The sequence below is a fragment of the Onychostoma macrolepis genome, chromosome 09 (genome assembly GCF_012432095.1).
Source record: "Onychostoma macrolepis isolate SWU-2019 chromosome 09, ASM1243209v1, whole genome shotgun sequence".
Classification (NCBI taxonomy): Eukaryota; Metazoa; Chordata; class Actinopteri; order Cypriniformes; family Cyprinidae; genus Onychostoma; species Onychostoma macrolepis.
In genome coordinates this window covers 36512933-36657111 of record NC_081163.1, presented here as the reverse complement: position 1 = coordinate 36657111, position 144179 = coordinate 36512933, and the positions used below count along the sequence as shown (strand labels likewise).

At 38.6% G+C, this 144179-nt stretch overlaps 3 protein-coding genes across 9 annotated transcripts; 1 reads left to right on the top strand and 2 right to left on the bottom strand.

Moving 5' to 3' along the window:
• Positions 1-28906: 28906 nt before the first annotated feature.
• LOC131547140 (cyclin-dependent kinase 16) lies at positions 28907-74507 on the bottom strand. 6 transcript variants are annotated; one of them, XM_058787476.1, is made up of 16 exons: positions 74111-74507; positions 62585-62737; positions 58817-58962; positions 56551-56676; positions 49677-49733; positions 48461-48575; positions 44352-44446; positions 44202-44264; positions 43195-43318; positions 42961-43081; positions 41884-41981; positions 40800-40905; positions 39345-39387; positions 34791-34881; positions 34422-34499; positions 28907-31762 (listed from the first exon to the last, which is right to left on the bottom strand). In XM_058787476.1, exons 1-16 carry the CDS (start codon positions 74334-74336, stop codon positions 31671-31673), a joined length of 1734 nt encoding a protein of 577 aa, XP_058643459.1. In that variant the 5' UTR covers positions 74337-74507; the 3' UTR covers positions 28907-31670. The 6 variants fall into 6 exon arrangements, with proteins under 6 accessions (XP_058643459.1, XP_058643460.1, XP_058643461.1 ...); XM_058787477.1 differs by having other exon boundaries at positions 44208-44264; XM_058787478.1 differs by having other exon boundaries at positions 58838-58962; positions 74111-74506.
• Positions 74508-78008: 3501 nt separating this feature from the next.
• aaas (achalasia, adrenocortical insufficiency, alacrimia) lies at positions 78009-91896 on the bottom strand. The gene is given in 18 exon segments (XM_058787311.1): positions 78009-78440; positions 78713-78777; positions 78780-78796; positions 78908-78989; positions 80481-80548; positions 80745-80817; positions 81425-81515; positions 81646-81706; positions 81930-82054; positions 83610-83730; positions 85798-85941; positions 86768-86866; positions 86993-87039; positions 87117-87208; positions 87286-87341; positions 89558-89685; positions 91552-91657; positions 91759-91896. Coding segments are annotated over 17 exon segments (1518 nt in total). The 5' UTR covers position 91657; positions 91759-91896; the 3' UTR covers positions 78009-78296.
• A 1826-nt stretch (positions 91897-93722) lies between these two features.
• map3k12 (mitogen-activated protein kinase kinase kinase 12) lies at positions 93723-130341 on the top strand. Of its 2 annotated transcripts, none has more exons than XM_058787310.1 (14): positions 93723-93953; positions 100776-101290; positions 104358-104541; positions 110401-110592; positions 110683-110841; positions 112745-112903; positions 113698-113806; positions 117175-117284; positions 117645-117761; positions 121423-121542; positions 122855-123512; positions 125976-126043; positions 126898-127138; positions 127463-130341. In XM_058787310.1, exons 2-14 carry the CDS (start codon positions 100873-100875, stop codon positions 127577-127579), a joined length of 2652 nt encoding a protein of 883 aa, XP_058643293.1. In that variant the 5' UTR covers positions 93723-93953; positions 100776-100872; the 3' UTR covers positions 127580-130341. The 2 variants fall into 2 exon arrangements, with proteins under 2 accessions (XP_058643293.1, XP_058643292.1); XM_058787309.1 differs by having other exon boundaries at positions 126853-127138; positions 127463-130339.
• The last annotated feature ends 13838 nt before the right edge of the window (positions 130342-144179 follow it).

Here is a 144179-nt window from a genome sequence, read left to right as displayed (position 1 = left end):
TAGTTTACTAATTAAATACTTGTAGCATTTTTAGTACACTTTGAAGTATAGTCTCAGTAAACTACTAGTTTAGTAGTTTTATACTGCAAGTAAACTAAGTTTTCTTTAAGTGAACTTTACATCATACTTTAAGGAAACTATCTCCTTATTTAGGTATTAATTTGTATATTCACTGATCAAAAAATGAAAAGGAACACTTTTTAATCAGAGTATAGCATTAAGTCAATTAAACTCCTGGGATATTGATCTGGTCAGTTAAGTAGCAGAGAGGTTTGTTAATCAGTTTCAGCTGCTTTGGTGTTAATGAAATTAACAACAGGTGCACTAGATGGGCAACAATGAGACGACCCCCCCAAACAGGAAGGGTTTTACAGGTGAAGGCAACTGACATTTTTTCCCTACTCATCTTCTCTGACTGTTTTTCACTAGTTTTGCATTTGGCTAGGGTCAGTGTCACTACAGGTAGCATGAGGCGATACCTGGACCCTACAGAGGTTGCACAGGCAGTCCAACTCCTCCAGGATGGCACATCAATATGTGCCATTGCCAGAAGGTTTGCTGTGTCTCCCAGCACAGTCTCAAGAGCATGGAGGAGATTCCAGGAGACAGGCAGTTACTGTAGGAGAGCTGGACAGAGCTGTAGCAGGTCCTTAACCCATCATCAGGACCGGTATCTGCTCCTTTGTGCAAGGAGGATGAGCCCTGCCAGAGTCCTACAAAACGACCTCCAACAGGCCACTGGTGTGAATGTCTCTGACCAAACAATCAGAAACAGACTTCATGAGGGTGGCCTGAGGGCCCGATGTCCTCTAGTGGGCCCTGTGCTCACTGCCCGGCACCGTGGAGCTCGACTGGCATTTGCCATTGAACACCAGAATTGGCAGGTCCGCCACTGGCGCCCTGTGCTTTTCACAGATGAGAGCAGGTTCACCCTGAGCACATGTGACAGACATGAAAGGGTCTGGAGAAGCCATGGAGAACGATATGCTGTCTGTAACTTCGTTCAGCATGACCGGTTTGGTGGTGGGTCAGTGATGGTCTGGGGAGGCATATCCATGGAGGGAAGCACAGACCTCTACAGGCTAGACAATGGCACCCTGACTGCCATTAGGTATTGGGATGAAATCATTGGAGCCATTGTCAGACCCTACGCTGGTGCAGTGGGTCCAGGAGCTCAGTGATACCCTGGTCCAGATCTGGGAGGAAATACCCCAGGACACCATCCGTCGTGTCATTAGGAGCATGCCTCGACATTGTCAGCCATGCATACAAGCACGTGGGGGCCAAACAAACTACTGAGTATCATTTTGAGTTGCTGCAATGAAATTTCAGCAAAATGGACTAGACTGCTGCATAATTTTTTCATTTTGATTTTCAGGGTGTCTTTGAATTCAGCCCTCTGTAGGTTGATCATTTTCATTTCCATCAAACGATGTGGCATCCTTTCATTCCTAACACATTACCCAGTCCATATCAGTATAGATATTCAGCGTGATATTTTTCCCAATTGAGATCTGATGTGTTTTCAAAGTGTTCCTTTAATTTTTTTGAGCAGTGTATTTTGTTATATGAATATCTCCAGACACACGTAATCTCTTCAAAACATTTAATTCTCTCCTCTGTCCCCCTCCACCACCTCCCACCACTTCTATAACAGCTGATGACCTCGCCACTTTCTTCACAAACAAAACTAGAACAATTAGTAGTCAGTTCTCACCTCTACACACACACACAGGACCGCCAACCAACCGCATCTACTGCTAAAACTCCCATCTTCTCCTTCTGTCCCCTCACTGAGGCAGAAGTATCCAAACTTCTCCTCTCCAGCCATCCTACAACATGTCCTCTTGACCCAATTCCCTCACACCTTCTCCAAGCAATCTCTCACACTGTTACCAGCACTCACACACATCATCAACACATCCCTCCTCACAGGCATTTTCCCCACTGCGTTCAAACAGGCTCGGGTAACCCCACTGCTCAAAAAACCTACATTAAACATTTCTCTTATAGAAAACTACAGACCTGTCTCTCTCCTTCCATGCATAGCGAAAACACTCGAACGAGTTGTTTTCAACCAGGTATCATCGTTTCTTTCACAGAACAACAAACTGGATGCTAACCAGTCAGGTATTATGAGTGGCAATTCAACTGAGACTGCACTACTCTCAGCCACTGAAGCCTTGCGAATTGCAAAAGCTGATTCCAAATCATCAGTCCTCATTCTGCTGGATCTATCTGCCGCTTTCGACACTGTTAATCATCAGATCCTCCTGTCCACCCTCTCATCACTGGGCATCACTGGGATTTCACTTTGCTGGTCTCACTGGTAGGTCTTTCAGTGTGGTCTGGGGAGGGGAGGAATCCACAGCACATACACTGGTCACTGGGGTTCCTCAGGGATCAGTTCTTGGACCCCTCCTCTTCTCCATATACACTACATCACTGGGTCCCATCATACAGGCACATGGCTTCTCCTACCATTGCTACACTGATGACACACCGCTCTATCTCTCTTTTCAACCAGATGATCCAACGGTAGCTGCACGGATCTCAGGCTGCCTGGCGGACATCTCGGCATGGATGAAAGAACATCACCTTCAGCTCAACCTGGCAAAGACTGAGCTTCTTGTCTTCCCTGCCACTCCAGCTCTACAGCATGATTTCACCATCCAGCTAGGTTCTTCTACAATTACCCCATCAACTTCAGTCAGAAATCTTGGTGTAATCTTTGATGACCAGCTGGTTTGCATTACACAACATCAGAAAGATCAGGCCCTTTCTGACGGAGCATGCTGCACAACTTCTTGTCCAGGCCCTTGTCATTTCTAGGCTGGACTACTGCAATGCTCTTCTGGCTGGACTTCCATCAAACAAAGTCAAACCTCTACAAATGATTCAGAATGCAGCGGCCCGACTGGTCTTCAACGAGCCCAAAAGAGCCCATGTTACACCTTTCTTTATCTCCTTGCACTGGCTACCGTTTGCAGCTCGCATCAAGTTAAAGACATGAAAACTCATCTCTTTCGAGACTACTTGACTTCATCCTAAATGTAAAAAAAAAAAAAAAAAAACTTTTGCCTTTCTCTTTATTTATTCCTTCCCTTGCTAGCTTGTACTTATTTGAACAATGTCTGAGACTTGCTATTACAGGAACTTCCTCTGTCTGTTTGCCTCTTTAAGATGAATTGCTTTATGTATTCCCCAATTGTAAGTCACTTTGGATAAAAGTGTCTGCAAAATGACTAAATGTAAATATCTGAACACACAAAACATCAAAAGAAAGAACAGGGTATCTGCTTGTAAACAAAAACATTTTATTCTAGCTTCATGCATTCTTTTTTCTAAACATTTGAATATGGGTAAGTTTAATAAATGAAAAAATTAAGAAATTAATAAACAACATTTTGAACAAAAAACTGAAAACTAAGACTTTGAACTGGATTCAGAATGATAATCAAAAAGTAGATGGAGTCGATTAACACCCCAAAGCTTAACAGTCATTATTACCTCTTCATGGGTCGACATTTTATTCCATAACGTTACACAGTTTTGATGCACAGTTTTCACTCACTCACTCACTCTTTCCCTGCGTTCCATTTGGAAGGGCTCATCCCTATGCCCTAAAGTGTTTACCCCCTGGAGTGAGTGCTTTGAAGGGTTGGAGGGTGTAGGGGACCAAACAACTGTTTCTTGAAGTGCATCATCCTGTGCCCACACGAAGGCGCTGTCATCTTGGAAAGAATCAGCACAAAGGATCCTGGGGGCCCGAAGTGTCCATCAGTTGTACCTTTCGAAATCTTTCATTCCAAAGGGCCCTTTGAGGTGGCCAGTTTTGAGCACTTTGGTTTGGAACAACCCTTCAGTATGGTGGCCATTATTGTTTTCACTCCGAAGTGCCCTTCAGAGGGTGATATATCCCATTTGGAAAGCATCGATACTCTGCTGGTAATTGTTTAGCCTTCCGTTGTCTTGCTTTTTCGTGTTTCCTGGTTTCCTACTTTCCCTGTTTCTGTGGCGTCGTGTTTTTTACCCTGTGGCCTGTTGCATGAAGCTAGATGAACAAACTCTGAGTTTCAGAGTAGGTTTAGAGTTGACAAAACCAAACAAATCCAACCTGGATTAGATCAGGTTCACTGGGCTCACAAGGCTCAATATAATCGTTCTCTGTCAACTCAGGGTTGATCCAGAGTTTGTGATTAATGCTGCCTTCACGTGCTATCGGAAATTTCCTATTTCCCACTTATGAAGTCGTGATTACGAGCTTGTCGTATTCAAGTGCTTTAATGTCGGAAAGAATAAAATGTAGCATCCCGCTGATTGACAATCATATAAACATTTACCGCGCTATACATGCAGTTCGCTGACAATTCTGGAATTTCGGTCAAATACATGCTTATTTCACTGCTTATAAAACATACAACATGCTTCGCACGATCGTTAAATACACTACTTTAGCGTCAAGACAAAGGGATGTAATTGTTGTGAGAACAGCATTGACAACAGCAATGGTTGTTCCCTCCACCATGTTTAAAGTTTATGACCCGCCCAACTCGGAAACTTGGGTATCAAAATTATTTCCGAATTTCCCAGTATAAATACGACTTGAGAGGCCGTTCACGTCCAATTTCCGATTAGGAAACTCGTATTTATGATAATTCCGATAGCACATGAAGGCAGCATAACTCTAGAGCAGTGGTCTCAAACTCAATTCCTGGAGGGCCACAGCTCTGCACAGTTTAGCTCCAATCCTAATCAAACACACCTGATCCAGCTAATCAGGCTCTTCAGGATTACTAGAAACTTCTAAGCAGGTGTGATTTGGAGCTGGTTGGAGCTAAACTCTAGCTCTAATAATTGATATACTTTCACAAAAGAAAAGAGCTCAAAAGAAAATACATATTTAGTCATTTTTAAAGCTTTATATATTGAAAGTTATTTATAGGCAATGTACTGTATATATTTAAATGAATTCAAATGTGATATTAAATGCCAGCTCATATAATATTTGTAAAATATTTTATACAATTATGAATAATTATAATTTATATGATATTAATATAATAATTAGCAGCAAAAAGGAAATTTTCGTTCATTTCATTCATTTCTTTATTTAACCAGGTTAAAAACTCGTTGAGATTAAAATCTCTTTTGCAAGAGTGACCTGGCCAAGAAGGCAGCAACAAATAACATAGCATATACAAATTTACATCATAACACAAAACACAAATCAAACATCACAACAACAATTGACCAAAGGATAAAACACACAGTTTGTTAAAATAAGCTTAAATTAATGTAATGATGGAAGCACGGTCAGCTTTAAAATGCTTTGTAGATTATTCTAAGCCAAAGATACACTATATCCAAAACCCTTTTTTCCTAGCTCTGTTCGAACCCGAGGGACTTTAAAATATAACTGATCATTAGAGCGTAGATTGTAGCATACCTTTGATTTAGAAAAGCTCAGAGACAAATAAGATGGAGTTAGACCACAAATAGACTTATAAATAAAACAATACCAATTAAAACTTCTTCGAGTATACAACGATGATAACTCAGCCTTCTCATATAAAAGTACAATGATGTGTTTGATAACTACAACCAGTAATAAAACGTAAGGCGCTATGAAAAACAGAATCAAGTTTTTAAAAATAATATCCTGGGGCATTCATATACAGCAGATCACCATAATCCAAGAGTGGTAAGAAGGTAGCAAATACCAAATATTCCCTTGCTTTTAAAGAAAATAAAGATCTATTTCTGTAGTAAAACCGCAATTTGAGCTTAAGTTTTGGGAGTAATTTATCAATATGTAACTTTAAAGTTAACTGACTATCAAATAGGATGCCCAGGTACTTATAACTTACAGCATATTCCAATTTTGTTCCCTGGAAGGATATAATGTCAGGAAGATTACTTGGTACAACTTTAGAATTTGAAAAAATCATTAAACTAGTTTTATCTGTGTTTAAAACCAGTTTAAGTTGACATAAACGGAACTGAACAATATAAAACGCTAACTGTAAATAGTGAAGTGCTTGTGAGGCTGATGAAGCACAGCAGTAAATAGCAGTGTCGTCTGCATACAGATGGTACTTAGCATTTGGAATGTTATTGCATAAATTATATATATACACAAGGAAAATAAAATAGGTCCCAAAACAGACCCCTGAGGAACCTCATGATTGTGACTTGTACAGGTACTTTATTTTCTAACAGTGTTGTAGTGAAATGTTTTGTAAACTGCTTCAATTTGAAAGGAGAGATACGGGGGAGTGGCTTAATTGCATCAGATATGTCACTTTACTCACAGCTTATTGGTCCAGTTCGGGTTTGCAATCTCTAACCCAGAATAAAACCTGCTCCGGAGCAGGGCAGCCGTGTAGCGCAAGTTACCATGGTGACTAAACCCACTCAAAACCAACCCACCTTCTTGAGCCTGAAAACTCAGAGTTTGCTCAAACTAAACGCAAACTTACCTGGGTAAAAATCCTTCTTTGTCAACTCAGGCTTTGATCCTGAGTTTTTGGAGAGCGTGCACATGAATGTGTGACATCAGTGGTGAACAGCCAATCACAACACAGAGCAAGTGTAAATCACTTCTTGTGAGAGAGCCAGTGAGATCCAAAACACTTTTGTTAAAGGTTAGGAGATTAAAGAATATGAGGAATTTAAACCCATTTACACTGAAGTACTTGTCCATGTCCGTAGAGACTCGAACATGTAAGGTCACATGTAGCCATTTTTAAAGTGTTATCTACTGATTCTACCACTTATTTATATTACATATGATCTGTATATATTCATTTAAAATAAATTCTTTATATTAATTGTTAAACTAAAAATGCTTGTGAGTAATGGATTAATAATTATATAAATCATATGTAAATTATAATTATCATTAAAACCAGACAATTTTGTTGTATTTTTTTTAAAGGTATTTTATAGTGACCTTTAATTTGCAGGAAGAGAAACTGGGGGACTTTTTTTTTTTTGAGTAAGTTACTATGTACTTCATAGTACTCCAAACCGAGGATTGGTGAAAACTAAACTGAAACTTACCTGGCTAGCAGCTAAACCGGCTTCTTGGTACAGGCCCCAGGACTTTTTCCTTGTTTTTAAACATTTGCTGCCTGCCCTGACTATTAACATTTATCTGGATTACTCTTTTGCCTGTGCCTTGGATGTTACTGTTTTTAGACAAAAACAAAAACTAGCAACTAGCAATGAGCTAAAACATGCAAGCAACATGCCGAAACATGCTCAAAACACTTTATCAACGTGCTAAAATGCTAGCCATACATCATAGAAATCACATAGCAATCTATTCATCTCTGTTTCTGGGAGTTTAAAACCTTCAAAATTCAAGCTTTTTGAACTTCTTCAAACATTTTAGCTAGGCTTTCTCAAGCGAACATAAGGTTTGTCTTTTTTTTTTTTTTTATCTAGTTAATTGGTTATTTTAATATTGTAATATTGTCTGTCCCTGCTGTGAAGGTCAGCACCCTCTGTGCTGGTAAAGACAAATTGTCATTAGTTTAAAAGATACTCATTATAGCATTTGAGGTTTCTCAGATCAGCACACTGGCAGAACCTTAGGCCAGTTTCACACCACAAGTTTGAGGTTTGCGTCAGCTTCACATCAGCATAACTACATCATCACTGCAGCTGCAGACTCGCCAGAGTATTCATACTGGAAGCGTTTGTACAGCGGCTCCAGAGCTGCATATTTTTTTACAAAGACAACTATAAATTTGTTTATAGAAGTCAGTCATTTATAAACTTGAAAGTTCTAGGGCCAGTTTCCCTTTCAGACGCAAAATGTATGGGAGGAGAGTATTCAAATGAATTGCACAACGAGTTTTACTAACGTTTGCGCTCGTCAAATTACTGGCATTGGCACCGTTATTTAACGCCTAAAAAAACATCTTATCCATCATAAAGCACATTAACACCATCATAAAGCACTTAAAATATGTTCCTGTAGTACACAATATAATATTTGAGGTTCTGCAGAGGGTTACAGTGTATCAGCCTGAAGAAGCCCAAATGATGACTGAAGTATCTTTTAGGCGTTGCACCGACTAGTTGATTAGTGGAATATATGCTCTGCCATGATGCTTTAAGCTTGAGGTAGACTAGTAGCTGGTCCTACAGAGGGCGCAACAGGATAAAAAATATTTGAAGTCCAAATTTTCTCTCCGTTTCCAGACATACAATAAATGCATACTCTGAAAGCACTCCACAACGTGTGATTATACCACCTGGATGCTCAAAACTGAACGGGAGAATGCAAATTTTAAACCGTTTATTGTACATTTAAGCTAATCATTGTTCTAATCTAATGCACTGCTGCATTGTAACGCACACACATAGGCTACAGACAGTAGCTTGTACATTGCACGTGTACAGAATCATTCAGTAGCGCGGCACGGAAATGTATTGTCAACACTGCTCCATGATTCCTGTGAGAAATATATCAACCCAAAAACATTTTAAAAAAAAGTTGTTAAAGGAGCAATAGCCATGTGGGCAGTGCATGTCATATGCCATATCTGTGCACAAGGTGTTCGAGTCGCAGTTCCAGGTTCATTCATTACTGACGTCATCAGCCACTAGTCGACTCGACTTTCATCACATAGCTAAATATTGACTTATAAATATCTGAAGTCATTCAACCCCTATCTTTTCAGTTTTACACTGTTCTGGCCTTGAATAGAAGAAGAAAGAAGAATCATTATCAGAACATAATTCTGAAAGTATTTAACTCTCCACCCATCTGTCATTTCCAGTGTGTGTGTGTGTGTGTGTGTGTGAGTGAGTGTGAGTGAGTCTGTGTGTGTGTGTGTGTGTGTGTGTGAGTGAGTCTGTGTGTGAGTGAGTCTGTGTGTGTGTGTGTGTGTGTGTGTGTGTGTGTGAGAGAGCTCAGGTCTTCTGCAGTCAGACTTACTGTTTTGGACGATGTCCTGCATCTTCTTCCAGACTCTGATCAACAGGTTGCCCAAGTAATGTGGCACATGAATCAAAGCTCCAGAAGGCGTCTGTGGATCCAGCTGTGATGAGATCTGGACTCTGGAAGAACATTCGGGATCAGAACTGCAGTGGCTTTGGATCAGAAGCAGAGAGACCAGAGACACCAGCAGATCACTCACCTTTCCACAGAGACTGGAAACTCCTGCAGAACAAACACACTATTGATCATAAAGAACTACATCAATCAATCAATCAATCAATCAATGATCTGAAATCAGACCTTCAGAAAGCAGACATCACTAGCTTTCATCATCTCCTCCATGTCTTTGATTGTGTGTGAAAGAGCTGAGATGTGTCTGTTCATCTCCTCCAGCTTCTCCATCATCTGCTTCTTCAGCTCCTCTTCCTCCCTCAGTGCAGTGATTGTAGCTTCTTCTTCATCTCTGAGAAACTGATGAAGCTTCTCAAACTGCTGTTTAATCTGACGCTCTGTGCGCTCAGCTTGAGACTGAAATCAAACCACATTCACTTCAATCATCTCAATCAACACACATCCAACACAATCACATAATTCAGATCTGAGATAAACAACATATAATGGATTCAGAAGCAGATTGCTGCTCGTCATCTACAAAAAAGTAATCATCTGGAATCCATTATAATAAATATCATAACTGTATATAGTTATCCTACAGCTGTAATGAAAATTACTCTCAATTCTGTTTCCTCACCCTTAAGTATTGAGCTGTTTTCTCAATCTCTCCTTTAATTTTTTCATTGTGTTGAAGTTTCTCTGGTAAGGACTTCAGTGCTGTATTGAGCTCCTTCTACAATTGAAGAAAAATACATAAAAACACCAGATTACAGTGAAGAGAAGAAAATACTGTGATATGATCATATAATGCAGTGACAAAGTATTTACCCCCATTCTGATTTCTTCTGTTTTTGTGTACGTCTAATTTATCTCAAAAGTTGTCCAGTACCTACTGGGCCTGCATGAAAATGTGTTTGTCCCTGAACAACAAATCAATCCTTAAATGGGACTTTTCAAAAGCATGAAGTTCGTTAAAAGCTCTTAAACAGTAACACACTATAACAAAAATGAAAGAAATTGTAAGAATGAGGAAGAAAGTGATTGAAAGGGTAATAAAGCTATTTCAAAGGCTCTTGGGCTCAAAGAACCACAGTTACTGCTTTTTCACTTGTGCTGGTGCCGGAGCCCATATGCGAAACCGGCTGTGCTTTTCCACTCAAAAAAAGTCAGGGACCGTTGCCCAGATCCTAATTCCGAACCAGCTTTGAAACCTTGCTGTTCTCGAACAAGGGAGCCTATGATGTCAGTAGTGTTACGAATGAATTTGTGTGTTGCTAGGGAAACGGCGTATCATTCGTTCATGTGTGCGTGTGTAGATCTTTCCCTGTGTTTTTCTCTGTCTCTCCCTCTTTCGCTCTAATTGATTACAGGTGGAGCTGATTAGGAGGACTGAGCTGGTTGGTGACAGGAAGGATCGCCGCAGTACTTAAGCCATGCAGTGGAAGGAATTGTTGGCTCCCTGCTCTCTTCGTTGTTTCCACTGCACTGTTAGACATTTCTGTAATTTCCACAGTTATTTACTGTATATCACCCAGTATAATACTGAAAATTCCCTTTACAGTAAATAACTGTAATACCCTTTGCATCATGGGAATTTTCTGTGACGTCAGACCCCACATACAGAGACTTACTGTATTTTTTTAAATTGCTGTATACTACTGTAACGGTCTCTTTGGCGCCATTATACTGAGGTCGTTTTATTTTCCTCATTTCTTACATTTGGATTGACACAATTTGCCCTGCACAGTGTTCTACAACGCCGCAGCAGCTTGGGACTGACTACACTGGATGTGTTACATCGCTTCTAATGATTGGAAAATCCGTTTGTACCTCGTGTCAGAAACAGCGCGAGCCATTGGAGTACATCTGTACATCAGAAATATACCGGGGCATCACATTACTGTCCGCATCCACTGTAGATAATATATATATAATGGGTTCTATATTGTTTTTTATCGAGTCGCGCCGCGCCGCGCCACTCGTGTCCGAGAAAGACACGGAAGCAGCGGGCAGCGCCGCAGGTTTTTCCCGGGGATGATGTTGGCCAGTAGCCTGAGAAAATAAAATCCTAGCTAAGTTAAGTTTCATGGCTAGCTGCCTTTCTAGTTTTAAAATTAGTTTGTTCTAGTTTTAGATTTACTGCATTTTTTTGTATTTATGTTTTAAAGGCAACTGCAATGAAGCATCAAGAAAGACATGAGCAGGCCAGCCACCCTGAGACTGATAATTCATGGTAAGAGGGTAAGGTACTCTTTTAAATTCAGGTATGCCTGATCTCTCAGAAATGAAAATATGGAAACCCCTAGAGGACACATTCCCCCGGTTTAACAGACAAGGCTTAAGCCTAGTACCAAACCAAAATGTAAGTCTGACATTTTAGTTAAAAAATGTCAGACAACTGAAAGAAACTTGACTGATCTTAAAACATGTCAGTGTCTTTGTTTTGTCTTAAGATGCACACCTGTATTGTTTTTTCTAAGGCATGTTAACAAATTACTTAAATGTCCTAATTGAACTATGATCTAATCCTGGTTTAGTCTAATGCTGGGTACACACTAAAAGATTTTTAAAATCTTGTAAGATATATATAAGTCCTCCTTTGTCCTCCTCCTCCCCCTCCTTCATCAACTCTAACAGCTGACGACTTTGCCACGTTCTTCATTAATAAAATAACAAACCTCACTGCACAATTCTCCACACCACAAACTGTCAAACACATCTTACCAGCAAACTTACACTCGTTCACATCCTTCTCTTCACTCTCTGAGGCAGAAGTCTCTAAACTCATCCTTTCTAATCATTTACATTTACATTTGCATTTAGCAGACGCTTTTATTCAAAGCGACTTACATTGCATTCAAGTTAAAGTTTTTTTTTTACATTTTATCAGCTCTTGCTTTCCCTGGGAATCGAACCCATGATCTTGGCGTTGCTAGCGCCATGCTCTACTATTTGAGCTACAGGAAAGCCCCAGGATCCTCCTGTCAACCCTATTGGCAAAGGGCATCTCAGGAACCGCACTCCAGGGGTTTGAGTCTTACCTCTCAGATAGGTGCTTCAAGGTATCTTGGAGAGGTGAGATATCCAAATCGCAACATCTAGCTACTGGGGTGCCTCAGGGCTCAGTTCTTGGACAACTTCTCTTCTCTGTCTACATGGCATCACTAGGTTCTGTCTTCGGTCACTGCTATGCTGATGACACCACATCACTATGTTAAGAATATGAACTGAGATGCCCAGCTGTCAGATGATTCACTCCTTTGAGTCAGTTCTTTTCAATGTATTCCATTTATGGTAAACAGAATTATCTAAATTGTTTCAAGATTCAGTCTGATTCATTCAGCCTCGTTTGTCAGAATTGTTTGGCAGGGCATAACAGTGCCATTGTACTAGAGTTGCAATGTAACAAATTTCAAATATGTTTGTTACAGGCCTTTGGTACCTTTTTTAGTATAGTTAAACTGTGGTACTTTTATTTGAGTTCTTTAAAGACTCAAGACCCGAGTACCATGTGTTACTTCTGGAGATGTAGCTCTCTCTCTTTTCGTCCCTGGAAATCCAACATCTTTTGAAATAGCGGGATGTATGAGGTGGAGGGGAGAGAGAGCAGAGTTGTTGGCGTTGTTGTGTGTTGTGAATTGAGTCTTGTAGTAACATAGCATTGAACCCCTTTTTCGTGTTGAAAAGTTGATTGTGTACATCCCTGATTATTTAGACCTTTACTGCCTTGTGCTAACAATTGTTTTGTCGTTTAAATCATTCAGACACCTTTTTCTTTTCCCGCTGAGTTATGTAAGCTGGCGAGTACACCTCTATGTTTTTGTACTTTACTGTAAATATTGTGAATAGCGTGTCTCCCACTATTAAGGCTGTAGGGATTGGGTGCCGGTTTTCTTTATTATAAATATCATTTTCTCCTGTTTTTTCTTTAGACGGAGCCAGGGAAGACTGCTGTCATTTGTTTATTTTTATTTTTTGTTAGGTTATTTAGAGTCCCTGGGTATAGTTAGTGATATGTTTGTTGTTTTGGCTTTGCCCAGTCCCGAACAGATAGCCTTTTATTGTTACTACAAATGAGACTTAAAGACAAATAAATAAGTTCCACCGCAGGAACCAGGATCTAAATAAAGTTCGGGGTACAAATTTGCCCCTCAGAAAGTCCCTGCTCGCGAAGTAGTTCTTTTTCAAAGGTCTGGAACTTTCTGATTGGTTGAGTTCACACAGCACTGTATTTCAACCACCATATTCGCATAATTTTTTAAAATATTATTGTTATTGTGTCATGAAATGTAGTTTTAAAAGTATTTCAGGCGAGAATGTAGTTGTTTAAAATCTGCGGTTTATTTATAAAGACAGCACCTATTTGAAAATGTGCGTCGCTGATTTTGGAGACATGAGCTCCACGCGATCACCAGGCGCTCAATGCTCATGTATGCCACTGAGAGGAGCATAACCTTGGCTAGTCCTTCTGACATTTGCTGCTGGCTCTGATGTCTCTGTAGTGGTTAAACATGAGATATAATTTGCTTTGGGTAAATCTAACAGGTAATCTTTGGTCTTTATTCTATTATTCTATTAATCTATTAATATGTTAAAATGAAAAGAGGCAATGCTGTTTGATATAATATTTCATTTAATTGTAATGTACATTCCCTGAACTACATTTCCGCGGCTATATTAATGTTTAAATGAAAACAAAAAGGCAGTGGTGGTTGATATCATATTTCATCCTATTGTAAATACAGTGAAAATTGCAGTAGCCGAGGCGAGCTGACTGATGTTATCAAGTACATTGCTGTTTGCAGAATTACCAGACTTGCGTCGTCCTGACCGCAGGAGCTCACACTCCCGAGTCGAACTCGCGAAGCCAGAACTACCGAGGACGCAAGTCCGAAATTTGTGTACTTGGTATTGAGAAATGCATGCAGACCTACGTCATCAGACTATTTGCCTATTCTTCTCAGCACTTTAGACCGTGATGGAAACACAGACATCAACAGGTCCGGGGTAAAAAAAAGTTCCTGGGACAAATTTTTCCATGTAATTTTGGTGGAAAAGCGGCTTAAACTGCCCATTTGTGCGGTCTTAAAGCGAATTGCAATGACATACCTTAAATTAGCCATAGATTTAGCCTGTTCTGGATTAAACCAAGCTGATTACAAGAGGGAGGATTACAGCCAGTCTAGGACTAAATAGAAGCTTAAATTTATCCTCCATAGAGGCAGGTTTAACTACTGCTTAGTACTATTTGTGAGGGAGCATGGACTATTTGGAATATCTAAATGAAGACCAACATGCACAACAGAGACCAGTCAGAGTACTTGTACTTGAGTAATCCATTACATTACTTTGACATAGCTTTTCAAGACCGCTTTCGTATGTTCAAAGAAAATGCATTGGAGGTAATATCTTTGCTTGAGTCTAGACTTTCCTGTCTGTCTCTGAGAGGAAGGCCTTAGCCCAGTTCTCTCCAAGTTCTGCTCACATTGAGGTTTTTGGCATCTGGAATCTTTCATCATGAAACTGGTGATTTGTGTGGTGACAGTGAAGAAACTTTGTGTAAAATAGTTCACAAAGTCTGCAGGGCCATTTGTGAACTGAGGAGTCTTTACATAAAGTTTCCTGATGCTGCGGGCCAAGCCAACTACAAAGTGCCATTCTGTAAATATGGGCACTTCCCAGGTGTAATTGGCTGTATAGATGGATGTCATGTTCCCATCAAGTGTCCATCAACTCCTGATGATGAGGAGTACAGGAACCGTAAGAATTGTTTTTCTATCAATGTTCAGGGTGTATGCACCCCTAATTTAGAGATTTCAAACATTGTCATGCGTTGGAAAGTTTTAATTCTCGATTCAAGGATTTTTCTTAACTCTTCATTGTGTGCTCAGTTTCAGAGAAGATGCTGCAAGGTCATCATTGCTACAACGCTGCTGTCCTGATCCTTTAATGGAAGATCACGGTGAAGCAGATGTGCCCATGGCTGAGGCAGGCAATGAGCAATGAGGACTTTCACACAGAGTTGCTTTCACATTGCAGCACTTCAGCTAGATGAGATGTATTTCAATATGGAATGTTTCCATTATGGCTTATTTTGCTTTGATAATGTTTGTTCTGTACAAAATTCAAATAGTGTGCAGCAAAATTAAAAAGTTACTAAATCAATACTGGTTGAAAATGTAGTTTGGTGTAATTAAAGTACTTTAGCTCATGAATATCTAAATTACAATATCATGTTGTTCACCATGGCTGGTAATCAAAAGATCCTTACTGTATCTTTTTGAGGTCACACCTATTTCTTCCAACTTCATATCCAATTCAACCTGTAGAATCTAATTTTCATTTCATGTTCTTCCTTCAGCTATTTCATTTTATGCTCATGAAATTCATGGATGGTCGTCTTGTTTTTTCTGTGCTGAAAGGTGGTGGCAGCATGTTTTCTCAGGGATGGTAGAGCAGATGTGTAGGGCACACATTCACTGTGCTTCCAAACTGTTAAGATTCCTTTCCTCTGTGGGGAAAACACATAAATATTGACAGAGCGGCATATACATTGAACAAAATTATAAACGCAACACTTTTGTTTTTGCCCCCATTTTTCATGAGCTGAATTCAAAGATCTAAGACTTTTTCTACGTCCACAAAAGGCCTATTTCTCTCAAATATTGTTCACAAATCTGTCTAAATCTGTGTTAGTGAGCACTTCTCCTTTGCCGAGATACTCCATCCACCTCACAGGTGTGGCATATCAAGATGCTGATTAGATAGCATGATTATTACACAGGTGTGCCTTAGGCTGGCCACAATAAAAGGCCACTCTAAAATGTGCAGTTTTACTGTATTGGGGGGGTCCGGGGGGTCCGAAAACCAATCAGTATCTGGTGTGACCACCATTTGCCTCACGCAGTGCAACACATCTCCTTCACACAGAGTTGATCAGGTTGTTGATTGTGGACTGTGGGATGTTGGTCCACTCCTCTTCAATGGCTGTGTGAAGTTGCTGGATATTGGCAGGAACTGGAACACGCTGTCGTATACGCAGATCCAGAGCATCCCAAACATGCTCAATGGGTGACATGTCCGGTGAGTATGCTGGCCATGCAAGAACTGGGATGTTTTCAGCATCCAGGAATTGTGTACAGATCTTTGCAACATGGGGCCGTGCATTATCATGCTGCAACATGAGGTGATGGTCGTGGATGAACGGCACAACAATGGGCCTCAGGATCTCGTCACGGTATCTCTGTGCATTCAAAATGCCTTCGATAAAATGCACCTGTGTTTGTTGTCCATAACATACGCCTGCCCATACCATAACCCCACCGCCACCATGGGCCACTCGATCCACAACGTTGACATCAGCAAACCGCTCACCCACACGACGCCATACACGCTGTCTGCCATCTGCCCTGTACAGTGAAAACCGGGATTCATCCATGAAGAGAACACCTCTCCAAAGTGCCAGACGCCATCGAATGTGAGCATTTTCCCACTCGAGTCGGTTACGACAACGAACTGCAGTTAGGTCGAGACCCCGATGAGGATGACGAGCATGCAGATGAGCTTTCCTGAGACGGTTTCTGATAGTTTGTGCAGAAATTCTTTGGTTATGCAAACCGATTGTTGCAGCAGCTGTCCGGGTGGCTGGTCTCAGACGATCTTGGAGGTGAAGATGCTGGATGTGAAGGTCCAGGGCTGGTGTGGTTACACGTGGTCTGCGGTTGTGAGGCCGGTTGGATGTACTGCCACATTCTCTGAAACGCCTTTGGAGATGGCTTATGGTAGAGAAATGAACATTCAATTCACGGGCAACAGCTCTGGTGGACATTCCTCCAGTCAGCATGCCAATTGCACGCTCCCTCAAAATTTGCGACATCTGTGGCATTGCGCTGTGTGATAAAACTGCACCTTTTAGAGTGGCCTTTTATTGTGGCCAGCCTAAGGCACACCTGTGCAATAATCATGCTGTCTAATCAGCATCTTGATATGCCACACCTGTGAGGTGGATGGAGTATCTCGGCAAAGGAGAAGTGCTCACTAACACAGATTTGTGAACAATATTTGAGAGAAATAGGCCTTTTGTGTACATAGAAAAAGTCTTAGATCTTTGAGTTCAGCTCATGAAAAATGGGGGCAAAAACAAAAGTGTTGCGTTTATTATTTTGTTCAGTGTATGTACCAAAGGAAGTAACCAATTTACTTTCTTTCTTACATGTACCATTTGTGCTCAATTCTTCACCTGATCATCGTCTGGTATACCATCCAGAGGTTGCTGGTGCTCTATTATTCCAGACAGCAAGTCACGCATTGAATTCATTGCAAATCACATTCCAATCCTTTTCTTCTGCTCCCTAGCAGTAGTTTGGATTTAACTTTCAGTAACTGGATGGTTTGTTAAAATTAGTTTTAGTAGTGTTTTTTCAAGTTTCTTGATAGCAGCCATATCACCCTGTAGCCCAAGACTGGTTGCCCACTGAAGCTAAGCAGGGTTGTGCCTGGTCAGTACCTGGATGGGAGACCTCCTGGGAAAACTAGGTTGCTGCTGAAAGAGGTGTTAGTGAGGCCAGCAGGGGGTGCTCACCCTGTGGTCTGTGTGGGTCCTAATGCCCCAGTATAGCGACGGGGACATTATACTGTAAAAAGCACCATCCTTCGGATTAGACGTTACACCGAGGTCCTGACACTCTGTGATCATTAAAAATGCAACCCGGCATCTGGCGAAATTTGCCCATTGACCTCTGATCATCATGGCCTCCTAACCATCCCCATATCTACTGATTAGCTTCATCAATCTGTCTCCTCTCCACCAATAAGCTGGTGTATTGTGAGCGTTTTGGCGCAATATGGCTGCCATCAGGGGCGGACTGGGGCTAAAAATAATAAAAAAAATAATAAACCCACCAGCTTATTAACACCACTTACTAACATACAAATATTACACAATACAGAAATAAAAATGCTTTAAAAAAATAAAAAAAGTATTATCATTAACATTAATGAATGATTGTTATACTTCTTATATTATAATTTGTCTTCCTGGTGTAGCCTATATGACAATTTGTAAATAATATTTTTACACATCTCTTTTACATAGAGGGACAGTTTAATGTCACTAAAGTTAAATGCCTACCATAATATCAGTCTTCATAACAATGCTGTGCTCTACGACTTGGAACGTGCAGAATGTGGACTGTTTTTATTGTGCCTTTCAATTTCTTGATGATGGACACATAAAAGTAATACATTGCTTGAATCTGTATAGGGTCTACTTTTATTTGTGTGTGCTCACCACATCAACAAAACTTTGTAGTTTTGTAAAATAAAGAAAATATACAGGGTGTGCTATTGATATTACAAATCTCCATGTGAGACGTGCAACATGTAAACGCCTACGTCACCTTGTAAACAAAGCAGCAACATGTTCATCTTGGATACTTTTCATTTTCGGAAGATGCACTGAGAGGAATAAGCTTTATGTTTACCTCACAAACAGAACGAGAGCGCGGCTTGAGCCAGTGGAGGAGATCATTTATGCCGAGTAAGCAATGTTTCTTATTGGCATTAGATAATGTGTTGTTGTTACAAACTTGAACTCATTTACTAGTTAGACTTTTCCCAAACTATAATTTCAGACTAAAATGTGTGAAATCGAGTGCAACATTTTGAAATATGATAGGCAACCTTTAATTTCATTTAAATGTTGTAAGGTGTGAGGATGGTTTTATTTGCTATAAACAATACAATATAAAAGTAATGTTTAGAAGTTATAAAAGTAATGTCTAAGAATGTTTAGACCAATCTTTACTGTGAAATACTCTTGTTGAAATACTGTTGTTTTTGTACTGTATGATAATACATACCTTACAGAGTCCCAGTCATAGCGCTGCTATATTTATCAGTAGTTTTGGAGGAGGACTCATGTAGCAGGGATGTTGAAGGAGGCCCTGAGGCAGGAAAAAGTTGAGAGGATGACTACACCGGCTCGGTCCTCTTGCAGTCGAAGATGGAGCAACTTTCTGCTCTTATGTTTATTCCATGCACGGTCAAGTGCTTCATCATATTTGACATGTTGTCAGTCTTGGCAGCAATTATCTTGAAAAAAAAAACTGATTCCAAACAGACTGACACCACAAATCTTGCACCACAGCGATATCACAAACTACTTTCATTATTGCACTGGCTTTAGTTATGAACAACCTGTGCTCTGTTTTCAGTGCTGAACATCTCCACAAACTAGTGTCCCACTGATCTATAAAAAGGTGGATCAAGACGTTAATGCAGTGCCACTACGCCACCAATTATTGCTAGTTCTTATGAAGTTGGGACAAAACTTTGACTTGAAGGATCTGGCTTTCAGATTTCAAATATCTGAACGTAGTGCATGTACTCTATTTAACTCATTGGTTTATTATATGTTTGCTGTATTTGGGGAACTCCTTGTATGGCCACACAGAGAGATCATATTTTCTCAAATGACAGATAGATATAAAAATGTATTTCCTACAACTATGGCAATACTTGATTGCACCAAACTTGATTGAGAAGTTCATTGCTGCTGCAAAGCCAAACTTTCTCAAACTTCAAGTCAACCAACACATTAAAATCATTAATTGCATGTGATCCACATATCCTGTTTTCCTCAGCTCTATTTACTGGATCCTTGTCTGACAAATAAATAGTCCATAAAAGCAACTTTCTACACTTGGTGAAAACACTTATAGAACACAACTTCTTGAGCAAAGGAGATGCTCTAATGGTTGACAAAGGATTTCTCATCGAAAAAGAGCTGGAAGAGATTGGAGTAAATATTCCCTCTTTTGCTCGGTCAGACAAACAAATATCAGATGCTGATGTCATGAAAACAAAAAAGATAGCTTCTCACAGAGTTCATGTGGAGAGGGAAATTGCTAAAATGAAGAAATTTCAAATTGTGCCAGGGAGAATACCCAACATTAGGGTTAAGCAACATAAATCAAATTTGGTTTGTTGTAAAGCATGCTGTCAAATTTTCAGCCCAACATACTGTAAAGTGATTCTGTGAATCTGCTTGTTTTAAGCAGGCTCCCCCAACAGTCTTGTAAAATGAAATGCAATGGTGGAATATGATTTCACAGATGTAAAATAAAATATATATTTTAAAGTATCATGACAACTTTCATTTATATCTATATTAAGAGAATACGCTACAGTATTTGGTATGAATCACCCTTTAACTGCTAATCTGACTATTCAGAGATCATTTTACCTGGTAGCTTAAACCACATCCGATGGGATATTCCTTTCTCCCAACAGTAACCATGACATAAGTCTGGTTCACCAGGTAGCTTATAAGTGTCCCTGTCATGTTTCTTATAACTTCATAGGTTTCTGCTCTCACAACTGACACTCTCCTGGAAGAGGAAACAAAATGAATGTGGTACTATGTATTGCCTAACATTGCCTCACTGCTACAACACAAGTATTCACATTAATGTACCTGTTTGGAGTACATGAGCAAATGACTGGCTTTCTTTTCCTTTTCACTTTGGCTTTTGCAACAATGACTGATGTAATGGGTTGGCTCTCTATTCGTTTGCCTCTTGGTCGGTACCACTTCTGTGGCAGACTAGTGCATGATTGTTCATCTGTGGTACGCAGCAGGTTCACATGGTGTATTAATCCAATGATGTGGGCGCAGCAACTTGGTTGCCTAAGCATTCAACCCTAATCTCAATGAAGATGATAACATTAATTTTCTGGTTGTCTTGCTCTCATTAAGTTAAAATTTGCATCTGCTCAAGCAGAACGATAACGTCATCTTGTGCTTCAGCAAGGTATGTCTGGCTAAAACAAGCTAACGCTAAACTTAGTGAGTCCATACTAATGTACACAAACCTAAATAGCTAACAGTTCTCACATCATGTACAGTGTAGGTCAGTGCCTCTCCATATTAAACTGGTTAAATGTAAATTAACTTAATCTTACACTGTGGTACATGAACAGTGTTGATCCACGTGGTCATCTGCAATCATGACGGCCATAACATGAGGCTTCTCCCACTTGCATTGTGATCTGTAAACCCTTGCTTCCAAATTTATTGTTACTCATCTTTATTTATCTCTCCATGGCACATTTAAGTCCCACTTGAATGCTCCTCGATGAGAGGTAGCCCTTCTGTGTCCAGAATTTATTAAAACATCTTGGGACAAGGTTTTCACAGTGACAGCTGTCATTGTGAGACAGTTAGGTCAGAATAAGGAGAATAATTGTTAAATAAAGTTGTTATTTTTGTTTTCTTTGCACACAAAAAGTATTCTCGTAGCATTGTAAAATTACAGTTGAACCCCTGATGTCACATGGACTATTTTACCAATGTCCTTGCTACGTTTCTGGACCTGGGAACATTACAGTTGTATTGCTGTCTATGCAGGATCTGAGATCACAAATATCATCTCAAAAACATTGCAAGAATTAGATGTTTTGTTTCCAGTCAAGACTTGGAGAAACTTGTTCATGCCTTTATCACCAGCAGGGTGGATTATTGTAATGGTCTCCTCACCGGCCTTCCAAAGAAGACCATTAGACAGCTGCTGAAAAACCAGAAAATCTGAGCATATCACACCAGTCCTCAGGTCCTTACACTGGCTTCCGGGTTACATTTAGGATTGATTTTAAAGTACTTTTACTCGTTTATAAATCACTCAATGGCCTAGGACCTAAATACATTGCAGATATGCTCACTGAATATAAACCTAACAGACCACTCAGATCATTAGGACTGAGTCAGTTAGAAATACCAAGGGTTCACACAAAACAAGGGGAGTCTGCTTTTAGCTACAGTGCACAGCATAAATGAGTACACCCCCTTTAAAACTTAACAAATTCAGCAATTACTCTTTACTTAGATGACATGTTAGGGTTCTGTGGAGATACAATGTTCCAACAAGCCTGCTTGATCAATTACCAAAGAAGAATGTCAAAATTATTCAGCAAAAAAAGATTTTCTTATGAAAGTGATAAAATGTTGTGTTGCAAAAATGAGTACACCTTCCCGAAAGTTGCAAAATAAAACTAAAAAATGTGTATAGGTTTAAGGCTATTTTTGATCAACAGGTAAGTATGTTGAGCCAAAACTTTTAAAGACAAGTAATTTGCTGACAATTAAAAGTGTTATACAGCCTCATACTCAGACTTAAAGCTGGCAGCAGTGGAAGTACTCGGGAGAGAACTGCCAGGTGACTTATTTCTTAGCATAAAAGAGGACAATGGTACAAGAGGAATACCACATTATTGTTTTAAGTGTGAAAATATAGCAGAAGTAGCACCGACATTCAAAAACAATGGACTTGTGACAAGGCTCCTGAAACAATCAGGTCTTCACTTTAAGTTTTCATTTAGTGATGAGTGAATTTTTGCTAGAAAAAGAGCAGGAGAGATAACATGCAAGTGTCTCAGAGCCGGCAAAAGCTATGAAAAAGAGTGATACTTTCTCTCACAGAGTATGACGCAGCCTGCAGAAGTGACATGCATGGTTGTTGTCACCACTAGAATTAGCCAAAGCAAAATAAACTCATTTAATTGTATATTTACAAAATAGAAATTTCTGGGAATCCATACTCTGGTCTCAGTAGACCAAATCAATCATTTAGGATCCAAAAGCATCCAAAATGTTCTGGTGTTGCTAGAGGAGGAGTACAGTGAGCAGTGCTGGTACCCACAGTGAGGTTCAGTGGTAGTAAAGCTCTTATATAGGGATGAGTGAGTGCTGAAGGTGTGAGGGAGTTGTGCTTTATCAACGCTGTCATGAATTCACACACCACTGTGTGATGTAATACAAAAACTTCAAACAGAAGATGCTACCCTCCCCTCATTCCCTGCATTATTGGGCATTTTTTCAGCATGAAAATGAAGATATTCATTCTCCCAAGGTGAAAATCCTTCAGTGGACATGTATTTCACTCAATCTTAACACTCTTGAGCAGCTGTGGGGGATTCTGTAGAGACGAGCTGAGCAAAACTCCCCATTAAAGACCAGAGCATTTAAGGTCATCCTCCAGGAGTTAAACAGGACAGATGTGAAAATGTGTCATGAACTTACACTCAGTGCCAAGAGGGTCAGAGCAGTATACTTAAAGTTCTGGAGGACATACTAAGTATTAGAATATTATACATCTGCTGAATTAAATCTAGGGTGTACTCATTTCTGCAGTCCTTCATTTAAACAAAATTGGCTAATTTACTTATCTTACAGAAAATATTGGTATATATTTTGTTGTTTTTATTAAGTATGTTTAATTTCAATTTTGCCATCTTTCCATTAATTATATTAGTAATCATTAAGAAAATACATCTTTTATATTTATTCAGAGGGGGTGTACTTATTTATGCTGTGCACTGTATTATGCCGCCCGCAGTTGGAATCAGCTTCCAGAAGAGATCAGATGTGCTAAAACATTAGCCACATTTAAATCCAGACTCAAAACTCATCTGTTTAGCTGTGCATTTATTGAATGAGCACTGTGCTACATCCGAACTAACTGCACTGTATTTTTTGTATCATCATTTTCTATTCTTAACTGTTTTAATCAATTTTTAAATCATTTTAAAAGTTATTAAATTCCTTGTTTTTATTGTTGTGATTATTTTTATGATTATTTTACTTTCTTTTATGTAAAGCACTTTGAATTACCATCGTGTATGAAATGTGCTATATAAATAAACTTGCCTTGCCTATTTTAATTTGTGTTCCGAAGATGAATAAAGGTCTTACGGGTTTGGAACGACTTGAGGGTCAGTCATTAATGACAGGATTTTTATTTTTGGGTGAACTAACCCTTTAAAAGGTAATGCCATCTCATAATACCGATGCATGTTTTTATGAATGCTTTTTCAATTTATTGAGAAAAAGAATGTAATCTTGAGGTACCTTCATTCTCTGTTCACTAATGTCCTTGAAGTCCATCTCGAGAACATGAATCGCATCTGTTGGAGTGACAGGAGGAAGATCCTTGGCTGCAAGGTGATGACAGACTGCTTTCTTTAGGCTAATCAAGATGCGGAGATGAACACCCCACATTACTCCATCCCAAATCAGTTTGCACAGCAAAGGGTTCATCATCTTTTCCAACAATCACCTCTCGAGGAGCCATCGACCTAGGGCAATTGTAACCTATTAGCAGACCGATCTCACAATTTTTAATGGTGGTACTATATCCACAATACTTGAAAGATTACTCCATTTCTTTGCAATTTCACAGGTAGGATTGTGATCATGATTCACAGGTATGTGATCTGGTATAAGCAGGAGGGAGGTCAATAAAACTACCTGATTGATATGCTCGCACTTGCAACCCTGACTTCGCACAATTGTATCTTTACCAAGCATAGTGATTAGTTTCAGAGGGGGAACTTTGACATTCAAAATGCCGAACTTTGACAGTCATTTAATTCTACCTCAACTTAAAGTAACTGTTGGGGATTGCCCCACTAATGCCAGTTCTTTAAAGGTGTTAACCACTTCAGCACTCTGATCAGGGAGTCGGAGTCATCAAATGTCTTTCCACCATTTATTTATGTGCAGGGTTTCACCATATACACACTGATATGCATAGAAGGTAGTTTCTGCAATGAACAATAAACAGAAGTAAATAACAATGTCTAACATAAATATTTGCATACTGTTCCAATAAAACAGCACGTTTCAAATTAAACAATAACTCACAATGTGCAATTAGTGAAATAATAGCCTAATTACTGGATGTACACAGAATGTAAAAGGAGCATATAAACAACTTAAAATACGTTATATAACATCCTCATTACGAAATATAGAATATACTGTACGAAATCAGAAACATATTTAAACGAGATGTTAAAACATTAGCAAGATAAGCCGCAATATAATGGCACTTCCACGTGATGAGTTAATGATCATAATGATCGCGAACAACCAACTTCACAGGCTTAATGTGGGAACAAATTTAGCAGTATAAACATCCAGTATTACAAACATAAAGTCATGGAATAAACTTACTTCGTCAGTAACTTTTCTCTGCACTTAGCGATGCTGCACAGGTGGAAACTGCGTCACATTCTGTCAGCTCTGTATGCGTAACCAATAACGCGTCACTTACGCCAAGCACGTAGCGTAGTGCATATTTACATAATAAAAGCTCTTACCAGATATAAAATAAAAGTGTTAATAATCGTATTAATAGTATTAAAAGATAAATATAAAGAATAATATGCGTAATATAAAGAATTCACAACAGTAACATTAAAACCGAGGATCAATGTATCTTTAACTCTCTGGGGTCGACAAACGCGCCGACGCATTTTGGTGCATTTTTTTTGAAAGCCCCTAAAGGAACTTAAATTACTTTTACATCTTTTACAACTTTTACAGCACACTGGAACATTACTGAGCAATACTTTACACAAAAAGTGGCTAGTAATCTCACACTATAACTAAGTATCACATCTATACAACAAACATATTTGATAAAGGCAAGCTCAATAAAGGGACCTAAATATTTATATTTGATCTAATTAACAGTTTTGAAACAATCATTAGCACGTTTGACCCCCAAATCCCGGTTCGCTTGACTTGTGTGATTGCTCCGTGTTCGATTATCCGTCCCTAGCTCGGTTGGAAGAGGTGGACCAGAGCACTCTTCAGTGCGCGGTATGCATGTAGTGTGAGCGCTAACCATGCCGGAGCGTGGAACTTCTGATACATGCAGCATGATTGCGTGTACATTTCTGAGAGGCAAAAGTGATAGATCTGTAAAGCAATATATTGTGAGACGACTCAAATTAATAAACCACAAAGTTAACAAAACGATGCACTCCATTGTGCTGTGCGAGAGTGCTTCTCTGCTGTCTTCACGTGCTATCGGAAACTTCCTATATCCCAATTATGAAGTCGTGATTACGGCACATTGCATTTTTTTCTGTTAAAAATAACAGTGAACAGTGGTTTGTGAATGTTGATGCTTAACCTAAATAATTTTATTGGGAGTGAGCACTGCTGGAGGCCCACCCCAAATGCTCTCATTGGTTGAGACACGTGATGACTCCCATCCCAAGCCAGTAGGCTACTGATCAACATCCCACCTATGGTTTGTCTGTATGTGCATTCAGAGTCAGTGAGCAACGGACTTTCATAATAATAATAAAAAAAACTGCATTAATGCGTGAAAAAATTGTCGCGTTAATTAATTAATGCGTTAACACAATAATAACGCGTTAACTTGCCCAGCCCTAATATATACACACACACACAAAGAAAACAAGTAGATAGAAAAAGAATTTAGAAAGCTAGTGTTAGTGTTTTTTTTTTAAGAAAAACAAGCGGTTAGAAAACGAGAGTGCAAGTGATTGAGGGTCAAGGTTTTTTTTTAACATAAATTAAAAGAAATCAAATAGATCAAATAGAATTAGAATAGAGAGTTCTAGAGTTAGAGGGTCAAATAAAGATGGAAGAGATGTGTATTTAGGCGTTTCTTGAAGATGCTCGGATTGAGTTGGGCAGGTCATTCCACCAGGAGGGAACAATTAATGAAAAAGTCCATGAAAGTGATTTAGTGTCTCTTTGGGATAGCACAGTAATGCGTCGTTCACTTGCAGAACTCAAGCTTCTAGAGGGCACATAAATCTGAAGTAGTGAATTAAGGCCAGTGGTGGTTTTGTAGGCAAACATCAATGCCTTGAATTTTATGCGAGCAGCTATTGGTAGCCAGTGCAAATTGATGAACAGAGCTGTGATGTGCGTTCTTTTCAGCTCATTAAATTTTAATCTTGCTGCCATGTACTGGATTAATTGTAGAAGTTTGATAGAAGTTGCTGGAAGACCCACCAAGAGATCATTGCAATGGTCCAGTCTGGACAGAACAAGAGCTTGAACAAGGAGTTGTGTTGCATGTGCCGAAAGAAAGGGCCTGGTATTCCTAATGTTGTATAAAGCAAATCTGCAGGACCGGGTAGTTTTAGTAATGTGGTCTGAGAAATTCAGGTGATTATCAATCACAACTCCAAGGTCTCTGGCTGTTTTTGAAGGAGTTATGGTTGATGTGCCTAACTGGATGGTGAAATTGTGATGAAGTGATAGGTTTGTTGAAACCACAAGCAGTTCTGTCTTGGCAAGGTTGAGTTGAAGGTGATGGTCCTTCATCCAGCAAGAAATGTCTGTCAGACAAGCTGAGATGCGAGCAGCTATCGTCGGATCATCAGGATGAGAGGCAGAGTTGAGTGTCATCAGCATAGCAGTGATATGAAAAGCCATGTTTCTGAATGACAGAACCTAGTGATGCCATATAGACAGTGAAGAGAAGTGGTCCAAAAACTGAGCCCTGAGGCACCCCAGTAGTTAGATGTATGGTGGTTAACCGTATCAAAAGCAGCTCTGTGTGAGAAAGGCAGAGACTTGGTTTAACACAACTCGTTCAAGTGCTTTTACAATGAAAGGAAGAAGGGAAATCGGTCTGTAATTATTTTTTAAAAATTGGGTTAAAAGTGGGTTTAAGTAGTGGGGTTATACGAGCCTGTTTAAATGTTGAGGGAAAAACACCAGTGTGAAGGGATGTGTTAATGATGTGAGTGAGTGCAGGTACAACTGCAGGAGAAATGGCTTGAAGGAGATGAGAATAAATAACAATAATAATATATTGAAAGAATGAGGCATTTATATAGCGCTTTATATTATATTAAATAATAAATAATAATTATATATATGACAATTATATATAATATAATATATATTATATTTATTATAAATAATTAAATAATAGTAATAAAGAATTAAATAACTTTTTATTTTAGATTTGATGTGCAGGATTTTAGTGGAGGACACTTGCTATAAAGAATGTAGTTTAATGATAAATTTAAAGGTAACATAATTTAATAATTAAATTATGTTCAACATAATTTCTTATGTTGAACATATAAGAAGATATTCTGAAGAATGCTGGTAATCAAACAGTTGATGCTCCCCATTGGCTTCCATAGTATTTCTTTCCCTACTATGGAAGTCAGTGGGGATCAACAACTGTTTGGTTCTTCAAAATTCTTTAAAATATCTTCTTTTATGTTTAACATAAGAAAGAAACTCACACAAGTTTGGAATGACATGAGGGTTTGAGTAAATGATAACATTTTCATTTTAGGTGAATTATACCTTTAATTATTTTGATCATTTCAACATTTGGTTGTACCTTGTTTTACAGTATGTGCACTTATAATGTACTTACCCAGGCAAATTCTTATAATATTTAGTAACTACACAGACTTAACGTGCAGGTTTAGGGACAGGTGTAGGTTTAGTACCTACTTATACCCAGTTACTGTAATTACTATACTAAATTGATAGTATAGCAGAGTAAAGTATGTATATGCAGAACAGGACTGTAAAACAAAGAACTACTGAGTTTTTAAGTTTTGTTTTTACTTATTAGTAAATAATACTAAATGCATTCATTTTTAGCCTTGAACAATAAAGCATTACTAGTTAATTTAGCTGACCAACTTCCTCCTTTAGCTGATGATTTGTTATGATTTACTGAACCAATGTGTTCTAAATCCGCATTTCTCACCTTCCAGACCATTTTAGACGTTTCACTTATTAAAGCCCTGATTCCGCTCATCAGCTTCTTAATGTGTTGAACAAGGAGACATGTAAAACATTCTGGGAGGTGGATCCCGAGGACTGGAGTTAGGAAACACTGTTCTGATTTACCGCAGACAGAAGTGCCACCTTTGGCATTCTGCTTCAAACTGATTCCACCTGGGATAAAAGCACAACACTTTTGTGTGATTAGATTAGATTCAACTTTATTGTCATTGTGCAGAGTACAGTACAGAGCCAATGAAATACAGAAGCATCTAACCAGAATAGCAAAACCTATTTATATTCAAATATAAAATATTACTTTTGAAAGCTGCAATGAGACTGGATTCACTCAAATAAGTGCATGTAAACATACTCAGTGATGATGGCTCATGGATCACTCTATGCTGGCACTAAACCGGCCAACTTTTGGTTACTAGATCTTAGCTTTAACTGCTACTAACACACTGATTTGTCTTCCACAGCCTTAGGTTGACACATTACGATTTAGTTTAAAAATTAATTACAATTCTTTTTACCACAGTATGCATATGTGCACCCATGATTGTGTATTAGTGAAACCAATCCTAAGCATATTTACATGTATAAATGAACACCATACTTCAGATATGCCTGTATGCTTAGTTTCTACAGAAAAGGAATCTTTTATTTGAGTTTTTCTCTTCAGTGTCGAATGCATGCTCTTTGTTAAGTGTCAAGTCAAATGTCAAGTTCCTGTGATCTGCATTTCTATATTCATCTCAGCAGTAGTTGTGCACTAATGTTACATCATCACATAAACCCCAATCTGAGTTCAAATGAAACGCTATTTTGATGCTAAACGCTAAACACTTTGTTGATAAGTCTTCCCCTGAGCTGAAGAGAGTGATAAAGTCAATAAAAAAAGCACTTGACATAAGTATTATTGCATGACATTAAACAAAATGGTAATAATGGCAACCAACTACTGGCTTATTTTGGATTTGACCCACAGGCTCTAAAAGTATTGGTATTGTTGGAAATTGTTAGAAGTCATGGTGTGAAGACCCAAATGCGGGGTGCTTCTTAATCAGAAGGCTGCATCCTAGTGAGCTTTCTAGCCTGAGTCCTTCTCAGCACTCAATGCTAAAATGAGATGGTCTAGTACAGGGGTCTTCAACTAAAATTGCTTGATGTCCAGTAATGAACCCTCCTCGCCAGCCGAGGTCCGGACAATTATATAGGCCTACCTAAAAACATTATTTGATGGTTTTGGCCAGACCAGGGTATCTGCAGGTTATTTAAGCTTATATTTAAGACTTTTTGAGGCCTACACAAATCAAATTAAAATGACTGTAAAAAGCATGATTTAGAGTTCAGATAGTTTTTCACAAAAACAAAAAGTTTAATAAAATGATTAACTTTACATTTCAGTATTTAAACCATTTTTTTTTTTTTTAGGAAAATGGAGGCAAAAGTATCAATTATTATATTAATTTAAACAATTATTACCAATCATTTATTATATTAATTAAATAACAAATATATGTTACTGTCTTAATTGTTAACATTTTTATAATGCATTATCTTCTGGTTGATCCACTAGTTTACATTTACAACTCTGCGTGTTTGCTGCATAAAAACATGGGCTAACTTTCACATTGGTCTGAACAAAAACAGCAGACTGGCTTATTGAAAATACTATTTCATTCTGTGCCAGCAGGTGGTGCTTTTGGAATGGCAGAAATATAGCGGTTTCCCGGTAACGTATCATAACCTCCTGAAATTTAACTGTCACATTAAGCCATATCTCAATTCTTGTCTTACCGTCCCCAAATCTAAGACCTCCTGAAATCATAATTAATAACTTTTATGGCCTTGAAACAACTAAATTTTGGACTTTTTAAGGACCTGTCAACCTTTCCTAACTTTTGAGAATGCCATGCTTTTCACTCACTTGAAAGTTTCATCTGTCTGTAAAATAAAATAAAGAACATTACACATCATTATATTAACTGACTTTCTATGAATGCAATCAAGTGAATTTCAACTATCTGCTGTCTCCCATTGGTTTACATCATGGGTAGTTAATTTATAACAAAACATAATACCTTCATCTTCAATATTTTTTTTTTGTCTTGCATTACATAATGAAAGTGGACCAGTTCAATGCCTTCAAAACATGCTAAATGAAGGACACAATACAAAGGATCTTCAAATTGAGATGGCCTTTGGAGGTGCTTGATGTGGCAGCCCAGATATGCAGCCTAACTAGGACGCAGACTTCTGTTTAAGAAACACCCTTGCGATGTTTCGCCAGTAGAAGGAGCAGTGAAAGAGCACTAGGTGGCACCTTCATGAAACTGCTAAGGTATCCATGTTTCCAAAGATGCATACCAGCTTATACATCAGTACTCAAAAGTATTGAGAAGATGCAGCTTCTCTACCTGTTTGGCATCTTCACCATCAAATACTGCCAAGTGATTGCTGAATTATAAAAACCTGTTTGGTTTGAACGGGCAAGGCCATTTTATTGTTATAATGCATTTCAAATACAGTGGCAAGATGTGGGACTCAAAAATGTTTTTTTGGAGAAGAAAAAGCAGCTAAAATCTGGTTAAACATTTAGCTAAAATCCAAGATAGTGAACATTCCAATATGACTGACAATGAAAGTACACTGAATTTGGCTTGGCCCCACTGTAAAGTGGGAGAGACGGAGTGACAATTACTAAATTTGATGAGACCATGCCATTACTGGTAACTTTTTACCCTATGCTTGTTTGGGCTGCCTAAGATTTCCATGACAGAAGAAAAGATAATTAACAAACACTTTGGGGGCATTACACATCTTTGGTGCTTGATGCCTATCAATATGCATATTTTTCCCTACTTCATTGTATTTCATACAGATATTTACATACAGAGAAAAAAAAAAGTGCAAATAAATAAAAAATAAAATAAAAAGACAATAAAAAGATACTTGCAGAAACATAAAGTACAAAGTAATGCAAGGAAAGTGGTTGCTCTATGAGCAAATTTACGAAGAGAGGGGGGCCGGATGTAGAACACGATTTACTCCTTCAGGGAGAAAATGTTCAGGAGGAGCAGATCCCATTCGATGGACCATCGCTGAAATATATAATCACATTAAAAAGGTAACAAATTACTTGAACAAACTGCTCCCAATAAATTACTGCTAACATTTGTATTATAATTGGTTAAAGTAGAAGCCCTATTTCAACATAAATTGTGCTCATGTTGAAATCAGCCATAATATTTATACTATAATTTATAATAACATGCTATTTATCAAAACCAAGACATAATTAAGTCTTCTTACCTCAGGGGTCTCCAGTCCTGCTCCGTGAGGGCCAACTTCATGCAGAGTTTAGCTCTAACTTTCAATTTGAATTACTACACTCAAGAGACACAATGACTGCTGGGGACAGATTGACAAGAGTTCGTCCAACAGTAAGGAACAAATTGATCCAGCCACTTCAATAGTTCTAATTAATTGTAATGACAAGACAGGTCAAATAACCTGTTATTTCTGCCAGTGTAATTGTCTATGATCCAAATGAAATTGATCTCAGTTTTTCTGAAGTTGTTATTGGACTTTAAAGATAATTGTTTAATATTTGAAGAACTGACAGCTTTTAAAACTATGAAGAGAATCTTCAGGCTTAGATAGAGACAGAGACAGAGACAGAGACAGAGACAGAGACAGAGACAGAGACAGAGATAGAGACAGAGACAGAGACAGAGACAGAGACAGAGATAGAGACAGAGACAGAGACAGAGACAGAGACAGAGATAGAGACAGAGACAGAGATAGAGACAGAGATAGAGACAGAGACAGAGACAGAGACAGAGATAGAGACAGAGATAGAGACAGAGACAGAGACAGAGACAGAGACAGAGACAGAGAGACAGAGACAGAGACAGAGATAGAGACAGAGACAGAGACAGAGACAGAGACAGAGACAGAGATAGAGACAGAGATAGAGACAGAGACAGAGATAGGTGCTAAAAGGGCCCAGTGATCTTGGATTTAACAGATCCAGACAAGCCTCCACACTGCCCTAAAAATTGCACATCAGTATCACCGATAACCTTAGATCTGAAATTGTTAGCAAAAGTATTTGAATTAATGAATAAATTATTGAATAAATAAATAATTGTATACTAATCTTTTTTGCAGCGATGAAGACCTTCATCAGTTTTGACCCCTTTTCTGGATGCAAAATGCCACATTCCTCTAAAAATTTACCTTTACAATGGCATACATCATATTTCACTTATCTAATAGCTTATAATTTTATCCCCCGATATTTCTGAAAAAATTGTGAGAATTATTGTATGCCTAAGCACAAATTAGAAAGATCATTAATAAAAATGAATGGGTCTTCTTTTTCTCTGTTTTTTATTCCAGCCCCTGAAGATTACTTCATGGATCTGCAGAGGATGACTTTGACAGGATAGACACACTCAGACGAGGAAGTCAGATGAATCCAAGCAAGTTTTATTGAACAGAATTGATGTGGGAGTGCAAAGGTGAGTAACTGAAGCAAATGACAATGTAAATAATGACATGAGCAGAAGAGTGATTTCTTACAGGTGCACAGGGGACTGTCAGGATGGATGGATGTGATCAGAGCAGCACACACCTCGGGTAAGAATCCGGATTAATAACAGGGAATGTCTTTTCTCTTACAGATGGAGGACAGAGGAGATCACTGGAGAACTCTTAGAGGGAATCGTCTGGATACATCGCTTTGAAGATCACAGGAGATAAACCGGGATGCACACAGGAACTGAAGTTCAGGTGAGAATCGCCGGTAAGAGCCGATGTCTTTGTTCAAGGCCAGACAACAGGGGAACTGAGGTGTGTGCTTATATGTGGTAGGTGATAAGGTGAAAGAATGTGTGACAGGAGTTGGTGATTAGTAGTCTGGTGATTGCGGGCATTGTGCCATGGTGCTGGGAGACTGGTGAGCCCGTGCCAGACTACTAAATGTATTAGTGAATTCCTTGTATGAAACAAAGTGTCTAATGCTGGGTTCAGATTGTGTGATTTTCAAAGTCGTCGGATCGCTGCTCTTCTCACACTGCACGACTGTCCTGCTCTCTCATTGGCTGTAGGTCATCGCTGATGTCAAAACACATTTCACACTGCAGGACTATAAGTCACCGACAGCTCCAGAGATTCAGCATGCCAAATATCTCAAAGGCATCGGCAACACATTGGCATTTCTCTACGATTGTCACTCACATGAACAAGCACTGATTTGCCTCCGATTTCTGGCATTTGGTGGAGTTTTTGAAAAAAAAATGTCGGCGAGTGAAAAGTCATACAGTGTGAATCTGGCATAAAATATCCCAACTGTTTGCTTGCTCAAAAAATGTCATGTTGAAGCTATACTCTGCAGGAAGATGGCCCTCCAGTTGCAGGATTTGACATGCCTGCCAAGTTTATTATTTGTTGTTTGTTAAAAAGAACTACTGTATCACAGTAACAAGCATAATTTTGTTTATTCATAATGTTTATCACCTTCTTTTCAAAACATTAATCAACAGATTCTCAGTAAACAATAAATCACTGTTGCTGTGTTACTTTAGTAAATGGAATGATTTACACAATTTAATGTTGTTAATTTTGTAATATTGTATTGCAATATTTTTTACTTCTGTAATGCCAATTACTTTGTCATCTGATTTTTTGAGGAGAGATAAAAATAGTTACCATCTGCTTTTGGAACTCAAAATCCAGGTAAATATTTGAACTCACCCAACTCTCTTTGAGCTGGAAAGTGTTTTCCTGGGTCCTTCTGAAGTCGAATCTCCTTGACAGAAAAGATGGAGGTAGCTAGAGTGACAGAATTGAACAAATAATTAATACAGACAAATAATTATGACATTTCAGCTGTGAAAGTATGAATATTAATGTGTAGAAATCTTTCTGGGATGCGTTTCCCAAAAGCATCGTAAGCTGAAGTACATCGTAGACCCATTGAAACCAATAGAGCTATGATCAACTATGCTTTTGGGAAACGCAGCCCTGTTCGAGACTGTCCCTGCAAATTTATATACACAGCATCACATCTTACAAACAAAATTAGCTCATAAGACTATAATATTTCTAGTATGAAATACTTACTGTCAGCCAGGTCCTGCACTTTTTCTCCCAGGTCTCTGAAATAAATGTGCCGGAGAGCCACTTCTGCAGAAATACGTCGCCGTGCTTCAAACTAAAAAGAAAAAAAAAATTGGAAAAAATAAAAACAAATACATCCTAGTGTGAAGTGTGAGTTTATTTTTCTATGTGCATGTCTAAAAATAGGATCTCACTGCAAATACTGCAGTGACATAAAAACAGTCCCATTTATGAGTTATAAGTCACAAGCTGTGTTAAGTAGTAGGTTACTACAAGCCAAATACAATACTACTTGGTATTTATTGTGGTATATGCTTCACTTGGTAATATTATTTAATAGATTTCATTCTGTTTAGTGTGTAATGTTGTATCCAGCGAGATCACTGCCTGTGCTCCCATTTCCATAAAGCTGAGTTCTTTTTAACTTCGCTGCATTGCCAACTACCTCAGTCACTCATGTCAGATGACATTTCCAATTACTACTTCACATTTCATACATTTAAAATGAATTAATTCAAGTTGATGTGTCTCTGTGAAATCCCTTTTCATTTGTTCTATAATATTTTCACACTAAAAATAATGGTAATCTTTCTGACAGAACTTTAAGGGGGTGACATCATCAAAATATTTTTGAGCACAAAAAAGCAGTGGTTACTGGTGTAACCTTGGTTCTGTGAATGATGGAAACCAGTAACCAGTATTCTATTTCACTGTTTCACCACTAGAGACAGTCAAAACATAGGACAGTGGTTCTCAATTCCAGACCTTGCGTACCCGCTCTGCACATTTTGTATGTATCTCTTATCACTTCAGGCATTTGTTCTATTTGACTGTAAGTGCCCTACGAAGTGGACATCACAGGATATTCCGCCGTCATTCCAGTTCGAAGGGAACGTATATGTTCCATTCAAAGGGCATTAAACTGTGCGAGATGGCAGTGGCATAGCGCAAATCTGTGAATGAATGTTCCGAAGTGAAGTAAACTTCAACAGATTTCCCCTGCTCAGGGAGTAGGGCGCAAAGAACACTGTGTAGGGACCATGTCAATCAGAACAATTCATACATGGAGCGTTCTTCGGTTTGTTAAATAACAGAGACATGCAAAATATGCAGAGCAGGTGGTTGCCAGGACTGGAATTGGGAACCACTGACAAATACAACCAAGTAACAAAGACTACTATAGAGGTTTTCAAACCTGTCCTGGAGGTAGAGGTCTTCACGGGTCCAAAAATCCGAAGAGACCCATAAATGTGCTGCACCGAACCGACCCGGACCCGTATTTTATTTGAAGGTGGGACCCGAACCCGTGCAGACCCGAGAAATGCCTTAAATGTACTACCCGGACCCGATGCGGACCCGACCATTATTCGAAAGTTGGCCCTGAACCCGGCCGGGAAGACACAGACCCGACTGCACCCGATCGGCACATATTGCACAGCAAACTGCTATTAAGGCAATAACAAGTTGCGAGAGAAAAAAAAAATCCCTTACTACTGTTAGTAGCCTTCTCCCTGACTGCGATGCATACAATCCTCCTAGCCAATAAATTTCCATCCATGTTAGCTGTTCGTTCCTCTCTATTGCCGACTGAAAGAGTCTTAATCCACTGATTATTGCTTTAAAAGTCTACTTGCTGTCACGGTCAGTGACGGATGACTAATGCAACTTCGCATTTTTTTTTTTTTTTTTACATCTCGAGTCAACTTCGACTCGTTGCGTTTACGCAACAATAACGATACTTTTTGTTGGTTGTAATAAAGACTCGGAGCAATTCTTTTTTTAGCAAAAAACGTGCAGAACAAGAAGTGCGTTACACTTTACTGCGTGCGTGTTCAATAACAAGTGCGTCTCTTCTTCAGTTTTGTTTCAGGTTTTTTTCCCCCAAATCTCTCATGAAGGAATCCATGATCACCGTCCGCTTGCAGTAGGCAAATACCATTCTCTCCTGTCCTCTTCCTTCTCTAATGTTTCTGCTGCCAACATATCTTACTACTAAAACAAAATCAGCAACACCTCAGACACCCTGACATCATTTACAACTTTCTCCTCTTTTATCTGTCCCCCTCCACCTCCTTCCACTTCTTCTCCGACTGCTAATGACTTTGCCAGCTTCTTCACTGATAAGGTGGCAACCATCAGCAACCAATTCTTTACATCACTCACCCACAGCCAACATGCTTGTACACCATTAGGAACATCAGACCCTTCCTGTCATAATATGCAGAACAGCTACTTGTCCTATCTCTTGTAATATCAAGATTGGACTACAGCAATGCTCTACTGGTAGGCCTCCAACCAGTGCAACTACGTCCCAGCAGATGATCCAGAACACAACAGCATATTTGGTCTTAAATCAGTGAAAGAGAAAGATTAAAACATTGCCTCTGTCATTACTGTAAAGCCGGTGGTCACATCCTTGCCGAATATCTGGTGTGACCACCCCAACCTTCAGTGAGTCATGTTGCTACTTTGTCTATCATTCAATCTTCATTGTACACCAAAGTAACAGCAAACTGTGCCTACATCTCGGTCTAAGTTAATGCTGTCCTTGACCCTGGCTCGGCAGGGAACTTCATCTCTGCTGCAAGCTCCACCTCTAATCGATCTTCTGAGCCACCATACTCTCGATCCCCTCTGTAACGGGAAAGCCCTTGGGAAAGAGGATCATCGCTTTTTGAGCTGAGACCATCACGCTAAATGTCAGTTGTACTCATGTGGAAGAAATCTCTTTTCTAGTTCCAGAGTTTAATCCTGGAGCACACTTGGCTACAACAACGCCGGAGAGGATTTGTTATGGGGAGAGTCTCCATCTCCATCATTGTGGTCTCCTCCTACCAAGTCGTCCACTCCCATGTTCCACAAACAAATCTCACATCATCCAAATCCATGCCATTTCCACAGACAGTCCTCACTGTGAGTCCAAAATAGATGTCCCCCTGGAATACTGAATATTCCAGGATGTGTTTAGCCACAACGTGCTTCCCTTATCTACCATGGGACTGTGGCATTGACCTAATGTCAGGTGTGCATTACCCAAGGGATGGATTTACCCCTTTCATTTCCGAAATAAAAGGCTACGAAGGGGTACATAGAGGTAGGGGTAACCTAGAAATACATTAGTCCTTCTACATCCCCTGCCATTTTGAGTATCTTCTTCATGGCCAAAAAGGACAGAGACTTGAGGCCCTGTATAGCCTATTGCCTTCATCACACCCACTAGCTACTATAAATATTGGGTCATGCCGTATGGCCTGGCCAATGCTCCCTTTGTATTCCTGAGTTTCATTAATGAGGTGTTCTGGGACTGCATACAACATTTCATCATAGTGTACATTGATAGTATCCTCATATACTCCCAGAACAAGACAGACCATCGTCATCATGTCGTGCTGGCACTCAGCAGACCGAGGTGGAGCTGGGGCAAAGTGGAGCCAAAGGGGTGGAGAAACAAGGCATAGTTGTAGGACTGGAAGTCCGTGGCACATCCAGGAGGATGACTGACCAAGGCAGATATGAAGGGTCGACAGAGCATCCAGGGGAGTCTGAGGCTCAAGGGTCTAGGGCTCAGAGGCTCAAGGTGAAGGCAGGGGATTGACACACTAGGCGGAGCTGGCAAACTGGAAGCCCAAGGCAAATCTGAGCTGCAAGGTATGGCCAACAAAGGAGGAGCTGAAAGACTGAGGGGAGCTAGAAGAGACAGGACTGAAAAACTGGCTTTAATTAACAAAGGAGGAGAGAGAGGGAGACTGGACAAGAGCAATGATCCTGAAGGAGACTTGGGACTGGCTGACAAAGGGGATTCAGGGCTGTGCGAAATCAGTGGAGCAGGAGATTCAGGGCTGGGTGGAACCTAAACAGAGTATCTAAACATTTGGAGGGGATCGGCAAGGAAGGAGTTTGCTCAAAGTAAAAACAAGGACAGGAGCTGGCTCTGTGTCACTCAAGTCAATCAACCACTCCAGGTAATCCAATTCCAACAAAAGTGGTGGGTAATGGCTCTGACTCTGGGTAGATGATGTCAGGATGGTGGGAGTGGGCTGTAGCTGTGTTATGATGTCGTCCTCTACCTCACTGATGGTAAATGGTGAACACCACAGCCAAAGCACAACAACCAGCCAGGGACATGCTGGAATCTTCTGCCAATATTCCATCCATCCATCTGCCAATGTTCCCTTGCAGCTCACTCCAAAGCAATCCAACGGGATACGGTCATCCCACAAGGTCTGGTGACAATATTCCATCTTGAATAATGGACCACAGAATAGTTTCTGGTCCAAGAAAAACTGCTGCTAGATCCATATTTAAGGTCTGTTTCTTTGTCACGTGGTTGCAACAAGGATGAGTTTGAGCAGGATCAAGTTGCAGCAGTGAAACTTTAACAATAACTTAAAAATGTATTCAAACCAATCCTACTCAACCACTTGAAATCGATTTAAGAACAGACATATTAAATGGTAAAATAAAGTAAGATGTAAATCTTTAAAGTAGACAACAATCCAAAACTTTTTTATGTCTTAGGCATTTCTTTGCAAGGGCAAAATCAAATGCACACTTTACCTGTAATAACTGGCATAGTAGATCATGTCCATCATTGGTGATCCTGTAGTACAAAATCACACAAAACGTATTATAGCTGTAGGTTTCCAGTCTCAATGTAACTTTTAGTAGTCATATCACATGAATTCTCAACTGATTTATCATTTATGGTTGAATCACTTGCTTTTTATTTTCATTACGGAAAAAAAGCTACTACTAGCAAAATAGAGTAATTTGGTGTCATTCCATTTCTCATTTTCCTTTTTCCATTTGCTATTTAATTTGTCTCTCCTCAATCTGTTTTATGTGTGGAAAAGGTCTGTGTACATTTTACCCATTTGATATCCTTTCTGAAATGAATAATGAGAAATGGAAAGATGGCTTGTGTTTTTTTTTTTTTTTTTCATTTAGTTTATCCAATGGAAAATGAGTTTTCGGCTCTTTCTCATTTTTCGTTTGTGGTTTACAAATCAGTTTATGGCTTTGATATTTCATTTGCACATGGGCAGCAATGAAACACCCTTTTTATCTTGTTGGTCCAGCCAATTCTGTCAGGCAGAATTAGAGGCATTAGAGGCAAAGTTTTGCAGCAGCAATATGTGCCCAGCAACATATTTGTTTTAAATGTCATACATAATTAACAGTAAGTAGTGGTTCCCATCGCGACAATCGCTTATTAAAATGGGACTTGGCAGTGTCAAGCCGACTCCTGCTCTGCCTGACAGAATTAAAGGGTTAGTTCACCCAAAAATTAAAATTCTGTCATTAATTACTCACCCTCATGTCGTTCTAAAGCCGTAAGACCTTCGTTCATCTACGGAACACAAATTAAGATAATTTTGATGGAATCTGAGAGCTGAGAGCAAAGAAAACAATAATAACATAATTTATTCAGCAATTCTTCTCCCCGAGTTACCGTCTTATGCCATTTTGGATCCCAGAACGTAATCAGCATAATGAGCGTTGTTTACGTTCAGCATGCGCGCGCTGTCTACTGAACGTAAACAGTGCTGGTTAGGTTCAATTATGTTTAACAAATAAATTATGTTATTATTTTTTCTTTGCGCACAAAAAGTTTTCTCGTAGCTTCGTAAAATTACGGTTGAACCCCTGATGTCACATGGACTATTTTACCGATGTCCTCTACGTTTCTGTGCGTTGATCGTGGTTATATCCTTGCTGTCTGTGGAGGGTCAGAGAGCTCTCAGATTCCATCAAAAATATCTTAATCTGTGTTCCGAAGATGAATGAAGGTCTTACGGGTTTGGAACGACATGAAGGTGAGTAATTAATGACAGAATTTTAATTTTTGGGGGAACTAACCCTTTAAGGCCGCAACAAAGACAGAGCGGTTTGACCAACAAGATAAAAGGGGCATCTCAGCAATATCACAACAGCTGTCAAACAGAAAGGAATTTCGTACACTTAAAAAAAAAAAAAAAAAAAAAGCAAGAACAGAAAACAACAGATACACACCTGGGTGCATGAGTGATCAGAGGTTCCCCATCATAATGGGGAAAGTTGTATGAAAGGAAGTTATCAGTGGTGTTAATTCCTGGCCAAGACTTTTCAGTAGGAGTACCTGAAGATGACATGCAAGATTATAATCAAAATAGACTCTCAAATACACTCCAAGTCATTAGAGTCAGCTAGAGATACAAGTTAAAAAAAAGAAAGAAAAAAAGGTGTGGCTTTGCAAACCCTATTCAACTGTAATGGGATCTTATAGCTTATTACACTTGCAGAAAATGAACGTTTCAACTCAGTTATGACATTAGTATCATTACTAAGATATTATGTAGAGCACATTTTACTGTATTTCATTAAAAAAATAATAATAATTCAAAAACATGCAATATTCAAACAAACATGTAACAACAAACACAATACACCTACTACTACAGACACAATATAATAATCGAGCCTGAATCATGCATGTGCAACCCATCAGACCAAACAGGATGAGTATAAATAGAAAAATAAATTACCTGACATGTTTTCTTTCGAGTTTGGTATTATACATTTGTAATAAATCAGGGATGTCCAATTCTGCTCCTGGAGGGCCAACATCTTGAGTTTAGCTCAAACCAACTTCAACACACTTTCCTGGACATCTCTAGTAAGACTAAAGTGCATTTAATTAGGGTTGGAGCTAAACTCTGCAGGACAGTGACTCTCCAGGAGCAGGTCTGGACACCCCTGTAATAAATATTGAAAATAATTGCATTTTGGTTTCACATGTCCTTTTATGTTGTTTACCTCTTTGGCACAGTGTTTTGAATAGGGGGTCGTATCATCGTATTATATTTGTTAGACACCTAATATAAAGTAGGTACATTGAAAACATCAAGTCCCAATTGGTTTATAATATGCAAACATGGAAACACTGTAAAGCCAACAATGAACAAAAAAGACTAAAAAAATAAATTGTTGATGTGTGTAGTAAAAGTCTGAGAAAAATATACATAAAACTGTACCAAATCCAAAACATAATTAAAGAGTTTTGTTGTAAATTAGTTAGCAAACAAGCTTACTAAGTGCATAACGCCTCAGCTCTTACCCAATATACGAAATATAAGATGAAGCTCATCCTCCACTGTCGACCCAGGGAAGAGGGGGCGTCCTGTGATCATTTCGTAGAATATACAACCTACACCCCTATGTTAACAAAAGCAAAGCAGAGAGACAAAAAGAATGAAGTGCCTTTTGAGAAATGTATAAAAGGCACACTTCAGGCCGAAAAGAGAGTGGGCAGGGTCTCTGAATTTCAGAAGAGCAGACATGTTCTCCAGGTTAAGCACACAATTTTGGGTTCTCTTTGGGGTCTCCATCCGTGCTCCTGGAGCACTATCAACCAGCAGAGTTAAGCTCCAACTATAATGTGCCGTACACTTACAGAATGCAAGCATCTAAAGGGCACACAAGTCTGAAGTAGTGAATTGAGGTAAAGGGCTGCAGAGCCAGTGGTGGTTTTGTAGACAAACATCAATGAATGACCTTGAATTTTATGCGAGCAGCTATTGGTAGCCTATTGATGAACAGAGGTGAGGCGTGCATTCTTTTCAGCCACATTCTGGATTAATTATAGAGGTTTGACAGAACTTGCTGGAAGACCTGCCAAGAGAGCACTGTAATAGTCCAGCTTGGACAAAACAAGAACTTAAGAGTTTAAAATATGAATATGGTTTCATTAATTTACTCTTATTTTCACCCATGTATGCGTGATCGTATGCATATGTTTGTTTAACCTAGTTAATGTGTGTTTGTGTTTTAGTTTAATAAAACTTTATGCACAATCAGAAGTATTCATTCTGTCACCGCTTGCAAAACAAAGTCCCTTTAATGAGCCAATCTTGCTACGTGCTCTAATGCATTAGTACTATAAGAACGTTATTTTCTGTGGCCACTTATATATATATATATATATATAAATTATAAAACCAGTTATAATCAATTATAACTATAAATTAATTATTTATAGGTCCCTTTTGAGCTAATTTACAACCATATATAATACGTTATGGTAGTTTATTCAATCTTGAAAATAAGGTATGATATTTCCTGCAAATGTACATCATTTGACTCGTGTTTATGAGAGTAATTTAAATGAACATGTAAGTGTGTATGTGCATCTCACCAGATGTCGATGGAGGTGGTGTACTCTGTTGATCCCAGCAGCACATCAGGAGGTCTGTACCAGAGAGTGACTACTTCATTAGAAAACGTCTTTGTGGGCACTGACTTTTCACGCGCAAGGCCTACAGTACACAAACAAACCATTAAACTCCACACTGTACAATTACTGTAAGTTTGTAAATGTGTTTCTGTTAAGTATGACGAGTATTTGGATGTGTGAGCGATTAGGGCCTACCAAAGTCGGCAAGTTTGAGCTCTCCCCTGTCATTGATGAGAAGGTTCTGAGGTTTTAGGTCTCTGTGCAAAACTTTCTGCCGATGGCAATAAGCTAGACCTCGCAATAGCTGAAACAGGAAAATCTATAAGGTGGCAACAAAGAGTACAAAAAAAGTCATTCCAATATCAGGTGCTTACCTTTAAAAAAAAGCGCTATATAAATAAAGGTGACTTTAGTATTTACCTTTATTGCTGTAAACTATGCTTCAAAAACATCTTCCTAGTGTGCATTTAACAATAAACTTGACTACCCAGAGGCTAATGTGTTTATATGGCTTTGCTTTTGATTATCCTTTACATGGCAGGCACTTGTTCTCTCTTTGATATATCTTTTCCCTGTTTTCTTGTTTCTTTGCTATAGTGTTTTGGGCTTGTAGCTGGCTACTCTTGCTCTCTAGTTGCGCTTTGTATCCTCCTGCTTGTAAAATCTACGGTATTTAAAGGTATACCATATTTTGCACTATATTGTTTGTGCACTATATTCTGTCTTCTGAAGCCATATAATGGATTTGCATGATAAACAGACTGAAATTGAAATTTTTATGCACAGAAAACCTTCCCGTTTGCCATAGTCTATTCAGATGAAGCTGTGTTGTGCAAGGTTTGATGTGAATGATGACAAACCTCATTGGTATTGGAGAGTGATGAATGCAGTGAGGAATCATTTAACTTCAAAACCTACTGCGAAAAGGCTGATGCACTAGGCACTGTTTTGCTTCCATTTTGTTGCCTGTCTTTACTATATTTAATTTGATTATTTTATTAATCTTATCTATTTAATTGATTAAATCAATGCCTTTGTCTCTGTACCCAACTTCTGCTACGAAATACAGGTTTAGTTTTCCTCAATAATTTTCCCTCATGCATTACATTTTTAGTATTATTTGTTTAAGATAATAAACAAACTCATTTTAAACTAAAATTACAGGCAGTTATAGCTGGCAGACATATGCCTTCGCCCCTAACCTTTACATTATAAATGCTCATTATGCTCCCACAGTCATCCAAATACTGTTTGAGGTCCCTCTCCTGAAAAAGACAGAGCACAAATAAATTAGAATTAGGTGGACAAAATTAGAAAAACAATGATGAATAAAATATATGCGCATCACCCACCAAGTACTCGAAGACTAGTGTAAGGCACTTCTCTGTGTGAATGATGTCGTGGAGGGTGACAATGTTGGCATGTTTCAAGTTCTTCAGAAGAGACACTGGCAGAGAGAGAAATATCATCACATCAAATCAACATAAATAAAAACTATGCTGTCAAACGATTAATCATGATTAATCCCATCCAAAATAAACGTTTTTGTTTATGTAATATATGTGTGTGTACCATGTATATTTATTATGTATATATAAATACACACACATACAGTATATATTTTGAAAATATTTACATGTATTTACAACACAAATTCCCGAAATGTTGGGACGTTTTTTAAAATTTGAATAAAATGAAAACTAAAAGACTTTCAAATCACACTAGCCAATATTTTATTCACCATTGAACATAGATAACATAACAAATGTTTAAACTGAGAAATTCTACACTTCTATCCACTAAATGAGCTCATTTCAAATTTGATGCCTGCTATAGGTTTCAAAAAAGTTGGCACGGGAACAACAAGGCTGAAAAAGCAAGACATTTTGAAAAGATTCAGCTGAGAGAACATCCAGCAACTAATTAAGTTAACTGACATCAGGTCTGTAACATGATTAGCTATAAAAGGGATGTCTTAGAGAAACAGAGTCTCTCAGAAGTAAAGATGGCCAGAGGCTCTCCAATCTGTGAAAGAGTGCATAAAAAGATTGTGGAATACTTTAAAAACAACGTTCCTCAACATAAAATTGCAAAGGCTTTGCAAATCTCATCATCTACAGTGCATAACATCATCAAAAGATTCAGAGAAACTGGAGAAATCTCTGTGCGTAAGGGACAAGTCCGAAGACCTTTGTTGGATGCCCGTGGTCTTGGGCCTCAGACGACACTGCATCACTCATCGGCATGATTCTGTCATTGACATTACTAAATGGGCCCAGGAATACTTCCAGAAACCACTGTCGGTAAACACAATCCGCCGTGCCATCTGCAGATGCCAACTAAAGCTCTATCATGCAGAAAGGAAGCCATATTTGAAGATGGTCCAGAAGCACCGTTGTGTCCTGTGGGCCAAGGCTCATTTAAAATGGACTGTTTCAAAGTGGGAAAGTGTTCTATGCTCAGACGAGTCCAAATTTGACATTCTTGTTGGAAATCACGGACGCCGTGTCCTCCGGGCTAAAGAGGAGGGAGATCTTCCAGCGAGTTATCAGCGTTCAGTTCAAAAGCCAGCATCTCTGATGGTATGAGGGTGCATAAGTGCATACGGTATGGACAGCTTGCATGTTTTGGAAGGCACTATGAATGCTGAAAGGTATATAAAGGTTTTAGAGCAACATATGCTCCCCTCCAGATGACGTGTATTTCAGCAGGACAATGCAAAACCACATACTGCAGCTATTACAACAGCATGGCTTCATAGTAGAAAAGTCCGGGTGCTGAAGATCCATATCTTTCACCTATAGAGAACATCTGGCACATCATTAAAGGAAAAATACGTCAAAGATGACCACAATCTCATCAGCAGCTGGTGAGAAATTTCATTTTATTCAAATTTAAAAAAAAACGTCCCAATATTTCCGGAATTCAGGTTGTACATGTACAGGTGCTGGTCATATAATTAGAATATCATCGAAAAGTTGATTTATTTCACTAATTCCATTCAAAAGTGAAACTTGTATATTATATTCATCCATTACACACAGACCGATATATTTAAAATGTTTATTTCTTTTAATTTTGATGATTAGAGCTTACAGCTCATGAAAGTCAAAAATCAGTATCTCAAAATATTAGAATATTACTTAAGACCAATACAAAGAAAGGATTTTTAGAAATCTTGGCCAACTGAAAAGTATGAAAATGAAAAGTATGAGCATGTACAGCACTCAATACTTAGTTGGGGCTCCTTTTGCCTGAATTACTGCAGCAATGCGGCGTGGCATGGAGTCGATCAGTCTGTGGCACTGCTCAGGTGTTATGAGAGCCCAGGTTGCTCTGATAGTGGCCTTCAGCTCATCATCAAGCACAGTAACACTATGGTCATTGAACCAGCTTTTGGTACCTTTGGCAGTGTGTGCAGGTGCCAAGTCCTGCTGGAAAATGAAATCAGCATCTCCATAAAGCTTGTCAACAGAAGGAAGCATGAAGTGCTCTAAAATTTCCTGGTAGATGGCTGCGTTGACTGTGGACTTCAGAAAACACAGTGGACCAACACCAGCAGATGACATGGCAGCCCAAATCATCACTGACTGTGGAAACTTCACACTGGACTTCAAGAAACATGGATTCTGTGCCTCTCCACTCTTCCTCCAGACTCTGGGACCTTCACCAAATGAAATGTAAAATTTACTTTCATCTGAAAAGAGGACTTTGGACCACTGAGCAACAGTCCAGTTCTTTTTCTCCACAGCCCAGTTAAGATGCTTCTGACGTTGTCTCTGGTTCAGAAGTGGCTTGGTAGCCCTTTTCCTGAAGACGTCTGAGCGTGGTGACTCTTGATGCACTGACTCCAGCTTCAGTTCTCTCCTTGTGAAGCTCTCACAAGTGTTTGAATCGGCTTTGCTTGACAGTATTCTCAAGCTTGCGGTCATCCCTGTTGCTTGTGCACCTTTTCCTACCCAAATTCTTCCTTCCAGTCAACTTTGCATTTAATATGCTTTGATACAGCACTCTGTAAACAGCCACACCTTTCAGTAATGACCTTCTGTGACTTACCCTCTTTGTGGAGGGTGTCAATGTTCGTCTTCTGGATCATTGCCAAGTCAGCAGTCTTCCCCATTATTGTGGTTTCAAAGAACAAGAGATACCCAGAATTTATACTGTAGGGATGGTCATTTATTCAAACTCAAATGTAAATATTATAATATTTTGAGATACTGATTTTTGACTTTCATGAGCTGTAAGCTCTAATCATCAAAATTAAAAGAAATAAACATTTGAAATATATCAGTCTGTGTGTAATGAATGAATATAATATACAAGTTTCACTTTTTGAATGGAATTAGTGAAATAAATAAACTTTTTGATGATATTCTAATTATATGACGAGCACCTGTATATATTTATATTATATAATTTATATTATATATAAATATATTTAATATACAAATATAACATATTTTTATTAAATATATACATGCATGTGTGTGTGTTTACATATACATAATAAATATACACATATATTATGTAAACAAAAACTTTTATTTTGGATGTGATCATGATTAATCGTTTGACAGCACTAATAAAAACATCATAAGAAGTGATCTACACTTAGAGCCTGGCACCGTTACTCTAGTCTACTAGGAAAACTGTGTTAAATAATCCTAATAGCAATATACATGCATTAAGAATTACTAGAGTCTTGAGTACACTTGTATATGTATATATTTATGTATATATTGTCCCCAAGGGGGGAATAAAGTTAATCAATCAATATTTTAACAATAGCCAAACACAAATATATATATATATATATATAAATAATTCTACAATCAAACTTTTGTTGTTTTGAGAGATGAAGGCTATAATCTGGAAGGAAGGATCTAACCAGCATAGAGAAAGAGGTGGCCAGACTTGATGCACAACAAGAAGATACATCAGAGTCAAAAGTTAGAGAAACAGACACATTCCGTCACCATTCAGCTAGAAGCTTCATTCAACAGTACACTCTAAACACCAGCTTTATCAATGAGACTGAAGAGAAAATGCTCAGATTCTGCTGGTCTTTTATAAAGCACATCTGACACTGGCAAAAAGGGAAACAAGAAAACATCCCAAATGAAGATTAGATGGTAAAATATTTGAAATTAGTACTATGGATGGATGAAACTAAGTTTGAGTGCTTGATCTGTTGTGGAAATAGATCTTAAAGTCTGTGAGAAGTAACCTACAAGCCAAACACCTGTGGGAAGTACTTCAGAAGGGACAAGATGAAAACTTGATGCAGGATTGCATGCAGGATTCTTTGATGAATGATACGACATTCATTAGAAATGGATACAATTTCTAAAGACGTTTGTAAACACAATTTTACAATAATTTTTAATTTGATGCATCCTAAGTCTGAATTACTCAATGTTTCGAGCGTTTTAATGGTAATATGTATGTATATGCATTGTACCTTCTCGTATGGCGGTGCAAGGTGCGCCTTCTTCATACTCCAGTCTGATTTCTTTCAGAGCCACTAGATTATCCGTTAGTTTACTACGACCCTTAAACACTGTTGCATATGTGCCCTGCACACCAACACACACATACAACATGCTGTTCAGTGGCATTAATAATGTGTAATGGCATTTGCATTTATATAAACAGGCAAGCTATAAAATGATCAGAAAAGAACAATATCAACTGACCAATGTAGCGTCAGTCTAAAACTGTCTTAACCAGTGTTGGGGGAACGGACTACTTTTTAAACTGTAACACATTACTTTTCAATGTACAAGAAAATATCTGAGTTACTTTTTCAAATAACTAATGTCAGTTACTTTGTTTTCCATGTATTGACTGACAGCTGTCCCCGTGTGGAGAGAAATCTGGAGCGAGTACAGAGGCGTTGTGTGCGCTGTGTGAACATCATGTTACTGTAGATCTAGACTAAATGTCAACATGTATTTACTCATCTCACACTCACAATATTACACAAACCTGCAAAAATTAAATGTTAACACAAAACTCTTTATGCATTTAATTCCATTTTATTAACCAATCAATGAGCCTTCAATGATCCAATTCAAACATACTAATAAGAAAAATGACTTTAGATAAACATAATATTTGTGTTTCATTGTGTGTGTGTGTGTTTGTGTGAGAGAGAGAAAGAGAGAAGAATGTGTTGAACTTTCTTTTGCATCCTATTCTTCGTGCAATCTAGAATAGCAGCACAACTGAAAGGTTTGTTTGAGCTTTTTATTCATTTCACTTTTAGTGTGAAAGGGCTTTTATATTGGCCAAAATAGAACTTCTTTATATTAAAAATAAACAAGAAAGCCCAGGCTAGATGAGAAAAAGTAACGCAAGAGTAATGTAATGCATTACTTTTCATAAAAAGTAACTAAATCAATTAGTTACTTTTTTAGGGAGTAATGCGATATTGTAATGCATTACTTTTAAAAGTAACTTTCCCCAACACTGGTTTTAACATATTCTTCTAACAATATAATCAAAAGAAAGAAGGCAACATAAGGATAACCCACTCCATTTACAACATTTTAAACACTTCTGTTCAAAGGTGAAACACTCAAAATGATTCAGATGACAATTCTGTTGATTCAAAACTATCACAAACTGTGGTAACAGTCTAGTGTGCAGAAGATTTAGGATTATCAGTATCTCACCTCTCCCAATTTGTCCAGTTTGACATATGTCTCTAATTTGCCAAATCCGATTTCTGACTGAAAGGAAAACAAATCTCAGTGATTAGCTGGCTGTATCAAAGAGAACTATCATCAAGGACTGTTAGCAATGGGCTTTCACTGAAAGACAAGGCACATTAATGTTTTGTTTTGTTTTTTGTCTATGACCTCATGTAAACATTAAAAGAAAAGTGTAATGAGCCTTAACATCCACAGAGAGAGTTCTTTGCGTTTATGTATTGATTAAAGAAAAAAGGAAGGAAGGTGCATAGAATAATTTCTGCAAAACAACTAATACAACTACACTATTTTCAGCATCAAGGCCTGTTCACACCAATTTTCACATGCGATTTTTATTTATTTTTTGTCTGCTCAGACTAATGTTAAAAAACCAAAACAAAACGGCAGATGGGCTGAATGAAGATGCAATTTCATTCTTACAGAAAAGGAGAAATACAACACTACACAAATACAACAGTATAATATGTTATTTATCAAGATACTAATATAACTACATACTATATACTATAAGTACTGGATGACGGCTCCAGGTAAACATTAGTCCTACCATCCGTCTTTGGTCACGTGACTACACTCAATGGTCGTGTGGCTCTTGCGACACTGAAGAACAAGTCCATACACCAAATATGAGGGAATAAGTAAAAGCAAGGGGAGAACAATAACAATAATTAACAATAAAATTTATTTACATTAATTAAGGATGAATTAAGAAAGACAGAATAAATATTGCTTCCTTTTTTTTTTTTTTTTTTTACTGGTATGGAACACCCCCATTAAGTCAATTCCCAATGCATGTCCTGGCTCAGTGGCATGGGTGCTCTGGGAAGACTGCTTGGTTTGGAGTTGCCGAGCTTGTATTTCTGGCAGACACCACAGCTTGCTAGCAGACTACAGGTGAGCGATGGTATTGTCACTGATTTGGGCTTGTGAAATTTTGGGTGATGGAGAAACAGGGTACAGCTTATATTTTTAGAGGCATGAAGGTTTGTAATAATGTGAAGACTTTGAATTCCATCGCTTCCAGGTAATGGCTCCACTTTTCCATAATCTCGAACACACTGCTAAACACTTTTCAGAGGTGGAATAATTCCACTCTGTTGCCCATAATGCCTTTTAGGCTTAGGCTATTACCTTCTCTCCATCCACAGAGTGAGGATTACTCTCAGTCCCATGTCACTAGCATCCATGTGGAAAAACTTTCCTCTCAGTTCTGTGAGAACCTTTTGCAATAGCCTCTGCAATGTGACAATGCCATTGTATAGTCCATACGGCATATAATTGAATTTGTATAGTTATTTAGTTGTTATAAATACTGTAATTTCCTTACTCATCTCCTCAATGTCCACTTGCCAGTACCCTGATTGCAGATCCAGTGCACTGAACTAGGAGGCCCTTTTCATTGATTCAAGGATGTCATGTATCAGTGGCACTGTGTACACATCAGGGATGGTCTTCCCATTGAGTATTTGGTAGTCCATGAAGAACCCGTATAAACCATTATGTTTGGGGAAGATGACCACAGGGGAGGACCATGGGGAGAGAGAAGTCTCAATGATGTTGATGTTGATGTTGTCTTTTAACACCTGGTCTACCAGGTTTTCAATGATTTTCTTCTTGATATTCTGATTTGAATTTTGGAATTCGATTGAGTCCAGTGTTGATCCATTTCAGTTCAATAACTGTGTAAAATGAAAAGGGTGGTAGATGTATCCTCTCTCTTTGTTTTCAAGCCATAGAGGCTGGTTCTGTCATCCAGGATAGCCCTCGTGGTACCAAGGAGTCAGGTGAGTGTCCTTCATAATGTATCTGTCCACCCAACAGTCTGTGCCATGCCATGTGAAGATAATGGAATTATAGTGTCTGGCTTGGGAAACCTTTCCATCAGACATAATAAATCTTTTGGAAAGAGTGCCACAGTGACTGATGGAGGGTCCTCCCCTAGTTGTCTCTATAGGTTCTCCTACATGGTAACCCTGTTGGAAAAAAACAGCATATGCTGTTTTGAAGTATGGCAGCTGGTTTAAGCTACTGCTGCTGTTACTTAATACATCGATCTAATATAAACGTGATTTCTTTCCCAACTGTTTACCTTCACAGACATAACTACTGTATTTTTCACAAACTTGTGTGTATTTGACAGTTTAGGCACAATAAGACACAAAAGAGAACTTAGTTTAGTACTCATATGCTGTGACAGCTGCCTTCTGTGTGTGTACTTCGGATGTGTGCGCTCAGAAAACCGTATATCAGAAGTTAAAACTGATATGGCTTTAAAATGCTTGATTTTAACATGATAATCAAAACCTAACAGATGCTTTTCGCACAATATCTGAGATACGAGCTATAAAGACACAGCCCTATTCTGGAAAAGGGGACAGCAGCTCATTTGCTTTTAAAGAGACATGAACGAAAACAGTGCGTTTCTGCTTCCACTCAAAATATGATAATTTAAAATGATATAATAAATGATCTGTGCAGTATTTTGAGCTGAATCTTCACAGACATATTCTGGGGACACCTGAGACAAGATTACATCTTGTAAAAAGGGGCATAATTAGGCACCCTTTCAATTTTGGCAGCCCCTGAAATGGCATTTACATTATAGCACTCATTAAAGGATGTGCTTTGTATTGCTTAAACAGAGCAAGAGAATATATCGCGTTAAACATGTAACCATGGTTCCAAGGAACAAGACATTGCATCCTCTAGTGGACACTATGGGGAATGCCATCAGCATGACCGGTGTCTGAAGCATATGTGAAAACACTTCCAAATCCCGTGCAGCCCGTGACATCATTAGCGGGGTGCCGGAAGTATAAGAGGGTGCCTGTAATGCACGTCAACAACTTTTTTGTCTGAAGGAGACATGAAACAGGCAGGCCCTAGGCGTGTCAAAGGGACTCAGTGTCTCGTTTCCTCTCGGGGAGCAGGGGGGAACTCAGGAGGGATATCAAGGAGAGGTGTCAGACTGTTGGTCGCAGCCGTTGGATTTCAGGAAGGGGGAGGAGCACAAGTGGAAACACAAATTTTCTGGGGGGCAACCCCCTCAGAGGCTTTAGAAGAAGACCTGGTCAGGTGGGGAATGTATCTCCTGAAAGCCGCTGACTGCACCCTTGCCTCCCTAAACTTCTCGACTACTGCCTCAACAGATATACCGAAAAGCCCGGAAGGGCGAAAGTGGAGTATCAAAAAGAAAGTTCTTCTCCTTCTTCCCAATGTCTGCTAAGTTAAACCACAGATGTTCAACCTCTCTCTGTGGCCACCATTGCCGCCTTAGTAGCAAAGTGCTATCCACGGGATCCAATGACTCGAGAGAAAGAATATCCAGATCCCACAGATCGCTCAAGCTCGCAGTCGAAGATCTAGAGAGATCCCTTTTCGAGCTTCTCCATGAGCTCAACTTGTGATCCCCACAAGGTGAGTTTCCGCCATGCCTCAGCCAGCAGCGTGAACTGAGTCTCGAGATGCAGGCGCCTGTCCCACATCCCTCGAGAATAGGGAGAAGCGAGAGTGGAGCTTCCTCGTCGGAAATTTATCACAATGAGGGCATTCAGTGCCCTCGAGCACTAAACGCACGTGCTCCTCGCTGAGACACACAATGCAAAGGCCATGTGTGTCCTCAGGTGTCAGAAATCTCGGACACAGAGGCACACACTTCCTAAAACGCTTGCTCAACTTCTTGCTCTCCATAGTAATTCACACATGCTGAACAAACTCCTGAAGACAAAAAGCTGATGACATGCATTACAGGTGCCCTCTTATACCTCCCATTCCCCAGAATGTCCACTAGAGGATGCAGTTTGAGTTCCCTTGAAGAGAAACCTAAGTGTCCATAATTCAGGTTCAGTTGAGTGAGTAAGTTTACCCTCTTTAACTTAATGATGTAGGACTGAATGTACAAAGCAAACTATTTGCTAAAAATAACCACAACAATAACAGCAACACTGAAATAGGAGAGCATGGTTTATTTGTCAATCAGATGCTTGTGAAAGTTAGTATAAGAAACCCTGAACATTTTCATTCAGAACCATCATTGGTCGGTAGAAAGAAGAATAGAACACCACCGTGTCCTAACTACACGCGATGCGACAAGCAATTTGGGTGTCCACACCAGACGCGACGTGACACCGCGATGCGACAGAATCAATCAAATATCACAGCCAATCAGAAGCGTGTGTGGGCGGAGCCTCTCTGAAAGCGCACTGCTCTCGCAACAAAATGGATACGTTTATAATCTAATTCATAAATATTAAAGCTTTTTAACATCATTAAATGTAAATACTGAGTGACTGATAACATCTTTGTTATGGAATACACTCGTTGGTTCGCAGTGAGTTCACAGTTTTAATGGTCATCTTTGCTTTAATTTATTTTTCAAAATCTGAGGTAAACTATCTATTGTTGCTTTCAGTATGGCTATAAGGTCACACAATATGATATTTAAACTCATATTAGACATGTTTAACTTTGAATCACCTGAGATTATCTACGGTCATATAGTTTGTATGTTGTCGTTACAGCCGCGACGTCGCAGAAATAGAAACCGTTTCTAAATTAGAAATTTTGCGTGTCGCAGCTAGTTAGGACAAAAACTCTGATTAACATAGAAAAGATACCTTTTATCGCATGTCGTGGCGTGGCGTCACGTGTAGTTAGGACATGGTGTTAAGCTTTTGAACTAAAATGAAGATAAGTAAAAACCCACTTGTCTTGTAGAGGTGTTTGGTGGGATTTTCTCTCTAGGTGCAGTCATTGGGGTTTTGGAGCCATGAATGAAGGAAATGTGTTAGGTAGCTGGGATGAATGCATGCAATCTGAAGAGTGTATGACTACTACATATTTTCTTCATTTGACTCTCCCTTTTCTAATCTCTACGAAGGAAACAATCTATGACCCTTCATCCTTGCTAAGTCACGGATCCTTTATCCCTGTCAAGCCACCATGCACAACTTCCCTTAGACTGGTTTCCCAGTTAACAGTATTGTGTATAGGCTTTGTCTGTTTTTGTAATTTGTTCTTTAAGGGCCAATAAATCTATCTTAAGTAGCTCAATCTCTGTCTACATTGTTTGGACATACTCAACAGTTTATCATCATCCTCAGATTGTTCATCGTCTGAGTTCTGGTTTAGCATCTGCCATGTGAAGCCGCATAAGTCGGGAGAGCCACAAACCCATTTTTACATTTCTTTTAATAAATTGTGTTTAACACTTTAATACAGTGTTATTTTTGTTCCTTGTGCATTTGTGAGATTTATCTGATGCATCAGCAGTCAGTCTTCCAATACTCCACAACAAAGCAACAGATCCATGCTATTTCACACCAGCTGAACAAAACATAATCCATGCTCAGCAATCAAAAACAATAAAAAAAGGGGGAATAAATGCTCTCCCGAATGCTGGGATGCCAGCTCTAAATGTGGACAGGTTGTTCAACATTAGTCCTTCCATCCATCTTTGGTCATGTAACCACAGGAAGACAAGAAGTCTCGTGGGGCTCTCACAACACTGAAGAACGAGACCATAAACCAAATTCAAGAGGAGAAAACGAAAAACAATAACAATTAGCCTTAATTTACATGAATTAAGGAAAACATAATAAATATTGCTCCCCTTATGTGGCCATGCTACAAGAAGTTCAGATTTTTATTTGTTATGATGTTTATCAGAGAACACCAAACACAAGAGTAGACAACAAAGCCGGTTCCAAGTTTTTCCTCTGCTATTCACTGTCTTTTAGTAAAATAGTCTTTTCATGGTGTCACCAAGTAATAGTTTTATGTAACCATTTATGTAGCGTCTCTGGGCACATGACCAAAACCATGACTCATTAATTGGCCTTTTTTTACCGGTTTTTTTTTTCTTTTTTTCACAATGGAAAAGTTTCCTCTCCATAAAAAATCACATTGATGGCATGCAAATGTTTGTGTCGGTCTGAGTAGACCCATTAACTGCCGTTCATTCAAATGAAATGTTTATCGCACCCAATTTTGCACCGAACATTCATCTTGGTGTGAACAGACCTTGAAATTGGTGTAATTTGACTAAAGGAAAAAACAATAAGAGGTTTTATTATCCACTCACAAAAACCAATCACTCTAAACATCCACACATCATAATCTTAAAGGGGTCATGACATGGATTGAAAAATAAATAAATAAATAAAATAAATATGTGGAAAATTATTATTTTCAACCCTCATTCTGAGCCTCTCTCAGAAACAGACTGTTTTTAAGGGTCTGAACGCCAGTGGGCGGGGCCTATGTCGATGCGTTGCTCTGGAGGCGGTGTTTATGCAAAGACTGTGACTTTGTGACTCCTTGTCCCTATGGATCCAAAACGAGCCGTATTCTGAGTCTAAATTATTTTTTATTGATAAGGACATTTTAAGTTATGAAACTTGCAGGATGTATTAAGCATACAAACACCTCTTCTGTATCAAAAGATCAAGGGAAATTTGGTTTCTCATGTCATGACCCCTTTATTTTTTCTAAATTGTTAATTTTGCAACAAATGACAATAATTCACTACCATTCTGAAGACCAAACCTCTATATAGTATATTTGATACAAAATTTCTTGTATAATTAACACCATGATCAACCTTGATTTCATAATAAAAAAAAAATTTTTTTGCCTACTTCATCTCCCACTTTTTTAAACAATTATTGACAAATATATTAATTTCAAGTTGTCAATGTTGTCAATGCTAATATTCTTCAATCTTCAAATTAAAATTCAAGATTATGACAATTACCATAATAACAAATGGCCTTCAAAACAAGACAGAATAGATCTAAATAAAAATAATATTTTCTTACGACAAAGAAAAACTCACAAGTGACGTTCTGCGAAGCCTTCGACTTAGAGGTTTGTCAAATGGGGGGCTGTTTGTTGCAAACTTCTTCAGGTAACCTTCTGGCAAACGGATATCAGCTGGCAGTGAGAGACGTTTATTGATGTCCTGAAGAGGAAATGGAAGGAAAGGAAATATGTAATGTGCCAAAGAGCGGTTGTATGGGGCAGCACTCTTGATGAATATATCTTAATGGAATACTGATGGAAGTGCAGGTATACAACCCTATTGTGAGCTCACATTAGCAAAAACTATGACCAAAGAAAGGCAAAGCAAGGCTCTCAACAAACAGTAGCCAATTATGTGTGGCAGCTCTCAAGAGGGACAAACAGCAGTATATGTTGAAGCCATTCATACAAAGACAGATACAAAAGAGTGTGAAAAGTGCACGCTAAAGAATGAACTCTTAATTGAACTGGTTAAACTAAAATCTCAAAAAACATAGGACTAAAGCTGGGCACTGACAAACAAGCTGTGGCCAAATGTGGCCCCTCTGGTGGGGAACGAGTGAGAGTTGGAACAAGAAGTTCAGAAACACCAGCTAGATATAGTTGGCCTCACTACACGAAGCAAACGCCTGCATAGGGGCTGAACTCTCTCCATCTCTGGAGTTGGCCAGGGTGAGAGGAGTGAAGCAGGTGTGGGAATCACAAGTCTCTGACTCAACACCATTGTTTTGGGGTTTAGCCCAGTGGATGGGAAGGTTGCCTCAATGTGACCCAGTGAAGCAGAGGGGAAGACTCTTACTGTGTTCTGTGCTCATATCTGGCCTTCTTTCAGACCCTTGGTGGGGCCCTGGGAAAGGGCAACTTCAACACTTACTGTATGTTGATGACAACAGAGGGATCTGGAGAAAAGTTACCAGGAAGAACAGCTTGCCTGATCATACCCAAGTGGTGTTCCATTGGCCATAACAAATACCATGTTCCAACATATGGTGGTTCGTAATCGTATCTGGTCCAAGGCCACCTTAGGCTTAAGGTTGGCAATCGACTTCATTGTCATATCTTTGGACCTGCGGCTGTTTGTTTTGGACACTCAGGAAAAGAAAGGAGAAATGGGAAACCCAAACAAATCATGCAGGTGAACTGGGACCTTTAGCAGAGAATCCTGTCAAAGTTCTTTAACTCCCACCTTGAGTGGAGCTATTCCTTTATCCCAAGGAATCCTGGAGAAATGGATTCAGGGTGGGTTCAAAGCCTCTATTGCAGAAACAGCTGCTTTGAACTGTGGCTGGAAGGTGGTTGTTGATGCCTGTCAAGGCAGCAACCCAAGAACACATCAGTGGACATGAACAATGAGGGAGGCCGTTAAGCAGAGAAAGGAAGCCTTTTGGGATTGATTAGCCTTTGGGTCTCTCAATTCAGCTGACAGGTTTCAACAGGCTAGGAGGACTGCAGAAGCAAAAAAATCAGGTATGGGCAGAGCTCTGAGAAGCCATACTTTTTGCTGGCCTCAAAGAGGGTCTGGCAAATCATCTGATGGCTTATGGAGGGGAAGCATAGGTTAGTCTAGGCTGTTGTAATTCTGGACAGGAACTTGCTGACCTCACCTGGCAATATAGCTTGGAGGTAGATGGAACACTATGAAGATCTTCTGAACCCAGAAGCCTTCCCCTCACAAGTAGAGGGCTGGAGGGCTTGCGGGAGTCATAGCCCAGTTCCCTGACAATAGTTATTAAAGTAGTTAAAAGTATCCAAAGTGGTGAATGAGATTTGCCCTGAGATACTGAAAACTTTGGATGTAGTTGGACTTTGGATTTGCGGATGATGTCCTGAAGAGGTGCTCCTCCAAATAACAGAGGTTACCCTTTAAATGTTATTGTAAATAATCATTTTAATTTGAAAGTTCAAAATTAAACTTTGTCTTTTTCAAAAAATATATACACAACAGAAATATACAGAAATTCTGATAAATAAAAAAAATTATAATTTTATTAAAAAAATATTTAAATTAGTCAAAACAATATATAGACTTTAGCAAACTCACATACCATAATATTCGCCAAACTCACAGATGATATTGTAGCTGACAGTATGGCATTGTGGTGTGTGGCCCCTGTGTGCGCTTTGGGCATATGTGAGCATGAGCTTTAGCACTAAGGAACCACAGGATTGCATATTGTGAGTTGCTCCAGGGCAAATAGCAGGCACCATGCTTGAGCTATAGCATGTGCTTAAACTAATATATAATTTGGGCTCAGCATTAAGTGTGAGTCAACTTGTTGGGATGTTTGTTTATTACTCACTTGAGATTGCACATGCATTACCTCATTAGAGATGCGCTGCTGAAGGTTGCGCATACGCACTCTAACAGGACTCTGAACTTCATCAGAAGAGGTTCCTGAAGCTTGATCACTTTCTCCATCTGACCCCATTTTACGATGGACTACATCTGTAAACACACACAAATTTATTACCCCTGATGTCTTGAATTTTATTTTATTGCACATCATATATGTAAAACAAATAAAACCCATAACCATGTTAGGTACACAGAAGGTATCTGGAGCTTGGCAACTCCAGTACTGGGGTGTGTTTCCCAAACGTAATTATGGTAGTAAGTTCCATCATTACCAATAGAGTTCAGTGGAAATTGTGACAATAGCTAGTTAACAATGCTTTTGGAAAATGCACCCCTGGAGAGCCATTGTCCTGCAGAGTTTAGCTCCATCTCTAATAATAATAAAAAATTAAAAAATACAGAAAAATTTAACTGTAGTCATCAAGATTGCTTGAAAATTGAAGGCACTTGTGTTTGATTAGGGATGGAACTAAACTCTGCAGGACAGTGGCTCTCCGGAATCAAAGTTGCCCATCTCTGTACTGGTGTAAAAAAGGGATATTCACACAGACACTGAGCTGCAATGGCAAAGCAACTGGAAATCATTCATTTCTGAGTTGGCAACATGAGCAACAGAGGCTGTTGAAAATACCACAAAGCTGAGTAGCTGGGTTGAGCAATTTAGAAGGACCTTTTAGATAGTTGTGACCTACCCACCCTAGTTTAGGACTTCCTCGATGCAGACAAAGGCATACATCAATAAAATGAAGCTAGAACCCCGGCCCTGATGGGAGTTTTACAAAGTAAGTTTTTATAAAGAATTCAATTATTTTCTTTGCCCCTATTTTTTTCAAAGTGTATAACTTGGCAAATACAGTCTGCACTTTACCTTTTAAAGAAAACCATAACAGTGCCTCTGGATGATATATTGAAGTTTAATAAAGCAAAACGATTGATCTGTGGAAGAATAGCCAGGAGCCACAGGTATTAAAATGCAAGTTGGAACACAAAATTAATAATCACCAAGGACCACGGTTTCAGCTAAACATCTTTACTGTTCTGTTGAAGAAAAAAGTGACCTACCTCTTGTATAGCCTGAGGCTGAGTAAATTAACTGCAGTTTTTCATTTTTGGGTGAACTATCCCTTTAATCTGTGCATTGTTGGGGAGGGGACCATGTCACACAATAGGCATGTTAGAAAAAAAACACTTGACCTACTCATAAAATGGCTCAGGCCAAATTCTACTGAGCATGCAAGACACATTAGGTTGGTTCACATAAATTAACCAGACCAGTGGTCTTCACTATTTTTTTCATGAGAGCCACACTGATAGGACAAAGTCAGTAGGAGAGCCACTTTTACTGCAAAGTATAAAAAGTTACATCGAGTTATAAACAGCATGTCTGCTTATCAATCTGTCATCCCTGAACATACAATATGCAATGCAATACAAAAAGAGGGTGGGGGGGTCATTCTTTATCATTTATCAGTCAAATTTGTAACCGAGACAAGATGATTTCCATTAAAAAGCTGGATTACCTAAACACTGGGAAGACCTTAAGTTATTTCATTTCTACATTAGCCCATCATGTATCTAACCATCCAAGAGCACATTCGGCATTCAGAGCTGGAAAGATCGTCAAAACTGGCAACTCCTTGAGTTAGTGTCATGGATATAAGGGCAGAACAAGTTTAAATATCTTTTCTAGTCTATATTTCCATCTTGTTTTAGGTATTTTTTTAAAATATAAATAATTTGTAATAGAGCAGGCACTGACACCGTGTCTACACCGGACGCGACAGTTGTCGTGTCGTGCCGCGCTGCACTGGAACAGCTGTCTGTCAACACCGGACGCGACAAAGCGACCTTCGCAATGTATTTGAATGTTGTGTCAGTACGTCATAAATAGAACAAGGCATCAGTTTACTGATGGGGATCATGTCATATCATGCCACACTGCATCCAGTGTAGACAACATCACCTAATTATAATGGGTTCTATTTCTTTTGTCACGTCGTGCCACTTGCGTCCGTTGTAGACATGAAGTTTTTTAATGGGTTATGTTATAGCCCTGCTTGTTTTTAATGTTTTTATGAAATATCTGTATTGACTGCATGATCATATCATTGTATTATTTACTCCCATGCGAGCCATAAATTAAAGCTTGGTGAGCCGCCATGGAGGCAGCAGTCTTCAACAAACTTGAACATTTCCCAAAGCCATCTAACACGAAACCTTAACAACTCAAGAGACCTATTCCTTGAGCTACAAGCAGCCAAAGCTGAAGGTTATCCTCCTGGATCGACCTCCGTAGATACTGCATGTGGCATAGTTCAGGAAAGACCAAGTGGAAGTGTTAGCCCATACCCAACAAACGTTCTAACAAATATTTCTCTATAGTTGCAAAAGATCATTGGAGCTTTCTATGCTTCCTTTGGTATGAGAACAATGACGTAATCAAGTAGTGGAGTACCAGATGAGATTGCACGTCTTTGGCAACAGCCCGTCTTCAGCGGTTAAAGGGGCTTCCCTTGCAGGAGAAAGGACTATGGAGCAGAGGCAAGGCAAATTGTGTGAAAAGGAACTTTTATGTGGATGAAGGCCTCATCTCTCTTATCATGGAGTAGGAAGCCATAAAGTTTCCTAAAGGGATTGTTCACCCAGAAATGAAAATTCACTGTTAATTTACTCACCTTCAGGCCATCCAGGGTGCAGGTGTTTTTACTCAGTTGATACTGGCAGTCACACGGATTAAATAGCTGTCATCAATTTCTCAGTTGTTTATCTTCATCTTAAGTTTGTAATTGGTGACATCATATCTCCAGTGCTATGTATGGTACATGCATCTACTACATCATTAAGAATATTAAAGTATAATACTCAGCTAAATTGTTAAATTTCTTTATTGTAATGTTTTTAGAAATGTATAGGTCTCATTTTCCTTTTATTTCATTTTTACTCTGTTTCACATTGTAAGTGGTGATGCTAATAAATCCATCATTCAGTTCAGCTCATTAGATGAACGGTTTTATCTGCCTAGTAGGGGAAGTAGGGGAACTCTTCTTTTATGAATTTTATGAATCAGATAATGTTATCCCCTTTTAAAGTTCAGGGGGCATGAATAGCACTAACTGATCATTTATTATCAGTTACGGTGGTGGCCAAAATGATTAGAACACTAGTATTTTCACCAGCTAAAAAATGGTTTTAAGTCAGTCATTTCTATCTTTTGCTGTAGTACCACTAATGTTAAATATTTCGATGATCACTTTACTCATATACTGTTGCAGAGATTGCACACTTGTAAACAATCCTTTTGGTGTGTCAGATTCCCAACCCTGTTATGTTCAGTTTTTTGAATGACCAGATCTACATCAATCCAATCTACAAAGTTTTGAGATAAGGAAATTTGGTGAAAGGTGGTGTTATGTGCCACCTTGCCTTATGAAAATGGGGGGGAGAACAGTTTTGGCCAGTATTGGATATTTCCTTATTTACTGCTAAATTTATTGTTATATTCTGCAAAATCATTAACACAGTGAATGTGCCCAAATGACAACTGTTGTCCTACAACTCTGTGTAAGAATTCAACAAACTTTGTGGCATTTTTAGTACATCCTTACTAAGAGCATTCATGCATCTGTGTGAACAATCATCAGTGTACAAATGCTTTCTTTAAATGAGTGTGAGTGTGTTTGTATGCAGAGTTTCTGTAAAAGCTTGTTCTCACCACTGTCTCGTGACAAGGGAGGCTCATCCAGTCCGGTGTGTTCAGGAAGCTCTGAGAGACTCTCGTCCACACGCCGTACACTTTGCAAGCTCATGGACAGGCGCTTCTTAATTATCTTCATGCGGTCCATCAAAACTTGACTCTGCCCACGACCTAAAGGATACTTTGGGTTCAGGGCACATATGCACATTCAATAGTTGAAGCTTATAGAATCTTATAAATGCAGCACTATGCAATAATTCATACATGTAATGTCATTGAGCAGGGCTATAGAGGTTTGGGAGTTTTGAGCAAGCACGTGCTAAATCTCAGTCATAAGTGTGTTTGTGAAATCAAGCAAAGTGCAAAAACCATTTGTGTCTTTCTTTGTTACGTATTACACTCTGCATACATCTTCGTATACACATGGAGAAGGACTAAATGGATGAAGACTCCATTAAACAATGGAGAATGTAGCACCAGCTGGTAGAATCACAAAACATGGTTCTCAGGCATCTGAAACAAAATAAACTATTTCTCATAAAAACTGAAAATTAAGTTTACATTAGGGCTGCCCCCTAATAATTGACTAACTTTTAGTCGACCCGAAGGGGCTTGGTCGACCAAAATTTTATGTGGTAATACATCCAAACACTTGCCTATCATTCATCAACATCAAATATGGCTTATCATCTGAAATACGTTAGTAGCAGCAACTTTACATGGCCGCTCAATCTAATGTTAATCTAGAGAAATGTGCACTGTTGAAGTGTCTGTGCGGAGTGTGGAAGCTAAACAGTAGCACTCACTGCAGGACAGATGGAGGCGCTCACTTGCTCTTAAAATACTCCCTCATTTTTGCTCATACAGATAAGAGTAATACATCTTTCAAATCTGTAAAGACTCTACGTTTATTTGTGTGCACTTACAATAAGAACAAAACATTGCGCTTTTGTAAAATGATGAAAGCAATCAGGATGCGCTTTCTGCCGTATCGGTCTCTGTGAACTTGAGTGCGAAACTCAGTGTATGTTTGCCTTACAGACATGAAGGTAAAACTTTATTTTAATTTCTCTTAACTAGTTGCTTACTAGCATGCATATTAGTCATTTATTAGTAGTAATTAAGCACATATTAATACCTTATTCTACATGACCTTATTCTACATCCCTAATCCTACCCAATACCTAAACTTAGCAACTAACTTACTAACTATTAATAAGCAGCAAATTATGAATTTATTGAGGGAAAAGTCATAGTTAATAGTGAATAAGTGTTCCCCATTCTAAAGTGTTACCGACATGAAAAATATATCTATAGAGAGTAAATTGTCTACTTTCAAATTAACCAATTCAAATGGAAAACAATATTCTCAGCTTATATAATCCATACGAAAAATTCATACAGGTGCATTTTGCTTCCATCACCATCATATGTTTTCTCAACCCACAATACCCTCTGTCTTTTTTTTGTCCTCTAAGTATAACGTTTTCAGTCTGATGCTTACAGTTAAGTAATTGTTTTACTGATCATGAGTTCTTACGATGTTATTGTAATTTCTGAAAAAACTGCACTGCACACCTAGTAAAACAACAATATTGCAATTTATTGCTTTGGCCACATCTGCAGTTCTCATGCCTCCCTGAAGCAGAACTATTGCATGTTCACACAGGTGAGCAGGAACCCTGTGCATCTTTCTTCTGGTGTTTTTCAGAGTCAGTAGGAAGGTCTCTTTACAGTCCTAAATTATTGGAACTACGACTTTAATTGCCTACTGCCTATGACGTGTATCAGCAACTGTTCCACAGGTGCTTGGGCAATAATTGCTAATGGGTCATTGAACAAACATGAAACATTGCTTAAACCCTTTCCTGTAAAGATTATTTGGGTTTTACAAAATTATCTTTAAAATACAGTGTCCTGAAAATGGGATTTTTTGCTGAGTGTATTATATTATAAAAAATCTAACTGAACCAAACCAGTCTCTTTCCAGAAAGCAGGTTATGTGACATACCTGGGAAGCCATAACAACTTATTCTCTGAATATAAGTGGTTTCAGAGCAGGTTACAGTATGTTTCAGGGTTAGTTCGCTATCAGCGCCAGTAGCAAACCATGACTCTTGAACCTTGGCCCTCTCCCTACCCTCCTCCGGGGAAAATAAACTACCAGCCTAGATTACAATGTCCTCTTCTAAAAGTTAGCTTTGGCAGTTCCACCTCTGAAACAATTAAGCGGCTAATCCAGCCTTCAGGGGGTCTATATGCACCATGCTACGTATTTAAAATAAAAACACATGATTTTCTATGTGTTGGAAAGCACTCTTATCAGAATGATCTCTTTTTTCTGTTGGGCTTGTGTATGTTTTTCCTCCTTTGTTAATTTCTTTCTTTGTCTTTCCCTGACTTGATGTACACTGAAGTGAAAATAAAAGTCTCACGCAAGCTCATTGCATTTTGACAGAAAAGAGCTCTGAGTCTTTATTTAAAATCATACAACTGTCTGAAAATCTGGCAGCATGCATTTGTGAGAAAATCAAGCCAAGTTTCCTCATAAAAAGGCAAATGAGTCTCACAGTTGTAACACACAATACATATATTTGTCCATACCTCTGCATTTTCTTTCAAACAGAGTTTTGTATTTGCAAATCACTTTGCGTTTGTTTGAAAGTCAAGTTTTTCTTTGCAAAGCAGATTGTGTTTATTTGCAAAACGCTGGATTTGTTTGATGAATATTATCACAAATTCGCTCCATAATAAATACACTACTTTAGCGACAAGACAAAAGGGATTTAGTTGTTGTGAGAACAGCACTGACAGCAGCAATGGTTGTCCCCTCCACCATGTTTAAAGTTTATGACCCGCCCAACTCGGAAATTCTGGTATCAAAATTATTTCAGAATTTCCCAGTATAAATACGACTTGAGAGGCCGTTCACATCCAAGCATGGATCTAATATGCCGCCACGCATACGATTTCTGTCCCAATTGTTTATGTTTACTTAAGACATAACTGTCTTTATGTAAATACTCGCCAACATTTTGACATATTTTATATTTGAGTTTATATGTGCCTGAAAGCCTAAGTATAATTTGCTTGCTTGTGTTCAGCTCCGCCTCAGAGAGTACACACAGAACAAGTATTGTTGGTGATAAATAACAAATATCATTATTAGACTGGCACAGTGGCCTATTAAATGTCCTGACTTATTGGTTGCCAGTTAATTTTATAATTGAGTTCAAAATCTTATTACTAACGCTGAGCTATCTGACTAATTTACTCAACCCCTATAATCCCTCATGAAGCCTAAGATCTGAAGATCAAATTTACTCCAAATGTCAACAACTCACTTAAAGTGCCGGGCAACAGAGCTTTCACTGTGGCATGTCTCACTTATGGAACAGTCTTTCATACCATATTAGGGTTGCTTCTACTTTATCTGCATTCAAATCTAGTCTTAAAACGTAGGCCTATCTCTTTTCATTGTAATGTCTTATTTGCTATTCTCTGCTTATTTTTACCTGTTATCTTATGGTCTTTTATTTTTTTTATTGTAAAGCACTTAGGTCAGCCTTGTTGCTGTTTGTAAATGTGCTTTAGAAACAAACTGAACTGAACTTCAAAATAAGAGTATACAATTTTGTCAATGACAATCATCAAATGACTTTAAATTATGATATTTTGCTTCAGGGTCACTGGGATTTCTTATTTTATCAGCCTGCAATGTACAGTGCATGCTCTAACTAGTGTTAAGCATGGTAGCCCAGGCACACATAGTCATATTAACATTAGTGTTAAGCCGGTGTTCTGACGATTTGTGCTACATTAAAACAGTAGGGAGCACAATTCAACAACTAAAAATGCTACCTATCAGATTGTTCTTTATTAATGTCTGCACCTACTCCATCCCTAAACCTACCCTTACAATAATGCAAATACAGTAATTGTGTGTTGTTCAGTGTGACAAAATGATGCAATATTGATGTGCACATACACAATAAGCCCTGGTAGGATAATCTGAAAATATAGTTGTATTTTAATTATAAAGCACTCTTATCAGAATGATCTCTTTTTCTGTTGGGCTTGTGTATGTTTTTCCTCCTTTGTTAATTTCTTTCTTTGTCTTTCCCTGACTTGATGTACACTGAAGTGAAAATAAAGTCTCACGCAAGCTCATTGCATTTTGACAGAAAAGAGCTCTGAGTCTTTATTTAAAATCATACAACTGTCTGAAAATCTGGCAGCATGCATTTGTGAGAAAATCAAGCCAAGTTTCCTCATAAAAGGCAAATGAGTCTCACAGTTGTAACACACAATACATATATTTGTCCATACCTCTGCATTTTCTTTCAAACAGAGTTCTGTCTTTTTTTTGTCCTCTAAGTATAACGTTTTCAGTCTGATGCTTACAGTTAAGTAATTGTTTTACTGATCATGAGTTCTTACGATGTTATTGTAATTTCTGAAAAACTGCACTGCACACCTAGTAAAACAACAATATTGCAATTTATTGCTTTGGCCACATCTGCAGTTCTCATGCCTCCCTGAAGCAGAACTATTGCATGTTCACACAGGTGAGCAGGAACCCTGTGCATCTTTCTTCTGGTGTTTTTCAGAGTCAGTAGGAAGGTCTCTTTACAGTCCTAAATTATTGGAACTACGACTTTAATTGCCTACTGCCTATGACGTGTATCAGCAACTGTTCCACAGGTGCTTGGGCAATAATTGCTAATGGGTCATTGAACAAACATGAAACATTGCTTAAACCCTTTCCTGTAAAGATTATTTGGGTTTTACAAAATTATCTTTAAAATACAGTGTCCTGAAAATGGGATTTTTTTGCTGAGTGTATTATATTATAAAAAATCTAACTGAACCAAACCAGTCTCTTTCCAGAAAGCAGGTTATGTGACATACCTGGGAAGCCATAACAACTTATTCTCTGAATATAAGTGGTTTCAGAGCAGGTTACAGTATGTTTCAGGGTTAGTTCGCTATCAGCGCCAGTAGCAAACCATGACTCTTGAACCTTGGCCCTCTCCCCTACCCTCCTCCGGGGGAAAATAAACTACCAGCCTAGATTACAATGTCCTCTTCTAAAAGTTAGCTTTGGCAGTTCCACCTCTGAAACAATTAAGCGGCTAATCCAGCCTTCAGGGGGTCTATATGCACCATGCTACGTATTTAAAATAAAAACACATGATTTTCTATGTGTTGGAAAGCACTCTTATCAGAATGATCTCTTTTTTCTGTTGGGCTTGTGTATGTTTTTCCTCCTTTGTTAATTTCTTTCTTTGTCTTTCCCTGACTTGATGTACACTGAAGTGAAAATAAAAGTCTCACGCAAGCTCATTGCATTTTGACAGAAAAGAGCTCTGAGTCTTTATTTAAAATCATACAACTGTCTGAAAATCTGGCAGCATGCATTTGTGAGAAAATCAAGCCAAGTTTCCTCATAAAAAGGCAAATGAGTCTCACAGTTGTAACACACAATACATATATTTGTCCATACCTCTGCATTTTCTTTCAAACAGAGTTTTGTATTTGCAAATCACTTTGCGTTTGTTTGAAAGTCAAGTTTTTCTTTGCAAAGCAGATTGTGTTTATTTGCAAAACGCTGGATTTGTTTGATGAATATTATCACAAATTCGCTCCATAATAAATACACTACTTTAGCGACAAGACAAAGGGATTTAGTTGTTGTGAGAACAGCACTGACAGCAGCAATGGTTGTCCCTCCACCATGTTTAAAGTTTATGACCCAACTCGGAAATTCTGGTATCAAAATTATTTCAGAATTTCCCAGTATAAATCGACTTGAGAGGCCGTTCACATCCAAGCATGGATCTAATATGCCGCCACGCATACGATTTCTGTCCCAATTGTTTATGTTTACTTAAGACATAACTGTCTTTATGTAAATACTCGCCAACATTTTGACATATTTTATATTTGAGTTTATATGTGCCTGAAAGCCTAAGTATAATTTGCTTGCTTGTGTTCAGCTCCGCCTCAGAGAGTACACACAGAACAAGTATTGTTGGTGATAAATAACAAATATCATTATTAGACTGGCACAGTGGCCTATTAAATGTCCTGACTTATTGGTTGCCAGTTAATTTTATAATTGAGTTCAAAATCTTATTACTTGTCTATAAATCTCTGCATAATCAAACGCTGAGCTATCTGACTAATTTACTCAACCCCTATAATCCCTCGTGAAGCCTAAGATCTGAAGATCAAATTTACTCCAAATGTCAACAACTCACTTAAAGTGCCGGGGCAACAGAGCTTTCACTGTGGCATGTCTCACTTATGGAACAGTCTTTCATACCATATTAGGGTTGCTTCTACTTTATCTGCATTCAAATCTAGTCTTAAAACGTAGGCCTATCTCTTTTCATTGTAATGTCTTATTTGCTATTCTCTGCTTATTTTTACCTGTTATCTTATGGTCTTTTATTTTTTTTATTGTAAAGCACTTAGGTCAGCCTTGTTGCTGTTTATAAATGTGCTTTAGAAACAAACTGAACTTCAAAATAAGAGTATACAATTTTTGTCAATGACAATCATCAAATGACTTTAAATTATGATATTTTGCTTCAGGGTCACTGGGATTTCTTATTTTATCAGCCTGCAATGTACAGTGCATGCTCTAACTAGTGTTAAGCATGGTAGCCCAGGCACACATAGTCATATTAACATTAGTGTTAAGCCGGTGTTCTGACGATTTGTGCTACATTAAAACAGTAGGGAGCACAATTCAACAACTAAAAATGCTACCTATCAGATTGTTCTTTATTAATGTCTGCACCTACTCCATCCCTAAACCTACCCTTACAATAATGCAAATACAGTAATTGTGTGTTGTTCAGTGTGACAAAAATGATGCAATATTGATGTGCACATACACAATAAGCCCTGGTAGGATAATCTGAAAATATAGTTGTATTTTAATTATAAAGCACTATTGTAAGTAAGGTTACACTTTAGTTTACGGTGTGCTTGTTACAGTGTAATTATAGGGTAGAGTGGGGAAAACGCCCCCCTTAAGGACTGTGTAAATTTTTTCTGTGAAACAAAAGTTAAATGTGTTCAGAAAGGTTATCATAGTTTTAGTGACAATGACATAAATTATAAACAAAGTATGAAAAAGAGTTTTCATGTTATTAAAACGCCCCCCAGTCTGACAAAGCAATTTGCTTTAAACATTTACAGCAAAATCAAAATACAGACAGCTTTTGCTTAAAATTAAAAAGAATATAATCAATAATTATGAATTACAAAATTATAATAGCCTATTTGAAACATTTTGCTAGCTGATGCTAACTGGCTAGCTAACTAGCTACCTGATGCTAACTTGAGGTCATTTTAAAATATAAAATCCAAATATTTTTATTCAATCAACTAGTTAGAATACATTTGATGGAAACACAAAGGATTTGATGTTCAGAACAGAATAACTACAGTAATTGCTCATTGCCCCCTGGGGGCGTTTTACCCCACTGACTATGTTTGGAAAAAAAAATGTCATTCTGAAAGTATAATTATATTTTTTATTAAATAACACATACTCTCTATCTACAGGCCCTACTGTTCTCATATCATATAGAACTGTGATGTTCTACAAAACAACATGCTTTAAAACTCTTTTTTTCTTACTGCTGAAAATTAGATAATTTACTGTGAAATCAGGTACATCAGCAGTGTAAGCTTCATGGTGAAAACGTCTACATCACTCTCGTCAACGTAGTCCAGTTACAATAAAAAATTATCTTGACTTTATCTTGTGGTTATTTTGGGAAGAACAGTAGGGGGCGTTTTCCCCCACTCTACCCTACATTTAAGTACTGAGTAATATTAATTAACTACATGTACTTACTTTGGGTTTGGGTTTGGCTTAGGGTTACTTGCATGTAATTATGCACAATTAATTGTTATTATAAAAGTAAGTACATGTAATGTGCATCAAAGACACCTTAAAGGGCACCTATTATGCCCCTTTTTACAAGATGTAATATTGGTCTTGGGTGTCCCCAGAATGTGTCTGTGAAGATTCAGCTCAAAATACCCCACAGATCATTTATTATAACATGTATAATATGTCATTGTTGGGACTTGTCTAAAAAAAGAGCTGTTTTGGTGTGCATCACTTTAAATGCAAACGAGCTGCATATTCCCGCCCCGTCTCCAGAAGAGGGCGTAGCATTCACATCTCTGCTTTGCACACCTACAGCAATAAACAGCTAGAAGTAACGTGACTGAGAGCCAAACAAACCGGAAGTGGTACAAAACAGTGCAATCGATTAAAATACATTGATAACATATGCACACAAATACGGTTAAAAAGTTAGCTAAGCACTATAACAACATGATATTCACAAATCAGTCTGGAGTGAAATGGCGATTTGCTCAAAAATCAGAAAAAATAAACAGTATGACACGTCTTCTGGAAGTGAAGCTGGATCATGAACAGCTGATACAGTGAATGGATCTGATCCATCGTTCAAGAAAAAACTTTTTAGCAAAACCTGTCCCTTGTTCAGAAAGCAGTCTGGATTAAAATGATTTGTGCAAACAAATGCATTTAGGTAGATCGGGGCATTCCTTCAGAAACAATAGTAACCCTCTGCGTCTTCAGCGGCTCAGACGTCGGGAGTAAATGACGACTGCTATGTTCATCATTACATCCAACAACAAAACACCTCAATCGCTTTGGAGCCTACATCTGCTCCGGCGGTGAAACAATGGCGGACTGATGACAGCTCACTCAGGGCGGGGCTAACGTAAGACGGGCATGTCAATCAACGATCGTGGGAGGGGCCTGGGTCTGTGTGACATCACACATCCAAGAATCTGAGAATGGCTTGATTTTAGAAAAGGGTTATCATTTATTGGGATAAAAAAAAAAACATTGGGTGGACTTGTGTCATTATAGGGTGGTTGTGTACACACACTGCCAACACACATTTATGTTAAAACAACATGAAAAGTGAATTTTGAAAAGTGAAGTTCTTTAAAATAAAGTGTTACCGTAAGTAACATGTTCTATAATTCTAATACAGTTGCTATGCTAGTTATCAATATCTATTAATTATAAAACTATTATAACAAGGTAATTTTTATTTTATTCTAGTATATTTATAATATTTTGTCATCAGTTTTAATAATGTATTTCTATAATAAAATAAATATGTGATGTTTTATTATATAATTAGCATCAAACAAACAACACACCTCTTATTCTCAGTGATTAAAGGTTAAAGGTGAATGCACTAAGTATGTAAATGGCCACTGAACAAAAGAAGAAGAAATAAATACACAGTATGAAATGCTTTTTCTTAGCGTCCGTTTCCATGGTGACTCTTGTGTGTATTGTGTGTACCCCTGAACATACTCCTGGACACGTTTTTGGAACCAGCATGCCTTGAGAGTTCAGGGTATATGTGATGGTAAGTTAACCTTGCTTTCTGGAATACACTCCTGCTGAAAACTCTTTATAATGCATTTTGGCTGTTTATTTACAGGCCAGCAGTGTTTTGCAAACTTTTGAAAACGTGTTTTAAAGTGCATGTTTTTGAAAATGATACTGTTATCATCAAAGAAAATTGTAAAAAAGGTGAAGTCATGCACATGTGTATCTTTACAAAGCAAACTTTTCAAAAAAGCAAAGGAAAACCTTTACTGTTTTAGTACAATGTTGTCATGTAAATGTACCCTTACTGACCAATATACTCCGACCCCTGCAGAATGTTCACAATCAACAGTGATTAATACTGCCAAGCTCCTCAAAATCATCATAAATGTCACACAGGAACAGTTTTTTTTTTTTTTTTCACATTAAAATTCAAATAATTTGTGGTGAAGTAAAACATTACATTGTTAACATGTTAGGAATAAAGTGTCTTAATAAGGGGTATGAGTAGGATGAATACTATGTGCCCTAAATATACCCAACTGTCCATCCATCCATCTGCTTTCTGAATTGATTATCAATCATCTGTAGGTTTGTGAGAGGGCCGTAACCTTCACACAGAATAGTTCCAGGCGTAGCTGTCACCAGCTGTGAGGCAACAGTTCTAGACCCACTGAGCCATTTTTCACATGTTGACAAAATTACAGCATGATTTTGAATGATGCACAATAAGAATTCAGTGATATAGGCTAAGATGGAGTGAACTATATGACATGAAAAATCATATATACATTCTGCAAAAGTTTAGCCCGGGGGCTTTCTGCCCCAGCTGTGGTACATGCTGTGCTATGACAAATAATTAGCAATTGTTTCTATTTATTCTGTTTAGTTCTTCCCTTAACAACACACTGGATGATGCATCATAATCTTGCTTATGCTAAACTTATATCTAAATACTGTATGTTAGAATTTAAAAGGAAATGAATATCGTTCTTGTTTTTCCTCATCTTACACTGCGGTCTTCTTTTACACACACCACATGTGTCATATTACACATCGAGTGCGGTTTCACTGACACTGATTTGTCACTGCTGAGTAGTAACTGATTACATGTAATCTGGATTATGTAATCAATAAACGAAGTACTTGTAATTAAATTACATTTTAAAATACTCGCAATCAGACTACAGTTAGTTTTTTATTGATTACATGTTATTCACACAATGGCAATACTTTATGCATAATTTATCGATTCTCCCTAATTCCTCTTTTTCATCTTTTAAATGTTCCTTTCTAAATTAGTCTTCCGCTTTGTGGACATAGAGATCAGTCATGATTCAGCTAGCGATATTGCACTAATTATTCATTCATTATTAATTATTAATTACAAGGAACGGAACATATTTTCTTACTCTGTATTTTTATATCAATATGGCACAAGATTATCCTGTTTAAATCAATTTGATAAACGAGTGAGGTCAAAAGTAATCTAAAAGTAGTCTGTGATTATATTACTAACTACAATTTTTATCATGTAATTTGGAGTCAGTAACGGATTACAGTGTGTAAGTAATCTAGCTGCTGGTCTGAGCTGTGCTGTCCAGAACATCTGTTTTTCATATGTGTCTTATAGCACAAATATCCTCAAACACAGGAATAACGGCGACGTGAAGCAGTGTAAAGTTATTTGACTCTAGTCTAAACCAAGCTGTGTGAAGTTTGTTTGTTTAAAACAGTAACTCCGTGTTCAAGTAGCGCTTCTCTACTGCTTCATTGTGTGTAAAAGAGCAGAGTGAGCATCTTGTGTTCATCTAAAACAGAGAGTCATTCTTTTGGGGGGTGAACTGTCCCTTTAAATGATGAAAGATATAAGGACATGTCTTAAAGCAACTCTGTATCTATACACTGACATCTCGTCCCAGTCTGAAACACATGCGTCATTTCATGCACAAATCAATGAATGCCAAACATGTTTATGATAATAACCGCTGCATTAACGCGCAGTGAAGCACCACAATCACACAACTCTGCTCTAGTCGGCCACCGTGCAGAAAGTTGATCGGTGCAGTGATATGTAAAGCATAATGAATCGGTAATGAGGAGGAAAACGCCGCAGCGGTCATACAGCAGCCTACCTGCGGCGGGACGCGACGCGACGCGACGCGTGTGTTCTGTGCTGACGCGGCCGCTTTCACTGACCCCGCTGACTGAAGGACATCTGCACTGGGACTGTTTGAGCTGAATCACCGAGCGAGAACCGATGAACGGACATTTCTCGTGTGCGGGACAGGACTCCTCGTGATCACGTGACCGCGTTGCCCTCCGTGATGAGCTCGCGCTGATGCGCGTTACAGTAAACATCCCGTATCGGAATCACCCCCTTCATGCACCGCTACATCTATGGGACCATTCGTGATATTTCAGCATAATATTTCATATAGGCTACAGAACATTTAAGATATTTCAGAGGCTCGCTGATCTTCGCTGTAGTCGGGCTCATTCTGTAATTTAACCAATGCACTGTTCCCGTTTTAAGATAAGTTCCGCCTCTATTTGATGTTCATTGATGACGATTTTTTTTTTTTTTTTTTGTAAAACCGTCAGCAGCAATAAGCATTCCATAATTGTATGAACTATTAAAAATGTGAAACTTAAAGCAGTAAACTATTATATATATATATATATATATATATATATATATATATATTAGAATTATTGTTGGGTTGTAGGCCATGTGTATGCACAATTAAAATCAGTGTTAAAAATACATTTATGAGAGAAAATGGCATTTAATTTAAAACTTGACCTGACAATGCTGACATGAGTACTGAAAATAAACCCTGAAATATCACAATTTATAATTGAAAAAAATATATATATACACAATAAAAACCAAATTACATAAATATTCACACCCTTGTTGAGTTAAAGCACTTTTGTCAGTGATTTCAGCCTCATGTTTTTGTGAGTATGACGCCACAGTCTTTGCACATCATTCTTCTGTGCAGATCCTCTCATGCTCTCTCAGGTTAGTTTGGGACGTTATATCCAGAATTCTTCAGAGATGTTTGGGTTTGTGTCCGGGCTCCAGCTGGGTCTCTGTGTTTTTGAAAGGCTTCAGTATGAGTTGTTTAGATCTTTTAACTTAGTTTTCATTATGGTTATCTCTGTATCTCTGAGTCCTGCTCGTTCCAATCTTTTTCTGTTTAAGAGTTATTTAACGTGTCACGCTGCCTGAGTGTACTCAGAGTTGGAAGAGAGTGGTAGCCAAACAGTGTCTATTTGAATAACGGCAACCATACAAAATCAAGAAACCAGGAACAGAACTGAGGCCGCTGACAAGACGTCCAAGAAGGAACACCACCAGACCAAGTACGAGTGAAATCGTTTGCGTTAAGATCAAAGCGTAAACAACAAGGTCACCATAGCCACAAGATCCAGACTGTATCAGCACCTAGAGATGACCTCTACAGCCCTGAACGTCAGCGGAGATCAGGACACCCAGATGAGCCCCAGAGACAGATCCCCAGTGAAGACCTCGCCTGCTAGACAGCCATCGGGACAAGACCACAGGATCCAGACGAGTCCTCTGCACAATCTGACTCTGCTGCAGCCCTGAATTAAACTGCTGGTTCATCTGGTCAGAGGAGAACGATGGAGTTTTGGTTCCTTCGACGCACTATTTTCCTGTTTAAGACTGTAAAGCTGCTTTGACTCTGTCTGTATTGTAAAAAGCGCTATATAAGTAACGGTGACTTGACTTAAACCGACCATCATCAAGGTGAAGCTAAAAATGTCAGCTAAATAAATGCAATGCAGTGCACCTCACATTTTTAAACCGTTATGCTGTTCTCATAGCGCATGCTCTTTATGTGCACGCATAAATGCCTGGGGTGCTATATTAGGCTACATTAAAGCTCTGTTTCATATTCAAACCCTAATGAAACTACGAGTATGCAATGTTGTAGTTATGTTGTCAGTTAAGTCATGAAGTTACAAAAGAAGGCGATTAAAGCTGGCTTAAAATTGTGCATGCAAGTATTTATTATTTATGAGTCACATGTAAAGCAGAGTCAGATCTGCATCAAGTTCAGCAGCGGCAGTTTTTAGTAGCACCCAAAATAACTTAATAGCAGTGATGTCTGTTAATCAAAGAACAAAATTAAAAAGAGGGAATCAATAACTTCTGTAGTTTTACTGTATCTTTATTTAATTTAAATTTTAGTGTTTGATAACTTTATTAAATTAGGCTATATTTTCTTGCTGAAGAGCACAGGTAGCTATAGGACATATGACATTTATTATAATGGGTTTATGTGAAGATTGTTTTAAGTTCACTTAAATTAGAAGTTCTCTCAGTACTGTAGTGTTGAATGGCTATAGTCAATGGTAAAATATTAGGGAAAAAATCCAGAGACATCAGTTGGAATCAGTGATACTTGTCTTCAGTCATAAAAAAGGCTGGCATTGAACAAATCTTAAAAAATATATTTTGTTTCTACATTTATTTGATGATTGAATATGAAATTACTGCAATATAAAAGTATAATTAAAAACTTTATTGTTAGGTGGGATTAATCTTGATTAATTATTTTTTTTTTTTTTGTTTTTGACAGCACTAATACAGTCATGGCCAAAAATATCGGCACCCTTGGTAAATATGATCAAAGAAGGCTGTGAAAATGAACAAACTCAAGATGGGTTTGGTGAACACAGGGATAAAAAGTACCCCATGTGTACAATGAAATATACTGCTGTATTTTTGATGTTGTGGGCCTATATTTCTGCTGGAGGTCCTGGACATCTTGTTTAGACGCATGGCATCATGGATTCTATCAAATACCAACAGATAAAAAATCAATAAGTGACTGACTCTGTTAGAAATCTTATAATGGGCCATGTTTGGATCTTCCAGCCATACAATAATCCAAACACAAACCTCAACAACAACACAAACATGGGTCACTGAGCACAAAACCAAGCTTCTGCTGGTCATTCCAGTCCTCTGACCTGAACCCTGTAGAACATGAGTGACCTGAAGAGAAGAAGCTGTGAATCTAAAGGGTCTGGAGTGATTCTGGATGAAGGAATGGTCTCTGATCTCTCGTCAGGTGTCTCTAACCTCATCAGGCATTATAGGAGAACATTTAGAGCTGTTAAACTGGCAAATGGAGGTTTCAAAAAGTATTGAATAAAAGGGTGCCGTTAATTGTGGCCAATGTGTATTAGAGAAAAACATTTTAAATTCTTATTATTCAATGAAAGGTTGTGTGAATTTTTTTAATAAAAGATCAAAAGGATTAACAATGCAGATTAATTTTCAGACTTCTTTGATCTTATTTACCAAGGGTGCTGGTATTTTTGGCCATGACTGTATACACACACACACACACACACAGTGTATAATACAATGCAGGCTATCCACGACATTTTCTCACACAGTTGGTAAGGAGGGGGGGCATGATGTTGTTATTGATGTTATTTGACTGTTAATTCTTGTTTTATATGTTCATTGTTTGTTGATGCATATACTTTTAGTAATTTAGGGACAATGTAACAATATTGTATATCATTTATATTTTATTTGCAAACAGCAGCAAACGTACCACAGTTCAGATCCCAAGAAAATATATTTTATAAGTTAAAAATACATTACATTTAGGTTCGAAATTATTTTGTTAAACGTGGTTAATACATTGAATACCACACATTCATGCCAAATGATTGCTTATGAATAATGGCAGTGTTTACTTTATGGTGTTTATGTGTTAAGATACATTTTAGAGAGCATATTTCATCTCTCCTATCTGTTTGTGGTAAGGTCATTTTAAAATAAGAGTCCTGCTGTGCTTGGTTAAAATTAATAGTATTAATTTTACCATTACAAAAAAAAAAAAAAAAAGTTGTTATTGGTATTTTCGTTACTCAAACTGCATCTTGCATTTAATTCAATGTTTAAAATATACTGTGTGTTTATATTTTAAAACCTTATGTACATTTTGCATTCAAATAAATTAATTTTGCTTGTAAATGTCTCCTCCCATGTCTTTATTAAAAGAAAAACAAACTATTATTTCATTTCACCACTAAAGTACTTCACGAGCTCCTAAATGTTTCAAATTAGCACCACATGTGCTGCTTTGCAAAAACGCAAGCATCACTGCAGAACATCACTCCACATTATGTGGAATCCAAATAATGCAAAAACTTATATTTGTTTATCTTCAAATATACAAGCCACACAGTGTGCTGTAAAAGCGTTTATGACAGTAGAATGAGGGCTGTGCAGTTAAAGTCAGTGGTTGAGGGAAGTGAAGGTGTTCAGGAAAGTTGTTCAGTGTACAGTTTGTTTGAGGAATGCTCCGTCGAGTTGCTGGCGAGGGCTTGCTGCGGCGAGTCTCCTCCTAAAAGCCCAGCGCTGCTGAAGTAAAACGGCACGTGAGAGATGCGACCGTCAGACCAGCACTGCAACACACAGAGAGACTCAATTATACACCGTTTACACTGCAATCATTTTATATCAATCACAGCGTCAGGTCACTCAGCTGATCCCACATCCACCTACACTAACGAACAGAACACATCTTACAGAGTTACGCTGCCATTTCAGCTTTACTTCTGCTGCTCCTATCGTGTCACGCAGTGCTCAAAACCCTCCTCCATCCACAGCTGCACCGCTCATCTAGGCAGAGCGTTATAAGACCAGCGGGGTCATCTTCTCGTATCATGTGACTCACCACAGTAAGCAGAGCGCCGTGCTGGAAGTGCGGATGGAACTGCATGAATCTAGGCTCTGCTCCAGCTCTCCCATCACAAAACCACTACATGAGAGAAAGACACGTGGAGACCATTCAGAAAATGGACTCTGGAAAGTCCTGACAACAATAACACCGCTCCGTTTCCCAGCAGAGTTCATACAGAATCATACGCACCATGGCAGCAACTCAAAGACAGGACTGGAGCGTGTTTTGAAGACGGCTATGACCGACGGGTGATTAACCGCCTGCGAATCACCTGCGTGAAGAACAAACGATGAACCAAACAAGACAGGAATGCAAAAGACCAAGAGATTCTTCACAAGAAAACCTTACAGCAGTTTAGCATCATCATCTCTTAAGCGGTTTTCTTAAAATATTATAAACATTTGACATATCATGCAGAAGTTTTCAGAAAACAAAACAAAACCGTGATCTCATGGAGAGGAGCCTGAAAAACTCAGGTGACATTGAAAATAATTGTAAAAAATTTACCATATACTCAAATGTATTTAAGTTGCAAGGGAAATGTCATTACTGTTAGCTTAAAGGGGTCATCAGTTGATATGATTCTTTAGGGTCTCAAGTCTATAACATACTTTGGTTAAAATTTCTCGATGGTAGTGTAAGAAACACCTTTACCCGGTCAAAATCAGCTCTGTTCACTGCGAGCCGTTTCAGCGCATGTCTCTTTAAATGCTAATGAGCTCTGCTGACCCCGCCCCTCTCTTCTGTGGAGTGACGAGCTGTTCTCATGAGATTGTTTACTTTAGTCGCGGAACTTGCTAACTAGCACGTTATTAGGAAAGACGATTTGCAGAGATTCATAAAAGAACCTTATACTCACTTCTTCTGAAGCTGGATCACGAATGATTCGAGCGAACATGGATGCATTTAGGTAGATCGGGGGTGCATTCCCTTCTAAAACGAAAGTAACGTTAATCCTCTGCGTCTTCAGCGGCTCAGACGTCGGGAGTAAATGACGACTGCTATGTTCATCATTACATCTGACAACAAAACACCTCAATCTGCTCCGGCGGTGAAACAATGGCGGACTGATGACAGGTTACTCAGGGCGGGGCTAAGGTAAAACACTAGTGTCAATCAACAGTTGTGGGAGGGGCCTGTCTGTGTGACGTCACACAGCCAAGAATCTGAGATTAGCTCGATATGAGAGAGGAAACGATTTAACGAGATTTAAAAAAAAAAACACTGGGTGGATTTGTATCATTATAGGGTGCATGTTGCATCCGATGACCCCTTTAAAGCACCCTTTTCTTATTACTTAGTCCAGCAGTTGTTGACCAATGTGCTGTACATAATATCATAATCATAATATCATAACATTTGGCATGAACACTGCACATCTTCAACATGTTCCGGTTTCTGTATTCCTGTTAAGTATTGATTGTTCAAAAATGCTTTGTCAAGAAGTTCAGCATTTCATTCATTTTCTAGGTACAAATTCTGCTGCTAGATTTATCTCACACACTCACACACACACACACACACACACACACACACACCAGGGGAAAGAAAACCTGCTTCGTCAGCTGATGAACGACTGCTGTGTTTAAAATCATTTGCTACACATTCACGTTTGCTTCACTGCAGCCTTGCATGCTCTGGAGCTGTAAAGATGCTAAAGATAAAAGAGTGCTGATCTCAAAGTCAGTGTTTGTAGCGATGAGCCTGCTTCATCTTCCACAGGCAGCTGGATGCTGAGCGTTTACTGTGGGTCATGGCTTACCTCTCAGAAGCACAGCAAGTCTTTCACCTCTCGGATCCCATGAAAGAGAGCACACCTCTCCCCCGACACTGAGATTCAGACAGGAGAGAAGAGACACTCCAGCAGTAAAAACCAGAGAGTTTCAGTTGCTTGAATTATTTTCTACACGCCACATAACTCTGTAAACGCTCCCGACGAGGAAAGGGTGTAATTCATGTAAAGCGCTACAGTATTCTTTATGCACACAGGCTAATGAGACACGTGTGTAAGAAATGGCCGTCTTACGTGAGGTCTCCATCAGGTCCAGGGAAGGTGGTCTCGGAGAGATCAGCCACCACGCTGGCGGCTTTAGAACCACCTGCAACACCAGAGAACACTGTACCAGCCTGTGTGTGTATGAGGACACAATGCTTTCTAAGCCTTTACAATGTCATAAAACTCTTGATATGTCTTGATCTGACATGAACGTTACCTAGCTAGCTAACAGAGGAGCTATAAGCGTTCAGACTGAGAGCAGGGTCAGAGTTCATCTGTTTAGTGCAGCATCCACTGAAGCATCTTCAAACCTGGCTCGCCAAGATGCACTGCGACAAGTTTGATACTGATGCCAAATGACGCATCTTATAAGTGAGTGTGACGCACCACGTGGAAGTGCAGATTAAAAAATAACTCATATCTGGTTCTGTTCCACACACAATGTGACTTCAGAGGACTTGGAATATAGTGCATGAGTCATATACACTATTTATGACACTTATAAAACAGGCCTTGGTCCCCGTTCATTTTGTATTAAAAAAAGTTCTAGAACTTCTAATCAAATTTCATTGTGAATCAAATGGTACTAAACTGAACAGAGAAAATATGAGTTACGAGTCCAAGTGAATCATCATCTAGCCAAAGGTTCACCACAATAACGACTGACAAACAGAGACAGATAACTGGAGGACCGTATGTGTTGTTCATACCTGTGAGATCGGAGAAGGTGAGCGCATATATGACCTTCTCTCCCTGCATACTCAACAGCAGACAGCCACCGTCTGGGCTCCAGCAGGCCGACTGACAAACACAGGAAGAACACGGGCCACATCGTGAATCACTTCCTTTACATATATGAAGGATCCGGGTCATTCTCGTTACAGGTGTGGTGTGAACAGCCCTTTACACTCAGCTTCAGGAGTTTTCTTACCTGACAACTGCCTTTCAGACACGGCCATCTCTCACACGTCCACATGCGCGTCTCCCACACCCTACAACACACACACACACGTCTGAAACAGACAACCTAATGAATAGTATCTGCATATCAAACTTTAATCTATACTGAACACAATGAAATATTCAGTCAGATTAGGATGGTGATTTTTCAGAAGTACAACACCACACTGTAAGTATATATTAGCATCATCGGTTTGCTTTTGTGGTTTGGACTCTCTTGCACACTCGTGTTTCGAATGGATCACGTGACCTTACCTAAACAGAGCGGCTGGAGTAGCTGCCAGCAGTCGACTGCCGTCTGGAGACCATGAGAGATACGTGACGCCGCCGCCACCCACCCGCTGCAGCGGCACACCGCTCTCTGCTGCCACATCCCACACCTACAGCACACACACACACACACACACACACACACATATAAGACTGTCTCAAACCATAAAGCACTACATTCTTAAACCACCGTTATGGCATGCACCACAATTCAGAGTTTCATTTCACCATAAGACCACCGTTTTTCCTTCATAGCTAACATAGTCAGCGAGGTCGAGCAGTCTAAGACCACACTGACAACAGAAGTTCAAAGCCTAATTTAATCCTGCAAATAAATAAAGAGACTTCAGGTCTATTCACTCCAACTAAAGTTCAGCATGAAGTCTGTGATGTGGGAAAAATTATGTCTGCATTAACAGCCATTCATTCAAATGAAAATGTTTATCGCAACTGAATATTCATCTTGGCGAGAACAGCCCTGTACAGATGCAATATGGATGTTTTTTTTTGCAATTATGAACTTTGATTTTTCTGCAAGTACATCAAAAAACAAGCACTCTCACACGTGGTCTCAGATCTTTGGACCCCACTGAATAAATTATTGATTGAATTTAGTTATAAAATTGACAATTTAAAAGCGAAGACTTTGTTTCTGATCAAAAGTAACAAAGCTCATTGTGATTACTGCATGGTAGGTGCTCTAAAACAAACAAAAAAATTATATTTAGTGAGATTTTGTTCACAAATCAACAAAAAAACAGCACAGACAGAGATCTAAAAATCAATACTGGTCCATCAAAAATAAGTAGCAGTTAAATTAAATATTTGGGCCCGGTTGTTATTTAAACCCTTAACATGAATGCACCAGAGTTAGTTCCCTGTTTATTTCTGAGGTTTTTTTTCTTTAGAAAAACTGACATGTTGTGGTTGACGTATATCCAGATGACCCCAAACACACCGGGTGGTGCTACAGCAAGGTGCCATTTACACTTTATATCTGGAAACAATCTAAACATTGTTCGGATAATGCCAGCCTTTCTTCTTGGCTCACTCTGTTACTGTATTAAAGGTGCACTAAGCAATTTTTGTAAAACGCTTTTGACCTCCGTGTCAGACCACGTCCCAAAACACACTTGCAGCCAATCAGCAGTAAGGAGGCGTGTCTTATAGAGAGAGAAGAGAGAACTGGAAGATTAGGACCCGCGTAAATAACTCAAGGAGCGGGAAGGGCTTGAATCGAATGCATTGTTTCTTCTTGATCGGTGAGTTACGTTGATTTTGCATTGTTTCACACAACTTACCTGTGTTTTGTTTGAATATGCTTGTGTGTCATCTTCACTTGTTTCCGCGATCGTCGTTGTGTGGGGCGGAGATATGAAAATAGGGGCGAGGTCCTGTTGGGGTATGGGTGTGTTTGTGTTGATGCTTTCAAATATCAACATCGTTTGGCAAAAATCGCTTAGTGCACCTTTAAGTTGACAGCCGTCACTGCTCTTACACAGAATTACATCATTTCTCTGCGTCACACGCTTATCAGCACACAAATATATAGTGGTGATGATTTAATTATTAATATTGGAGTACCAACTTCACATAGATCTGTTTAGATGTCAAACAAATATATGTGTTTAAACTGAGCAGGAAGGCTTGAGATTTGGCGCTTACCATCATGGATGTGTCGACGGGAGATGCGGACACGAGCAGCGAGCCGGTGGGGGACCAAGCGATGGAGGTGATGGGAGAATGACCCGGATGAGACAAGACCTGCGCACAGCCGGACGACGGCCTGAGAGAGACAGACTCCGTCAGATCACTGTTCTGACTGACGCTTGTATATGCACAGATGTTGTAATTTCTGCTAGGAGGAAAAAGCTTTTGGTTTCTCTCCTGCGGCCACAAGAGGGCGCATTGAGCAAAATATTACTAATGCACGTTTCTTCAAAGCAATAAAATAACACCACTATCTTTGAAAAAAAGTGCATAATGTTTAAATATGTTTATAAACCATATAATTAAGTTACTTAAACAGTTAGAAACAAAACAACTTCATGTATGTATAGTTTAATACAAAAGGACTGAAAACCAAAATCACACTTTCTCATTTAAACACATGAGATGCAGAAAAAAACACCATAAAGTCTCGAGACATGTTTTTTAAAAGTTGAACTTACATTAATTTTACATGGCTTTTCGCAAATGCAACGGTGATAGATGTCCCTCTTGAAAATGTGATAAATGTGTTCTGTGTGAACGACTTGGTTTGAGTTTTGACACAAACAAGATCTTCTCCGCATTGTTCTCTTTTTACGCTATATTTTGAGTGAACAGCGCCGCATCCAGTGGCTTCAGCTGCATAAACTATGAAAAACACTAAAATGCAACGACACCTACATCATCGCATCTCGTGCGCCACTGATAATAAAGCTGCCTGACGCACACCTAACATTAGCATTTTTGCATTCAAATGTGGATTTTTATTTTAAAATTCGATGATTATTCGAAAATTCAATTGTTTTGCACTCAATATGCTTAACGTGTAAAACACAGAAACAAGAGGTGATGCTCTGCACCGTTCGCTGTCAGTTTCCAGGAAGAGACAAGAGTCTTTCTTATCGGAACCAGCAGCAATTAAGCTCACAATAAAAGCCAGCAGCACATAGAGAGCATCATGACTAAACAGGTTAGCCCATAAATCTGGTGCACAGAACTTGGAGAGACGTATGAATGAAGAGAGACTCAACACAGCGGATCACAGCGTTAAGCGGGATCTCAGCACTACACAGATGTTGCATGTTTAAAGAAATATTAACTTTAAGTGTATTGCTTCAGTCAGTGCATTTAAAACAGCTTCATTCAGTTTTGCAGTATTTTTAGTTAAGAGCAATGTGCGCCTCGGAGCGTTTACATAACGGTGTGAAATTTTACATTGGGTCAAAGATTAATATCATTTAAAAAAAAGATTTGAATTAAACCGTTACAATGTAATCTATAATATCACTTCCGATACCAATAGCCTAGCAAAAAGAATGGCAATGAATTACACAGATAGTAGCTTTAAAAACCAATAGAAAAGTCAAAGTTTGAATCAAAATGCATGCTTTGCAGAGACTACTTTGCAGCAAAAATGACCCCAGAGCAGCACCTAGTGTCCAAACAGCGGCACCCGCAGCGGTTTTTCTTTCTCAGGATTTCTCTCAGACGTCAGCATGCAAACACCACCAGTGCAAAAGTCTGAGCTATTCCTTCAACAAACTCTCCAATTTTAACAAACATGGCAAAGAGAAAAAGAGTTGATTCAGTTTTGCTAAATAGTTGTGTTATATTGTCTGGTTTAGAGTGAAGGCAGGGCTCCGGCATGTGTGGTCCAGACAGCACGCTTATATATATCTCCTATTTATTTAAAATATATATATATATATATATATATATATAACATTTGGCTCTAGATAAAAAAATAATAATAATAAAATTGAGTAACTCAAATATGAGTGGATTATTACAATAAAGGACTCTAAGCGCTTGTGGTGTGAACCGCTCTGTTGTGTTGATGCGGCAGGCTTTATTTAGAAACGGTAAGATAATGGTTATGTCTCGCGGTCCGGTTGGAACCAAGCCGAGGTCCGGACCTCGGTCCAGTATTTGAATATGCCTGCCCTAAACTCGCGCACACACACACACACACACACACACACACACACACACACACACACACACTGACGTATTCACTCGCTGCAGGCAAAACAACACATCAAACCCGGTCTGAGCGTGTGCGGCGTGATGATCTCCTCTACAGCTGCTTTGATTCAGTGTGCGGTGCAGTAACGTGACGGAGGGAAGCGGTGTTTAGCAGTACCTGGTGGAGAGGGAGGCGGGGTCCACGTGCCATATGAGCAGACAGGACTGACAGGCCACGGCCAGAGCAGAGCCACACAGAGGCTTCCACTGCAGAGCGCACACGGACCTCTGCCAGCGGTGCTTCAGCGTCGGCGTCGGAGAACTGCAGCAGAACACCGTTACTAACACATACTCAAACTGATCATTCATTTCAATTAACAGAAGTTACATCCAATTACACTTCTGGAAACCAGTACAGAGCTTCAACTGGTGCTCCTGCAGGAGCAGAAACATCGGAAGTAATGCAACAAAACTAGAAAACTCATTAGCAACCAAGCTGTCAGCAGCACATGATCAGGACCGCCGTTTTTCCGAACATCGGCACGACTGCAAGTGTGATTTCACACAACAGTGCATTCAGAAACTACTCAAATCCATTTTTTCGCATTTTGATTTTGTTTCAGCCTTATGCTAAAAATGCTTTAAATTATTTTTTAAATCAATCTACTTTATACACTCCATGCCACATTATGACAAAGCAAAAAAAAAAATGGATTTGTGATAACTTTGCACATTTTAAAAATAGTATGAGCTTTGAATATATATTTAGTAACTCAGTACTTAGTTGAAGCACCTTTGGCAAAAATTACTGCAATTTTCACATTCGCGTAATTTCCAACACTTTCGTGGACAGATGATTACAGGATTTTACCAGATTTTTAATGAGGCATTTGTAATTTCACTGAAATTGCAGCTTTATCAAAATGAAAGCCCACGGCTTTATCTTCTGTAAGTGAAGTTTACACAAAATAATTTTCTCTTCCTAAAAGCACCAGTGTGAATGTAACGCAGATTGAGACCACTAAAAAAAGGTTTGAGTTCAGTTTGAATTCCAGGCACAAGGTTAATGCAAAGACTTTTGATTTACAGTATAATATCTAACTTGTACTTTTTGATACGTCATGTAAGATGTGTGTCCACTGGAATACCTGTTAGATTTGTAAATCTTGATGGAGTCGTCCAGCAGAGCTACAGCAAACTTATCAGTGTGAGGATGCCAGGCGAAGCTCCTCAGAGCGCTGTCAGACCTGAAAACACCACATGAAACTGACATGAAGCTCAGGGATGATCTCCTGCGCTCAGTTTAGAAAGGTTTAGCCTCAGAAGCACAAACAGCGTAAATGTAGAAATGAAGAGCTGATAAAACGACGTACCAATCCAGCATCTGTGAAAACTCTGCCACCATCTCGTCACGGCTCAACTAGCGCACAGAAAGAAAGGCCGTCCATTATAACTGCAGCGTGACGCTGACAGGACTCGGTCTAAGCTCATACTCACAGTCAGATGTGGAAACAGAGAGCCGTGGAATGAAGAAGCCCATCTGAGCAGAGCCAGGACGCAGGCGGACCCCACGGCCAGGAACCTGGGCACTGAAACACAAGCAGACAGCGGCTGAAGGCGTCTGACAGCGAGCGCTGCGTGATTACAGCGAGTCAAAGAGCCATACCTTCCTCTGCGCTGTTAGTGATCTCATCCAGCAGACCGTACAGCCCCGCGTCACGCCTGAAACACACACACACACCAGTGCAGTCAACTCATCACAGCTGCTCGCAGGCCACCAAACACAACATCTGATCCTTTCAGCTCAAAGATGATCATATTACAAAGGTAACACTTTATTTTGATGCTCCCTTTCGAGCATTCAGTTGACTATAACTAACTTTGCACCTACATGTCCACTAACTCTCATTAGAGTACAAGCCGAATTCCGGAAATGTTGGGACATTTTTTAAATTTGAATAAAACGAAAACTAAAAGACTTTCAAATCACACGAACCAATATTTTATTCACAATAGAACAGAGAGCATAACAGTTTAAAATGGAGAAATCCTACACTTTTATCCACTAAATGAGCTTATTTCAAATTTGTTACGCCTGCTACAGGTTTCAAAAAAGTTGGCAACAATGGGCTGAAAAAGCAAGACATTTTTGAAAAGATTCAGCTGGGAGAACATCTAGCAACTAATTAAGTTAACTGACATCAGGTCTGTAACATGATTAGCTATAAAAGGGATGTCTTAGAGAAACAGAGTCTCTCAGAAGTAAAGATGGGCAGAGGCTCTTCAATCTGTGAAAGAGTGCGTAAAATGATTGTGGAATACTTTAAAAACAACGTTCCTCAACATAAAATTGCAAAGAGGTTTTAGAGCAACATATGCTCCCCTCCAGATGACGTGTATTTCAGCAGGATAAAGCAGCTATTACAACAGCATGGCTTCGTAGTAGAAGAGTCCGGGTGCTGAATTGGCCTGCGGTCCAGATCTCTCACCCGTAGAGAACATTTGGTGCATCTTTAAGTGAAAAATACATGAAAGACGACCACAAACTCTTCAGCAGCTGGAAACCTGTATCAGGCAAGAATGGGACCAAATTCCAACACCACAACTCCAGAAACTCATAACCTCGATGCCCAGACGTCTTCTAACTGTTTTGAAAAGAAGAGGAGATGCTATAAACATGCCCCGTCCCAACTGTTCTGAGACCTGCAGCAGGCGTCAACTTTGAAATGATCATTTAGTGGATAAGTGTAAAATTTCTCAGTTTAAACTTATGTTATCTATGTTCTACTGTGAATAAAATATTGGTTCGTGTGATTTAAAAGTCTTTTAGTTTTCATTTTATTCAAATAAAAAAAAAAAACGTCCCAACATTTCTGGAATTTGGGGTGTATTAGTAGACCGTCTGATCAATATCTGCTAATTGTGATGGCATCCCAACAGACATTCTGACAACAATTAACTTTGCGTGTACATATTGTCAGTGTTTCCCCTAGGCTCTCAGTTTAATTTTTTCTGCACTCTTTTTTTTTTTAAATGGTTAAATTGAATTAAAATCATCAAACTTAAACGACTTAACATCAATTTATTAAAAGTATTCACATTTTTCCAACCTTATGTTTTTATTGTTACCAAATTCTGTGTTTTAGCATGTCTAATTATTTGAAAGCATAAAAACAAGTTTCATTTATTCTTACAATAGCCTTATGATTTTTTCCCCTCAGAAATTCTGTGTTGTGCATTTACGTTTTTTTAAAGCATAAAACAAATTTTAATTTTTTTGGAAAATAAAGGGGATTTAATATTACAATTAAAACATTGAAGAAAGTGATTTTTATAATTTACATTTAGCAGATGCTTTTATCCAAAGCGACTTACAAATGAGGACAATAATAATTTTAGAAGCAGTAGAACTATTAGCCCCCCTAATATAACGGCAGGGGAAACACTGCATGTCAACTTATTCTAACCCTACCAGTCTAATACTCTACTAATACTAATGAGAGTAAGTAGATATGTAAGTGCAATGTTACTTATAGTCAGCAGAATGTGTTAAAGGGACCATCAAAATAAAGTCAAACCATTTAAAATACTCAAGAATATAAAACACGCATTTTGCATGTGATGCAATAGAACATAAAGTGCTATAATCAAAATGAGCAGCATTAATACATAATAAGCCATGATCTGCATCAGGAACAAACACTTGAGAAAGGATTCAATCCGGCAGGAAACACACCGAGATTTTTCTTCAACGGATTCCAATCTGACCACTTTATTTAGCACATAAATAAACACTTTTCAAATCAGCCATTGCTAAAAATGATCAGTGTTTTACTGTCGTGTCTAAACAGGGATGTTTTTAACACAACTGTGGCTGACAAACGCAGCACCGCCGGGCTAGTCATCGTGTAACGTAACGCAGAAGGACATGCTCTCACCAGGCTCCAGCGCTCCTCATCCACAGCGTGTCCCTCTGGTCCAGGAACACTGATTTACTGCTGCTCTCTGGACGACTGTGACCCTTCAGAGTGTCTCTGGTGAACTGAGGACTGGGCAGATCACACGGCTGCAAACACACCACACCAGCGGTTACACAACAGACGCCGCGCCAGCTTCTGTGGCGAGACCAATTATATTAGGTTTTTAAAACTTATTACAGCTAAAAACGGTCTCTGTGCTTGACGCGGTTAACTGTATATATATATAAAAAAAAACAGTTCTCTCACAGGGTTACAAGCAGCACAATCTAACAAAACACGGTTTAAGGATAAAGGGTTTTGGCAGAGAGAACATGTCGGAGAATCTCCTAATATTAAAAACTTGTGTCATCCTGCAGTGTCCTCTTCTACAGTAGATATAAACAATCTGCTGTTATTTATTTTTCCAGCATTGGGGCTAATTTCATGGAGTTTATTCATTCAGATCCCATGTGTTATTAACACAGGAACAAAATATTGAGGTCTGCCGATAATGCATCTTTTGCAGCAGAATCTGCTTCCAGTGCCCAGGTACCCAACAAAACCAGATATTAAAATTATGATCCTCTAGTTTGTAAAACAAATCCTTATATGTATATTATATGTGATCATTTTTAAGGGATAACATTGCACCTGTAATTAAAAGAAAATTTCTCTGCTCCATAGACTTTATATAGTCCAAAGCCAAAATGATAGCATTATATATATATATATATATATATATATATATATTTGTTTTGTTTTTTGTTTTTTTCAGAAGAGAATCGAGGATAAGTTACTAAAGTACAAATAAATTCTAGAAAAATTTTTTATTTATTAATTTTTTTAAATATGTAAAACATTACTGTAGCAATGTTGCGTTGTTCACAACATTATTCATTATTGTGTTAACTTCATCTTAGTTAAACTGCGATATATAAACCAGCTTAATATAACCATGCAAAAAAAAAAAAAGGGAAAAAGTGTGAAATCAAAGGGAAATCTACGCTAGTGTCAAGCTGTCATAAACACTGACTGTAACACACTGGAGAAATGAATGAAGAGTTAACTTTCCTCAAAAGGAGGTTTGTGTGTCTCAGATGTGTTTGACAGACACTCGTCACGAGCTCAAGCCCGGATCAGTCGGTGTGAACATGACATGAGATGCTTAAGACTGGCATAAAGTTGGACGGTCGATATTCGCATATTTAGGGACCGTCTCTAAAGTTACATGCGATATTACTACACACTTTTCTAACTTCAATAGCATGCGAGCAGAATGACTTACAGTCACAACACAAACTGTAAACTGTTCATCTAGGTGTCAACTATAATGCACACCTTTTACATTTTTCATATTAAAATAAACTGTAAATCATTTTGAGCCCATTCGGTACTGAAAAAATAGAGTTTAACAAATGATTTACAGTAGATTTATATAAAAAATAAATACAAATAAAAATGTAAAAGGTGTGCATTATAGGTTACACCTAGATGAACACTTTGTGTTATGACTGTAAGCCTTTCTCCTCAAATGCTATTGAGCTTTAAATGATGGCATATTTTACATTTGAGCCCATTCAGTACTGAACAAAATAGCATTTTTACATTGATTTACTATTTTAATAAATATCAAACATGTAAAAGCGGTGCATTATAGTTGACACCTAGATGTACAGATGTTTTCATGACTGTAAGCCTTTCTCCTCAAATGCTACTGAAGTTAGAAAGTGTACGTTATACTAATATCGCATGTAACTTCAGAGACCTTTAGGTCCCTAAACAAGCGAATATCGAACGTCAAGCCAACGTTATGCCGGTGATGTTCGTGATTTTAGAGACCTGAGGAGATGTTGCGAGTTAAACTGAGTGGGTTTGTCTAGTGGTCAGATCTGGAGCCGCAGGTCCGGCTGTTCTGGACAGTAATGTATGACCTGAGCTGATGGTGTAGGGGTTATAAGAGGAGTTCTCCAGACCTGAACGTGTTCTCCGGGACGAAGCGCTGACAGAAGCTCGTTGTTGCGCTCGAACAGCGTCTGTGCAGCCGTTACCGGCGCCGGGAACACACCGAGAGAACACATCCTACACACAACACACACAGACTTCACAAACACGCGTGACCCGCGGAAACACGGGAGTTAAACAGCGCTTTAACTTGACGAGCGCGCTGTTGCGTTCCTCACCTTCTGATCGGATCCGCGCGCGCGCCTTCCTCCAACGGAAGCCCCGACAAACACCGCGGGAGAATACAAACGCGCTTTCAGAATAAAAGTCTTCTTCTTCTTCGTCTTATGAGCTTTGCGGCGGACTCGACGCATCAGAGGCGCACTGCTGCCCTCTTCAGTGCATTTGAAGAACTCCGCTTAGTGCGTTATTACGTAAAGACCGGCTCGGTGTAAAACGTTAATAATTACAGCTTTTGTTGTTTCATAGTCGAGCTTAGAATGTGTAACTCCAGATTCCAGCAGCTCAGAAAACAAGAGGTTTGTTGCTGTGCGATGAATAACGCATTAATACATGCTTCACAGTATCTGCCGTCTGGACCTTGCCAAAAACCATTGCCTTCCCATAATTCAGTGCGCAGTGCAGTCTCAACCTTCCTCCCCAGTCTTATGTTTGATGTGTTTTAATGTTGGCTGTGGTGAAAAATAACATCTGTCTTTGTTCACCTCTTCCCATTCTTTCTGCCATAATTTTGTTATTTTTGAAAATAATAATCGGCTTCTTCATCGCCCCTGTATCTCTATATGTGCTGGAATCCCACTGTATTCCTCGTTATTATCACCTGCAACTAGAATTTAAATTATTACAGTATCCAAAAGAACATTTTTCAGACATTTGTTTTGTTGGACAACTTAAAATGTATAAATTTACGCATTGAGTCATACTGAAAGCCCCAAATGTGATTTCTTGAATTCAACAGTGTCTTAAATATGACTTTAACAGAAAAGTTTGTTGTAAACCACAAAACCTTTCAAGAAAACACAAATGTGCTATTATTATTATTAATATTTTACATTTCGAACAGTGATATTAATGCAATCAGTGTGTATCATATAGCCAAAGCTGGGTAGAATACTTACAAATTCTAATCCAATACTGATTGCAAATTACATGACAAAAGCTGTAGTTAGTAACGTAATGCATTACATCACATTACACACTTTAGATAATATAATCAGATTAATACTTTTAGATTAATTTTGACCTAATGCGTTTATCACATTGATTTAAATGGGATAATCTTGTACCATGTTGATACAAAAATGCAAAGAAAAAGACAATATATTCTGTTCATTGTAATTAACAGCATGAAGTGCATTAAACACTGCATTACATAATCAAGGCCGGGGTTCGTGAAGGAACCGCAGGGGGTTCTTGAGTTCAACAAAAAGCTAATAATTAATTAAATTATAAAAATTTAATTAAAATAACATCGAAATAAAACACTTGCTAAAAAAAAATATATTTTATTTGTTTCTGCATTACAATCCCTGCATAACTTGTGCATTTTAATGTGTTTGAAAGACAAAAACCTTCCAGAGATAAAGTAATACAGGATTAAATAACCCTCTGAGTGATAATTAAAATAAAAATTAACGTGTTCATCAGTAGTTGATGTAATGTTGAAATGCCAAGGAAAAACATTGTTAAACTGAAATGATTTTTATGAATCCAGTGTTCAAATGCTGTGTACATGTCTGTGTAATTATATCCACTCCACTAATTACTGGTCTTTGTGTGAATGTCTGCCAAGCGGGAAGATTTATATTCTGTCTGTATTTTAGAAAGGACATCTTTTAAAGATTAAAAAAAAAAGGAATTAGTGAGAATTATTAAATTATGCATAATTTATTGCTATTGACTGGATAATATGTAATCAATGAGTATTTTAATATGTAATCTAATTACAAGTACTTCATTTTTGGAATCTGATTACGTAATCCGGATTACATGTAATCAGTTACTAGCCTCGGCATAGTTTCACACCGGAGCAAATATTCAAGTGTGATATGAATCATATCTATAAGGATTTCTTCTTAAACGCTTTAAAGCGCCTTGAATTCATCAGAAGGTCAAACACTGATCGCATGTGGCTTTGACATCATGCCCGCGCTGACGCTGACGCGCGCGCCCCCTGGCGGCGTCATAGCGCCGCGTGACGTCACTTCAGCACCGTAGAGGAGGAACAGCTCCTTCCGCTCGACTAATGAACCCCAAATCCGCGATCAGCAGCCCAGCCGACGGGATCCGGTGAAACCGAGCCGAGCCTGGAGAGCAGCAGCGCTCGGTGACCGAGGAGAAGGCGTTTACCGCGGAGCCGCGAGGACAGCAGCGGATCCACCCGCCTCCTGACACCGCATCCTCCGGAGATACGGTACTGCTCCATCATCACCGACGGAGAGCTCGGGCCACAGCGGGGAGCGCTTTAATCGAGACGCGCTGTGTGTGTGTGTGTGTTTGATGCTGGGAGCGCATCACTCGTTGCGGTACTTCACGCGTTCACACTGACGCCAATGACATCACATCTGAGCGAACGCGTTCATTTACTGCGCTTTCATCCGCGTTGACCGCACGCGCGTACTAGTGTAATTACACGACGCGCGTGAAGAATCGTGTCGCGTGAGAACGCGCGCGTTTGTTATGCAATTCCGTCGAATTGTGCGGAGAGCGACGCGACGCGCGCGCGAGCGTCGGTTCGCGCAGAAGTGCGGTGTTTTCTATATTCATAATATAGTTCATGCAGATATACAATAGACTCGGTGATGTTATTGCTGGCACTCGCGGTGCAGTGAGCAGGGCCAGCCTGTGGGATTATGGGTAAATCACAAATAACATGTCCGTGAACATCAGCTGCATTATCACCACTTCATCTGAAACACATCGAGCAGATCACCAAAACAGCAGTGTGTTCGGAAATGACTGATATGAGGTCAAAACTGTAGGTTAGGCTATACAACTAGAAAATAGCTTAATATTTAAAGCTTGAATGTCAACTACCCACTTATGTAAAACAGATATCTAGGCCAACAGAAAATAGTGTGATATTGTAAATAAAATCAATCTGGGTTTACAGTGCCTCAAAAACATAACAGAAATAGATATAAATCTAAGCACTAAACATACGCACACCTCTTAGAGATGGATACGGGGTTAGTTGTTTATTGATGTGCAGATGAATTGCTCATGTTTGAAGTCTCTATATGATAACTCTTCGAATGCAGCGGATGCATATCTTCTCATAGGACCTTTTCCTGAGTAACCGATGATGGATGCTAACGTCTTGTGTTCCAGTCTCCATAGAAATCCATGTTACAACGGGGTCAAAAAAGCATCGACTGAATTACTCAATTAACTAAATCTGTTTTCAGTGCAGCTGAACTCATGTCATGTACCGACTCGTTAAACTGTGACAGGTGAGTCACTGCAAAGTGATGAAACAATGGCTCCATGTGCTTTTTAAAACTATTTAACCGTTATATTACTGGACGATGATTGTAATCAAGGTAAAGTTGATCAGTTCATGCGCTTCTCGGTGCACTGATCACTTTAACAATGTATTTCTGCATGAACACAGTTCAATAAATTCACGTAGTTGTCAAACTCGTTTTTGGAGATGTACATATGAACATCAGATGCTGCAAACACAGACACTTAGTTTGTCACGATACCATAAATATATCCTACTATACTATACCAGCTGAAGTATCACGATCCATGAATGAAAACACACCAGTTTTTCCTTTAATTGCCAATAAGTGGCAGCACTGTAGTCACTGAATCATTTATTGAACTGATTCATTCAAAGCAGACGATTCATTTAGAAACGAGGAATGGCTCAGTGATTCATTGATTCGTCTGATTTGTTCAAAAACACACGAAACGAAACAGAATCAGCAGTTCTGCTGGAACATCTGCGAAAAACAGCAAAGTAGCATCTTTACTGACAACGTTGTGTCCAAAATGCCGTTTAACATTAACTTTGCATAAAATCACATTTGCGGTTGTGCTGATATTAAGAACGGCACTCTTGCTTGTGCCATAGTGCCGAACTATCATGTTATAACGAGAAAACAATCATATCGTTGAGTTTTCACACGTTCAGAATGCGTTTATTTTTCATTTGTATCTTGCTGTGTTTGATGATTCTGAATGGGTCTGTATGTACAGTAGCATCCACAAACAGCGCTGCTTTAGTGGTCTTTGGCATCTCCGTGTGGTCTTGTTTGGAACGGCAGGTTGACTTGTGCTTATTTGTTTAAGTGACTGTATAATTGAGCAGCGCCAGTGCTTTTAAGTGGTGAAGAATGTCTGCAGTGTTAAGTAACAATAAACAGAAACACCAGACGGGTGGATTCACTGGCCAGTATTTGGTTATTTTGGCATTAGCTGCACTGGCTGATAACTGTTGGATCAGTCCTGTGATCCAGTTCTTCTCAATCCTGGTCTCAATATGTATCACCAGACCATTAGTAGAGGTTCCTAGACCTCGTGCAAAGTTGTTGCACCCTTGAAGGGCACTATGGGAAGAGAATGCCATGCCAAGGGCCAAATCACATTGCGGGATTCATTTAAATACTTTTACTGATCGAAAGGCAAACTTCTACAAAAGGTGAGTCACAAAAATAACTGCATGCCTTTTCAGCGCTGATTTCCCACTGCGTGTCTTTAGCAAATCCTGACAGTAGTTTTTTAACGGCAAATGAGGGTTTGTGCGGGCGCAAGCTGATAGCACGGTTGCACAAAAAAACCCGTCCAATCACATTTTGAGGCGTTCCGGGGGGTAAAACACACGTTTTTGGTAGGGTTCCCCTGGTGAAATTTGCATTATAGGGGCTAAATAATATCACGTTATTGGGGTTGATTAAACCCGCGGCAACAGTAAATAGCCCAATTCTGCAGGAAAACCATGGACTTGGCAACTTGATCATGTGACCCAGGAGGAGGAGTCCTCGCGATTCATTTTCAAAGCTCAATAGCAGAGAGTTTATGTTTGCATAAAAATCTAGCCTAAGTAGAATAATTCAAGTTGTTTTGTTGTGATATATGTTGCTGTTTTTCATCATATGTAGTTATGAATTATGTTTCAATGTGCCCAAAATAATAAGAGGTTGCTATTGTAAGAACAGCTAATGGATTGATGGACAGACGCAGCTTTGCGCTGTCATGATATCATTCCTTGGTAAGATCAAGAGGAAATGACGATGTCTTTTATTTCTCCCTTCACCAAATGCTCACAATATGAGACACAATTGTCCTGCTCCCTCCAGAGTTCCCACAGAGACATCCAAAATGTGCTATGCCGGGTGGAGAACTGCTGCCGATAGGTGTATAGATCACACATACTGTACCCTGTGAGACGTTTCAGTCCGGTGCCCATATTTACAGTCTTCACACTGGCAGCGTGAGCAGAGGAGCTTCAGAAGAGGCCAGTGTGAAAACACAACACTTCAGTGGTGCAGTATGAAAAAGGCAATAGTCTGAGTCAAATAAAGTGTTCTTGAAGTCAAATAATAGTTAAGGGCATAAGTTATCTGTTTACATATCGTCTTGGACAATTCTGTTACTTTTCTACATCAATTCTTTGTGTGCGATGGGAGATTTTGAGCACAAAAGGGTATTTCACACGTGGGTAGTTTGTAAAGCAGTGCTTTGTTTGACAAAGAATCATTTTGGGCATGTTGCTGAAGTGATAATGATTCTTCTGAAAATGTTATGAATCAAATAAATAAAAATCTAATTCCAGAAGTAAAAACCCATTCGTTTTCCTCAATGGGGCATTGATTTTCAATGATACTGACCTACTGTGAGTCATGAAGTTGTTAATCGATGGTATTTGCATTTTGTTGAAGCCATCATCCTACATTATTTAAACTTGTTGTTATAACTTTTAGGTAAATCAGTTATTTAAGCTTGTGTTTTACAGCAGGAAATACTACATTACCCATGATTCCTCAGAGAGCTCTCCACCAATCAAAGCAAGCAAATCGCATCAGAGGAGCTCTTTATGAAGCACTGCAAATTATGTCTTTTTGGATTTTTTCAAATACTTTTTTGCTGTGAATTACAGTTTGTTGGGAAACCAGAAGGCTGGTTTGATTCAAGGCTTATAACTCTTTAGACATTTAAAAAATTCCAATGGAAAAAATACTTCCAGAGTTGGACAAATTTGCGGCACTGTAGTACTCTATAGCACAGGGTTTCTAAAATCTGGCCCTCGAGGGCCACTGTCCTGCAGAGTTTAGCTCCTACCCTAATCAAACTCAGCTGCATATAGCTTTCTAGTGATCCTGAAGCCCTTGATGAGCTTGCTCAGGTGTGTTTAATTAGTGCTGGAGCAAAACTCTGCTGGACAGTGGACCTCGAGGGCCAGAGTTGAGTATCCAAAATATAGCAGTATGGTTGGTGATCAAGTCGGCCAATCAGCCTGCATCTATAAAATAACAGACATGCTGGAATTGTATGCAAATATGGACATCAGCTTGCTCAGATAAACTTTTTCCATGTGCAAAACTGATTTGTATGTTCTTCTTTACAAAATTATATAAGTTGGTGACTGATAATAGTGTGTATAATTCAGTTGGTCATATGATCTCAACACGTCTGACCCCATGCAGAATAAAAAGACTTCTGTTATTCTACTGAAATGACACTAATTGACTGGTTGGTGCAGAGAATGGTGTTGGAAGAAGCAGTTGGAAGGACTGAGTTAAAGGCATAGTTCACCCAAAACTGAAATAGAAGATAGTTCTGTCATTACCGTATTGACCCGAATATAGGACGACCCCCCTCTTTTTCTGATATACCTTTTGGAAAAAGGCTTTTTGAAAACCAAATCTTGTGTTTTACTGAAAAAAACAAAAATAATAAAAATTCTAAAATTATTTTCATATTGCATATTTTTCCTATTTTAATTTTTATTTTGAAAATACTGGTAAAATGTACCAACAATCACATTTAAAAATATACACTTTTTGATATACCATAAAAATAAAAGGTAGCCCATCTGAATTATATAACATTTATGCTATCCATCTCATAGTAGCCTACCAAAATTTAATCACAGTAGAAGTGACATTTTTTTGTAGTCTTCAAATCTGGGTACTGTCTTACGTTTTAAAATCACTTACAGAGGAAGTTTGTTCCCATCAGGCTAACATGACAGTCACGACTCGTGCCGCTGTAAGCTTTTCTTTTTCTTTTGTTTTCACTCGCGATCTTTACAACACACATTACATTACACATTTCTGGGCACACTCGTTTTACACGTATTTGGCGCCACCTACTGTTGTGCGGTGTATTATTGACGTCAAAGTCTAGACCCCAAATATAAGACGATAGAGCTGTCACGATATTAGATTTTTCATATCACGGTTATTGTGGCCATAAGAATTCACAAGATCGATATATCGCGATATCTATAGAAACTTTGGGGGCTTTTTTTACTTTGTTTATTGAGTGTTTCTTTTTCACCCAACGAACATAAAGATACTGATAAACACAGGGGACAAGACTCTGGCTTTCTCTGTCTTCTTTGGAGCTCCTATGAAATTACAAGAGAGAAAATACTGTCAATATTAATGGTAACACTTTACAATAAGATGTCATTTGTTAACATTAGTTTACAACGAACAATGAACAATACATTTAATACACAATTCATTAATCTTTGTTAATGTTAGTTAATAAAAATACAGTTGTTCATTGTTGATGTTAGTTCACAGTGCATTAATGTTTACAAACTTAATTTACTAATGCATGATTTTAATAATGCATTAGTAAATGCTGAAATAGTAAGTGTTGCCATATTAACATCTAAACTGATACTTTAACCTGTTAACTTGTATACCCGTATTTTAAGCTCTTTAACCTATAGTTGCACCGGCGCCACTGAAGTCATGCAGTAAGAGCGCTGCTAATTCAGTTTTAATGTGCATCTAGAATGGCTGCAGATGAGGCATTAAGTGCATGGCACTGCGACAGTTTTTCAAGGTCAGTTTTAATCGTGTAACTGTTAACAGATTTGAACAAAGAAATGAAGTGTTACTACACACAGACCGTATTGATTGCAAATACAAAAATAAGACGAGTGAAGAAAACGCGGTACTTATCAAAATAATCACCCTTTACTTAAATATATGAACACCGAAAACCTCTGTTAACAGGTTAATGTAACATTTCCCATTCTATGACTAATGAAATAATCGCAACTTACTCTGTAACTGAACATGGCTTTCCTCGGAGTAGCTGCGTGCGCTGCGTCTTCTTCTTGTTTGACAGATGTCAGGGTTGCAATACTGCTACCTGGAGGTCAACCAGGTACTGGTTGGAGTATTTACATGTGCTGTTATCATAAGAGTCCTGTTCATTTTAAATATTGCGGTTATCGCCAATACCGGTATATCGTCACACACTAAATGAACACGATATCGATAATTATTGCTTTGAATATCACGGTTATCATCAATACCGGTATATCGCAACACCCCTATAAGACGACCGCGTTTTTTCAGATGAATTTCCAAGAAAAAAACATTGTCTTATAATCGGGTCAATATGGTAATGACTCATGCACCCTGATGTCATTCCAAACCCGTAATGAACTTTCGTTCATCTCCAGAACACAAATTAAGATATTTTTGATGAAATCCGAGAGCTTTCTGACCCTCGCTACATAACTGAAATGTTCCCAGGCCCAGAAAGGTAGTGCAGACATCGTTAAAAAAGTCCAAGTGACATCAGTGGTTCAACCTTAATTTTACGAAGCTACGAGAATACTTTTTGTGCGCAAAGAAAACAAGTTACATTGCTGTCTATGGAGGGACAGAGAGCTCTCGGATTTCATCAAAAAACATCTTAATTTGTGTTCTGAAGATGAACGAAGGTCTTACAGGTTTGGAACGACATGAGGGTGAGTAATTAATGACAGAATATTCATTTTTGGGTGAACTATCCCTTTAATTTTTAAATGTGTGTTACTCTTTCCAACTTGAATTTGTTTGAATTTGTTTGTCTGTTTAGGCGGTTCCTACATACCTGAACACAACCTTGCATTGTTGGTATTGATCCACACATGTGGTGGATCAGTCCACCATAATCACTACATCTCCAATACACTCTGGTATTTGATTGCTATTCATAGTAAGCAGAATCATGCTCTTTCTCAGCACTTACGGCTTGTGTTCTGATTGCTCTCCAGGTGTGTTGACGAGCAGCGCTGCTACAGAGCGAGTGGTGAGGGCCACTTTTCTTAAGGGTGGGTAACGCAGTGGGCCACCCTCGCCCCTTCTGCCCCCATGGCTTGTGTCCATGAGCAACATGCCCCTTCCCCGTCCCTCTCAGGGTTCAGCACCCCACTCTCCGAACCCCCCTTCTGTCGGCCCGATTCGGAGGTGCCGGCGAGCACGCCAGACACCGAACTCACCCCGACCCAGTGCGTGCTCCGTAACGTGCTCTCCATCGACCCGGTGGGGGGCGGCAGCGGCACCCACAGCAACAGCCCTACCCTGAGCGACGAGCCCACCAACTTCTCCAACAGCGTGCTCAAGCTGCAGGAGGGCGGGGCCGAGGGCGGAGCCGTGCGCAACCAGTCCGACAGCTTCCGGCTGCAGGCGGGCGGAGGAGGCTTTCTGGAAGGCTTGTTCGGATGCCTCAAGCCAGTGTGGACGATGATCGGGAAAGCCTACTCGACAGAGCACAAGCAGAGCCACGAGGGTGAGTACGGCAGTCGGAGAACAGTAGGGGTGTTTTAGAATCGTTTTGGACGGGGATAATAAAAAGTCCAACCCAGGCTCATTGGAAATACGTGTCTCTAAATACATTTCTGCAACTCCTTTATTTCGTACTGCATGTTTCGAGGCAGTTTCAAAGTGAAACGTCCAGTGAGTGGCACTAAAACCCTGGCATGCTTTTGTTATGTTGATATAGGCACGTATTGCTGTGTTTTTATTAGGTTCAGAATTCAGATATCCGGGGAGTGTCGCTAAAAGTTAATGCTCTATCGTGTTGGAAATATCCCAAGGTGGCATCCATTTAATAATTTGAGTTAAAATGATAATTTACACTCAACAGATTATTATTGCGTTCTGTTTTATAATGTACTACAATACTGAGGTGCAGATAATTGCCATTATTTGCAATAAGTAGTATAAATAGCAGAAAATCCTGCTATTTTAACATTAAGTACAAATAGCTATAGATTCTATTTACATAGTGTAAATAGCATATCGTTAAAAATACTGCTATTTTCACTTAGTGTAAATAGCTTCCATCGCTAAGAAAATATGCTATTTTTCACTTACCCATACATACCCATATATTTAACCCATACATATGAAGCTGTATATGTAACGCTAACGTTCAAAAGTATCAGTTTACAAATGTCGCAGCATGTCAAAATTGTTTTGAATTCATAACATGATATTCCTCAAGTAACTGTGCAAAAGTATGCTTTATTAATCAAAACTATGGACCTGCAAATCATACTTTGTGTGAAAAGGAATAAAAGTTTTACTGCCTCTAATGTTTATTTTAACTGGAAACTGCAGCGATTCATATGTTTAGGTACGTTTTTTCAGGTTTGCAGAAATGTATTTAGAGGCACATATTTCACATATGAGCTTATGGGCCAGTTTTACTAAACGGCAAATTAGCGCAATAGGCTTGAAAATTTCTGCGGGTGATTTACTAACAACTGCGCAAATTAAAGAACACAGACGCAACATCTCATTTACATATCGATCACCGCAATATACCAAACGCAGCGCAAACTAGCATAGTCGCGAATAAACAATAAAGAAATAAATAAGCCACAGTACATTGATAAGAACTGGAGGGCAAAAAATGAAGGGTTGCAACAGTTTTGATAGACCAGTGGCCTGTATCATGAAGCGAGATGAACAAACTCTGAGTTTCAGAGTAGGTTTAGAGTTGACAAAACCTGATAAATCCATCCTGGTTTAGATCAGGTTCACCGGGCTCACGACCTCGATATAAACGTTCTCTGTCAACTCAGAGTTGATCCAGAGTTTGCGATTAACTCTGGAGCGTGTGCACCTGAAAGTGTGACACGTGCAGCAAACAGCCAATCACACGGAACATGGAGAGCGTCAGAAAAGCGTCATTTGGATTCACTTCTCTGCTGAGGATTAAGAGACGTCGTTAAAGCATTTACAAGGCAGGAATAAGCACTTCTGCTGCAGCAAATGTTTGAGAAGGAAGCAGAAAGAAAATATGACTTTGCAAAGGAATCAACTGAATTTAATTACTTACAGTTTCACACAGAGCTCAAAAAGAAAACATTAAGTTTAGTCATTTTAAAAGTTGGATATATTAAAGGGATACTCCACCCCAAAATGAAAATTTTGTCATTAATCACTTACCCCCATATTGTTACAAACCCGTAAAAGCTTCGTTCATCCTCGGAACACAATTTAAGATATTTTGGATGAAAACCGGGAGGTTTGTGACTGTCCCATTGACTGCTGAATAAATTACACTGTCAAGGCACAGAAAAGTATAAAAAACATAGTCAAAATAGTCCATCTGCCATCAGTGGTTCAATCTGAACTTTATGAAGCGATGAGAATACTTTTTGTACAGAAAGAAAATAAAAATAACGACATTTATTCAACAATTTGTCTCCTCTCTGTCTCTCTGTGTCAGCGTAGCGCCATTTTGGAGAATATCCGCTGGACACAAAGTGTGTAAGCTATTCTGTCATCAGTAACTCATGGATACGTATTGTACGTTTATTTATGCTTTGATTTGAACGGAAACAGTGTATCCACTGGACTATTTTGACTATGTTTTTTAAACTTTTCTGTGCCTTGACAGTGTAATTTACTCAGCAGTCAATGGGACAGTCACAAACCTCCCGGTTTTCATCCAAAATATCTTAAATTGTGTTCCGAGGACGAACGAAGCTTTTATGGGTTTGGAACGATATGGCGGTAAGTGATTAATGGCAGAATTTAAATTTTGGGGTAGAGTATCCCTTTAAAACTTATCTATCTATCTATCTATCTATCTATATATATATATATATATATATATATAATTTAAATAGCTTAAAATTATTTTCCACTTTATATAATAATTATATGAATATATTATATGAATTATAAACAATTACAATTAATATAATATAAATATAATAAATAAGTAGCTGCAAAAGTCGGGTAACTTTGTCTCTAAAATTCTTTGACTGCAAGCTGCTTTAATTTAGAGCGAGAGATACGGGGGAGTGGCTTCATTACATCAGATATGTCACTTTATTCGTCGTCTTTTATTTCCTGAAGCACATTAAAAATAACATGACTTGGTAAATGATATGTTCGGATAATGTGTTCTTCTGGCATTCAAAATAAATTAATATGTGTGAAAAAAATCCTCTCCCTTCTACCACGCACTCTCTGTTCTCTGCCGGTGCCTCTCCTAGCAACAAATTGCATCCATTTCAAGCGCAAAATAGTTTAAGACATGCTTTTGTTGGGCGTTAAATAATGGCGCAAATGCCAGTAATTTGACGAGTGCAAACGTTAGTAAATCTCGTTGCGTGATTCATTTGAATACTCTCCTCCCATAACTTTTGCGTCTGAAAGGGAAACTCCTAGAAATGCATATTCAGTAAGGTCAGGCGCAAAAATAACTGTGTTCACGCCTTTTCAGCGCTAATTCGTCACTGGTAAAACCTGACAGTACTATTTTAACGCCAAAAAGCAGTTTGCGCTGGCACAAGCTGACAGTAAAACTGGCCCAATGTTGGGAATGTCTCTTCCAGAATCCTGGGAGGTGCCCTTCGAGGAGATCTCCGAGCTGCAGTGGGTGGGTAGCGGGGCGCAGGGAGCTGTTTTCCTGGGCAAGTTTCATGGAGAGGAGGTGGCTGTGAAGAAAGTCCGAGACATCAAGGAGACTGAGATCAAACATCTGCGCAAGCTCAAACACCCCAACATCATTACCTTCAAGTGAGTGAACGCAAACCTGCACACCAGCATCACCCTCATTATATAAGTATGATTATAAATAGTGTATTTTCCAGAAAATAAGCCGCCCCAGAGTATGTCACACTGGGTCAAAATTGCATTGTTGAGAGACAAAAAAAAACACAGATAAGTCACATCAGTGAATAAGTCACGTGACGCGTGTTATTACATTCAGAAACTATGTAAAGTATCTTAAATGAAATGTTTACAAACATTATAAATACTATACACATCGCCACAGTGCCATTCATTCTAAACAAGAATTAGGCTATTATAAAGGAACAAATCTGTTTAAAGCAAAACTGAAATTGAATCCGGCTCACGCATCTCTCTCATTTAGCACAAATCCAAATGTTTCCATATTCAAGATATAGCCTAAGATTTGTTTGCTAAACTGCTTTATGTAAACAAGGTTTTCTACTTTACTTGTGTCCTAATATCCATTCTTTATGTACACAAACAAATTAAACTGAGCTGTGGAACTTTTTCCATGTTTGGTTGACTGCAGTTTAGCTTTATGATGAATAGACTGCGATGTCAAGTTAGCAATGCTGGAACTGTTGTGTGCGTGTTGTAGCAAATCAGCGCAAAAGGGAAATGTACATAAATAATTACAATTATTTATATCGGCTGACAGTAATAACTGTAGCAGAATTAAATTGCCATCAACTGATCTGTTCGTCCAGCGAACATTCAGTGTAAGTTCATATCAGCTCTAAGAAAGGATATTTCCATGGCCACAGAACATACTTTCCTATTAATGCATTAGAGCATGTAGCGAGGGTCAAAATCGTAAAGAGACATTAATTTGCAAGGCAGAACCAGAAATTCATGTAATTTGTGCACGCAACTTTTATTGACTAAACGCTAACACACATAACTAATCTAAACAAACAAACGAATAAACATACACTCACGCGTACATACAAAGGGGAGCTAAAGTGGATGAATGAAGCCAATAGAGAAACAGTTATGGAAAGAGTCAGTTAACCACCTGAGTAAAACCATCAGCGCCGTTTATAACGGGGTCTATAGCTTATACTAAACCTCTGTTGTGTTTAGTTAAATGTGCGATACTTGCATTGCCTTGGTCGTTGACCGAGTGTCCGGATGCAGTCTCGGATGAAAGTTCTGATGGTTTGAAGGTTTGGTGGTGTTGGAGTTCTTCAAGTTCTTCCGGGTTTGAAGGGTGATGAACTCCAAAAGATGTTATTCTGGCTCGGTGGTAATTGGGAGTTTCTTCCCAGGTAGAAAGTGAAACAGAGCTCTGTTGAGATCCAAGGATCCTTGGTTGAATGGAAAGTCAAGGCCGCAAGGCCTGGCACAAAACTTAAGGGTCGCTGAGGAGCTCACATCCTCCTCATCCTCTTAGGATCTAACAGAACCGCAGACTGCAGGCGTCACTGATGTGAGAGCTTTATCTGCTATAGAGGTCACTCCTTTCAGGTGTCAAAGAGCCGATGGTGTCTTTAACTTTTGGAGGGAAAGTTTATGACTCTTTGTCTCCAAGCATGGTAATTTTTATATGAACTGGATTGGAAGTTGATATACAAACTATTAAAGATTGTTAGAACACTAATATGTTGCATAGGTATCAACATATAATATACACTGTCAATTAGATCATCCGAAGACGAATTGATAGAGACCAAACATGGTATAAGTGAGGTGATATTAACTAATGATCTATCATAAGCATGCATAAAACAGGATACAATACACAAGAACAGTAATAATATACACAATGACCTGAAGGATATGTGCGTTCATTCAAAGAAAGGTTTTTCTCTGAATTAATTAGAGAAGAGTCCATTTTATGGGCATTATGTGTCTTTCTTAAGGGGAAATTAAGTGAGTTTTGCTCTGCCCGCATTCCTTTGAGCAATAAACTGGAACCGGGGGCCTGGAGTTTCACAGACATACTGGCACCCAGTATGTGTATTGGGTGAGGGGTCTGTGATTATTTGTTAATAAATTGTGTGTCTGATTGGTCCAAATGCTACAGTGTATTTGTGTGTGCTTTGCTAATGTTTTGCACACTTAATGTTAAATGCATTATATAAGTCACATTGTAATATAAGTTGCAGCATGGCATATAACATGACTTATATTTTGAAAAATATGGTATGTTTAGGTTTAACCTTTTTAAAATTTAGGTTTTTGTTTGTCCAGATTTTGTGAAATCTGGATACTGTGACTTTGTCTCTGTCCCGCATGTATACAACTGGTCTCAGCATCGAAAGACAGAGCACAGACATCTTCGGTTCATCAGCAAATGATTGACGTGATTATTTAAATGCAAACCTCGCCCTGCAGCCGATTTCACTAGTCAGCTCAATCATGCGGTCGCCTGTTATGGATTCAGTTCAGAAAATTCATAGATGGATCCAATCACAAATCATGAAGTGCTGCTGGTGCTAAACTAAGGTTAAGGCTAAAGTGTAGGTAAGGGTTAGAGTACAGTATTTATTTCAGAGTTGTGTAGGCAATCAGCGCTGCTGCTTATCTTTCAATGTACTTTCTGCAATAATTCAATCTCAGTATTGCTAAGCAGAAAAGTGTATGTATGTAAAAACTGTAGATGGATTATAACTCGATTATAACTGTAAACGTACGTAATGCATCAACACCCAATTCTAAAGATTCTCTGAAGAAATGATTGGAAACTCCCTGTCCCATGTCTTCATTTTTGTAAAATTAACATTTTATTAATTCCCAAAATATTTTGTTAAATTTACTACATAAAAGAACGTATTTACTACATTTATGTGAGGATTAGCATGACATGCACTGAGCAGCTCTCCAGCACTTTATTAGTAAATCAGAGTTCTTTACTGAAGGCTGCTTCTGAGAATATTTGCCTAAATAATGTCTTGGCAGCCTAGGATGCATTCCAGAAAGCAGGTGATGTGACTTACCCTGGTAAATATACTCAAACTCAAACCAGTAAATGGATAACCTCAACTTTCTGTTCTGAAAAATAACCTGCTCTGAAAGGTTTCTTTACTTCAGGGGTTTTCAGGACATACAGTATGTGCTTTATTGATGAGGCTCCTGTGGGCATGACAGATTTCATGCAATGTTATAACATATAATATTTATTTATTTATAAAGTATCAGTATAATATAAAGCAATGTGTATTTTATGAGCAATTCCATGGAAATGTCAACCTTACTATGAAAAAAAAATGCTTTTACCGAAAGAACAAAACCCTATTTAAGTTGTGCATCTAGGTCTGTATTTTACTGCATTAATGTGCTTTAATAGAAATATGAAGGAAATCGGCATGTTTGTCCGACCAAAAAATGAGGTGTGCACCGATAGGATAATACAATTTTCATCTAACTATATAACTATAAAGAGCTCAAAGGCCACCCATTTTTCAAATTTATGTCAATAAATCATATAATAGTTGTTAATACAATTAACTAGAAACTTTCCGTACAAAGCCAGATTACATCCACTCTAATAATGATCATGTATCATGACATTTTAGAAATGAATTTATTCTAATAACATTTTAGAAATTACATTCCAATATCATAGAGATTTGGCCTACAGATCGCTACAATGTTGTTGTTTTTTACAGTATTTGAAAAGCCTAAATGAGAATGAGATATAAAGTGCAAGAACTGTCCTGTATGTTTTTGGATTGTGGGGAAACTGACGATTTGAACTCTAATATGATAAGCGTTTAATATACTGTAGCTGTACATGTATCTTATCTTAGTTTAAAAGATGATTGTCTTTTGCCGTGTGCAACACAGGACAGGACAAATAGCCAAAACTGTCAAAGTCACATAATGTTCATTGGCTATATTATTTATTTACACCTTTTATGTGTTTCAAATAACTCTTGGTGCTAGTGCCGCATGCATGCAGAGAGCAAGAGTTTCCATGCTTTTTGGTGTGAATGTTGCTACAACTGAGTTCAACATGCAGGAGATGTGCTTTTGTGTTACCTGACAAACATTGGGTGGGTTGAAAATACTGATTTCCTGACTTTTTTAAACAAACTGATATCAATTATTAAATGCCAAGGTCAGTATTTGAGTCCATGCTGTTTTCAACTGATGCAGTATAAAACTGCACTAAATTAAAGCACACCTTCCATCCAGTACCCATAAAAGTAACAAAGCCTCAGTTTATCATGAAATTCAAACTATACTTCAAACTACATCACTAAATAAACTATCATTTTGACGGTCTTTTATGTTTGATGACAGATCATCGCGCCTCAGTTTAAGCACATGAACTGATCTCTTCCTCTTTACTACTAGTTATAGCACAAAATAAACATCAGAAGGTGTGTTGATAGAAACAGAAAAACTTACTGAAATGTATCACATCTCAGTGTTTCAGCTGCAAAGAGAAATCATAAACAGCTTGTACAGCCTAGCCCACCTCAAGCCATTCAGTGTCCATAAATAACCCTGGAGAGGAGCATTTTTATAAATATTTTCACTATATTATCTATTCAGCATATTTTTATTTAACTTGTTTTGTAACTTAATTATTTGATGTATGTTTGTGTCATTAAAACAAGTGTTCATGACAGCCAACCATTTAAATGATCTTGATCAGCAACAACATTGGAGCGTCATCGGTCCATTAGGTCATTTAAAAACGTCAAACACATTAAAACACAAACATATAATCGCATGCTATACAGTACATAATCCATAACCATTTGCCTGATTTTTCAGTTTAAATACCCATTAGAGATCTCTGATAAAGTTTTTTATTCACGTTTCCATAGTCGGATAAATTCCGCTTTCAGAATTTTACATCCGTAACAGTGTTTTTTACTCCGAAATGCAAAAACGAAAAAATTGATCTTTTATGTCATGTAAAGGGCCAAACCCTTCTCCATTTGGTAGATATTATTGCTTCAGGTTTGTGTGTTGTCATTCACAGAAAGTCTACAAAATATATCGTCTCCTAAAAATTTGTGTCTTTTTTTCATGTCCGTAATGCAACATTTAAAACATTTATAGACTGATATTTTTCTGATGTCTGCACTCTATTGTTAGGGGTTTAGGAAAATATAAACAGATGATTCAGCGATCACACTAGTCAAACGAACCGGGCTTTGGGGGTACACCCTTAAACAGAGGTATTACCTTTGCAAGCACAAAGTTTTCAGTGTTCAGTCTTTATCAAAAAAAATTGATAAAGAAAAAAAAATGTATATTCACAGTAATATGTCATGCATCACTGGAATACAGCATGAAGAAAGATGAAAGAGAAAAATAGGTTTAGATGAAACATTGCTTGAACAGCCGTCCAGTAGGTGGCGATATGCACCAGGATGTAAATCACCATTAAACAGAAGAAGATGAAAGAATAAATATTTCTGCCTTCAAGTGCACCCAGAAAACTCGTATCTTTACGTCAGGCATTTGTTACAACATGTCTCCCTTTCAATTCGGATACATAACACAGAAGTAGGGTGTCTTATCGAGCTCCTGCTGAGTTCAGCTCCAGCACACCTGCCTGGAAGTGTGTCCCGAAGACCGTGATTACTGACCTTGACCCTCAAGGAGAGGGACTGGACACACCTGGCCTAAAATAACAAAGAATTATTTAATTTAATTATTACTTTTCCTTTATGGAGCACTTTATGATCAACAACAGAAATGAACTTTCCCGCCATTACATGGCAATATTTTCCACCTTAAATTGATTTCCAGGTGCATGCATGCATTTATGTATGTATTTATTTATTTTCATTGTAAGGGCATTTTTTTCAGCCTTATTAAATGTGTCATCTTTTATGCCAGATTTTTAAATATATATCAAGGAAACAACAGCTTTCACTCTGTAAACTTGTGTTTCAGGGGTGTGTGCACGCAGGCTCCGTGTTACTGCATCATCATGGAGTACTGCGCGCAGGGCCAGCTCTACGAGGTGCTGAGGGCCGGCAGGAAGATCACGCCATCCCTGCTGGTGGACTGGGCCATGGGCATCGCAGGCGGCATGAACTACCTCCACCTGCACAAGATCATCCACAGAGATCTCAAATCACCCAAGTATAATGCTGCTGTTGTAACCACACAACTGTGTTTGGAAGCATGATCAAACTGAAAGTGTACCTTATACCCGTATCTTCTCTCTGTCAGTATGCTGATCACACACGACGACCTGGTGAAGATCTCAGACTTCGGCACGTCTAAGGAGCTCAGAGACAAGAGCACCAAGATGTCGTTTGCAGGCACTGTGGCCTGGATGGCACCCGAGGTGATTCGGAACGAGCCTGTGTCTGAGAAAGTGGACATCTGGTATGATTATTTAAATTATATTACATTATATTAAATAGAATTTAAATTATATTACAATTATTCTATCTAATGCACTTTGAGAGTTCAAAATTAAGAGCTCCAATCCATGTTCTTAACTAAAAAAAAGTCTACCCTCTTTTTATTTGTGGTATACTGTCTCAGTCTAAATTACATTCACACTGGTGCTTTAGAAAGCCAATCAAATTTGAATATAATAATAACAACACCAACAACAATGACAGTAATAGCCATATATTGTAAAACAATTGCACTGTAAAATAAATAAAAGTGAATATTTCATAGGTATATTATCTTTGCTTTACACTACAGTAGGGAAATTACACCCAAAGTAGCGCAATGACCATATCCCATATCAAAACTCAAAATATGTAATTTCTGTAGCCTAAAATACATATTTTACAGACTGATCATAAACACAGCTAAAAGGCTTCCTGCCAGATGCATCCTTCACAAAACTTAACATCTACCACAGATTTACCATAGGTAGAATGCAAAATGTTTCAATACAAGCATTTCAGTCAAATGTAATTTAGTTTACCTGCCGCAACAGTTTAAAATCAGCCCAATTCTGTGGAAAAAATGTGGATTTGGCAACCCTGCATTCAACACCAGCTGCATCCAAAGCGATTTAAATACTCTGCATGTTGATAACAGCTGCCTGATGTGCAAATATTATATTCAACTTTAGAAAGTTTGCGTGAGCAGGCGGTAATGGTCAGAAATTGGAAGCGGGAATAAGAAAACAGTCCTGTGCAGGGCTTAAATACAAAAATGCACACAATGAATGGTGACTATAGAAAGCAAAATCCGGACATTTTGGCCGATTTAGAAATCCCGGCCGGATGCATTTTTTTAGGTCCAAAAAGAGGACATGTCTGGGGAAACGAGGACGTATGGTCACCCTAGTTGCTTTCGGTTTTAGTTTGTTTGACAGATACTGTGCCAAAACATAATGGCCCAAAACATAACTTTAAAGACCTTTTATGTTAGAATAAGAAGTTTAAATATATTTTAAAAATGACACTTTTTGTCGTTTCATATCATCATGTGACCACGATAATATCGAGTTTTGCTATCGCGATATCACAACATTGATAATATCGTTACATCCCTACCGTTTCAAGGGTAGATAAGGTACATAGTCTTCCTTTTGAGGGAGCTGCCCCAGTGACGAGCTGTTTTTTAAAATTATTTATGATTTATTTTTGGCGTTTTTGCCTTTATTGTGACAGGACAGTATTTAGACAGGAAGTGAAGTGGGAGAGAGAGGGGCAGGAAACGCCACATTCAGTACGTTTACATGGACAACAATATTCCGATTTTAACACGATTAAGTCAATACTCTGATTAAGAGTCTACCATGTAAGCAGAGATTTTGATGACCTTAATCCGGCTAAATTAGTAAACACAAATCATCGTCTGTTTGCACAAATAGCATGACAAACAATTAACTGCACTTGAAGCTTTCAGTAAATTAAAAATGAAACACCAAAAACTGTATATGGCATCATAACGAATACAAACTATATGTTTATACGTGAAATTCTGGAGGGGACGTAATGACGTGTGCCATTAATCGATCTATGTACTATAACATGAACATGAAAGGAATTCACCTTAATCATAATATTGTCTTATTCATAATAAGGTAAATAATTAGATTACTGATGTCCATGTAAACGTAGTCATTGTCTCATATGGTCATAAATGTTGGCGTGTTTCTCCTCAGCTGGATTTATTGCTCAAGCCTCCCGCGGAGGTCACAAAAGAAACAAGTCTGAATAATGTGCTGTCTATAATGAGCCTAATTCACAAGGAACGGAGCCGTGCTTGCGCAGGAGATGAATGCAGCTGTCAGTGATGTGATATGTGGCGTCCGCAGGTCGTTCGGTGTGGTGCTGTGGGAGATGCTGACCGGTGAGATCCCGTATAAAGACGTGGACTCGTCCGCTATCATATGGGGCGTGGGAAACAACAGCCTGCAGCTTCCTCTTCCTGAAAGCTGCCCTGATGGCTTCAAAATCCTGCTCAGACAGTGCTGGTGAGACACGAAGAACGAAAGAAAGAAAGTGTGCTGAATGTGCAATTGTAGTAGATTTTTTTTTTTTACTGTATTGTAGATAATATAATCTGAATGTAATAAAAAAAACACTTTTAAGAAGTGCACTTTAAAATGAACTTAACTTAATCTGACATTATTACAAAGTAAAACTTTTGTCGTGTTTTAAAGAAGTAAACTTGTTTACTAACACACTAAAGCATATGTAAAGTGCTGGATTTAGTGTGAGTTTTTTATATTACATTCAAAGTTTATATATTGTACGTGTACTGAATTGCAACTTCATCATTAAAAATCTCAAAATACAAGTATATTTAAAAACACAACATCCACTTTTTACAGACATTAAAGTATATTTTAGTTTACTATAAATGATTGGCAATGCAATCAGCAGTAACACTTTAACCATATTTTGCAGACAATAGCAGTAATTACTCTATGAAATTATATAGAAAGATGTACTGAAGCCCTACTTAAGTGGGTCAAAAACACTCTAAAGTTCAGCTAAATTCATTTCATATAAACTTACAGTACAATAGATTTAATGGCATTTTAGATTCAGACACTTAAAATGTATTCTTTCCATAATGTGCTCTTTTTAAAAGTATGCTAAAGTGTTGTTGTTTTTTTCAGAAAAGAAGGAAAGAAAGAAAGATCATGTGGAAATAGATTATCTCTCTGCAAAATGTCAAGGAAAAGATGCAATAAGCAGAGACTGTTTAAGTGACTGGCAGTAATGTGTAAGTGAGTTTTGTAATGCTAGCGTGTGTGTGTAGGAACTGCAAACCCAGGAACAGGCCGTCGTTCAGGCAAATTCTGCTGCATCTGGACATTGCGTCTGCAGACGTGCTCTCCACTCCGCAGGAGACCTACTTCAAATCTCAGGTGAGACGCTCGTTCATCTCTGTACAACGACACCAGAGCGCCGCTGAACTGGAGGCATGTGTCACAAAGCAGAAAATATGTGCTTCTGTTTGCCTAGAAATGGAACAAGACAAAATATGTTGAAAATCTAGTTCAAAACACCTGCAAGGTTCCTGGCAATGCACTTTAAAAATGCTTTTACCATTTTTAAGAAAAGTTTAATGACCCTAAAAATGCCATGTAGTATAGCCGCTATGAAAAATGTACAGTAATAATATATTTCCCTTACTAGGGCTGCCCTCGACTAAGGTTTTTAGTAGTCGTTCATTTGAAGCATTAGTCGACTAATCGCACGTTTATTAATAAACCATTTAAATCATTATTATGAGCCTTTAATTGCCTACAAAGCCTAATAAGCGCTCAAGCACACCCATAAAGCTTGCCACAGCACACCGGCAGAAGAAATGATTATGAATGTGTCAGAGAAAAACATTAACATTTTAATAATTTGGTAAACTAATGCTTTCTTTGTTTTCGGTTTAAGAGATGAAGTTGCGACACTGACTCGTCATCTCCGCAGTGATGCGCCTGTATGCATGTTTCATACGGATTACATAATCTGAGAATATTTGTTTTCTATTTGAATTAGTTCATTTGAAAGTAGACATTTCACTCTGTATAGATATGTTTTTAATGTCTGTAAGGCAAAGATATACACGGAGTTTCACGCTCGAGTTTGGCAGAAAGTGCATCCTGTTTGCTTTCATTATTTTACAAAAGCACAATGTCGTGTTGTTATTGTGAGTGCACACAAATATACGTAGAGTCTTTACAGATTTGAATCTTTGGTCTTGTATGACCAAATGAAGGAGTATTTTAAGAGCAAGTGACCGTTTAGATTGAGCGGCCTTAGATTAGGGAGTTGCTATTATTTACATATTTCAGATGATCATATTTGAGGTCGATGAATGATGGGCGAGTGTTTGGATGTGCTGTATTACAATAGACTAGCCGTTAATGATCTGTCCGTCATGAACTGTGGTCGACTAACGATTAGTCAGCTATTAGGGGGCAGCCCTATCCCTTACACAACGTAATTATTTTAATCAGTATTTTTCAGGAGAATCATGAATTACTATTACTATAATTTACATTTTTGGAGTGTCACGACATGACATTTTATGAAATATTTTACTTTATAGATGTTGTTTTTGTAGTTTCTACATGTTTTGTGTTTTTTAAATGACAAATTCCATAGTTTATTATTACATATTATTTATTTTAAAAACCATATAACCATGGCAACGAGGACCATGGTTTTACTTGTTGTGACCACCATCTTACTAAAACTAGTCAGTTAAACTCTGGATTCTAAGCAAGGAAAATTGAACAGAATAGCTTTAGTAGCATCTTTCTCTAATCGTTCTAATCCGATTTAATTGAAGTAAAATGTTATTCAATAAGAGCCTGATTAAAGATAATTATCAGTGTCTTATATAAATTAGGTATTAACTATTTACAAATGTTAAAGTTCTTAAAGGGATAGTTCACCCAAAAATTAAAGTTGTCATCATTTCATGACCCTCATGTCATTCCAAACCTGTATGAATTTCTTTCTTCTGTGGAACATTAAAGATAATTTGAGAAATTCAAGAAATGTTTGTCCATTCAGTAGAAATCAAGGGTAACCAAAAATGGTTTGGTAACATTCTACAAAATATCTTCTTTTGTGTTCCACAGAAGAAAGTAAGTCATACAGGTTTGGAACGACACAAGGGAGAGGAAATTACTGCATTTAATAGCAGTAGACTTACTGCATTCTAGCTCAAAATCCATGATTTACTGTCAATTTTCTATGTGACAAAAAAGTTTGTTGCATTTGCCGTGAATTCAGTAATATCTATCATTATTTATTTCTGTCTTGTTTTATTTATTCATTTATTGACTCCAATTGAAGGCCCTGTAAGCCAGCAAATCATTCCCAGGGAACTCGTGGGCTGGATTGGCCGAATTTGAACCCCAGTCCAGCCCTGATCTGAACTGAACATGTCTTGTCATGCTACATACTAGAATAGCATACTTAATAACATACTAGAAATATACATACTAGAATAGACTTAAGTATGAACTGAATGTAATATTTTAGACACTTAATTTCATGTCATGTTGCGTGTTATACATTTTTGGTTAAGTTTAAAGACAAATTTAATCTATATTAACTATATTACATGCAATATTGACTGGCTTTAGTATGTAAGTCAACTCATCAAATAAGTAAATTTCATTAAAAATGACCAAATTTATTTCAAATGTACCTAGAAGTAAAGTACATTTTGAGTGCGTCACTCTAAATCCACCAGATCACACTGCTCTTCGTCACTTCACCTCATCTTCAGTTGATCTTTAATTGTAGATTATAGCGGTAACACTTTGTTTTAAGGACCAATTCTCACTATTAACTAGCTGCTCATTAGCATGCATATTAACATATGCCTTATTCTGCTTGACCATATTTTAGATCCCTTAAACCTACCACATTCCTAAACTTAATAATTTCCTTACTGACTATTAATAAGCAGCAGGAGTTCACTAAGGGAAAACTCTTAATTAATAGTGAATATAATTAATAATCTTAATTAATCTCTTAATTAATAGTGAATACTTCCCTATTCTAAAGTGTTAGCATTATTGCATTATATATTCAACACAGAATTGACATTCTCTGACAGTGTCTGATCATTTAACTGTACATTTAATGCTGTGATTTCCAGAAAACAAAATAGCTGCAATACAGTTTGAATGAAAAGTAATTAGTGGCTAGCTGACCCACTTGATATCTAGAAAAATATGAAAATATTTTATTTTGACATTATTACAATGTTCACTTTTTAAAAGTCATAGAAAAAACAGTCATGAAAGTGTCTCTATTTAAATATACTTAAGTGGCCTTTATTAATATGGTATTAACTCCAAGTACAGTTTCTTTTAAATATACTTTTACAATTTGAAGTACTACAAGTGCACATTCAGTACAATTAAGCATGTTTCTTTTTCACAAGGATTTGGTGTACAAAAGTTTTTTTTTTTCAACTATTTAAAAGTGATGGGATTTTGTGAAAATATTTTTTATACATATTACACTATGTTATATGTAACCTAACCTAACCATATTCTTTAAAACATTTTTGACTTCACGCTTTAATAATATAAAACATTTTACATCAGAAATGAAAAAACATGCTCATCATATTCAAGTCACTGAGTTGCATTTTTGAAGAAATTCATAGAAAGCACAAAAGTGAGTGCCACATCATTAGCCCTTTTAACAGTGTTGTTAAAGCAAGAGATAGTGACTGATGCTGATTTGAGATCTCTGCATGCGAGTGCAGGCCGAGTGGCGCGAGGAGGTCAAGCAACACTTTGAGAAGATCAAGTCAGAGGGCACGTGTCTTCACCGTCTGGATGAAGAGCTGATCAACCGTCGACGAGAGGAACTCAGGTCAGCAACAGATACATGCACAAAACATGCTGTTTTAAGCTGTCCTTGTGACAGTACTGAGTATTATTAATTACCAACATGCACGTACTATAGGGTTGGGATCAGGGTTTGGTTTAGGGTTAATTGCATGTAGTTACGCATAAGAACATTAATGTATTTCAATCACAGCAACCGAACTCATTTTCTGACTGAGACGTGCTATTATGACATAGGCTGAATATTTGATGAGGCGATTCATTGTCTAGTTATTTACACAATAACTGTATTTTTACAGTGAGAGGAGAAATAAAGCAGTGGGCATTTGCAGCGTGACCTTGTGTACGTTACTGAGCATGACGTCTGTCTGACTCATTTTAACAGGCATGCTCTTGACATCAGAGAACACTACGAGAGAAAGCTAGAGAGAGCCAACAATCTGTACATGGAGCTCAACGCCGTGATGCTGCAGCTGGAGCTCAAAGAGAAAGAGCTGCTCAGGTAAAACATACACATATAGCACTTCAGTTGGATGCAAGATTTCAAGTTACCAAATAGAGTTCTAGTATTGATATTACTACGTACAATGTATTGAGGAAGTACAGATGCTGCCTTTAAAAATGCAATTTGTCAAAAACAGACTCTTGCAGACATGCTTATTGGAAATTATATCCATTTGGTGTGTGTCACTCAATGTCCACTAGATGGCGCTTTGAAACTTTGTAGTTCAACACACAGTTGTCTGGTCAGATCACACTGCTCTTGGTCACTTCAGCTCATCTTGAATTGATCTATAATTGTAGATGATTGCATTATTTGGATAATCTGTCAACTGTACGTTTAATGTCGTGATTTCCAGAAAACAAAATAGCCACAGAGAAATTTGAATGAGAATTCAGTCAGGACCACTTCTGAAAATAATACATTTATTGGCAATTCTTGAATTTGACTCTTGAACATACAGTTTAAAATACATCCTTTAGGCATGAATCCACCAGCCTGACAAGAACTAAATATTTCTTAGCTGCACACATATGCAGAAATACAACAATTACAAAATAAAGGGAGTGACATGAAATTCAATCATAAAAGTTCTAGAAGAACCCAAAGATGTATTATGGAGCTGCTAGGAGAAGGGGTGGAGGTGGGTGCAGATGTCTGTGTGACAGACTGAAGAGCGTGCATTTGAATGGTCTTAAACACGGTAGTTGATTAGAGTAGGTGGAGTAATTGATCCAGTAGCAATCAATAGGGTAGCAATCGGTGGTCTGCCTGAGCTACGCTTTAAATCCGCTCGGTCACTCAAGTCCTATTTAGCAGCTAGCTAACCGAAAAATATGAAATGTTTTTAAATAATAAAAAAAAAATTAAAAAATTAAAGACGACTAAAGATTTTTCTGGTCAACTAGTAGTCGTTCATTTTAAGCGATTAGTTGACTAATCACGTTTATATTAATAAACCATGTAATTCATAATAGTGAGCCTTTAATTGCCTATAGCCTATCAGCACTCAAGCACACTCATAAAGCTTGCCACAGCACACCACAGAAGTAATGATTATGAATGCTTCAGGGAAAAAAACAGCAAGACGACTGCCTTAACATTATAATAATTAATTGATAAACTAGTGTTTTCTGTATTTTCGGCTGCAGTCAAGTCGACGACACTGACTCGTCATCTCTGCAGTGGATGTGTACGTTTCATACAGATTACATAATCTGAAAATATTTGTTTTCCATTTGAATTAGGTTCATTTAAAAGTAGATATTTTGTATAGAGATATTTTTCATGTTTGTGATGCACAGTTTTTTTTTTTTTTTTTAAAGTTCAACAAGACGGCAGAAAGCTCACCCTGTTCATTATTTTACAAAAGCACAACATTTTGTTGTTATTGTGAGTGCGTACAAATGAAAGTAGACCGATTCAAAATATGTATTGTATTATTATATGTCGAGTGGTGTGAAAAAGTTTTTGCCCTCGTCCTGTTTTTTTTTTTTTTTTTTTTTTTTTGCATGTCACATTTGAATGATTCCGATCGTCAAACAAATTTTAATACTACACAAAGATAACCCAAGTAAACACAAAATGCAATTTTGAATAATGATTTCATTTATTAAGGGAAAAAAACTGTTCAAACCTGCCTGGCCCTACATGAAAAAGTAATTGCCCCCTAAACCTAATAACTGGTTGTGCCACTCTTTGCAGCAACAACTGCAATCAAGCGTTTGCGATAACTGGCAATGAGTCTTTCACAACACTGTGGAGGAATTCTGGCCCACTCTGCTTTGCATAATTGTTTTAATTCAGCCACATTGGAGTATTTTCGAGCATGAAAGGACTGTTTAAGGTCATGCCACAGCATTTCAATTGGATTTAAGTCCAGACTTTGATTTGGCCGCTCCAAAACCTTAATTTAGTTTTTCTTGAGACATTCAGAGGTGGACTTTCTGGTGTGTTTGGGATCATTGTCCTGCTGCATAACCCAAGTGCACTTGAGCTTGAGGTCACAAACTGACGGCCGGACATTCTCCTTCAGGATTTTCTGATAGAGTGCAGAATTCATGGTTCCATCAATTATGGCAAGTCATCCAGGTCCTGAAGCTGCAAAGCAGCCCCAGACCATCACACTACCACCACCATGTTTGACTGTTCGTATGATGTTCTTTTTATGAAATGCTGTGTTGGTTTTACGCCAGACACACACCTTCCAAAAAGTTCAACTTTTGTCTCATCAGTCCACAGAATATATATCTTGGGGATAATCAAGATATTTTTTGGCAAATGTGAGACGAGCCTTTGTGTTTTTTTTGGTCAGCAATGGCTTTTGCCTTGGAACTCTCCCATGGATGCTGTTTTTGCCCAGTCTCTTTCTTATTGTTGAATCATGAACACTGACCTTAATTGAGGCAAGTGAGGCCTGCAGTTCTTTAGATGTTGTTCTGGGTTCTTTTATGACCTCCTGAATGAGTCGTCTTTGTGCTCTTGGAGTAATTTTGGTAGGTCGGCCACTCCTGGGAAGGTTCACCACTGTTCCAAGTTTTCTCCATTTGTGGATAATGGTTCTGACCATGGTTTGCTGGAGTCCCAAAGCCTTAGCAATGGCTTTATAAGCCTTTCCAGACTGATACGTGTAAACTATATTTTGTTTCTCATCTGTTTATGAATTTCTTAAGATCGCGGAATGATGTGTTGATCTTTAAACATGCTTCACTTTGTCAGACAGGTTCTATTTAAGTGATTTCTTGATTTAACAGGTCTGGCAGTAATCAGGCCTGGGTGTGTCTAGTGAAATTTAACTCAGCTTTCTAAAATAATGTGTTTAATCACAGTTCTTTCATGAGTTAACAGGAGGGGGCAATTACTTTTTCACGTAGGGCCAGGTAGGTTTGGACAGCTTTTTCCTCTTAATAAATGAAATCATCATTTAAAAACTGCATTTTGTATTTACTTGCATTATCTTTGTGGAATATTACAATTTGTTTGATGATCTGCATCTTTTAAGTGTGACAAATATGCAAAAAATAAAAAAAAAACAGGAAGGGGACAAAAACCTTTTCACGGCACTGTATTATATATTATTACTCTTATCATGAGCAAAAGTGACGGAGTGTTTTAAAGGCAAATGAGCGAGCAGCCATGTAATGATGCTACTACTTACATGTTTCAGATGATAAGCCACATTTGAGATCGATGAATGAAACGTACATTTGCATGTCCTGACCGATGTACTGTAATTACCACATAGACCAGCTGTTAATGATCTGTCCGTCACAGACTACATGACTTCGCAACTAGTTTTTACTGTAGCGATTAAGTCTTGTTTATCAGAAGTCAGAAAGAGCTTTATTACCAAGAATGTTTACACACACAAGGAATTTGACTTGACCACAGGAGCTTCCAGCGCAGAAGAAAGTATGGACAGAGTGCAAACATACATGATAGTGCAGACATACACAGAATCACACAGAAGAGATGAAATATGACACTAATATAAGAAATAAACTATCTGTGTGAGCTCTCCCATGTTTTGGCCCTATTCTGTGCCCTATTCGTGGAAAGTGTTCCCAATATTCCATGTCACGTTACTTGGAGATGATATCTGCTCCTGATATCTTAATTTATAACACTGTGAAGTGCTAATGCTGCTGTGTTATTAATTAAGGAGGGAACAGTGTCTGGATAAGAAATATCCTGGTCTCTTCAAACATCACCCCTCAACCACAGTGGACAAACTCATCAAGAAGAGAAGCGTCCCTCAGAAACTGCCTCCTCACGGCAAGAGGTAAGAGCAGACATCGGCACAGGCAGCCACTTCACACTAGCTCTCATTTATGAATAAATACCTGGATAGTTTGCGTTTATATGCACAGCAGAACTAATTCATTTCTTCCTAACTGACAACACGTATGTACGCACATGAATTTGTTCTTAACCTGGTTCAAATTTGAATGCATTTGGAGTATTTGAAATGAGCGACAGCATGAGGTTAGTCATTGAGACTCAGTGTACAAAATCACCTTCTCCGTGTCCACATTCAGTAATATGAACTATATGCATTACATGCCCTTCAAGTTTTGTGTCTTATACAGTCACAGTCATACACAGTCACAAGAAGGTTTGTCTTCAATGTGAATGTATGTATAGAACAACATATGAGTAGTTCCAGTTTCACTGTAATTTCTCAAAAAAGTCTAAAGTACATAGAATGTGTACATGATTAAATGTTTGGAAAAGTATGTTTGACATTTCCATAAACATGGACACGACTGAACATCCTAAATGCATGCATTCCTAAAGCAACATTAATCTGGGGAATAAGGATGAGACTTATTTAATAACTGTTCCATTTTGCACATATTACATTATAGGCGAACATTACTGCAAAAAAAAGTACAAAAGAAAAGTTAGTCAAGAGAAAGTTCTTGGACATTCCTTGACATGTAATCTACTAGCAAGTATATTGTATACTACATAGCAGCTGATTGACCTCTGCTGTAACAGCAGCCAATACTTTGGTGTAGTGTCCTGCGGTGTTCAGAGTTCCTCTGAGGACCTCCACCTCCCCCAGCACCACCTGTCTAGATCAGTTATGGGGATTAGCTTAATTATATATGTCTGTTTCTGCAGCAGCATCCAGTCTTACATACTAACAGCTGCATGATTGTGTAGGTTTTGACAGTAGCAGGTGCACATATTTATTCATTTAGCAGATGCTTTTATCCAAAGCGACTTACAACTGAGAAATACAAGCGATTCATCAAGTGCTTGTAACACAAAGTTTCAGGCATTGTTCAGATTAGTACAAGCTAGTCAGGGAGGGATTAAGAAAAGAGAAAGCAAAGTTTGTTTTAATACATTATCAATCATCAATTTCTATTATTATGATAAATGCAATTCAGAGAGTTGTCATGATCAAACTAAAATAAAATAAACATAACCATGATTTTTTTCTTTCAGTTTTTTTTTTACATAAAATATAGTAATAATATATATATAATAACAATATAATACAACATAATTCTGATTAGAATAACTCATTATGTTGTTACACTGTAACATGGGCACTGGCTTTCTTTTTTAACTGCCATATCCAGACCTGACCTCCTGAGATCAGAGATCATTCTCCCCAAGATGGACGCTGGCGTACTGCAGGTGACCGTCCCACAATGCTCAAACCGAGGACCTACCTCACCTAGCCGGGCCCGCAGGGTGAAAACTCGTCATCGGAGGAGCGGCAAGGGAAGCAGCGGGGATCTGTCAGGGCCTAAACACCCTGCCCCTGCTAGCCGAGAAAGAGAGCCCCCGCTGCCCAACCCAACGACGCCCGCACCACCCCTCACTGAAGCTGCTTCAGGGGTCGCGATAAGGGAGGGCCAGCTGGAGCCGCCCCCGCTGAAGCTGTCCTCGTCCAGCCCAGATCTGCTCTGCTCCACCCGCCGCGTTGAAGACGGAGTCAGTGGAGCTGCCACGACCGAAGCCCTGGGCAGAGAGCCCGGCGGTGGAGCTGAAGCGGGGGCCGGTCTGGACGAGACTCCGCCCAGAAGTGACACGGCGAGTGAGGACGCCGCTTCACTGCCGTTCTCCAGCAGCCCGGATTCACCCTGCTGTGGCCGAAGTGGAGCAGTGGGCAGAACTCATGTAGGAGAGGAGAGAGAAGAGGGAACCGGGGCGGTGCGATTGCCCAGAGGATCCAGCGGCAGTCATCTGACTCCATCAGCCATACTGTATCGAGCTGCTATCACACGCAAACAGGTACGCATCTCTCTATTCACGAGATTTCATTTTCATTCTGGGAACCGACTGATTACAGTCTTATTAAAATAAAGGTGACTTGACTCGGAAGGGAAGGTGAATATCTTAGATCTCATGACTGGTCACCATTGCTTTTAAGTTTTTCACCATTTTTCCTCACCTTTTCTATCACTTCTCAATTAATATGAGCTCATTAGACATGAGTTTCATTAAGAGTTTCAGTTAGCATTTTACACAACCGGACACTGCTTAACATGCCAACTACACATTTGTATTCGTTATATTCAATTTAGTCACTTTCATAATAAAGCCATAAACCCCAAGAAGCCGTGGTTTATTCTTCTCCGTGTCATGCCTAACAACGCCGCTTAGCTGTTATAAATTCACTGTAAACCATGACTTCAAGGGGCTTATTGCTTTTATAAAACGGTTATTCCATATACGTTTCACAAAATAAAACAAAGCAAATAAAATGCAATGATATTAATAAAAACATTATTCTTCTGCCAAACAATGTAGTTCCTCAGAAACAGTTGTGTTTGTGGCAAAGTGGTTGCCGAGCAACACACAGACGTAAACAAAGGTGTGTTACTTTGTAATTTACAACAGCTTGGAACGCGGCTCAACCAATCAGAATCAAGGACCAGAACTATCCGTTTTATAATGACTGATTAAAACTAGATAAATTGCATCTCCAGTAACCTCAAGTGCAAATGAACCAAAAGGGAATTTGATTTCAAAAATTGTAAAGGGGAGGCTTTATTACAGAACTTTGGACCACGGACATCTTATAGCAATAAACTTCTGCTTAGTGATGATTGCTCGAAGAAATGATCTAAACAGTGTTGCCAGATCTGTGTAACAAAACTAGCCCAATGACCATATTCCAAATATCAAACCTCAAAATCTGCAATTCCCATGCCTAAAGTACATATTTTACAGTCACTGTTATGCAAACTGAAATCTACATCGCAGTGGCGAGCGGTGACTTTTTTAACAAGGTAGGCAGAGTGCTAAGATTAAGGATAATATTCAGATGGTGGGGGAATCCCCCAGACTATATATGCATCGATTTAAAAAAAAAAAAAAATGTATTCCCACTCCCACCCAGGTGACACTACTCCAATAACAGACCATGCAAAACAACAACAAAAAAACATATCTTTAAAATATTTCCAAGTAATGTTGCAAACAACAATAAAATCAGAGAAGGACTTTAACTATAAGCGACACAAGCATATGACAAACAAAGGTATTGTTCCTCTGTTTTCCTGATGTTTGTTATTATTTAATATTTTAAATACATTTTTATAAACTTTTTATTTTTGTCTATGACAAGATACGTTTTCAGTGGACTTTCAAAATTTGCTTTGCTTTAGAAAGCATGAAAATATACCGTTACTTAGTTTTTTTTCACTTGATTTAGTTGAGTTGGTTTTGCATCAAACACAATGTAATTTTTGGCAATAGAGATCTGGCAGCAACAGCACATTTTTCCGTTTGGGCGAGCGCTTTGCGGACAGCTTACCTCGCGCATGAAATCACGTGCATGCCAGCAAAACACTGAGAACGCGCTACAATCCTGACGAGTCACAGCAACAGAGCGGAGGCGCAAAAGCTGCGGAGAATCCGCTCGCTCGGTAGCTTCCATAACTGACGTAGATTTACAGAAATTTACAATTGATTTTGAAATAAATAATTTTATGTACTTATTCCAAACACTTTATTAAGCTTTAAGTTACATCTCAAATGACAAGGGATCAACTTATAATCATGTTTATATTAATTAGCCTGTGAACTCTCAGACAGCATGGGTATGTGGAGCATTCACAGCTTATATGGACGGAACGCCACTGATATATGATCATAAACACTGCTCAAAGACTCCTTACCAGTGGCCCTCCCTCACAAAACTTTTGTAATTGGTAGAATATAAAATATTTCAGTACAAGCATTTTAGTCAAACAGAATTCATGCAATATGTCAAACCATTAACCCTGCGGCAACAGTTGAAAATTTGCCCAATTCTGTGGGAAAACTGCAGACTTGGCAACCCTGTATCCAAGACTGTGACATGCAATGTTAACTAGACCAGCCTATAGATAGACCGATCTAAAAGTGAGCAGACCCACTGTAAACTGTTGATTCAGTTGATATTCAAGCTTATTTAACTTGAGTCAAACCAGTCAGTTTACACGTTACCACATGAAGCACATGTCACATGATCAAACATTTAGTAGTTTAAAAGGAGAGCCCATTATAGAGTGCATTTGGGACATTCATTTAGGAGTAATACATTTATCACACTGCAGGTTTGTCACAAATACAAAGAAGAAGAAAAAACTGCAAAAATCTTAATGCAAAATATAGTTAAATGTGAAATTTACATTTGTTATTTTTGCAGTGCTGTTTTGGGCCTTAATCATTGAGCATGTCTGAATGAATTGTGTTGAATTCCACCAGCGGCGTGGCGTTTCCTCAGAAGAAGAAGAGGGCGAGGTGGACAGTGAGGTGGAGTTACCAAGGAGACGGTAAGAATATAATCATTTATTCTTTCTGAAGTATTTTCTGTGTGAACTAAGGTAGTTAGGAGCTGCTTTATTGACGTAAAGCCTTGTTTTCACCCACTGAGTGAGCATTGTATGCCTGGTCATAGCACACATGCTACGATGCTCAGTTATAGAAACTTGTTAGATCAGTGTCTCCCAACCCAGTTCCTCTCGGACAGTGTACCGGGAAGCAAAACGTACCTGGATGACCTACTACTTGCAGATTTGATGGACGCTTTACTCTCCCATGAAGCCACGGGAGCCACTTTATTTTACAGTCCAGTTCCACAAACTGGATAATAACTACACTGCAAAAAATGCTTTTCTTACTTTGATTTCCAGCCAAAATATCTAAAATTGTTTTTTTTCTGAAAACAAGACAATAAGTCAAAATTAAGTGAGTTTTTGCTTAGAACAAGCAAAAACAAAAATCTGCCAATGGGGTAAGCAAAAGAATATTATTTCAAACAGAAAACAAGATTATTTTGCTTACGCCACTGGCAGATTATTTTGCAAAAACTCACTTAATTTTGACTTGTTTTTTCTGGAAACAAGACTATAATTTTTACTTGTCTAGAAAATCCTATATATAAAGATGTATTAGCTGGAAATAAGACAAAACATCTAAGTAAGAAAAGCATTTTTTGCAGTTGTAGCTACTGAACCTGAACCTACCCCTAAGCCTAACCCATGTAGATACCTTACATTACCATTACTTTCACAGGTTTTTGACAGATCTAATATTCCCTCGTTTCATGGTTCGTATGTTCTCTATAATGTTAATTTTGCAGACGGCCGACCAGTATAACCAAGTGCCAATCAGTATCCACTTTCAGCTCAGAGAACCTGTCCGTTTCCGAGGGAGAGGAGGGCCACACCACTGACCACTCCCACAGCGGCACGCCGGACGTGGTCAGCACCAACACCGACGAGCGATTGGACGATCGCAGCGATGACCTCATCTCCCAGGGGTCTGAGATCCCTGTTGATATTACAGACCCTACTCTGTCCGAAAGAGAGGCCGCTGCCCTCGAACAGGAGAGGGCCAACTTTGACCTGGAACAAAATATCCTGGAGGTACCAGTATTGTGTGAAACCTTTCAAAACATATCGCCCCGAGAAAAACAAATGTATGCATGCATTTTGATAGGAAAGGATGACGAATACGTAAAAATGGAAAAACGCACGTGAAAATTGCGAAAAAAAACGAACATTTTTAAACAAGCAGTTAGTAAATGAATAGCGTGCAAGTCTAAAAGGGACAAGTTTTTTTTTTAAAGAATAGAATTAGAATAGAATTCTATTTGAAGTTTTTGTTAACGACTGTGTTCGTTCTTAAGAGCTTCATGTATAACACGTCCAAGAGTTTGATCACACTCTTTGTCTTTGTTCTGTTCCCAGACTCGCGCATTGTGTGAGGACTCAGACTGTGACAGTGCTGAACTCGACCAATCAGGGAGCGGAGAGCCGAGTCGTCCCCCGAGCGCCGGAGGCTGGGGCCAGGGTCCTCAAAACTGAAACGCATGCACACACACACACACACACACCAGCACACACTTTCACTTTTAGTTGCACCAAAGCGATACCAACACAGATTTTCGTGAAACACGTGTGTGCACACATCCTCTGAGAAACGCAACGGTACACTACACAAAACGACTAGCCACCTTAAGAACAAATACGCCGATACTGGTCATAACAACTTTGGGATCGTAAACTGCCTCGTGACCAGGACGTAGCCACGGAAAATATAGCAAGACAAGTTTAGCGGCAAGCTGCTGCTAGAGATGAGGAATACAGGAAATACGCGAACAGATCAATGCAATTAAAAACTTCAGGGCATTCCCAATAAGCAGCAATGATGTTATCGATAGGTTTGTGCTGTTGTAGTGCAGGCAGACTTCCTGGTGGGCCAGAATCGTGTCCGTTCATGTGTCCAAGGCTTGTGGTTAGCGGTCGATGTGAAGTCAAAGAGTCTAGATCAAATCTGTAGTGCTGGATAAAACTCCTGATCACAGGAATCTCCGTTCTCCAGCCTGGATAATGTAGTTTTGCCAAAACTGCGCCCCAGTAATCTGTTCAGACGTGATGTAAATGAAGTGTGTTGCTCTCAGTTTGGGACTGACTTCACTACTGTGTACAGATGCTTCCTTTCCAAAGCATTTACAAGGTGCATATACAAATGTGATTCTATTATGACTATAATGCCCTGAATTTCTGTAAATATATATATTTAGTAAGCTAAATCTAAGAAAACAAAAAAAGAAAACTATTTGTTAACATAACGAAAACACAATAAAAACGGTCCAGTTTCTACTATTCTCCTGTGCTTGTGCCACCCTACCATGGCAGCTCAGATCGGTTTGGAGATCAGCAGGTGTGTAAATGTACAGTTATATATATATATATCTATATATATATATATATATATATATATATATATATATATATATATATATATATATATATATATATAGTCAGGTTGGCTTTGCTAGTGCAGGACTGTAAAACCCTTGGATGCAAGTATACACAACACACAGACTCAACGGCACATATAAATGTACAGTACGTGGTTTATGATACGGAGATACTTGTTCCAACTGTCTGCTCTCCTCTTACCTCTCAGATTATCTTTCAGTACTTTTTCTTTCATAGGGACATGCAATATGTACATTTCAACCTAATCTGAAGAGAGCACTTTTATTTTCTGCACTGTAAAAATAAAGTAAAACGAATAAATGACAATAATTTAATGTATATGAATTTTAGCTTGCCAGATGTAGGTCTGAGAAGGGTAAAGTCCCGAAGAACAAATGCATGATATACATTTTTATGTATTTTAATTTTTAAATCAATTGTTTTTATACATCTAAAGAAATGTTTGCACCTTTTTTACCTTGAATGTGTAATAATGTTGTGTTGCTTGTAGGCACTTTACAGTAGGATGTTTATATACATGGACATGATCACTTTCTCATGTTGCACTGAAAATGTATTTATGATAATGATGATGGTTCAATAGATGCAAATCTCCAGTTTCAAGAGTATGTATGTTAAGACAACCATTTAAAACCATTTTGAAGATGATAACTTGAACCACATTTTTTTTTTCTTTTCTGATGATGATGTTAAAAGTCTCCTGGGCAGCGTTTCCCAAAAGCATCGTAATCTTAAGTAGGTCATAGAACCATTGCCACGCCACCAATGATCTCTATGATGAACGTAGCTTACGATGCTTTTGGGAAACGCAGCCCTGGACCGCGCAAGTCATGTTTTTCTTGGACAACTGAACATGGTCAAAATGCAGAAATATTGGCAGCTCTATTCTGACAAAAACAAAATCGAAGGTCCTAAAATTGGTTACATTTACATAGACAGCAATAATCTGACTATGAATTAGAAATTGACATTTGGAAAAACAGGCATGAAGTAATTGAGATGTATTTTAGTCACGTTATTAAGTCATGTAAACACCGTAATCCATCATCCTACAGAATACTATTTGACGACACATTCTATGTTTGTGAACTTGTACAAATAAAAATAAATATAATTATTAAATAACAGCTAAACTATAAAAATAGATGTGAATATATTGCTTTTCAATATTATGTGGAATTTAGTACTAATCTGGTTCTATGAACAAGAATATGAATCAAACAGTTTTATAAACATCTTAACTGTAATATTATCTTGTGGGGGGAGAAAAAAGAAAACAGTGAGAAACAGACTGTTGCCCTCCATATAAATGTAGGTAATGCCAGACGTGAAGCCCCCGTATAAAGAACGACAAGAGTTGCTTTAACACAGAAATGCACATTTCAACTCTGAATGCCTTTAACGACAAACGTCTTCTCAGATCAGTAGCTATTGTTCGATTTTGCAATATGACTTTTATAAGTCAGCTTAGTATGTAGAACCTGCCATTCATGACTAGTAGAATAAATAAAGCTCCTACCTTCACCAGTTTGGAAAATAATTTTCAGTTTGCATTTGAAGGACACACTAGCTACTGCCTCAGACATCTGCCAGTCATTTTTCTCCCTAGCTACTGGATTAATTTGACCTTGCTTGAATAATGTGTGTGGAAGACAGAAGACAAAATACTGCACTGTAGTCAGGGGTGTAGAAAGGGGGTATGCAACACAAAAATCACTTTTAAATATGCATAAAAAAAAACATTGTTTATTCTTCTAAAATTGCTTCTAAATGGTTTCAAGCGTGCATATTTTTAAATTTTATTTGATAATGCCATCAAAACCAAGGGGTGTATTACATAAAAAGGAGGAGGAAGAATGAACGTATTGGTTTATAAGAGGATGTCCATGTAGATAAAGAAAGACTGGCTTTGTGAATAACTGATGCTGTGGGAACACCCTCCAGGTGTGGTTTTTCTAGAAACATTTGTTGGCTTATCAAATCACAACCTTTGTTTTGTAGCCACAACACTTATTTCAACCATCAAAACAAACACACATTTGATCTGTGATCCTCATTTGGTTGACATCCATAACAACCTCACAGGACAAAAAACGTGCACCTTCAAACGTGGTATACTGTATATAATATGCATCCCGTAACAGCAGACTCCATCCTGAGTAACACCACGAGGATGTTTTAAGGAATACGAGTCTGACAGCATCTGCCCATATTCATTAAAGTATGCTGAGGATACTAGCAGGGAACTCCGTGATTGTTGACAGTCTCATGTGAAGAAGGTCCAGTGGAAAAACCAGTAAGGCTGCAGCCATGCCTTATTTAGTAATTGGTACTCACTTCACCAATGACGTCGTGATTTTTGGAACACCTGTCACTTAAGGTGCAGTTACGAGTACATAAGATGACCACTTCTCCCCTTCTTTAGTTTGGGGCACTAGTCAAGGACTTTTACCTTGGCAGTATGAGAACACTCCTGAAAGGGAACTGTTTAACAGTTTAGAATTAATGTAAGTTGAGTTGGTCAACAGATTCATCTGAAAGATTTGTGAGATAACGTTAAGTAATTAAGCCTTTTACTGTATTATCAACACAAGACAGACACAAGTGCAATAAAATACATTTTATTAACAAAAGATAAATGAGTATTCAACAACTACTAAATGAATACAGTGAATGAAAAAGGAATAAAGTGCATGAGATGCATAAAATGCCATTGATTAAGTTGGGTGTTGCTATGGCAGAATTATGTTATCTTATGGGAAGATAAACTATCGCTTGTCTGAAACAAATAAGGTGAAGAACCAAACAAATCAAATAAACAAAAGATTATTTGTTCTTAACTGATATATAACATTTATTTTATATGATCACTATATGACTTTCTAATTTACCATCAGTGCCAAGGTCTCTGGAAAGAGGTTTGGATAAGTTATATTTACGTTGTTTGTAGTTGAGTGAGCAGTCTTTTTGTTTTTACGTCTTCTGCCTCTCTGGGCCAGAGACTCAGAACTTGGTCAATCCACTTTGTCTCTCTAGGATGGAGACTCAGTACGTGACGCATCTGTCGTTGTTTCACTGGACAAAGACTTTGAACTTAAGGTATTTGTTGAAGTCTCTTTCCTTGAGGCTCAGAACGTGGTCATATCTGTTGTTACCTCAAAACCTGGAGACTCTAAGCATAGTTTTTCTGTTAGGGGGCTTTCACACCAAACCAGAGTTCAGTTGCTCCCTCCTCCCACTGCCCTCACTAGTTTGTGTTCACACTGTGTTTTTGGTGCCGAACCATGGTATGTTTACCCCTGTTACTAGGTAACTGTCATCAACTGCACAGGAACACAAAGGTTGGAGATTCAGATGCAGTGTTTCTTGAAGTGGTAATCAACAAAAGTAATCCAAAGGCAGGCAAAGGTCATACACAATAAACAATCCAACAACAGAGTAAGGAGCTGAGGCAAAAATAGTAATCTGGAAAACAGGCAGAATAACAAGACCAAGAACCAAGACATGGGTGAACAAGGACACAAGGCTTAGAATTGCAGTATATGACACATTCAAGATTTAGCAATGGATGACTGCGTTAACCAGGCTTTTATAGGGTGAGCTAACAGGGTAAATGAGACACAAGTGAATGCAAGGATTATGGCGAAGTGACTGTGATCGTGACATAGCCCCACTCCTAAGGAGCGGCTGCCAAACATGGTGAAAAAATTCCAGGAGGGAGGCGGAACAGGGAGGGATGGAGGGCCAGGTCCATGGAGTGGAAGAACTGGAGACATGGGTGGATCAGGAATGACCGGGAACACTGGAGTGGCATCCGTGATGGCTGAAGACTGTGGTGTGACATACCTGCTGAAAAAAACAGCTACATCCAGCTTAAACCAGCTAAGACCAGCCAACCAGCTTAGGCTGGTTTTAGCTGTTTTTTTCAGCAGGTATCCATGATGGCTGGAGGCCCTGGAGTGGCAGCCATCTTGTGAAGAGGCTCTGGTGTGGAGATAACTGGACTGGAAGGTACTGAGAGTACAGGACTAGCGACCATCAGAACTGTATGTTGGTAACTGTGATATGCCGAGCTCCGTGGCCACTGGAGCTTGGTGTGTGGTGCATCCCCACCCCACAGGTGAATGCAATCAGTGATGATGAGTCTGGGCAAAGGATTATGGGAAATGAATGCCAAGACTCATTGACAGAGGTACTGTATGGGATGAAATGCCTTCTGGTGGCTATCAAGGGCGCGCCTGCTGGTGATTGTGACAGTAACGACCAATGTTCCTTCTAAGTTGCGTGCATGCACACTTCTTACGTCTCAACCATGCAGAAGAAATAATATGCCGGGCACAAGCAAAAATGAGTTGGGAAAGCCATTTGACTGAATTCTTTTTTTTCTTCTTCTTTTATTTTATTTGACAAAAAAGTAGTGAATTCACTCAATTTGTCAAGGAAAACAAAGTTTAAAATAAAACTTGTTTCCATTGTGGTCCTTGATGTAAAGCACAAACTCCACTCCCGGTAACAGATACACTGGCACTGCATTATAAATACAAAAATTACAATAAAATTCAGTCACAAGTACAGTCACAGACATCTTAGAAACCTTATTCAAATTCTTTTTAGACCCAAATACAATTTCATGCATTGTGCCGAATTTAGCCAGTGGCTAGTTTTCATTAGCAGTCCCTTGGCAGGTTATCAGACACAAATGAACATAAAAAACAGAACAATAAACACATCCAGCACAGTAATACTTATACACATCCTATCAGAGCCAAGAAAGAACAGTAAAAATAATTTTCACTTAGACCACAGCCGTATCAGTGTGTACAATTAGGCAGTCGTGGCCTAATGGATAGAGAGTCGGACTTGTAACATGAAGGTCGCAGGTTCGAGTCTCAGGTCTGGCAGGAATTGTCGATGGGGGAGTGAATATCCAGCACTCTCTCCATGACTGAGGTGAGACCCTTGAGCAAGGCACCGAACCCCCAACTGCTCCGGGTGTGGGTGTGTGTGTGTGCACTTGGATGGGTTAAATCCGAGCACAAATTCTGAGTATGGGTCACCATACTTGGCCACACGTCACTTCACTTTCAAATTTGAGTTGATTTTAAATAAGATTTTAGTTTTAGTTTAAACATTTCAATAGATGTGCACATCCTTACGTCTTCTGGTAGTGTTCCATTGAATAATAGCTTTCACTGAGAAGGACGATAACCCAAAGGCAGAATGACGAAAAGGAACAACATTTCAACAGAACGTTCTGGAACAGTGTTGTAAATACAACTTAACCACTGATTTCTAGTTGTGTCCTCTTTTGGAAGCCCGAACAAAGTACTTTCGCTTTCACAATGAAACACAGCGTCTCCAGGACATGGCGCCGGCGGCAGCAACAATACTTCAGCGAGAATAATAGTTACGTCTTCTTTCTTTGCGTATACATTTGCGCGGTGTTTTGCAAATCTTCCCACACCATGACGTAGACATGTGGGGGCGTGTTTGAATGAGCCGTTTTAGGGGGGTGTGGTCGAGTCTTAACTTTTATAAAGAATATCTCTTTGGTTTTGAGACTTTTGTCTTTGCAACTTCAGGGATCTTATCATGCACAAACAGCTTGTTACACTCCAAAGAGAAAGGAAAACTTGAAATCGCATCATATGACCCCTTTAATCAAAAATATCTTAATTTGTGTTCCGAAGATGAACGAAGGTCTTACGGGTTTGGAACAACATGAGGGTGAGTAATTAATGACAGAATTTTTTGTTTTTGGGTGAACTAACCCTTTAACTGTACCTCACTTGCCTCAGAATATTTAAAAATAAAAGTCAGTTTATAACAGCAATAACAGTAAAATACCTCTCTGGGGTTGAAGACCACACCGGTGCATTTTGTCACATCTTTTTCTTGATGACCGCGAAAAGAACTAAAAACACTCAGTCATTTTGATTGTATGCATCTTTTTAAACTGCAAAGGGTCTACTTTTATTTGTGTATAGTCATAATAACAACAAAACAATGTGCTTTTGTAAAATAAAGAAAACAAAGAAGGTAAGCTCTCTGCTGTCTCGGTCTCTGTCACCTTTCTTCACATACACGTAAATAAAACAACCTGAATCTCAGCGAATAAATATTTATAGAAAGCTTGAAATTTAAATGAAGTCATGTTGAAAACAACTATTCTCTAATAAAGTAATCCATATGAAACCAACCAGAGGTACAGTTTTTTGTCTGAGCTCTAATGTGATCACGCCCACGAGCAGCGCATACTATTGAATGAATCTTTATTCTCATTGTATGCACACAGAGGTACAAAAACAACAAAATAGTGTTAGCAGCTCTGCCAAGACATCAATACCGATAAGGTAGTAAATAAGAAACAGACACTATAAACAAAAAACAATCTAACCATAAACAATAAGACAGTAACAATGACAATACCAACAGCAATAGTGCAACATCAGTAAGTATAAAGTGAGACTGTGCATGAGCAGTACTTGTAATATTGCACAAAAGTACCCATGAATTGTAAACAGTGTATACATGGTAGCAGTATAAGTGTTGCTGCAGCAGCATGCACTACTTTAAAGTAAAAAAAGTTTGAGAGGCAGTGTCTTGTAACAACAGCAGTACTACACATCAGTCAGAATTGTCAATAGTGTTCACTGTTTTATGTGCTGGACTATATGTAAACAGTACAGTATATGTTGCCGATAGTGTATGAGTCAGATTTGATTGAGAAACACACAGCTCTAGGGAAGAAACTTTTTAAATCTAGTCATGCGGGCATAGATGGCTTTATAACGCCTGCCTGATGGCAGGATTTCAAAGAGGTGATGGCCAGGATGTGTAACGTCCTTACAAGATGTTAGTTGCCTTCCTGAGACACCGTGTTCTATATATGTCCTCCAGCGCTGAGAGTTGAGCCCTGATGATCCTTTGTGCGCTGAAGCGCCCTCCTGTCGGCTGTAGTGCTGCTTAGATATCACGTAGAGATGCAGAATGTCATGATGCTCTCTATAGAGCAGCGGTAAAAGGTTACTAGCAGTTCTTGTGGCAGCCCAGCTTTTCGTATGAGAATCATGCAGGTGAGACGTGCGAATGTTTAAACGGCAACATCACCTCAAGTTCATCTCAGCTACGTTTCATTTTGGAAGAAAACACTGAGAGGAATAACCCAGAATTTACCTCAGAAGAAAAACATGATGCGACGTGCGTCTTGAGCCCGCGGAGATAAATTCTGATGAATAAGTCATGATATGTAATGTAATTATATAGTTGCTCCTGATATCAACATGCTAACAGATTTTTTTTTTTTTGACCAGACATCTTGAAGATTTCACTTCAAACTGTTTTCAGCTGTGCTGTACCAACATAAGAAGCTGCTCAAGTACATTGGGCTGATATTCTACACAAATATGGTGAAATAAGCTACATAACTACTGATGATGGGGCTGGGTTTTTTAATCCATGGAAAGAAGTAGGAAAAAGTTTTGGAAATACCAGGTATAGTTTACTTATTTCAACAATTGAACAGGATCTGTTTTCAGGAATGACACAAAGTCTGTTCAAGTTTCTGTGTTTAGATCAGAGTGCTCAATAATCTGTCTTTGACCTTTACGGTGTATATTTTGATTATACTGTGTTGTAAATAAAATACAAATAATCAAAACCCCCATTATTTTACACTGCTTACATTCTTTCTTACCTGCCTCAGTCACAGTCAGTCTGATGGCCCATACGGGAGGCCTTTTGTCTGTCAGGTGTGAATCACTAAATATTCATGGCATTTGTCTTACAAAAGTTAAGTCAATCAATATATATATATATATATATATATATATATAGTGAATGATTAAGCAGGATGATTTTCACATTTTGTAGCAAAACCTCTAGTCGACCACATCAGGTTCTCAAAAGTCTTGTGAACAATAGTTCTGTATGTGTTTTATGGCCTTATTTCAATGCCTTGAAATTTTTAGTTTCTCATTAACCACGCATAAATGTTTTCTCAAAAACACAAACGTACATTTATGCTGATTACAGTGTAATCAGACTTTAGACGTTAGTATGTTTTTAAGATACTGAAAAAAACCCCACAAATCTCAGGGCATGTCAAAACTTCTTCAGGGCCCCAAAACCCCCTCAGACCCCAGAGGGATAATAATCAATATACCTCACATCTGTGGAATTATTTAAACAAACAGATTCACAATATACATAATCTGTATACTGAATTACCAAATAAATGAAATAAAACTTTTAAAAATCTAATTATATGGGAAAGAATAACATGTATGCAGTTATAACAGTTATAATTGAAAATCAAACATAAACATCTTGTGGCAATGCACAATTGTCATAATTGTCATTCTGAATATATAAAAATATGCATACTTTTTAAGACAAATGTTATTTGACAAAATCTTAATTTGACCTGTATTGCACAGAATATTCTGAGATCAGTTTTTAGAGAGACTTTAAATCAGCAACCACTTAACTTTGATTACTTGGAGTTGATGAGCCACCATGAGCTTGTTATACTTGAATCATTTTCTGGACACATGGACTGTTTTCACCGCAACTCTTAATCTGATCTTTTGACCATATCTGTTTTTTTGCCCAGCCTGTTTACATTCACTTTAGACATGACTGGTATCTGATATTTGTGTTTACATTAATTCCTGCCCATCAGTGATCACTTTCAGATACCGAATATGTATCAGATTAAAATCCATTTGGAAATGGCCCACACCGTATGGGAAAACATCGGATCTTGTGCCGATTTTTTTGTTTTGACGTGTGCAACAAATTCTGATCTGTGTCAGATATGAGGAAAAAAAATCTGATTTTTTTTTTTGTACTAGTGTAAATGTAGATATACATCCAGAGATTGTACATGGACTGTGAAACCTTTATCACCTGGTCAGGTCTGAAATTGAGGCTACATGTGTGCCAAGGGTGGAAGTGGAAACAGTCCTTGGTCCAGGTGCTGGAAGCCCAAAAATTATAACACAAATGTAACATGATGTTTCAGTCAGAGGAACCCTTTTCTTGGTCCATATTGATACCACTCATAAACTGACGAGGTAGAGTATAATGTTTACATGTGAACTGATGTATAAAGTAGATGTTGAAGGCATAATACACCTGTTTCAGGCCTATTAAAAGTCTTTGGGCCCGATCATACACCTGGTGCAATGCGGCGCCAGGTGCGACACAAGTGTTTTTTGCTAGTTTCAGCCCGACGCAGTTATCATTTTCACGTCCTGCGCCACGTTGTTTAAATAGCAAATGCATTTGCGCCCATTTGTGTGCTCATGGGCGTGCTGGTCTGAAAACGAGGTGTGTTCAGGCACATTGTTGGCGCATTTCTATTTTGAGGCAACTGAAATAGACCGCACCATTGACCAACTAAAACCTGGTCTAGAGTCAATGGCACAGTACTTTTTTGTTATTTAAAGCGCGGGTCCACAACACGCATACATTCTGCTTATTACACACACAGGGACATGCAGCAGCACACAAACATGCCAAATATTAAAAATTAAAGGATAACAATGTAAAAGATTATCATTGTGTAGGCTACGTAAATATAAAAATGCCTACATGTCATAATGGATAGTCATTGCATGTATCAGAATGAGGCTACCTATTTGCTTGCGCACGAGCAGCTCTGTTTCCTCTCTGGAGACGCGTTCAGTCTTTGCTCTTGCTGTGTAAATAGCGAATCCGCCGTGGCACGAGCGCAACTGGCTCTTAAAGGGAATGGGAGATGAGACTCTGATTGGTTTATTGCACATTATGCCCAAAACACACCCTTTACTCATTAAGAGAATAGGGACAACCATTTTAGACCATGCGCCGGGCACACCGACCATTTTTCCCATCGTTAAACTAGCAAAAGTGGATCTGGACACACCCCAAGTGCACCTGCTCCTTGCGCTTAGAGCGTTAAAATAGGGCCCTTTGAGTGTAATATGTATTGTAATAGTGGTGGGAAATTAGTGATTAGTCAAGAAATTCTTGGTAAAACGTCAAGGACTGACATATTTTTACCTAATAATGATTTTATTATTTCTTTTCATCCCATTTAGATACAATATTGTTGTATTTGGTGCAGTGGATTGCTACTCAATAAAGGTAATTTTTCTTGATCATTAAATATTCATTAATGTCTTTAGAGATTATTTCAATTTAAGGGCCTTTAAAATCCACATAGAGTTAGACATTAGGACCAGATTGTGTTAAATTAGTTTTAAGATCAAAACACAGCTAGTGATGTCCCTGATATTTTTATGGGTATAATTGTCACCACTAAGATTTAGGAACTCTTTTCCAATCTTATGGGCCAGTTATGACTTATGAAAAAAAGGAACAGCCTGCAAATATCCCTTTTTGTGTTCCAGAGTAAAAGAAGTCATACAGATTTGTTATATAATTTCAGATGATGTACTTGTACTTGGACGCTGCTACTAATAATAAAGCCACGACAACACTTTAATTTTTACTGAAGTCTGTACACCTCCATGGCTTGCCATCAAGGTATTTTGCTCAGTTAAGAAACCATAATTAAAAATATGAAATATTGAGGGATCTTGAAGTCAGATTTTCATTGTTTTATTGTCATAAAATCAGCATTAATGGCTTTTTTTATGTACTGGTCTTGAAAGTCGTATCACAATTGTGTTGTAGGGTTAGGGGAGATCAGGGAGTGGACTCTTCTCACTTCATTTGACCTCAAGCGAGTGACTACTATGGCTACTCATAAATCAGGTAACCAACTGGACCTCATCTACACACGCTACTGCTCCACTGACAACACATTAGTTACTCCACTGCACACCTCAGACCACTTCCTCATCACTTCTAACCTCACACTATCTCCGGACACAGCACATACTCCCCCACAGGTCACCTTTTGCCGTAACCTACGCTCTCTCTCTCCCTCTTGCCTTTCCTCAATGGTTTCATCTGCACTTCCTTCACCCTCCCAGTTTTCAGCACTGGACACAAACAGTGCTACTGACACTCTTTGCTCCACTCTAACATCTTGCTTAGACAACTTTTGCCCCCTTTCATCCAGACCAGCACGCTCTACCCCCTCTGCCCCCTGGCTGTCTGATGTTCTCCGTGAACATCGCGCTAAACTAAGGGCTGCAGAGAGGAAATGGCACAAATCAAAAAACTCTGCTGACCTTAGTGCGTATCAGTCACTCTCTTCCTTCTCTGCAAACGTCTCCTCGGCTAAATCGACATACTACCACAACAAAATCAACAACTGTTCAGACTCTCGCACACTTTTCAAAACTTTCTCTTCTCTTCTCTGTCCTCCTCCCCCTCCTCCTTCATCAACTCTTACAGCTGATGACTTTGAAATTTTCTTCACAAATAAAACAAGAACCATGAGTGACCAATTCCTCACACCACAAACTGATAACTTCATACCGACTAACACACACTCTCTCATCTCCTTCTCTCCTCTCTCGGAGACCGAAGTTTCAAAACTCATCCTTTCCAATCATCCCACTACTTGTCCGCTAGATCCTATCCCCACTCACGCTAGATCCTATCCCCGGTCATACCTGTGCTTACTCACATTATCAACACCTCTCTTCACACTGGTACATTTCCAACAGCATTTAAGCAGGCTCGGGTAACCCCACTGCTTAAAAAACCCTCTCTAAATCCAGCACTTTTAGAACACTACAGACCGGTATCCCTTCTTCCATTCATTGCAAAGACTCTTGAGCGAGTTGTGTTCAACCAACTCTCTTTGTTTCTTGTGCAGAACAATCTTCTGGACAACTACCAATCTGGCTTCAGAAGCGCCACTCTACTGAGACTGCCCTACTCTCGGTTACAGAGGCCCTGAGACTGGCAAGAGCGGCTTCCAAATCCTCTGTACTCATCTTACTGGACCTGTCTGCTGCTTTTGACACAGTTAACCATCAGATCCTCCTGTCCACTCTCAGAAGGATGGGCATCTCCGGAACCGCGCTCCTGTGGTTCGAATCTTACCTCTCAGATAGGTCCTTCAGGGTGTCTTGGAGGGGTGAGGTTTCAAAGTCACAAATTCTTGCTACTGGGGTTCCTCAAGGCTCTGTGCTTGGACCACTTCTCTTCTCCATCTACATGTCATCATTAGGATCGGTCATTCAGAAGCATGGCTTTTCTTATCACTGCTATGCTGATGACACTCAACTCTACTTCTCATTCCAACCAGATGATCCGACGGTAGCTGCCCGCATTACAGCTTGTCTGAGTGACATCTCTAAATGGATGAAAGACCATCACCTTCAGCTCAACCTTGCCAAGACAGAACTGCTCATGGTCTCAGCCAATCAATCACTTCACCACAACTTCTCTATACAGCTGGGTTCGTCAACCATAACTCCTTCCAGGACGGCCAGGAACCTTGGAGTTGTGATCGATGATCAGTTAAGCTTCACAGACCATATTGCTACAACGGCCCGTTCCTGCAGATTCGCCTTATACAACATTAGGAAGATTAGACCCTTCCTGATGGAGCATGCCGCACAACTCCTCGTCCAAGCTCTTGTTCTCTCCAGACTGGACTATTGTAATGCTTTCTTGGCGGGCCTTCCCACATGTACTATCAAGCCTCTGCAACTGATCCAGAATGCAGCAGCCAGATTGGTCTTTAATGAACCAAAGAAAGCTCACGTAAACCCCTCTCTTCATCAGGTTACACTGGCTACCAATAGCCGCTCGCATCAAATTCAAGGCACTGATGTTTGCCTACAAGACGACAACTAGCACTGCACCAATGTATCTAAACTCACTAGTTCAAACTTATGCACCCTCCAGAAGCTTGCGTTCTGCAAGTGAACGACGCCTTGTGGTGCCATCACAAAGAGGTACCAAATCCCTCTCACGGACCTTTTCCTGGACTGTGCCCAGCTGGTGGAATGACCTCCCAATCACAATTCGAACAGCTGAATCTTTATCCATTTTCAAAAAACATCTAAAGACGCATCTTTTTCGCCAGCACCTGACCAACTAATACTAACACTTACCTATTCTATCTATTTAAAAAAAAAAAAAAACCCTAGCTACGTGTACTGTGCTGGGCTAACTGAAACTTGTCATGGCACTTGTATACTGCTGCACTCTCGATGGTCTTATTGCTTCTATTGTTCTCATATTGTGCGTCGCTTTGGATAAAAGCGTCTGCTAAATGATTAAATGTAAATGTAAATGTAAAATGCTGACATTGCTCACTACATGTTTACAACACATGAAACAGGAAGAGCAAGCTTTATTTCAGGAAAGAGTGTTCACAATCAGCAGTATTTATTCGCTCCCTTAAATCAGTGGCATTGAAAGATCCAGATTTGAATTATTATTAGAAATTTCAAATAATCCTTGTGCTCCCCTAAGAACTGGTGTGGGTCTGGGTGGCTGTCACAAGCAAGTACTATGGTTTCCTACACGCTCTTAAAGCAGTGTTGCTGTTATAACGTTATACAGGTCAAAAAGTGCAGTGGAAATGTCTGACTGCATTTTAGACTTCCTCTATAAATGTGGAGCTCTAAAAGGATTTTGACAGACCAAGGCAAAGTGTTTGTCATTAAGGGAACAGCTTTGGCACCTAAGTTGCTTTGGTGGTTTTAAATAAGGGTAATTCTCATTTTTCATTATACTATACCTTTGTCAGAGGTTGGGTATTAAAAGGAGCTTGTGCTCTCCATACCACCCACAAACCAATGGCCTTGTGGAGAAAATGAATGGAACCATCCAAAACATGATGCTGAATGTAGAAAAGGTCAGAGAAAAGGTGAGGGCAGGAGGACAGGTTTGAAGTTGGAGGCAAAATGTTGAGCAAAACTTTTTGAGAAGAACAGTGAAAGCGAGTAAAAATGCAAAGTTCCATGCTAGGTCCTTTTACTATAGTTAAAATTGAGGGTAAAAGTACGGACCTAGTTTCAGAAAAAGAAAAAGGCCATACTGAAGGTAACCTTACCTGTTAAATCAAGCCAGAGCACAGCTTTCCACACAAATGGGCTAAAACAGGTGCTACGATGGTCATTCCTGTCCAGTGACCTCCTACATGCCCTGTAGAGTCTGAAGAGACACCAGCAGGCACCTATCTGCACTCTTTTGTAAGTCCAATATATGCTATGAAAAACATTTACCTGGAATCCTCCACCAAATAACATTAACTTAATATTTTATTTTGGTTCCAAACAGTCTCCAACAGCTAAAGTGGGGCCCTACAAAAAGTTATTGTAGAAATCTGAGGGATCATCTTGAACCTGGGAAGGAACTAGAAACTGTATATAGTAAACTGCCTGTATAAATATGACTATAAATATGCTACTGTTTTTAGATAATAAAAGCCTACCTCGCCAGCTTGATGAAGCAGTACACTACAGACTCCAGAAGAGGCTATGTAGTAGACTCCTACCAAATGGCAGCCATGTGGCAAGGAACTAGGACTTAGGAAGTGTCCAGCTTTACTGACCATGTTGAACGGTCTATACATTGACAGCCATTCGTGTAGCTGGATCCACAGGTTTATGATGTGCTAGTTGGAGCCTTGTGTGTAAACAACCACTGAACACATTGTAAGTGCCTCAGAACATCCTAAGATCAACTATTCCTTTTTAAGATCAATGCATGTTTTTTTTTTTTTTTTACGCGTTTAGTATTGCATTATCAAGGTTAATTATCCAAAGCAAAATGCAGTGATGTAACTAGGTAAGTGCAGATGAGACACGTTTGTTTGATTTTTGATTAGTGAGTTCAATTAATCATTTACATGTGTAGTTTATATGAGACAGGGGTGTCAATGCTTCACGGTGGGGTGGATGGCACATCTTGAGGGGCTTTGGTGTGCAAAGAAAGTTTAACTGCATATTTTGTACTTTTTGTCAGCTATATCCTTTAATATTGTGAATAACACATTTTTCTCCTAATAGCTAGCTGAATGTGTGCTTTTAAATGAGCATTGTTTGCCGTAAATATAAACACGGATTGACACGAAAATGTAGTAATCACACCATAAATACATATAATTAAAGTCTACTGTTTCAGTCAACACATAGGCTATGGCTAGTTGGCTAGGTTTAAAGGAAAAGAGCACTTTTACATAAACAAGGCAATAATAGATGGCACACGTGGAGGTAGGAAAAAGTTCTTTATGAACTGCAGGATTGCTTGTAATAAAGATTTAAATGCTAAAGAAAAGGCAGTAGAGCTGACTTTCTGTCAACAGAAAGTTTTAATTTAGAATGTTTGTGATAATGTAAGAAAAGTAGTTTAAATGTTTTGCCAATTGCTTGAGCAACTTTAAAAACCCTTAACTGTCACCGGGCCACAGGTGGGACGTTTGCCATTACATGTTTAAAACAATAATATCTTACTCTAAACCTGAACTAATCTTGACAAACTATATACCATTGGAAAGCTCACCATTTTGCAAAATATATTTTGTTGTGACAGAAATTTACTAATTTATAAGAAGGGTTTGCAGCAAAAAAAACAAAAACCCACAGGTATACTAAGAGTTGTGTCCTTTACTGTGAAAGTCGATACACACACTCACAATCATGCAAACTTTGGTTTTTAAGAGTTTTTTGCAGTGTATGCAAGAAACGACATAGCAACAACTGGAAGAAGAGTGGGAGTTGAGACAAGAAGAAATGAACAAAGACATGGCAATGAA

Excerpts from the sequence above, each read along its gene's own strand:
- map3k12 (XM_058787309.1), top strand. The coding sequence starts at position 100,873 with ATGGCTTGTGTCCATGAGCAACATGCCCCTTCCCCGTCCCTCTCAGGG. Across the intron at positions 121,543-122,854 it reads CTGCCTCCTCACGGCAAGAG|ACCTGACCTCCTGAGATCAG; the intron begins GTAAGAGCAGAC and ends TGCCATATCCAG. Across the intron at positions 126,044-126,852 it reads GTGGAGTTACCAAGGAGACG|ACGGCCGACCAGTATAACCA; the intron begins GTAAGAATATAA and ends TTAATTTTGCAG.
- LOC131547140 (XM_058787476.1), bottom strand. The coding sequence starts at position 74,336 with ATGTTTACTGTAACGCGCATCAGCGCGAGCTCATCACGGAGGGCAACG. Across the intron at positions 49,734-56,550 it reads GGCTTCGCAGAACGTCACTT|TCAGAAATCGGATTTGGCAA; the intron begins GTGAGTTTTTCT and ends TTTTCCTTTCAG. Across the intron at positions 31,763-34,421 it reads TCCAGCTCAAAGAGAGTTGG|CGATGGTCCATCGAATGGGA; the intron begins GTGAGTTCAAAT and ends TATATATTTCAG.